Source organism: Eleutherodactylus coqui, chromosome 6 (genome assembly GCF_035609145.1).
Source record: "Eleutherodactylus coqui strain aEleCoq1 chromosome 6, aEleCoq1.hap1, whole genome shotgun sequence".
NCBI lineage: Eukaryota > Metazoa > Chordata > Amphibia > Anura > Eleutherodactylidae > Eleutherodactylus > Eleutherodactylus coqui.
Window position 1 is genome coordinate 114,344,395 of NC_089842.1, and position 116,996 is coordinate 114,461,390.

The 116,996-nt window shown below is 45.6% G+C and overlaps 2 protein-coding genes across 2 annotated transcripts; one reads left to right on the forward strand and one right to left on the reverse strand.

The window, feature by feature from the left end:
• Window positions 1-8,613: 8,613 nt before the first annotated feature.
• On the reverse strand, window positions 8,614-92,011 carry LOC136632484 (uncharacterized). Its single transcript, XM_066607412.1, has 2 exons — window positions 88,301-92,011; window positions 8,614-10,371 (listed from the first exon to the last, which is right to left on the reverse strand). The coding sequence occupies exon 2, from the start codon at window positions 10,339-10,341 to the stop codon at window positions 8,671-8,673; it is 1,671 nt and encodes a 556-aa protein (XP_066463509.1). The 5' UTR covers window positions 10,342-10,371; window positions 88,301-92,011; the 3' UTR covers window positions 8,614-8,670.
• Window positions 24,865-39,015, forward strand: LOC136632483 (nicotinamide N-methyltransferase-like). The gene is made up of 3 exons (XM_066607410.1): window positions 24,865-25,090; window positions 25,260-25,467; window positions 37,272-39,015. Exons 1-3 carry the CDS (start codon window positions 24,904-24,906, stop codon window positions 37,714-37,716), a joined length of 840 nt encoding a protein of 279 aa, XP_066463507.1. The 5' UTR covers window positions 24,865-24,903; the 3' UTR covers window positions 37,717-39,015.
• Window positions 92,012-116,996: the final 24,985 nt, after the last annotated feature.

The window sequence follows — 116,996 nt, forward strand, 5'->3', positions numbered from 1 at the left end:
GCAGGGACCTAAAGAAAGCTTACCGGAGCGCTTACCTTAATCCCCGCGCTCCGGTGACTTCTATACTTACCGGTGAAGATGGCCGCCGGCATCCTCCTCCTCCGTGGACCGCAGCTCTTCTGTGCGGTCCATTGCCGATTCCAGCCTCCTGATTGGCTGGAATCGGCACGTGACGGGGCGGAGCTACATGGAGCTACACGGAGCCCCATAGAGAACAGGAGAAGACCCGGACTGCGCAAGCGCGGCTAATTTGGCCATCGGAGGGCGAAAATTAGTCGGCACCATGGAGACGAGGACGCCAGCAACGGAGCAGGTAAGTATAAAACTTTTTATAACTTCTGTATGGCTCATAATTAATGCACAATGTATATTACAAAGTGCATTATTATGGCCATACAGAAGTGTATAGACCCACTTGCTGCCGCGGGACAACCCCTTTAAGTTCGGTCAAGTTGCAGCCAGATGTGGTGCGTGATAAATTCCTAAAGGAGATTTAAGAAGGCCGGGTTGCTGGACCATTTAGCAGTCCTCCTTTTGAGAATTTCAGGTTATCTCCCTTGGGTCTAGTGCCAAAAAAAGAAGCAAATACTTTCTGGGTCATTCACCACCGGTCTTTTCCCCCTAATGCTTCTCTGAATGATGAGGTGGATGGGAGTCAGGCAGTGGTGAAGTATGCTTCATTTGATTCAGCTTTAGTTTTATTACGGAGATTTGGTCAAGGTGCCAATGGCTAAAGCTGATATACAGGCAGCATTCAGATTGCTTCTGGTCTGTGCAGCTGTCTTTAACCTCTTTAGATTTTCAGTTTGATGGATTTTTCTTTTTTGACATGGCGTTACCCATGGGGTTTAGGCTGTCTTCTTACTATTTTGAGCTATTTTCTTCGTTCTTAGAGTGGGTGGTCAGCAGGGAGTTCCCTTTAGTTGGTATTATGCATTATTTAGATGACTTTTTGTTTATAGGTCATCCAGAAAGTGGCAAATGTGCTGAGGTTTTGAGAGGTTTTTGTGTGATGATGAAGTTTTTGGAATGCTGCTGGCTCATGAGAAGACAGTTCAGCCTGGTGTGGTGCTAAAGTTTCTAGGGATATTTATTGATAGCATTAGAATGGAATTTTATCTGCCGGCTGAGAAAGTGGAAAGATTGTGCAACTTGATCAGCAGTGTACTGCGCAAAAAGAAAGTTACTTTGAAAGAGCTACAGAGAATTGTGGGCCAGTTGGCTTTTGCGTGTCGAGTAATTCCAGTGGGTAGAATTTTTATCAGAATTTTATTTTTGGCGATGAAAGGGTTTGTTTCACCTTCGTCTCATGTTAGAATAACTGCAGGTATAAAGGAAGATCTCAGCATCTGGTTGAGCTTTCTGTCTGATTTTAATGGTCACACCACATGGCAAGCAAGTTTTTGCCGGAAACAGGATTTGAATTTAAGATTAAGAAAACCTGAAAGTGGTTATACGGCAGGGCTGCTAAGTGAGTGGTCGGTTAAGAAATAGCATGAATCTTGGTTATCAAAAGGTTTCTTGAAGAATGCAGTTTTGTTAGAAGTTTTCCCGTTAGTGGTAGCATTGTATCTATGGGGTGTAAAGTTATGTAATAGTAGATTGTTATTTTGTTCCGATAATAGAGGAGTTTTACTAGCGTTGAATTGTTTTGTATCCAAATCTGAGCCGGTTACAAGACTACTGAAACTGTTAGTGTGGGCTTGTTTAAAGTACAACATTTTTGTCAAAGCACAAAGCAGTCTTAGTCAACAGGAGGTTTCAGTCCCTACTTTATCTTGCTTTCAGATGCTGCATTTCAGGGAGCTGGCACCAGAAGGGGATTTAATTGGTGTGAAATGTCCCGAACATCTCTGGGCCCTGATGCTGAGTTGATTTTTCAGCTTTTGTCCAGATCTGTAGTGTCGAAGACTTGGTTGGAATATAATGCAGCTTGGGAAGCTTGGAGATGTTTTTGCAAGGAAAAGGCAGTACATGAGAGTTCACAAGATGTGAACGTTTGCATTTCCTTTTTATGTGCAAAGATTAAGTTGGGGTTGGCTTTTAACTCTGTTATGAAGCTCTTGGCAGGTATATCCTTTTTTCAGAAATGGTTGAATGTAACGCCAACAATTCATATAAGCAAATTAAGCTTCTGAATCGCGGTTTTAAAACGGTTGCTTTTGCCACAGATCAGAGGTCGGCCATCACGTTTAGTTTATTGAGTAAGTCAGTTGTGGTTCTCAGCTTAGTCTGCACTTCAGAGTATGAGAGTATTTTATTTCACTGTGCCTTTTTAGTGGCTTACTTTGGAGCTCTGAGATGTGGTGAATTTTTGTCCCAATCCAAGGTAACTTTCTCACCGTTATTGGTGTCTGACGTGTTTGATCAGGGCAATCACATGAAAGTATTTTTAAAACATACCAAGACTTATAGGTTAGGCAGAGGGATATGGATTCCGCTGTTTCAGAATCCCTCTGTTAACCTATGTCCGGTCAGAGCTTTACAAAGGTATTTGAGGATTCGTCCGCAAAGGATGGGATCGTTCTTTTGCCATTTGGACGGATCTTCGCTGTCACGATTACAATTTGTAAGTGTACTAAAGACATGTGTTAAGAAGGCAGGTTGCAATGATGTTAAAGGGGTTGTCCCGTGCCGAAACAGGTTTTTTTTTTCAACCCCCCCCCCCCCCCCCCCCCGTTCGGCGCGAGACAACCCCGATGCAGGGGTTAAAAAAGAACACCGGAGAGTGCTTACCTGAATCCCCGCGCTCTGGTGACTTCTTACTTACCTGCTGAAGATGGCCGCCGGGATCTTCACCCTCGGTGGACCGCAGGGCTTCTGTGCGGTCCATTGCCGATTCCAGCCTCCTGATTGGCTGGAATCGGCATGTGACGGGGCGGAGCTACACGGAGCTACACGGAGCCCCATTGAGGAAAGAAGAAGACCCGGACTGCGCAAGCGCGGCTAATTTGGCCATTAGACGGCGAAAATTAGTCGGCTCCATGGAAACGAGGAAGCTAGGAACGGAGCAGGTAAGTGAAAAACTTCTTATAACTTCTGTATGGCTCATAATTAATGCACAATGTACATTACAAAGTGCATTAATATGGCCATACAGAAGTGTATAGACCCACTTGCTGCCGCGGGACAACCCCTTTAAAGTGACATCACACTCGTTTAGAATTGGCGCTGCCACAGAGGCGTTTCAGCAAAGAGCATATTAAGAGTATTGGTAGATGGGAATCAAAACGATTTCAATTATATGTTCGGCCCAATAATGTTGCCTTGTAAAGTTCTTTGTTTTTTTGTTTTAGGTTCTCAAAGAGAGATAGTTTGGATTGTAGGACACTCTTTCATATTTTGGGCCCATCAGAGGGTGGTAAGCCACTGCTACTCGGGGAATTTGGGTTTGGATACATCTTGTTATGAGATCTATTGGTGTGGAATCAGGGGTATGTCTTGGCCCTCTTTGACATCGTTGCTGCTCAAGAAGCAGGCAGTGCTGCCGATACTGAGCATTTAGATTATTCATTTAGGAGGAAATGATGTTGGAAAGCTGAAGACATACGATCTGATTCTTGAGATCAGAAAGCAGCTGTGGAAAACAAAGTCTATGTTTCCTGGGACCAGAAGAGTGTTATCAGAAATAATACCCCGGAAAATTTGGTCATTCCCCAAGTTTTTGTTTATGGAACAGATTAGAAGATGGCTGAGTAGATCTCTAGAGAGATGGATGTCAACCATTGGGGGTTTCTCATTTAGTCACAGAGAATTAGAAGGGTTCGTTCCTAGGTTTTACAGGGTGGATCAGGTACATTTACCTGATATTGCTCTTGACATTCTTAACAGGAATTTTCAAAATATGATTAAAATGGCTGCGGCGGTTGTGGGGGGGGGGCCATGTCATAGGATGGGCATGGCCGGATGGGATGTCGCCCGCCTCCTGCTGGTGGACAGAAAGGTTATTAAAAGGACTTTGGTGGTGTAGACTGGAGTATGTAAGACTAAGTCTACAGGTTATATTTAGAGATGAGCGAACGTACTCTGTAAGGGTGATTTCGCAATCGAGCACCGCGATTTTCGAGTACTTCACTGCTCGGGTAAAGTACTCGGGTGCGCCGGGGGGCGGGCGCGGCGGAGCGGGGGGTAGCAGCGGGGAACAGGGGAGAGCCCTCTCTCTCTCCCTCTCCCCCCACTCCCCTCTGCAACCCCCCCGCTCACCCCCGGCGCACCCGAGTACTTTTCACCCGAGTAGTGAAGTACTCGATTGCGAAATCGCCCTTACCGAGTACGTTCGCTCATCTCTAGTTATATTATATTTGATTTTATTATATTTGGTAGGCTTGAGGTGGACAGAATGAGTCTACATTTTTATATATTTTATGATATTTAATATGTTTTAACCCAGTTTAAATAAATGCTGTGGCCTTTTAATCCAGATTCGGACTTCGTGTATGTTATTTTTCGCAGTAAGTTAAAAGATATTTGTAGCCTAGGATTCCATGCACTGCAGACTGAGACTGAAAGAGTTTGCAGTGGCCTAGGAGATACTAGAGAACTGTTTTGCGGTGAGTCCTCTGTCTAATGCACTGCAGACTGAGAACGGTATAACTGAAAGGCTTTGCACAGGGCTAGATGCTTTAAAAAAAAAGGGTGCACTACTGCTCCCAGCCAGCCACAATTATAATGCACACGGTGAAGAGTAGCCCTAAGAAAGACCATTAGGGTTCTTGTAGAGAGGATCCCGACTGTAACACTTTCCCTATCTCAGCAGCTCTTACCCTTAACTCTGCTTAATGCACTGCAGACTGAGAATTGTATAGCAGTAATGCTCTGCACAGGCCTAGATGCTTTAAAAAAAAAAGTGCACTACTGCTCCCAGACAGCCACAACTGTAATGCATACGATGAGGAGTAGCCCTAAGAAGGACTGTTGGGGTTCTTGAAGAGAGGATCCTACTTTAACACTTTCCCTCTATAAGCATCAGCACTTTCCCTAACCACTGCCAGAATGTGTCTGAGGCGAGCCGCGGGCGGGACCAGTTTAAGTACTCGGCGGTCACCTGATCCGCCCAGCCATTCACTACTGTGTGGGGGGAGAGGGCTGGCATGTCACAGCAGAAAGTGGTAATGCTTTCCCCCGCATGTTTATTGGCTAGAAAATGGTACTAAGCATGCAGGGAAAGGAAATGAAATTGACTCGAGTACCGCGTAGTGTTCGTCTCGAGTAACGAGCATCTCGAGTACCCTAATACTCGAACGAGTAGCAAGCTCCAAAGAGCATGCTCACTTGTTTCTAGTCTGCGGATAAAGATCCCATCCGGGGACACCACTGGAGGCCTTAGGTAGGTAATTTCACCTCCTCTCATGGATCGGATCTGTTACAGGAGGTGTAACGTTTTTAACTTTAATATGATCACGGTTATCCACTGGATAACAGTGATCACGTGACTAGGGTCTGTGTACCACAATCCCCATGAAATCTCCAAGCTCTCAGCCACATTTGGTAGCCAGGAGCAGCGAGATTTTAAATGACCCTGGCAATCCGTGGCTTTTGTGCATGCATCCACCATTTTGCCAACAGGTGCGCGTGCAGAAGCCGGGGTAAAGTCAGCAGACAATTCCGGGAGTCTTATGTACATAATTTCATCTTCCCTTGTGGATATAATTTGTGAGCAGAGATCATACTTGAGGCAGCACTCATCCATTCATGAATTCATGAATGGGTGAGTGAGTGCTGCCTCTGATTGGCTGAGTGCTGGGATTAATCAGAGGCAGCTCTCAGCTATTGAATGACAGGTGAGAGCTGCCTCTGATTGGTCCGAGCACTCAGCCAATCAGAGGCAGCACTCACCCATTCATGAATTCATGAATGGATGAGTGCTGCCTCTGATTGGCTGAGTGCAGGGACCAATCAGAGGCTGCTCTCAGCTGTCATTCAATAGCTGAGTGCAGGGACCAATCAGAAGCTGCACTCACCCACCTTCTCCGGGGTGTTCTGCGGTGAAGGGGTCCTCCGTGACCCGTCGCCGCTCTTCTGCGCATGCGAATGATATCACGCGCATGCGCAGAAGGCCGGGAGCCCTGGCAAATTCAAAATCTCCTGGCTCCTGAAGGTAGCCGGGAACCAGGAGATGTTACCGGGGACCGTGGTGAGCGGTCCCCCGGCCCGTGATTGCCGCTATTCATTGGATAGCGGCGATCATGAAAAAGTTTAAAAAAGTGAAAAAAAGTGCAAGTTTCACCTCCCCTCATGGATCGGATGCATAGGGGAGGTGAAAATACCCACCTCAGGTCCTCCGCGATGTCCCGGTGTTCCGGGACCTGAAGTCCCCTTCTGCGTATGCGTCCCGACGTCAATCATCGGGCGTGTGTACAGAGGGGTTCAGGCCCCAGGAAATTCAAAACCCCTCTGCTCCTGCCTACCATGTGTAGCCATGAGCAAAGAAATATCGCTGGGGACATGATCACTGTTATCCAATGGATAACAGTGATCATTTAAAGTAAAAAAAAGTAAAAAAAAGTTAAAAGTTTTAAAAAAGCTTACATTTCATCTCCCTTCACGGATCATATCTGTGAGGGAGGATGAAAGTATGTACATAAGGTCCCCGGATTTATCCGCGGACCTTACCCCAGCTTCTGCGCACACACCCAAAATGGCAGACGCATGTGCAAAAGCTGTTGATTGCCAGGATAATTTAAATTCTCCCTGCTCCTGGATACAAAACTGAGCCAAGAGCCTGGAGATTTCACGGGGGGCTGCGGTGAGCGGTTCCTGGTCAAGTGTTCGCCGTTATCCAATGGATAATGGCGGTCACATAAAAGTAAAAAAAAAATTTGAAGTTTCATCTCCCCTCACCAATGCGATCGGTGAGAGGAGATTAAACTTTTTACCGGAGGCCTCCATATTTGAACCCCAATGCAATCCTCCTTCGTGAACCTTCCCTGATTCTGCACATGCAATTGCCGGCAAAATGCCGGACACATGCGCAGGAGTCGGGGAGCCCAGGAAATTTTAAATCTACTTGCTCTCAGGTGACCAACGGTCACTGAGAGCCTGGAGCAGTGACAGGGGGCCTTGTTGAGCGGTCCCCGGTCAAGTGATAAAAAAGTAGCGATCTAACATAGGTCGGTCTCACATGACTGGATAGGAATTACAAATTCCGCATGCGTCTGATCTACAGTAATACACAGATCAATCGCATTGAATTACACAATTCAGCTCTCATTAGTGGGCTGGAATTGTGAAATCCACTCGCAGAAAAGAGAACGCAGCAGGTTCTATTTTATTTCGGATATCCGCAATGTAGAGCCCATTGTGCTCCATGATTGCGGATATACCCGCAGACCATACGCACTACATTGTATACGGGCTGCAGGTACCCGTGTCATCGTTAAGCGACGATGCGGGAAATAACAAAAAAAAGTGTGTGAGTAGGCAGTTATGCGCAGTACATTACAGGGCCATACACAGCACCACGGCCGGGCTCACAGCTGGGATCTGCTGCGGGCCTCCGCAATCGGATTCCTTCTACGGCTGCGTGAGCCTGGCGTTATTCAAACTGCTACCTGTAATACGTAATTTACAAGAAGCCCCGGGAACGCTTGCCTTTCTGCAGTTCCAGGAGCAGTTTGTTGAGCGCCTTCTGTGCGAGACCGCCGTACCTCGGCAAGCTTATGAAGACTCACGGAACGCTACTTTTTACACCCCATACCCGCCACTGAGGTAAAAAAATACACTCCAAAAAGCATGAGAAGAGGGGGGATATCCGTTTTTTTGTGCCCCATGTGCCCATTCCAACCAGCCTCCGTAATTACCCCTGTCTGAGGAAATACCACACAGTTTACATTATTACTTTTATCTAAGATTTGGGGAATGCCGAAAAGTGCACGGAGGGGGGGGGATATTTTTTTTTTTGGGGGGGGGGGGTCAATTTTTATTCCATACAAGTGAGCAATGGGGCCTGGAATTTATTCAGTTGTGCCCTGCAATCCAACGGGTGTTCCCTTCATTATAGGCCTTGTCATGGGTCCTGTAAGTAGATTAGGGCCACAATGGATATGTTGCTGAGCACGGGACAAACGGGGGTATCCATTTTGAGGTAAACGTCTTCATTACTATGTACACTGTACAAAAAACTGATTTTAAATTGACAAAATTGCCAAAAAATTGAAAATCGTAAATTTTTCCTTCTGCTTTGCTTAGATTCATTCAAATACTGTGGGGTCAAAATGTGCAGTACACCCCTAGATAAATTTGTTAATGGGTCTAGTTTTCAAAATGGGGTCATTTGAGGGGTTCCTTAACGTTTTGGCCGCTCAATGGCTCTATAAGTAGGCAATAGGGCCTAGAATTTATTCAGTTGTACCCTGAAATCCAACGGGTGCTCCTTCCATTACACAGGTCAACAAAAAAAACTTTTTGGAAGCATCAGGCTTAAAATCACGATTTTCTTAATCAATTTTTTTGCGCTGATTTCAAATCTGTTCTTAGTTTTTTTCCAGCACGTCTAGTTATTGAGATATTCTAAATTCCGTTTTTGGCATACTGTATATCGTTAAGCATATAAATATAATTCATTATCTAATATTTATTTAGAACTGAATAGTTAATTAAAACATTTTTCATCCATTCAAACTTTATTAACAAATATAAATTTAAAAGCAACATTCTCATCACACCTATCTATCAAAATCTCTGTGAATATGACTTTCTTTTGTAGACTTTTTCTGGTTCATCACGATAAAGCATCCAACAGTAGTCAGCCATCATGCTTTCATTCCAAAACCCTTGATAACATGTTTCCATCACCTGTATATCTTGGTGGAATCGTTCACCTTGTTCATCGCTCACAGCGCCCAAGTTTTCCGGAAAAAATGTCAGATGCGAATGTAAAAAATGCATTTTTAGTGACATGCGACAGCCCATCTTTTGAAATGATTCCAGAAGCCGCTGAACTCCAGTTTCGTAGTCAGGCGATTTATGATTTCCGAGAAAGTTCTCACACACCCACACGAACGCTTTCCATGCGTCTTTTTCGTCTGGGTTTAGTGACTGTTCAAATCGATCGTCTTTCATAACCTCTCGAATCTGAGGACCGACGAAGATGCCTTCTTTTAATTTAGCCGCACTAATCTTGGGAAATTTTTCAACCAAAAATTGAAAACCCGCCGATTCAGGTTTACCCATCGCTTTCACAAAATTTTTCATCAAACCAAGCTTGATGTGCAGTGGCGGCAAAAAAATTTTACGTGGATCAACCAACGGAGTATGATGGACGCTGCTGACACCGGGCTCGTATTCAGTTCTCAAATGCCAATCGCGTTTTTTATAGTGGTCGTTTACAGCACGGCTATCCCACAAACAAAGAAAACAGCAAAACTTGGTGAATCCTGTTTGCATACCCATCAACATACCAATTACTTTTAAATCGCCGCAAATGTTCCATTGATGAGTTTTGTAATCATTAGCTTCAAGTAGTATTTTCATATTTTCGTGAGTTTCATTCAAGTGTACCGAATGAGCAATTGGAATGCAAGGCTTCTCATTGCCATTGTGCAGCAATACGGCTTTCAAACTTGTCTTCGACGAATCAATAAAAAGACGCCAATCACCAGGGAAATGTACCTGGGATAAATTTTCAAAAAGGCTATTAATATCATTGCAGTAACACAATGGTCCATCAACGGTGAAAAATCTAGATAAATCACTGTTGCGCTTTCGATAGTGGCAGATTTTAGCACCAGCTGCAAGCAAATGTTTTTCTTTCAGTCTTGACGCCAAAAGTTCAGCTTTTTCTTTAGAGAGAGACAAATCTCTAATCAAATCATTCAGTTCACCTTGCGTAAAAACCTTCGGCTTTCCATCGTCGTCAGGTGTAAATTCGACATCAGTCGCGTCTCTAGACGCATCATCAATCACCAATTCGTCTTCGACAGAGTCCAAACCATCGATCGGTGTTACTGGAACAGGCAGGGAGCTGTCGTGAGGAACCGGTCTAATGGCTGAATCCAAATTCGGGTACACAATTAGGTGCTTATTTTTCGACGAAAATCCGGTGGTATTAACAGCACAAAAGTAACAGTCAGTAAGATGGTCTTTCGGTTCTCTCCAAATCATAGGTACAGCAAATCGAAAAGAAGGCTTCTGTTTGTTTAACCAATCTCGTAATAGGCTGGAACAACCGGTACAAACCACATGTGGCGCCCACTTTTTGTCCTGATCTCCCAATGGACAACCAAAATACAATTTATAAATTTTCGAAATTTCGGGTGTAATTTTTCTTCGCTGTGACAATAGCGTAAATTGCCCACAAATGTAACAAAAGGCGTCTGGTGAATTTTTGCAATTTCTAGCCATTATAAGGCAATTTGAGTAAATTCAATGAGTCTGAAAAAGAGAAAACTGGATTAATTTTTGCGTTAAAACCATATCTTAGCACAAAAACGACATATGTGTATCTCAAGATTCAGACGTGCGGGGAAAAATCTGAAGACAGATTTGGAATCAGCGAGAAAAACTACATCTAGTACACCTAAAATTAAAGCTGATGCAAAATCAATGTTGGCCGGTGTTATAGGCCTATAACAGCCCATAACAGGGCTATCCATTTTGGGGTGGAAGTCTTCATTTATATGTGTGTTGTACAAAAAAAAACTGTTTTTAACAAAAAATGAAAATCGTAATTTTTTTCCTGCTGCTTAGCTTACATCTATTCAAAAATTATAGGGTTAAAATACACAGTACACCCCTAGATGAACGCGTTAAGGGGTCTAGTTTTCAAAATGAGGTCATTTGTGGGGGTTCTCCATAGTTTTGGTCGCTCAAGAGCTCTACAAGTGTGGTATGGGGCATAAAAGGCCTTCAAGCTAAATTTATGTTCTAAAAGCCACCGACCAGTCTTTTCATTTTGGGCCCTGTTGTGCATCCAGACATTAGATTAGGGCCACAATGGGTATGTCTCTGAAAATGGGAGAAACATGGGTATTTGTGGGGGTTTTCTGTGGTTTTGGGTGCTCAAGAACTCTACATTTGTGCTATGGGGCCTAAAAGGACTTCAAGCTAAATTTCTGTTCTGAAAGATACTGACTACTCCTTTCATTTTGAGCCCCATTGTGCACTCAGATATAAGATTAGGGCCACAATGGGTATATTTCTGAACACAGGACAAACAGGGGGATCCATTTTGGGGTGTAAATACTCATTTTCATGTAAACCATAGAAAAAAAATGTCTTTAAAATGACATATTTGCAAAAATATGAAATTTTACTTTTTCTCCTCTAAATTGAATTAATTCCTGAAAAAAAAACCTGTGGGGTCAAAATACTCATGACACCCCTCAGTGAATACATTAAGGGGTGTAGTTTTTAAAATAGGGTCATTTGTGGAGGTATCTATCATTCTGACACCTATGAGCCTTTGCAATCTTGGCTTGGTGCAGGAAAATAAAGTGTTCCTCAAAATGCTGAAAAGTAATGTTAAATTTGTATGTCTCCTAAATGGTTAAAAAAAACATAAAAATTTCTCAAACGTGCATTCAGAATAAAGTAAATAGATGGGAATATATATCTTAGCAAAAGTTTGTACAGTATGTTTGCACATGTTTGATATATTACAATTGAAAATGTGAAGAAATGATATTTTTTTCAAAATTTTCCCAATATTGGCACTTTTAACCCCTTCATGACATGGCCTATTTTGGGCTTAAGGACGCAACAATTTTTGGCGGATTTTCTTCTCCGTTTATCAAAAGCCATAACTTTTTTATTTTTCCGTCGACGCGGCCGTATGAGGGCTTGTTTTTTTGCGTGGCGAACTGTAGTTTTTATCGATGCCAATTTTGGGTACATAGACTACATTGTAAAATTTTTTTTTTTTTTTTAATGATAGCAGAGAGAGAAAACGCATCAATTCTGCCATAGATTTTTTAAATTTTTTTTTACACCGTTAATCATGCAGCATAAATGAGACTTTCCATTTTTTCTGCAGACCGGTACGGTTACAACGATACCAAAATTCTAACATTTTTTTTAGGTTTTCCCACTTTTCTGCAATTAAAAACCCTTTTTTTTGGAAATCTTTTTTCTATTCTAAATTGCTGCATTCAAAGTCACGTAACTTTTTTATTTTTTGATGTACAGAGCTCTATGAGGGCTTATTTTTTGCGAGACGAGCTGTAGATTTTAATGGTACCATTTTGGCGTACATACGGCTTTTTTGATCACTTTTATAGCGTTTTTGCCTGTTTTTTAGCTTTTTTTTTTAGCGTTTTTTTCCGTGCACAGTCAAAAGCATGTGCAACTTATTGTACGCATCGTTACGGACGTGACAATACCAAATATGTGGGGTTTTATTTTTTTTTTACCTTTTTTTATGCTAATCTGAGAAAAAGCATAAAAAATGGTTTTTTTACTCTTTTTTTTTACATTTTTTTAATTCATTTTTTAAATCTTTCTTTTTTTTACACTGTTTGTGTCCCTCTGAGGGACTTTAACCACTGCCCTGATGATCGCTGTCATAAGGCATGGCAGAGCTACTGCTCTCCCATGCCTTATCGCTCATACAGCGATCTCAGGCATAGGCAATACAGGACGCCAGTGTCTGGCGTCCTGTTGCCATGGTGACAGGCCGGGCTCTCGCGATGACATTGCGAGTTCCGGCCGGAGACACAGAGGGAGCCGCGCTCCCGCTGTGAACTCTTTCCCTGCCGCGATCTACTTAGATCGCGGCAGGGAAGGGGTTAACAGTGGCGGGCGCATCTCTGATGCCCCCCGCTGTTGAAGCGAGACGCCGGCTGTGACTGACAGCCGGCTCCCGCTGCGGGATAGCGCTGGATCATATGTGATCCCGCGCTATCTCCAGGACGTAAGTTTACGCCCTGTTGCGGGAAGTACCCGGCTCCCAGGACGTAAACTTACGCCCTGCAGCGGGAATGGGTTAATATATATACACAAATTATATCGGACTATTTTCACCACCTATATGAAGTACAACATGTGGTAAAAAAACAATGTCAGAATCACTTGCAAAACCTTTATGGAGCTATTCTATGTTAAAGTGACACATGTCAGATTTCCAAAATTTGGTCTGGTCATTAAGGAGCAAACAGGCTTGGCCACTGAGGGGTTAATGTAACTTTCTGGTATTGTACAAGCGTGAAATTTGACACAACAATCTAACTGATCTCTGTGTTTATATACTGAGGTGAATCTACCTCACCTCTAAGTGTATTTACTGAGAACAATCTAACTGACCTCTATGTCTACTGAAAGGCTGTAAAGTACATTAGGAAGCAGCCATGGACTGCAGGGATGGAGCATTCCCTTAAGGCTAAGAAAGGGCTGTGGCCTATAGTATGGGGTTAAATTTGAATAAAAGGAGTCTTACCTTTAAGGGTAATTGCTATAGAGGAACTTGAAGGCACTGGGGGCACTATTACTATTAAGAGGGTACTTTGAGACACTACTACTATTAAGATGGCAGTTTGGGAAACTATTACTACTAAAAGGGCAATTGGGGGAACTATTAATACTAAGGGAGCACCTAGGGGCATTAATACTACTAAGGGAAGACTTGTGGACACTTGCAATTTGGAGGACACTATTACTATTAACAGATTACTTGAGGGCAGTATAACTTTTCAAGGGTCACAATGGTGGGCACTGCAATGGGCGTAAAAGGGGTGTTATTACCGTTTGAGAGCAACTGGAGGAAATATTACTGTGTGGGCACTAAGAGAAGTTCTATTACTGTAACCCAGTAATCAGCCCTGTCTATTTGGTACTATTTTTTTAGGTGCGCTACTAACTGGCACTTTTGTTTTTCTGAGGCGCTGTCTGTGTGACATTATAGTTTGGGATAGGAAATTATAGTTATGACCAAGTAGAGTTATTTCTTAGGCACAGAATTTGCAGGCACCATTCCACACTGCAAATACAGTGACAGAATCAGACAGGTCTGCAAAAGCCACATAATTAGGGGAGCAGCATAGTTTGGTTTCCAAACATTGTCTATATGAAAGCTTATTCCACTCTAGCCAGGATAGGTCCCCTACATGTTAATCTTTGGTGGGACTCTTGGACCCATTAATTCCCATGATGTGACCTTCTCCAATGACTTCAGGGACTTCTCAGATGTAAAGCTGGATTTTGACAGGACCTTAGCCGACCGTAGGGCACAGAAAACAACATACCGTGCCATGAACCTACAGCAGGGTTTCAGTAAAAAAGCTATGCGCTCGTGAAGATAGCAAACAAGTCAAGCGGAGTGTATACAATCTCCGTCCTGTAAGGGACGGAAAAAGAAAATAAAATAGAATAGAAAGGCACTTACTCAAAAGGAGGGGGGTGTATGAAACAAGAAGCCCCCTCCTCTAAGTGCTGACTCCTCTAGGTCCTCTTAGTCGCCGATGGAATTAGCAGGAAGCAAGTTGATTTCTTCGGTTTTATTTGTCTAAAAACAAATTTACAAGAAGGCAACGCGTTTCGGTGCAGCATGCACCTTTCTCAAGCCTATGCATAGGCTTGAGAAAGGTGCATGCTGCACCGAAACGCGTTGCCTTCTTGTAAATTTGTTTGTCCGCCAGGGTCCTGTGGTATAGCATCACTCTCGAACCCCTTTCCTCTTCGGGTATGAGAGTGGAAAGGTTCTCCTTATACCGTGGGTCGAACAGTGTGTACACCCAGTAATCCGTAGTGGCCAGAATGCGTGTAACGCGGGGGTCTCGAGAAAGGCATCCTAACATGAAGTCAGCCATGTGTGTCAGGGTACCTGTACGCAACACATGGCTGTCCTCACTAGGAAGATCACTTTCAGGAACCTCCTGCTCCTCCTCCTCCTCCTCCTCAGGCCATACACGCTGAAAGGATGACAGGCAAGCAGCATGGGTACCCTCAGCAGTGGGCCAAGCTGTCTCTTCACCCTCCTCCTCATGCTCCTACCCCTGCTCCTCAACGCGCTGAGATATAGACATGAGGGTGCTCTGACTATCCAGCGACATACTGTCTTCCCCCGCCTTCGTTTCCGAGCGCAAAGCGTCTGCCTTTATGCTTTGCAGGGAACTTCTCAAGAGGCATAGCAGAGGAATGGTGACGCTAATGATTGCAGCATCCCCGCTCACCATCTGGGTAGACTCCGCAAAGTTTCCAAGGACCTGGCAGATGGCTGCCAGCCAGGCCCACTCTTCTGTAAAGAATTGAGGAGGCTGACTCCCACTACGCCGCCCATGTTGGAGTTGGTATTCCACTATAGCTCTACGCTGCTCATAGAGTCTGGCCAACATGTGGAGCGTAGAGTTCCACCGTGTGGGCACGTCGCACAGCAGTCGGTGCACTGGCAGATTAAACCGATGTTGCAGGGTCCGCAGGGTGGCAGCGTCCATCTTGGACTTGCGGAAATGTGCGCTGAGCCGGCGCACCTTTCCGAGCAGGTATGACAAGTGTGGGTAGCTTTTCAGAAAGCGCTGAACCACGAAATTAAAGACATGGGCCAGGCATGGCACGTGCGTGAGGCTGCCGAGCTGCAGAGCCGCCACCAGGTTATGGCCGTTATCACACACGACCATGCCCGGTTGGAGGCTCAGCGGCGAAAGCCAGCGGTCGGTCTGCTCTGTCAGACCCTGCAGCAGTTTGTGGGCCATGTGGCTCTTCTCTCCTAAGCTGAGTAGTTTCAGCACGGCCTGCTGACGCTTGCCCACCGCTGTGCTGCCACGCCGCGCGACTACTGGCAACGTGCTGCTGCTGCTGACACATCTTGATTGCGAGACAGAGGTTGCGTTGGAGGAAGAGGAGGAGGAGGAGGAGGAGGGTGGTTTTGTGGAGGAAGCATACACCGCCGCAGATACCAGCACCGAGCTGGGGCCCGCAATTCTGGGGGTGGGTAGGACGTGAGCTTTCCCAGGCTCTGACTCAGTCCCAGCCTCCACTAAATTCACCCAATGTGCCGTCAGGGAGATATAGTGGCCCTGCCCGCCTGTGCTTGTCCACGTGTCCATTGTTAAGTGGACCTTGGCAGTAACCGCGTTGGTGAGGGCGCGTACAATGTTGCGGGAGACGTGGTTGTGCAGGGCTGGGACGGCACATCGGGAAAAGTAGTGGCGACTGGGAACCGAGTAGCGCGGGGCCGCCGCCGCCATCATGCTTTTGAGAGCCTCCGTTTCCACAAGCCTATACGGCAGCATCTCCAGGCTGATCAATTTGGCTATGTGCACGTTTAACGCTTGAGCGTGCGGGTGTGTGGCGGCGTACTTGCGCTTGCGCTCAAACAGTTGCGCTAGCGACGCCTGGACGCTGCGCTGAGAGACATTGCTAGATGGGGCCGAGGACAGCTGAGGTGAGGGTGTGGGTGCAGGCCAGGAGACGGTAGTGCCTGTGTCCTCAGAGGGGGGTTGGATCTCAGTGGCAAGTTGGGGCACAGGGGGAGAGGCAGTGGTGCAAACCGGAGGCGGTGAACGGCCTTCGTCCCACCTTGTGGGGTGCTTGGCCATCATATGCCTGCGCATGCTGGTGGTGGTGGCTCCCCAGCTGATCTTGGCGCGACAAAGGTTGCACACCACTGTTCGTCAGTCGTCAGGCGTCTCTGTGAAAAACTGCTGCACCTTAGAGCATCTTGGCCTCTGCAGGGTGGCATGGCGCGAGGGGGCGCTTTGGGAAACAGTTGGTGGATTATTCGGTCTGGCCCTGCCTCTACCCCTGGCCCCCGCACTGGCTCGGCCTGTGCCCACACCCTGACTTGGGCCTCCGCGTCCTCGACCGCATCCACGTCCTCTAGGCCTACCCCTACCCATCAGCATGCTGTATTACCAGTAGTGCAGAAACAGAACGCTGTAATTAAATGTGCCGCTTATTGGCCTGTGGTTGGAGGCACAGCAGAGCCAGGAAAGAATTTTGCGCAAGCCCGCTGTAACACTTAGCTGGCTGCGTATGAATTAGGACAACTACCCCCAGCAGAGACGCAGTACACTGAGGACGGTCACAGGCAGCCGAAATTGATTTTTTTTCCCAAATGTTTTTGGAAAAGCCCACTGCCTATATAGACTCTATATGTCTTCTGTCCCTGCCTCACCACTACTACTGTTTCACTGTGGACAGGAATACAGCGGTGATGTAACAGGCAACACAGAGCCAGGAAAGAATTTTGCGCAAGCCTGCTGTAACACTTAGCTGGCTGCGTATGAATTAGGGCAACTACCCCCAGCAGAGATGCAGTACACTGAGGACGGTCACAGGCAGCCCAAATAGATTTTTTTTCCCAAATGTTTTTGGAAAAGCCCACTGCCTATATAGACTGTATATGTCTTCTGTCCCTGCCTCACCACTACTGGCCCTGGACAATGTAAAATTACTGCAGACTGTTTCACTGTGGACAGGAATACAGCGGTGATGTAACAGGCAACACAGAGCCAGGAAAGAATTTTGCGCAAGCCTGCTGTAACACTTAGCTGGCTGCGTATGAATTAGGACAACTTCCCCCAGCAGAGACGCAGTACACTGAGGACGGTCACAGGCAGCCGAAATTGATTTTTTTCCCCAAATGTTTTTGGAAAAGCCCACTGCCTATATAGACTGTATATGTCTTCTGTCCCTGCCTCACCACTACTGGCCCTGGACAATGTAAAATTACTGCAGACTGTTTCACTGTGGACAGGAATACAGCGGTGATGTAACAGGCAACACAGAGCCAGGAAAGAATTTTGCGCAAGCCTGCTGTAACACTTAGCTGGCTGCGTATGAATTAGGACAACTTCCCCCAGCAGAGACGCAGTACACTGAGGACGGTCACAGGCAGCCCAAATAGACTTTTTTTCCCAAATGTTTTTGGAAAAGCCCACTGCCTATATAGACTGTATATGTCTTCTGTCCCTGCCTCACCACTACTGGCCCTGGACTATGTAAAATTATTGCAGGACGCAATGCTCTGGACGCAATGCTCTGCACGGCCGATATACAAAAAAAAAAAAAAAGTGCAACACTGCAAAAAGCAGCCTCAGCAGTACTGCACACAGTCAGATGTGGCCCTGAGAAGGGCCGTTGGGGTTCTTGAAGCCTACAATAACTCCTAACACTCTCCCTATTGCAGCTCCAGCATCAGCAGCACTTTCCCTGAGCTATGTCTGAATGCATTTGTGGCGAGCCGCGGGAGGGGCCGATTTATATACTCGGGTGACACCTGATCTCGCCAGCCACTCACTGCAGGGGGGTGGTATAGGGCTTGAACGTCGCAGGGGGAAGTTGTAATGCCTTCCCTGTCTTTCTATTGGCCAGAAAAGCGCGCTAACGTCTCAGAGATGAAAGTGAAAGTAACTCGAACATCGCGTGGTGCTCGTTTCGAATAACGAGCATCTCGAACACGCTAATACTTGAACGAGCATCAAGCTCGGACGAGTACGTTCGCTCATCTCTAATGGCGATGACAATGCCACATCATACCACCCAAAATACAGGATTACAACCAGAGTTTGACTCCTCTATTGATATCATAGAAGAAAACCATATACCTACCATCAGACACACAAAGGAGAAATTTTGGACAACCACCTGTCCAATATAGAGACTAATTCAATTTTGTTTATAGTTATATCCATCATCATGGATGAAGTTGAGTTTTAAGAAACAAAGAATTGTGCCCTGAGAGACTACTCAGTGACTAATTTAAATGTGCATTACAAGGTTTGTACCCTGAGAGACTACTCAGAGCTTCAGTTCCTGTTGAATTCCAGTTTATTATAATTCCTGCCACTATTTCAGGCAACATCTAAAACAGCCAGTGCAGAAATTAATTTGTGGCCTGTATGCACCACACTGCACCTGGGGACAAGATTGAATACAGGACATTCAAAACGGTCTACCTGGGTCTAAGGCATTATGTCTTAGCTTTATGCTAAAGGCCTTGTGTGGCACAGAGTGTTAGGCCTCCTTCACACGGGCGACACCGCATCGCTGTGAGAAAATCGCAGCGATATCGCATCGCTGCACTGTACGATATCGCTGCGATTTTCTCGCAGAAATACCTTGATTTTGTAGCGCTACAAAGTCGCATGTGACACTACAAAATCACGCAACTTTGTAGCATCCGCTACTGTCAAAGTTGCATGCATCGCACGAAAACCGCGTTTTCGTGCGATGCAATGCAACAGAGAGGAAGGCTCCATAGAGAAACATGGGCTACAAAACCTTGCGTGTCGCGGGCATATCGCCGGACCTGCGAGGTTTGTGTGTCATTTTGTAGCATGCTACAAAACATCTCATGTGTGAAGGAACCCATAGGAAACCCATGGGCTTCTCATACATGCGATTTGTAGCATCATAGCAATGCTACAAAATCGCGCGACTTTGTCGCCCGTGTGAAGGAGGCCTTAAAGGCAGCAGAATGCAGTCCTAAGGTCTCGCTGACGACCTGAAGGTTGTGGGTGCAATTCTTGCATGGTTCAGGTAGCCAACTCAAGGTCAACTCAGCCTTCCATCCTTCTTCTTGCTAGATAAACAAATTTCTTAAAAACGCTGCAGAATTAGTTGGCACTATGCAAATAATAAGTCACCCCCTTTGACCTCCACCAAATGAAGGATTCACAATGTCTTTATTGCCTTGTGAGACCTGCATACCCCATTGTCATGTTACTGTCTATAGAAAAGTTTTATAAAGTAACCCTTGCAATTTGTAAAATGTTGTTATAATGCACAAGTAAATAATTTGTGTGGTCTAGTCTGTGAGAAGAGGATTATGTAGGGGCTTCATAGCCAGCTGAGGTCTGAAGTTCAGCCTGAATGTAAGAAATGGTTGCAGCACACCACAATAAACCACCTAGTGGGGGAATACTCAAACACAGATGGGTGCACAGACTTCTTATAATTTGGGTCTGGACTCAATGACCCATCCACAGCAGAATCTCCAGATCATTAAGCAACAAAGTCAGCACTCCTGGACTCCAACATAAACGTACAAAATTCTCTTTAATCCTCCATGAAAACCGCTGCTACAGTTCGACCTGTGTTAGGTCTTTGTCAAGCATGCAGCATAATGATACAACACATATCTATGTACCAGCCCACCACAAATCGGATGCCAAAAACAATTATATACAAATAACATGCATGTGTGTATATGAAGATGGAAGGTGAAGGCTCTCCGCTGCACAGCTGCCATCCAGTGATGAACTCCTTTAGACGCTGGCATCTCCTCCAAACTTGGAAGCTGCCCTGTATCGCACATGACCGGCCGTGTCAGAGTCCATACAACCAATCAGCTCCATGCCCATACCCCTACTATACAGCCAGATCGCACTGCGCATGTCCAGAAACTAGATTACTATCTGTCCATGACCATAGATATCCCATATTTGTTAATGCGCAAGCGTAAGATGCACTACCGGAAGATAGATTACCTAATGCCCATGACCATAAGTATCCTATTTTTGCTAGTGTGCAAGCGCGAACTTCGCTACGTACATCGCACGATCAGCCTAAATCACTACCCAATGTTTTAACACTACATTTAGTACTCAGTTCCAGCGCATGCAAATAAATCAAGCGCCGCCTGGCACGGGTGACCAATTTCCACACCTGATTGGTTTTCGGTTAATCTTGACTGTAAATGTTTCTTCAGACAATTGAGACTGAAAAAGTTTTTTCATGGTAGACCATCTACACGTAGTGGAAACATTGGCCCAGGATTTCGTTCTGAGGAACTGGGCCTACGGAATAAGAGTACATTTATTCCCCCTTCAGTTGATCCAGTGATTGATACCTATGCTCAATTGGTTCTTAAGGATATTGAATATCTGAAGAAGGAACATTGCAAGAGGAAAGTGTGTGGTAATTTGACTAGGGCTGAATATAATTCTTTGGTCACTTTGAGTAATGATCGTAACATCACTGTTAGACCTGCTGATAAAGGGGGTGGGGTTGTGGTTATGGACACTACTCAGTACCATCAGGAGATATTATCTCAACTGTCTGATGCTGATGTGTACGAGGTCTTTGACACCAACCCCACCCAACAATATCTGTCGCAATTGATTCAGGATGTTGGTGAGGCCTTTGAATGTAACATCATTGATACAAAATTAGCCAAGTTTCTGTGCCCCAAACATCCGGTCCTTCCAGTGTTGTATACTCTACCTAAGGTCCATAAAAACTTGCAAAATCCCCCTGGTCGTCCCATAATATCGGGTCGTGGCTCTTTATTTAATAATGCGTAGAAATTTTTAGATCGTGTTCTCAAGCTATTTGTATCCACTAGTATACACGGCCGGTCACGTGCGATACAGGGCAGTTTTCCGGTTTGGAGGAGATGTCGGCGTCTAAAGGAGTTCATCACTGGATGGGAGCTGTGCAGCGGAGAGCCTTCCCCTTCCATCTTCATATACACACATGTATGTTATTTGTATATAATTGTTTTTGGCATCTGATTGGTGGTGGGCTGGTATATAGATATGTGCTGTATCATTATACTGCATGCTTGACAAAGACCTAACACAGGTCGAAACGTAGCAGCGGTTTTCATGGAGGATTAAAGAGAATTTTGTACGTTTATGTTGGAGTCCAGGAGTGCTGACTTCGTCGCTTAATGATCTGGAGATTCTGAAGTTCAGCCTGAAGCACTAGTGATAGCAGCTGTGACACCAGTTTAGCTAACTCCCATTTTCACCATTTATGTCTCATCTGGTACAGTGCATATACTTGGTCATTACTATAATTTCTTATCCAAAATTATGGTGCCAAACAGTCATTGCCTCAGAAAAACAACAGTGGCAGTTAGTAGCTCCCCAGTTAGTAATAAAAATAGTGCCTAAAAGATAAGGCTGATTACTGCTCCAATGGTAATATAGCTTCTTTTAGTGACCCCCGTCACTAAAACAGACCACAGGCCATAGTAATATTTCCCTCTGTTGCTCTCACACAGTAATAGCACCCCATTTAGTACCCACCATTGTGACCCTTACAAAGTTATAGAGACCCCTTAATAGTAATGGCGTCCTCCAAATTACAAGAGTTCACATGTCTTCCTTTAGTAGCAATAGTGTCCCTAGGTGTTGCCTTAGTTGTAATAGTGCCCCTAGGAACCCTCTTAATAGTAACAGTTCCCTCAGGTGCACCCTTAATAGTAAGAGTGTACCCAGTGATATCAAGTTACTCTATACCAATTATGCTGCTTTAATACTAATAGTGCTCCTAAATAACAAAAAAAATTGTTAAAGCTTGACAAGTGAAGGTCCTTCTATGGGCCAGTGCAGACGACATGATAGAATGACGTCATTGCACAGCCTACATTTGAATGCTAAAAGTCCTGACCTCGGCAGTCTCTGCGGTCCTGTAGAATGCAGGGCTGCCTAAGGTCCTCACTTCTGTTGCTGCCACTTTTACCTGAGCACATTGCAAGTCATTAAAGCAGTAAGAATAGCGTCTGAAATTAGATGCTGGCGCAGAAAATCTGGGCGGAACCAAACATCTGTCAATGGACCAGCCCAGGGGGCTTATGCCTTCCTGCATCCTGGCCCAGACTACCCCTGGTAGAGTTGGAATTGATTAGTGATTGAATAGGACAGTGTTGGGTATTAGAATTAGAAGAGCAAACAATAGCTTTTTTCAGAAAATTGTAGGTTCTACATCTGAAAACACCAAACTTATTGGACCCATTGAGACATTTAGATATTTACATTAGTGTGTGATGATGACTGTAAACTTGGAGAAATAATATTCCCTATTCTGGCTTTTTTAGGTATAAAACCACAGCCTAAATCCATTACATGTGACAGTGCTTTATATTTTTATAGTTTAGGTGGAGATTATCTTTGTATTGTATAGATAGATATTTTCTAATATTAAAGGGAGTTCAGAGTCATTACTTTTTTATAGTTTGCGGCTCCCTGTGTTCCAAGCTATATAAAAAAGTAATATACTCACTGTGGTGTTGGATCACCATTTGAGTGCTCTGCCAGCATAGCATCTGACAGCGGATATCACCTGGCCAGAAGGTCTGGTGTTATCTCCTAATCCTGTTTTATGGGCTTATAATGTAGAAGGCTTGAAGCAGGTTTACAGGACGCCACTGATGATGTCCCTTCCGGACTCCCATTGGCTGCAGATTTCACATGGGTAAACCACCCACATCACCACTGCAGCCAATGTTAACAGAAGACCAGAGCAGCGATGGATGGACGTAGCGTACAGCAGGAGGTGAGCATGTACGTTTTTTATTTTATAACATACTCTTATATGTTGTATATAAGAAAAGTGGCAGCACATCAGAGTTTTCATAAAAACACCATAATCTTTATTTCTCCAAGGTAATTTTCTTTTTAAAAGGCAAGCTACGTTTTGGCCCCAAGAGAGCCTTTTTCAAGCTTTTTATACTCTAATAAAATTGACTTACATTATATATCTTTATACGTAATATACGCCCTTGACTTTGTGAGCTATATTACTTTCCTGCTAATTTTTGTTTGTGACTCTACCTATTCTCCTTTCCCCTAATTCTGGCCCTTATCCGGTGTATATAGACTCAGTTTCTGGTGCTACAGCAGAAATATAGCATGACTGTATGCTAACAGTCACCTGCAGCCCTTTAGCAATAAGTTGCTCATATCATAATTTCTTCTTTGCTTTTCTTTATATATGTTAATTAGAATCATCAGTTAAATTTACATTTCTCTTAGTGGTTAGTGTTTTTCTTTGTGCCTTTAACCCTTTAATGACGGCCCATACATTTGACGGTAGCCATCTAGAGGCTTAATTTTGATGCACTGTCTTTTGACAGAGGCTGCATCAAAAGCATGCCATGGGTCTCCTGTGCTAAGGAGAGCGGGCGCTCGGCTGTCAGATGACAGCCTGGAACCTGCTTTATCAGCAAGGACTCAAAAGAAACCATGGATCCCCACTGTTTAATCCTTAACATGTCGCAGTCAGTGCGACCGTGGCATGTAAAACGCTGACAGAGGGAATTGGCTCCATTTCTCACCCATTAGACCCTGTAATGTGATTGCAGGGTCCCGATAGGTTGTTATATAGCTTGAATATGACCTCTGGATCAGCCAGCCTCTGGCTGAGCTTAATAGGCTATCTAATACACTGCTTTACTTCAGTATTGTATTATGTTTAATACATAATACAGTAATGTATTCAGTAATGTATTATAAGAATGATAAAATAGGGTGATATTTAAGTCACTTAGTGGGACAAAAATAAAGAGTTAAAAATGTATAAAAAAATAATAAAGCAAAATAAAAAAGCAATCAAAATGACACATGTTCCAAAAAATTGATTACACGAAGACAAGAGTTCATCCTGCAAAAAATAAGCCCTTATAGGGCTCCATCAATAAGAAATTGAAAATGCTATAACTCTTGGAAGGTGGCAACATAAAATCTTTTTTAAAAATTATTGTTGTGTATGAAAATTGCAAAACATAAAAAAACTATATAAACTTGGTATCAACTGAATCCTCCTGACCTAGAAAATAATATAATCACATTATTTAGTTTGCACACTGAACACCATTAAAGTGAAATAAAAAAAAAAATAAGTATCAGAGTTTCTTTTTATTTCCCAATTTCTCTAAAATAAAAATAATAAAATTTATACATTAGCTGTACCGAAAAAAGATGCCATTAAAAATACAACTTGTCCCACAAAAAAACAAGCTCTCATATGGCTATGTTGGCAGAAAAATTAAAAGTTATGGTTCTAGGCATGCTTTGATGTAAGAAAATGAAAAGTTAGTCCATCATTAAGGCACAAACAGGCTTTGTCACGAAGGGATTAAGGCAATTGTAAATATTATTTTAAATAATACATAATACAACCTCCTTACTGCTTCCCTATTGGTGATAGTTTAGCCTTGTAAATATATAGATACTGTATAAAAGGCTCATGAAGGCACATTTTAAACCACTCGCTGCTAGAAGAGGAATTCTTTCATACAAAAGAATGGATGCACCAAAGCCAAAACTCTGCCATGAAAAAATTGATATGCCAAAGCTAAAAGTCTACCATAAGCATGAAATAAACACCAGGAGCTTTCTACAAACTTATTTTTCATGTGACAGAGAAACTATATTTGGAGAAGAGACTTTAAATTTCATTATGAAGAAGATACATGATGCATTGGCTGCAGGTTTGTTTCTACAATTCCAGATTAATTCATAGGAGACATTTTGTCTATAGACATAAATTCTAATTATGAACATCAGACTATAAGACATCAGTGGAGACTTGTATGATCTCAAAACAATTCATTGACTACCGATAATAATTTGATTCTTTGTTTTTTTTTTTCTCTGTAGGTAATTTCAAAGGAAAAACTGCTTATGATTTTTGCATTGGCTCCATTATTCATCAGCTATATAAAGTCTGTGAATGCTACCCAGACATTACAATACTAAAACTGAACGACACTTGCATTATGGAGCTCAACAAGTGGCTGGCCATGCGTACTGGGGCTTTTGATTGGTCTCACGCACACGATTATGCGAAAGAACTTCACTGCTCCAGGTAAGATACTTTGCATAAATAGAGTATAAGTCATACATGTATGCAGCCACTCCATTAATTTCAGTGGGAGACTGAAGATTGCTGAATGCTTGTACTTGGCAATTTCTGGTTCTCCTATAGAAATGACCCCAATTCTTGGGATCAGTGAGGGTCTCAGCAATTGTACTCCACCAATCCTATAGTTGGAATACTAATCTATGAAGATGAGTATTCTAAAGCCCCCTCCAGCAAAAGCATATTTTTCCAGGACTGCACAAATTGCTTGCCTCACGCTTCGGATATCTGCTATATACAGTGAGTCCAGAAAGTCTTCAGACCCTTTAATTGTTTTACATTTTGTAATGTTATGACGTTGTGCAAATTAAAAAAAGAAAGTTTTCCCTATCATTCAACACTCAATACCCCTTAATGACAAAATAAAAATAGAGAGTGTTAGAAAGCTGTATAATTTTTTTTTTAAATGAAAAGCTAACATTTTGCATTGACATAAGTATTCAGACCCTGTACTCAGTACTTAGTTGAAGCACCTTTGGCAGCGCTTACAGCCTATAGTCTTCTTGGTATGATTATCTAAGATTAGCACACCTGGAATTGGGTTTTTTCTGCCATTCTTCTTTGCAAATCCTCCCAAGCTCTGTCAGGTTTGAAGGTGACTGTTTGTGAACAGCCACTTTCAGGTCTCTCCAAAGATGTTCGATTGCATGCATGCTGAGAGGATGCAGCTACCTGCCCACTTTAGGGCGCATTCAGACGAGCAGTAATCTGAGCTCCCCCCCCCCCCCCCTCTCTGCCTCTTCTCCGACCCTCTGCACTATTTGCAATGAGAGGAGGCAGAGCGGCGGCGGGGCTAAGTTTTGGGAATTAGCTCTGCCCCTGTCCCGCCTCTCCTCATTGAAAATAGTGCAGGGGGTGGAGAGCAGGCAGAGAGGGGGCGGGAGCTAAGAGCACTGCTCCCAACTCTTCCAGCCTCCACCCCCTGCAGAGAGATATACGGTCGTCTGAATGCGTCTTTTGTCAGTAAGTATATGGCCATTTTCTGTGGTTGCTTTTATGTTTTTCTTTTTTCTCTTCTGTGACATTTTTATATTAGTGTAGGGACTCACTATAAGCAAGAGACCTTGATGCAGTTAGTGAGCTGAGGTATCTTGGCCAAAATTCAACTAATACCTTGCATTTATTATCTATTATTCACATGCACTGCGACTTTAAAACGCCATGTGTGCCCAGGGTGGCAGTACCAATGTGGTTCTTTTTTGAGGTGCAGGGCAACCCACTGAACTATTATGGCGTCATGAATAGGTTGCTGGTCTGCATGGTGGACTACATGTATTAGAAGGTTTGACACTTTGTATCCACTCTGTGTGGGAGTATACAGAAGCTGTGTGAGTGGCTGTCTCATCGATGTCCCTCATAGGTGTAATTAGCTCCCACATTTGGTAGTCTGCTGCCTGCATGCTGAGGGGATGCAGCTATCTGCCCTCCCTAGTCAGTAAGTATATGGCCATTTTCTGTGATTGTTTTTATATTTCCCCTTCTGTGACATATTCGATTGGATTCCAGTCAGGGCTCTGGCTGGGTCACTCAAGGACATTCATAGAGTTGCCCCTAAGCTTCTACTTTGTTGTCCTGGTTGTGTGATTAGGACCCCTGTCTTATTGGAAGATAAACCTTCTGCCCAGTCTGAGGTCCCTTGTGCCCTGGAGCAAGTTTTCTTTTAGAATATCTCTATATACAATTCCAGTAAGCTTCCCATTAACCATGACCAGTCTTACCCCACAGCATGATCCTGCCTCTACCATACTTCACTGTGGAGATGGTATTGGGCAAATAATGAGCAGTGCTTCATTTTCTCCAGACATAACTCAAAGAATTGTGGCCAAAAATTTCAATCTTAGTTTCATAAAAAATACTGAGAATCTTGTTTCTCACAGTCTGAGAGTCCTTTAAGTGTTTTTTTTTTTTTTAGCAAACTATAGGTGGACTTTCATGTGTCTTCTACTGAGTAGAAGCTTCTTCCTGGTCATTCTGAAATAAAACCCAGATTGATGAAGTACTGCAGTGATGGTTGACCATTTGGAAGTTTCTCCCATCTGCAAACATCTTTGGATTTCAACCACAGTGACCCTTGGGTTCTTAGTCACTTTGCTTACCAAGGCCCTTCTCCCCCAATTACTTACTTTGGAGGGTTGGCTCACTCTAGGAAGAGTCCTGGTTGTTTCAAATTTTTATTATATGTAAACCCCAAATGCGCTTCATCCAGCGGTGCTCTAGGTGTACTGAACGGCTGTGGAGAAAGTTGCAAACGTCTGCAGACTTTCCCCACTTCAAATTTCATGCTCAGAACCTACAACCTAGCCCTCCACCATGCCAAACAAGTCTACTTCACCTCTCTCATCTCCTCACTATCTCACAGCCCTAAACTGCAGCCCCCAGTGATGGATCTCAGTGCGGAATAGCTGGCTGCTTATTTCAAAAAGAAAATCGGAAACATCCAGCAGGAAAAAACCTCCCAATCTCAGACTAGCCCCAAACTTAGTCTCATCAGTACTACATCTATCTCCTGCTCACTCTCTGTACTCAGACCAATGATAGAGCAAAAAGGCTCCTCTGCTCACCTCACCACCTAACCTAGCGACCCTCTCACCTCACACCTCCTCTGGACCCTCTCCCCAGTTGGTATTTCCCATCTCACCACTATATTTAACCTTTCGCTGACCTTTGCTATTTTCCCTTCCTTTTCAAACTTGCTATCATATGCCTACTGCTAAAGAAACTGACTCTTGACCCAACCAATGCTGACAACCACTGACCCATCTCCAACCTCCCCTTCATCTCCAAACTATTAGAATGCCAGGTTTACTCCTGCTTTATAAGCTATCTCTCAGAAAGCTGTCTTCTTGATGCCCTACAGTCCAGCTTCTGTGCTCTACATTCTCCAAAAATCGCTCTTACAAAACTGTCAAACGAACTCCTGATTGACAAATTGAGCAGCGACTACTCCCTATTGATCCTCCACAATCATTCCACAGCATTTGACACTGTTAACCATAAACTCCTCCTCAGTATGCTTCACTCCATTCGACTAAAGGACATTGTACTCTCCTGGTTCTCCTCCTACCTATCCGACCACTCCTTCAGTGTCTCCTTTGCTGACTCCACCTCCCTCCTCTTCCCCTTGCTGTTGGGGTCCCCTAGGGCTTGGTCCTTAGCTCCATCCTCTTCTCTATCTACACAGCCCCTATTGGACAAACCATAAGAAGTTTTGTCTTTTAGTACTATCTCTATGCTGACAACACCCAGTTATACACCTCCTCCCGTAACATCACAGCAACAGTTCTCCAGAACGCCATCGGCTATCTGTCCGTTGCCTCTAATACTATGTCCTCTCTTTTCCTAAAATGGAACTTCTCAAAAACTCACCTACTGGTGTTTCCGACCTCTACTAACGAACCTCATCCTGATATCTACATTTCACTGTGTGGCACTACCATAACTCTCAGACAGCATGCCCGCTGTCTTGGAGTTACATTCAAACCTAATCTCTCCTTTACCACCTATATCCAATCTCTCACCTGAACATGTCAGCTGCACCTCGAGAACATTGCAAGAATCTGTCCCTTTCTCAGCGTGGACACACTAAAAATGCTCACTGTTGCCCTCATCCACTCTTGGCTGCTGATTAGCCTTCCCTGCACCAGACATCCCCCCCCCCTCCAATCCATCCTGAATGTGGCAGCCAGGCTATCCAGCCACTACTCGGATGCCTCTGCCCTGTGCCAGTCACTGCACTGGCTGCCCATCAAATATAGAATTCCATTTAAACTCACTACTTTCATCCACAAAGATTTCCATAGCCCCCCACCGCCCTACATTGTACGCTCATCTCAATCCACCACCCAGCCTGCACCCTCTGCTCCACTAACAAAATCAAAATAGTGCCCCTTTAATATGAACCTCTCATTTCTGAATCCAAGACTTCTCCAGAACAGCAACAGTTCTCTGGAATGTGCCACCAAAAACTGTCTGGGCAATCCCTGACACACAAAACTTCAGGCGTGCTCTAAAATTGCACCACTTCAGGTAGGCATACCATATCCCCCTAACCAAACCCCTTTGTACTTCGCCTGATAACATGCTCCCTGTCCTACTGATTGCAATCTCAGCTAGATACAAGAAACCGCACCTTGCAGTCATACCAATTCAGCCACCACACAGCTTAAGTCTGACCATTGTCTATGTGTATAGCATCCCACACTCTCTCCACCTCGCCATGCCTTGCAAATCTCCAGCCCTTTTACCTTATGTATCAACCCATTATTTGTACTATGTAAGCTCGTTGGAGCAGGTCCTTCACCCCTACTGTTTCCATCAATTTAGATGTAACCGTGCTTTTTGCATCATTTGTTTTTTGTATCTGTTCTCCCCTGTTTTGTAAGCACTGCAGAATATGTTGGAGCTGTATAAATAAAGAATATTATTATTAATTATGAAGGCTACTGAGCTCTTGGGACTTTTCAGTACAGTAAAATTTTTTGGTAGCCTTCTCCAGATCTGTGCCTCTACATATACCTATCTCTGAGCTTAAGGCCTTGCTCACATGGGCGATTTTGAGGCATTGCAACAATACTTCAAATTGCATGTATGTAAAGCCCATGGTTTGCGATGGGTTAATTCACACGTGCGATATTTTGTAGCATGCGACATCCCAATACAAAAACCTCACAGGTCCTGCGATATGCACGTGACTTGTGAAGTTTTGTAGCCTATTTTTCCCTATTGAGCCTTCCTTTCTGTGGCATCACATCTCACAAACATGCGATTTACGTGCGGTGCGATGCAACTTTGACAGCAGGAAACCCTACTGTCAAAGCCATAACCTAAGCCCTAGCTGTAGGCAAAAATAAAAAAAAAACTGTATACATCACCGTAGAAATGCTGTCAGCCCGGGCACATCCTCTTCCCTGGTCCTCGGCACTATTCTTCATCTCTTCTGACCGGGGATTGAAAAACCCCCACCTCCTGGAAACAATGTCTCTGATTGGCTGATGCTTAGCCAATCACAGCCATCGATCAGTGAACCAATCACCGCCATCCATGGAACACTGTCTCTGATTGGCTATACATCAGCCAATCACAGACAGCACTTCCAGGAGGTGGGGATTTTTCAATTCCTGGCCAGAAGAGATGAAGAACAGTGCTGGGGACCAGGAAGAAGATGCAGCGAGGCACTGAATATTGCTTCTAAGGTGATATATTCTTTTTTTTTTTTTTTTCTTCAGCTATGGGTTATTTTGGGGGTACTGCTTATATTTCAAGCCTCCTCCTTCCCCCCTGAAAATGCTTGCATGTGGGCTACAAAACTGCAGTATCACAACAAGAAGCCACAGAGATATTACACAGACCAATGATGTGATATCACTGCAATTTTCTTGTGGTGATGCCATGTTGCCCACGTGAACGAGACCTAAGGGCTTATTCACATGAGCTACAAAATTGCAGGAATTTGTAGCACTACAAAAATCCATGTATGTGTATCCCATGGGTTCTTTCAGGCTACAAAACATCTACCATGTGAATGAACCCATTGGTAATCATGGGCTTCACATTCATGCATTCACACAATTTTGCAGCCTGTGTGAACAGGGCCTTACGAGCAGTTATTTCCTCCTCCTGGCTTGATTTTGAATTGTCAGCTGTGAGAACTTATGTAGTCAGAGGTGTGTATTTTAAAATTTTATCCAATGAACTGAATTTACCATAGGTGGACTCCAATAATAGTGTATAAACATCTCAGAGATGATCAAGAGAAATGGGAAGCCCCCAGAACTAAATTTCAAGTGTAATACCAAAGGGTCTGCGCACTTATGTCAATACAAAATGTTAGTTTTTCATTTAAAAAATACAAAAATTTCTAACACTCTCTTTTTACTTTGTCATTATGGGATATTGAGTGCAGACTGATGGGAAAAAACTTGTTTTTTTAATTATTTTGCAAAAGGCTACTACATATCAAAATGTAAAAAAATTGAAAGGGTCTGTTATACTTTCTGGAGCCACTGTGTATTTAATCACTTCCATGCAGTGTAACATTCAATCTAATACTTGTCGGGCAACAGCTTGATGCTGAGATTTCTCCCTACTTTATCTCTATTTAATGCCCGCTTTCCCATGACACATCAGGACCGAATCACGTGACTTATCACCTACATCCAATACCATCTCTGCCTGCAGTGAGGATAGTGTGATTAGCACTACTCTACATATTCATATAAATAAGCTACAGACTTAAAAGTATACAGATTGGAAAATCAACTGTAACCACCTTCATTATAATTGAATAACATAAGCTGTGTGATCATCATCAGTAACAGTAAAAGGAATTTCTATTACCTCTCCTTGTTCCACACAAGTTGTTCTCCAAAAGAATGGTTAAAGAAAAATAAACTTAGGAGTTGAAGCTGTTTTATACAGAGGAATGGGCTACAATTCTTGCAAGCTGATGAGCAAGCTTGGAAATGTTGTGTAATTAGTGGAAATGTTTACATGCAGTTATTGCTGCACAAAGGGATCACACCAGATACTAAAAACAAAGGTTATTGTACTTTTGATACTTACAGATATGATATTGAATCATTTTCCTCAATAAATGAGCAAGTCTAATACTCCTGACTAGAGATGAGCGAGTACCAAAATGCTCGGGTGCTCGTTGCTCGAGTCGAACTTTCCACGATGCTCGAGAGTTCGTTTCGAGTAACGAACCCCATTGAAGTCAATGGGCGACTCGAGCATTTTTGTATATGACCGATGCTCCATTTAGGTTTTCACTTGTGAAAATCTGGAAAACCTACAAAAGTCATGGAAACGCCACAGAAACGGATAGGGCAGGGGAGGGGCAACATGCTGGGCTGCATTTCAGGTTCCCAGGTCTCCCTATTAAGCCACAATAGCGGCAAGAGTGTGCCCCCCCCCCCTAACAATTTTTACTTCGGACAAACCCTCATTAGCAAGGTACACCTTAGCTAAGTACCACGCTACCTGCAACCAAGCACAATCACTGCGTGCAGGTCAAACCGCTGCCTCTTCTCCTGGGTTACATGCTGCCCAACCCCCCCCCCCCCCTAACCGCACGAGCCTGCATCCGCAGCGCACACAAAAGTGTCCCTGCGGAGCCTTCAGCTGCCCTCATGCCACACGCTCGCTTCATAGCGACACCACCCTCATGTCTATATATAAGTGCTTCTGCCATGAGGAGGAACCGGAGGCACACACTGCAGAGGGTTGGCAGGGCCAGGTAGCGACCTTCTTTAAAAGGTGAAATTCTTGGACTGCCGCAAGAGGGACCAAAGCTTAACCATTTACCAAGAATGTAACTGAGGAAGGAGCGGCAATTCTGGGTGTGTGTAGGACGTGAGCGGTCCCAGGCTCTGACTCGGCCCCAGCCTCCACAAAAATTCACCCAATGTGCCGTCAGGGAGATATAGTGGCCCTGCCCACCAGTGCTTGTCCACGTGTCCATGTTTAAGTGGACCTTCCCAGTAACCGTGTTGGTGAGGGCACGATTGATGTTACGGGAGACGTGCTGCTGTAGGGCTGTGATGGCACACCAGGAAAAATAGTGGCCACTGGGGACCAAGTAGCGTGGGACCGCTGTCATCATGTTTTTGGAAAGCCTCCATTTCCACAAACCTGTACGGTAGCATCTCCAGGCTGATCAATTTGGCAATGTGCACGTTTAATGCTTGAGCGTGCGAGTGCGTGGCGGTGTATTTGTGCTCCAATGCTTGCGCTAGCGACAGCTGGATGCTGCGCTGAGAGACATTGCTGGATGGGGCCGAGGACAGCAGAGGTGAGGGTGTGGGTGCAGGCCGCGAGGCGCTCGTGCCTGTGTTCAGAGAGGGGGGTTGGATCTGAGTGGCAGGTTGGGGCACAGGGCGAAAGGCAGTGGTGCGACCCAGAGGCGGTGAACGGCCTTCGAAAAACATCCACACCTTTGAACACCTAGGCCTCTGCACAGTGGCTTGGCGCGAGGGGGTGCTTTGGGAAACAGTTGGGGGATTCTTCGCTCTGGCCCTGCCTCTACCCCTGGCCACCCTACTGCCTCTTCCAACTTGTCCTGCTGCTCACTTGCCTCCCCCTCTGAACACTTGTCCTCAGTTGGCTTAGCAAACCAGGTGGGGCAGTCACCTCATCGTCCAACGGCTCTTGCTCCGAATCCTCTGTGCGCTCCTCCTCCTTACTACTAACTTACTGATAAACAAATGTGTCTCATCATAATCATCCTCCTAACCCACTGAAAGCTCTTGAGACAGTTGCCGTAAGTCCCCAGCCTCATCACCCGGACCCCGGAAACTTTTGAAAGGTTGGGCATTGGTGACGACAAACTCCTCAGGTGAGAGAGGAGCCATTTTTTCCCAATCAAGACAGGGGCCCGAGAACAGCTCCTGGGAGTCTGCCTGCTCATCAGAATGTGTCATTTTCATGGAGTGAGGAGGCTGGGAGGAAGGAGAAGCAGCAGCAAGAGAATTCAGAGTTGCAGCAGTGGACGGCATAGAAGACTGGGTGGTCAATACATTGCTGGATGCATTTTCTGCCATCCACGACAGGACCTGCTCACACTGCTCTGTTTGTAAAATAAAGGTCTACCACGTGGACCCATAAATTGTGATATGAAGCTGGGACCCCAGAAACTTTCCTCTCTCCTTATCCCGCAGCAGTCGGCTGTGATTAACCTGGACTAGGAACTCGGCCTGTGCCCACACCCTCACTTGGACCTCCACGTCCTTGAGTCCTAACTCTCAGCATGGTGGATTACGAATAGAGCAGACACAGAGCGGTGTTAATAATCATGGAATTATTTGCGTACAGTTGGAGGCTGACAGCGGTATTTTAACGCTAACTCCAGGCAGAAACAAAGAATACAGAAAGCTGCAAACAGGCCTAGCTGTGCAATACTGATGCACTGCAACTTCCACCAGACACCCAGTAAATTTCAGACGGTCAGAGATAGCCCAACGAAGGAGCTTTTATTTTAATTTTTTGGAAAAAGAATATATAGCGTGTATATGACTTCCCCTCTATCAGTGGCTGCGGCCGTACGCTGTGCGTGAAGTTGACGGCAGACACAGAGTGTTGTAAATAATTATGGAATTATTGGCGTACAGTTGGAGGCTGAGAGCGGTATTGTAACACTAACTCCAGGCAGAAACAAAGAATACGGAAGGCTGCAAACAGGCCTAGCCGTGCAATAGTGATGCACTACAACTTCCACCAGACACCCAGTAAATTTCAGACGGTCAGAGGTAGCCGTAAGGAGGAGCTTTTATTTAAAGTTTTTTTGAAAAAGAATACAGGCTATATAGCGCGTTCATGACTTTTCCTCTATCAGTGGCTGTGCCCGTACGCTGTGCGTGAAGTTCACGGCAGTCACAGACCGGTGTAAGAAATTATGGAATTATTGGCGTACAGTTGGAGGCTGACAGCAGTAATGTAACGCAAACTGCAGCCCGAAAAAAATTATACGCAAGGCTGCAAAAAGGTCTGGCTCTGCAATAGTGAGGCACTACAACTCCCAGCAGCCACACAGTAAAATGCACACGGTCAGAGGTAGCGTAAGAAGGAGCTTTTTTAAAAATATTTTTTGAAAAAGAATACAGGCTATATTGCGTGTATATGACTTTCCCTCTATCAGCAGCTGTGGGCATACGCTCTGCGTGGAGTTGACGGCAGACACAGACTGGTTTTAAAAAATTATGGAATTATTGGCGTACAGTTGGAGGCTGACAGCACTAATGTAACACAAACTGCAGCCCGAAAAAAATTATATGGAACTCTGCAAAAAGGTCTGCCTCTGCAATAGTGATGCACTACAACTCCCAGCAGCCACACAGTAAAATGCACACGGTCACAGGTAGCCCTAAGAAGGACCATTGGGGTTTTTGTAGAGAGGATTCTACACTGTCCCTGTCTCACCAGCACTGTCCCTATACTCTGTATAATTGACTGCAGACTGACAACGCTATAGCTGTAATAGCCTGCACAGCCCGAGATGAAAAAAACAAAATTGGGGTGCAAAACTGCTCCCAGCAGCCACAACAGTAATGCACATGGTCAGATGTGGCCCTAAGAAGGACCGTTGGGGTTCTTGTAGACTGGATCCTACACTAACACCTTCCCTATGTCGTCAGCAGCACTGTCCCAGATCTCTGCCAGCGTGTGTCTGAGGCGAGCCGCGGCCGGGACCACTTTAAGTACTCAGCGGTCACTTGATCTCACCAACCATTCACTGCAGGGGGGTGGAATAGGGCTGGAAAGTCATTGAAGGCAATGGTCTGCTGGCACCCCTGAATAGATTTTCAGGGAATAGCTTTCAGTATAAGCTCTTCCCTGAAAAATCATCTCTTTTAGTGTAAATAAATAAATTAAAAAAAAAAAAAATATATATATATATATATATATATATATATATATATATATATATATATATATATATATATATATATATATATATATATACATACATACATACATACATACACGTGTCCATCATTGGCATGTCCCCCATGGGGATTTTTAACCCCATCTGCCAGCATGCAAAGCTTCCATTAAAAAAAACCTTTTCTATATTTTATTCATTATAATTAAAAAGATGTTACAGTACAATAGAAATGAGTTTCCAACCTGCAGCAGACAGCTGTAAGGAAGGCATGCAACATATCTAGTTCATAGAATTAAATATATGCTCAAAAAGTGCATGTATGCAAAATTATATATCAACGAACATTTAATCATATAAAATGACACATCAAGCATGCAAAGCATTGAATCTATGCATATAAGCAGCAGTACATAACGTGTAAAGACCACCTTACCACCTGCACTCCGACATGTTTCTTCAGAGGGTACCAGAGTTTAAAAAAAAAGGGGGTACAATAGAGATTCATCTCTGTTGTAATGTAAGATCTTTTTAATTGTAATGAATAAAATATGAAAAAAGTGTTTAACTATGCAGCAGAGCGTGTTCTGCTGGTTGTGAGATGCAACCGTTATTTATTACATAACATGCAGAATATTTTTTCTTCATCCTTGTGGTGAATAAAGAATTCCCTGCTGCACCTGTCACAGTTGCGGCAAATGAATTCTTCATCCCCGCAGGTAATAAAGAATTTCCTAGCGCAGCTGTCACAGACGACAGCTGCGCTAGAGGATCTAGCTGCCAGCACCCATTAATTGTTTTTCAGGGAAGGGCTTTAAATATAACCCCTTCCATGAAAAACAAGCTAAAATAGTGTGAAAAATAAGAAAAAAAACAATACCTTTCTTCAGCTGCCGGGGCTCAGCCACATCCTGTCTGCGCTGTTCCTGGCTCTGCACTAAAGTTCTTCCAGCAGGTGGGGAATTAAAACCCCTGCTTGCTGAAATAACTGCTTCTGATTGGCTGAGGTGCTCAGCCAATCACAGGCAGCTCTCGTCTGTCATTCATTCAGCGAGAGCTGCCTATTATTGGTAGAGGGTTTATTATTACGGATTTAAGTTTAACATGTACATTTATTTGTGTCTTTGATTTGACAGAAATCTGCACACTGCCCCAAACACTGAGACATTTATATTCTGCTGTGCCTTTAAATCCTCCTTACTACCATATGTCATACGTTGCACCCATTATTCTCTATGTACATTAGGTGGTATAGCTGTTCTATTTTTTGCAACAGCTGTCTAAAGTGCATGATTATCTTACGGCTCTGTACACATGAATAAAAGTAAGGAAATTTTAATATTCAGTTTCTTAAAATATCTTATCTTTTCAGTGATCAAGAAGATCTTAATAAGGAAGAACATTTGAAAACCTGCATTAAGCGCATTCTGAAATTTGACCTCCAGAAAGCGAATATCACAGACCCGGAGGTGCTGGAACAAGCTGACTGCATAATCACAGCTTGGTTACTGGATGTGGTCAGTCAAGACCAAAATGACTACATAAAATGTTTCCAAAGAATAACAACGTTCTGTAACTATGGAGGGCTGCTAATTATGATTGGGTGTTTTAATACTTCATATTTTAAAGTTGGTGAAGACAAATATCAGGTCTTTACTTATGATGAAAGCTTTTTAAGGCAAACCCTTGCAAATGAGAGATTTAAGATTAACACCCTTGACATACTTGACAGAAAAATACAAAGTGATCTCTCTGATTACAAACAGTTTTTTGTTGTCACTGCTATCAAGGAGCGTTTGGTGTCTAAACTCCCTTAAGCTGCTCTCATTCATAGATATGAATCATACATCTGATTTATTGCAATAAAAATATATTTTAATGTAATCAAATGCTATAAAATATATAGAATAGATGGGGTGGGCAACATTATTCTTAGAGGTATTGTATGAGATTAGCTTTATAGCTTCATTTTTCAGAAAACATTGTCACTTTAGTTCGTAGGTTGCACCTGGTATTGCATCTGATATATCTTAGTGTTTAGCCCCTTAACAACTGCCACATGTTTTTATGGTGATTCAGGGCACGACTTCTATAGCACAACCTTTTTACAGCATGCCTCAGAAGAAGAAAATAGCACAGTGCAGGCTACTATCCCAATTCTACAGCTGTCACTAACAGCCTAAGGCCCACTGTCCATGGCAGTGATTTTGCCGTTGGTAAACCACCGGCGAATCATGCAGTCTGAAGTTTTTCATAGCATTGCTATGGAAAGCGCCGGCCGCCTGTCCATGACTGGAGAATCATTGTGATTCTCCGCTCGCGGCTGAAAATTCGCAGCATGCTGCAAATTGCCCCGATTCTCCACAGTCAGGCTATCTATCGGATTAGGCTGACCTGCGGAGAACCGTCTGCGGCTCCTACTCTTGGGCGGCGGCTCCCAAGGCAGAGATCCGCCGCAGGATACCACAACGCCCATGCATAGGGGACCTTAAGCATCAGTCAGCAACTGGTCTGCTATAAGCATTGGGCCATTAAGCCTTGTCAGAGACATGGCCTAATAGTTTACCTGTCAGTGTGACACTGACAGGCAAAAATGCTTTAAAATAGTAATACTGTTTCATGTCCTCTAAAAAGGCAAATAAAAGTAAAAGAATGTAAAAGTAAAGTGTTAGGAAAAAAATCCCCCAGAAATAAAAGCGAAAACCAAATATTCTTTCATTGTTTCATTCGTTCACTGATGTTTTTTTATTATCTATCCATCGCAACGCTATCACTTTTCTGGTTGAGAATAGAACTTCTACCAGGATATTCTAATATGGTGCTGACAATTTTCTTTATCTAGTATCCCAAACAATTTTCGGGGCACAAAGGAACTGGAACTTTCAAGTTCTCAGAGGAGACCGTGACCTCTCCCCAAAAGTATTGAATAATTGGGAATTTCCAGATCCTGTTCCAAAAATCAGAATAAGTACAGGAGCTTCTGATGCAATTTGTTTACGGTACCCTACCCATTTCCTGCAACCTTGCTAGAGTAAGATAACATTAATGAACAATGCGCAGTTGTATCAATGTGTTTTTTTTGCTGCTGGCGAAACAAATAAAAGAAATGCTAATAACTCTTGAAAAGTGTCATCTGTTAAAGTTGGTATTAATTTCCTTCATTTTAATAAGGCTGGAGGTATAGTCTGAGAGAATTTTGATGATATCAAATGAGACTGTAATGTGGATGTGAACACTTGAGGGCCTTGAAATCGTAAGATACCATTTAAAGGGTAATGTGATATGCAAGGCTCAGAAGATAGAAATTGTGTTTGTAATGCATGTCTTACTTGTAGGAATCTGTATAATTGCATATGGCGTAGTGTGTATTTAACCTGGAGATGTTCAAAAGAGGCTAGGGTATTGAGTGTATATAGCTCTCCCAAAGTCTATATAGCATGGCATTCCCGCATAAGCATCCTGTAACAAAAATAGTCATGGAAGTCCGAGTTACGCCACAAGTGTGTATCAGCCCCAATGTCAGTAAATTTGCTACTTGACTTAGCTTGTCTCCAGACTAGTGAAGCCAATTAATGTATATGAAGCATTTTACCAGGTAGGATAGAAGAGGATTCTAACTATGGTAACAAATGAAAGAGTTTTTAAAAATGTATCAAGTGCAACTCCAAGTTAAAAAAGTGGTTAATTCTAGAGATGAGCGAGCGCACTCATCCGAGCTTGATGCTCGTTCGAGCATTAGAGTGTTCGAGATGCTCGTTACTCGAGACGAGCACCACGCGGTGTTTCAGTCAATTCCATTTCCTTCCCTGAAAGATTTGCGCCATTTTCTGGCCAATAGAAATGCAGGGAAGGCATTACAACTTCCTCCTGTGACGTTCCAGCCCTATCCCACCCCCCTGCAGTGAGTGGCTGGAGAGATCAAGTGACCCCCGAGTATTTAAATCAGTCCCGCTCACCTCAGACACACGCTGGCAGAGATTAGGGAGAGTGCTGCTGCTGTTGCTGGTTTAGGGAGAGTGTTAGCATCTACAAAAACCCCAACGGTCCTTCTTAGGGCCATAGCTCACCTAGTGCACTACTGTTGTGGGTGCTTGGAGCAGTTTTGCACTTTTTTTTGTTGTTGTATATCGGGCGTGCAGCCCTATTACAGCTATAGCGTTCTCAGGCTGCAGTCTGTACTACGTAGTATTGGGGAAGTATTGGTGAGGCAGGGACAGTGGTAGTGTGGAATCCTGTCTACAGCAATCTCAATGGTCCTTCTTAGGGCTAGCTGTGCATTCAACTCCGTGGTTGCTGGGAGTTGTAGAACCTCAGCATTGCACAGCAAGGCCTGCATTCAGCCTTCAGTTACATTTTTTGCTGGGTGCAGTTAGTGTAACGTAAGCGCTGTCTGCCTCCAAGTGCACGCCAAGAAAGCACTAATTTTTTTCTCCGCTCTGTGTTACCTGTCAGCTGCCATCACAGTGTATGGTGGCATACACCCATAGAGGCAAAGTCCATAACACGCTCCATAGCCTGCATTGCATTGGAAAAAAATTTTTTTTAAAAAGAAATCCTTTTTACGGCTGCTTGTAATCCAGTGCATATTACTGCGTGGCCTGTGGGACTTGAGGTGCATCTGAACTGCATAGTGCACAGCAAGGCCTGCGTCCAGCCTTCAGTTACATTTTTTGCTGGCTGCAGTTAGTGTAACGTAAGTGCTGTCTGCCTCCAAGTGCACGCCAAAAAGCACAAATTTTTTTCACCGCTCTGTGTTACCAGTCAGCTGCCGACACAGTGTATGGTGGTATACACCCATAGAGGCAAAGTCCATTACACGCTCCATAGCCTGCATTGCATTGGAAAAAAAAAATTTTTAAAAAGAAATTCTTTTTACGGCTGCCTGTAACCCAGTGCATATTACTGCTGAGCTGGATTATGGTTTTCTCCAGCAGGTTTCGGGGTATTTTGTAGCTTCCAAATTGTATAGTGTGCACACATCATCGACCAGATCAGACACAAATGCTGGTCTAAACCGGGAGAGTCTCTACAATGTGTAGAGGTTCAGGCTTTTTATTCTAACACATGACACCTGCCCTTTAATGAGCGTGCAACAGATCACATCAGTAACATATAAGATTCTCATTTGTCGGATCATATAGAATCTCCCGCCTCTCTGCCCACCCTTCCTCAAGCCCGATGTAGCTTGGACTTTGTCTTCTTAGCATGCAGGCAACCTTAAGCAATGTTTGTGTACGTGGCAACTCATTGTTTAAATAGTGTCTGTGTGGGGGGGTGGAAGAGGGCTAGGAAAACACTCAGTATTGGACGAGTATACATATAACACTATGACCTTTAACTCTTAGAGGCTGTTTGTGAAACTTATGTACTCAGCTAACATTACACCACACATCTTTCACCATGCCATTGTCCAACAAATACCATGATGAGATTGTGTGGCCTTTAACCTCCACTAAGTTAAAAAGTCATTACAATAGCATAATACATTTGGTTTATACAAATCAATAGACATTTTATACTAACTAATCATCATGTCTATCACACTGCGTGGCCTGTGGGACTTCAGGTGAATCACAATTGCATATTGCACAGCTAGTCCTGCGTGCATACTTCCTTATAATTTATCTCTGGCTTCATTTTGCCACCAACTGCACGGCAATAACTCACAAACATTTTTACACCGCTAAGTGTCTGCTCGATTCTTGATTCACCATGCTGAGGGGTAGGGGTAGAGGACGTGGACGCGGTCGAGGACGCGCAGTTCCACGTGAGGGTGTCCAGTTCCTGGTCCAGGTGAATCGCAGCCGGCAGCTGCGGGATTAGGAGAGAGGCACGTTTCTGGCGTCCTCAGCTTTATATCACAATTTTTGGGTCCACACAGTAGACCTTTATTAAAAACTGAGCAGTGGGAGCAGGTCCTGTCGTGAATGGCAGAAAGTGCATCCAGCAATCTATCGACCACCCAGTCCTCTAGGCCGTCCACTGCTACAAATCTGATTCCTCTGGCTGCTGCTCTTCCTTCCTCCCAGCCCCCTCACTCCATGAAAATGACACATTCTGAGGAGCAGGCAGACTCCCAGGAACTGTTCTCGGGCCCCTGCCCAGATTGGGCAACAATGGTTCCTCTCCCACCGGAGGAGTTTGTCGTGACCGATGCCCAACCTTTGGAAAGTTCCCGGAGTCCGGGGGATGAGGCTGGGGACTTCCGGCAAATGTCTCAAGAGCTTTCAGTGGGTGAGGAGGACGATGGCGATGAGACACAGTTGTCTATCAGTGAGGCAGTAGTAAGGGCAGTTTGTCCGAGGGAGGAGCGCACAGAGGATTCGGAGGAAGAGCCGCTGGACGATGAAGTGACTGACCCCACCTGGTGTGATAAGTCAACTGAGGACAGGTCTTCAGAGGGGGAGGCAATTGCAGCCATTGGACAGGTTGGAAGAGGCAGTGGAGTGGCCAGGGGTAGAGGCAGGGCCAGAGCGAATAATCCACCAGCTGTTTCTCAAAGCACCTCCTCGCGCCAAGCCACCGTGCAGAGGCCAAGGTGCTCAAAGGTCTGGCAGTTTTTCACGACCGGCGAACAGTGGTGTGCAACCTTTGTCGCGCCAAGATCAGCCGGGGAGCCACCACCACCAGCCTCACCACCACCAGCATGCGCAGATATATAATGGCCAAGCACCCCACAAGGTGGGACGAAGGCCGTTCACCGCCTCCGAGTTCCGCCACTGTCTCTCCCCCTGGGCCCCAACCTGACACTGAGATCCAACCCACCTTTCATGAAACAGGCATGAGCCTCTCCTAGCCTGGACCCACACCCTCACCTCCGCTGTCTTTGCCCCCATCCAGCAAGGTCTCGCAGCGCAGCATCCAACTGTCACGAGAATCGTTGGAGTGAAAGCGCAAATACGCCGCCACGCACCCAAATAGCCCCGCACAGTCCTGTGGAAACTGAGGCTTTCCAAAATATGATGGCGGCGGCCCTACACGACTCTGTCCCCAGTCGCCACTATTTTTCACGGTGTGCCGTCCCAGCCTTGCACGACCACGTCTCACGCAACATTGTACGCACACTCATCAACGCGGTTACTGCCAAGGTCCACTTAATAACGGACACGTGGACAAGCAGAGGTGGGCAGGGCCACTATATCTCCCCGACGGCATATTGGGTGAATTTAGTGGAGGCTGGGACCGAGTCAGAGCCTGGGACCGCTCACGTCCTACCCACCGCCAGAATTGCGGGCCCCAGGTCGGTGCTAGTATCTGCGGCGGTGTATGCCACCTCCACTAAACCTCCCTCCTCCTCCTCCTCCTCCTCCTACGCAACCTCTGCCTCGCAATCCAGATGTGTCAGCAGCAGCACTTCGCCAGCAGTCGGTGTGGCGCGGCGCGGCAGCACAGCGGTGGGCAAGTGTCAGCAGGCCGTGCTGAAATGCTGAAACTACTCAGCTTAGGAGAGAAGAGAACTGTTGCATGGTCTGACAGAGCAGACCGACCGCTGGCTTTCGCCGCTCAGCCTCCAACCGGGCATAGTCGTGTGTGACAACGGCCGTAACCTGGTGGCGGCTCTGCAGCTCGGCAGCCTCACGCACATGCCATGCCTGGCCCACGTCTTTAATTTGGTGGTTCAGCACTTTCTGAAAGGCTAACCACATTTGTCAGACCTCCTCGGCACGGTGCGCCGGGTCAGCGCACATTTCCGCAAGTCCAACACGGACGCTGACACCCTGCGGACCCTGCAACATCGGTTTAACCTGCCAGTGCACCGACTGCTTTGCGATGTGCCCACACTGTGAAACTCTACACTCCACATGTTGTCCCGGCTGTATGAGGAGCAGCGTAGAGCTATAGTGGAATACCGACTCCAACATGGGCGGCGTAGTGGGAGTCAGCCTCCTCAATTCTTTAAAGAGGAGTGGGCCTGGATGGCAGATATCTGCCAGGTCCTTGGAAACTTTCAGGAGTCTACCCAGATGGTGAGCGGCGATGCTGCAATCATTAGCGTCACCATTCCCCTGCTATGCCTGTTGAGAAGTTCCCTGCAAAGCATAAAGGCTGATGCTTTGCGGGCGGAAACGGAGGCAAGGGAAGACAGTATGTCGCTGGATAGTCAGAGCACCCTCATGTCTATATCTCAGCGCGTGGAGGAGGAGGAGGAGCCTGAAGAGGTGGAGGGGGAAGAGACAGCTGGGCTCACTGCAGAGGGTTCCCATGCTGCTTGCCTCTCATCCATTCAGCGTGTATGGCCTGTGGAGGAGGAGGAGGATCCTGAAAGTGATCGTCCTAGTGAGGACAGCCATGTGTTGCATACAGGTACCCTGGCACTCATGGCTGACTTCATGTTAGGCTGCTTTTCTCGTGACCCTTGCGTTAGACGCATTCTGGCCACTACGGATTACTGGGTGTACACACTGCTCAACCCACGATATAAGGAGAACCTTTCCACTCTCATTCCCGAAGAGGAAAGAGGTTCGAGAGTGATGCAATACCACAGGGCCCTGGGGGACAAACTGATGGTAAACTTTCCATCCGTCAGCGCTAGTGGCAGACGGGGCAGTTCCGAGGGCCAAGTAGCAGGGGAGGCGTGGAGATCAGGCAGCATGTTCAGCGCAGGCAGGGGAACACTCTCCAAGGCCTTTGCCAGCTTTATGGCTCCCCAGCAAGACTGTGTCACCACTCCCCAGTCAAGGCTGAGTCGGAGGGAGCACTGTAAAAGGATGGTGAGGGAGTATGTAGCCGACCGTACCACCATCCTCCATGACGCCTCTGCTCCGTACAACTACTGGGTGTCAAAGCTGGACACGTGGCACGAACTCGCGCTGCATGCCCTGGAGGTGCTTGCTTGCCCTGCGGCTAGTGTCTTGTCAGAGAGGGTGTTTAGTGCAGCTGGGGGAATCATCTGGGGGGCATAACTGTCGACGACGCTCGCACGCACGCCACCTATCGTAGGATAGCTGTATTATGCCAGTAATCTTCCCAGGAGTGTACTCAACAACTTTCCAAAGTTTCATGGTGATTGGATGAATGGTGTAGTAATGCATAAAGGACAGACAGACATACATTCATTTTTATATATGTAGATGACATCAGGAAGTGAGAGAATTAGATTCCATACGTTAAATTCGGACGCTAATTCTTTTGCGCTTAGAATTGAATAATCGAGTTGGAACCCATTAACTTTTCCTATTTATGACATAATCAATGCTCATGCCAAATTACAAAATTTGGATGCTAATTCTTTTGCGCTTAGAATTGGATAATCGAGTTGGGACCTATTAACTTTTCCTATTTATGACATAATCAATGCTTGTGCCAAATTTCAAGTTTCTATTACATTGGGAAGTGAGAGAATTAGATTCTGTACGCAAAATTCGGACGCTAATTCTTTTGCACTTAGAATTGAATAATCGAGTTGGGACCTATTACCTTTTCCTATTTATGACATAATCAATGCTCGTGCCAAATGTCAAGTTTCTATGATATTGGGTAGCGAGAAAATTAAATTCCGTACGTAAAATTTGGATGCTAATTCTTTGGCGCTTAGAATTGAATAATCGAGTTGGGACCCATTCCTTTTTCCTATTTATGACATAATCAATGCTCATGCCAAATTTCATGTTTCTACGACATCGGGAAGTGAGAGAATTAGTGGCAATGATGGAAATCGACTGATCTACGTGAGGGGGGTGTAACCTTCAATGACGCTCGCACGTGCGCCATTTATCATAGGAAGAAAAAAGAAACACAGCAGCACTCCAAAGATTCAGCCACACCGCTGGTGCAAGGCACTATGCAATAGCCCAGTTAGGGTCCCGACTCCCTGGGTCCACCGTTGGTCAGCAATGTAGAAAGGAAGAACCAGGCAGCATTCATTAAAATCCTCTTCTTTATTGAATAACCATGAGGAAGCAAGCAGCCACGTATCGACCCTGTGCTCGGGTCTTTATCAAGCTTGATAAAGACCCGAGCACAGGGTCGATACGTGGCTGCTTGCTTCCTCATGGTTATTCAATAAAGAAGAGGATTTTAATGAATGCTGCCTGGTTCTTCCTTTCTACATCGCCATTTATCATAGGATAGATGTACTATGCCTAAAATCTTCCCAGGAGTGTATTCAACAACTTCCCAAAGTTTCACGGCGATCATATGAATGGTGTAGTAGCGCATAAAGGACAAACAGACACACAGACAGACACACAGACACGCATACATTCAATTTTATATATATAGATTAAAGCATTGAAACTTCCACGTGACCTGAACCAATTTTTATTTAAACTGGGCTACCTCCAGGCCTAGTTACAAATTAAGCCACAGTAAGCTAAGCGGTTAATGGGTTTGACCTGCCCTCTGGGTTGGGCATGGGCAATTTTTCAGGGGTACATTTGTACTGTCGGTACACCAAATTTTTTGGGCCCTCACCTACAATGTAATCCAAGTAATTTTTATGGGCTTCGCCTGCACTCATAGTACACCAATGTGTCTGGGGTTGGCCTACACTTTTGCAACAGAAATGCAACTCTGTTCTGCCTACCTAAAATTCTGCCACAATAATGCTAGAGTGGTCTGCCTATACTTCTGCCACAGAAATATAACATCGGTCTGCCGATACTTCTGCTCCTGAAATGTTACCTTGGTTTCTGTATACTGTTACTACTGTAATGTTACCAATGCTCTCCTCTGCCTATACTGCTGCTTCGGAAATGTTACTGGGGCCTGTCCCTACTGCTGCCAATGAAATGTTACTGGGGTCTGTCTGCACTGCTGGAACTGAAAAGTTACTGGGGTCTGTCAATACTGCTGCAAATGAAATATTACTGGAGCCTGCCCCTACTGCTGCCAATGAAATGTGACTGGGGTCTGTCTGCACTGCTGGAACTGAAATGTTACTGGGGCCTGTCTGCACTGCTGGAACTAAAATGTTACAGGGGTCTGTCTATACTGTTGCTACTGAAATGTTACTGGGGTCCGACTATACTCTTGCTACTGAAATGTTACTGGGGCCTGTCCCTACTGCTGCCAATATAATGTTACTGGGGTCTGTCTGCACTTCTGGAACTGAAATTTTATTGGGGTCTGTCTATTCTGTTGCTACTGAAATGTTACTGGGGTCTGTCTGCAGTGCTGGAACTGAAATGTTACTGGGGCCTGTCGCAACTGATACTACTGTAATGTTACTGGGGTCTGTCCCTACTCATACAACTGAAATGTTACAGGGGTCTGTCTATACTGTTGCTACTGAAATGTGACGGGGGGCTGTCCTACACTTTTGCTACAGAAATGCAACTCTGTTCTGCCTACCTATAATTCTGCCACAATAATGCTAGAGTGGTCTGCCTATACTTCTGCCACAGAAATGTAACATCGGTCTGCCGATACTTCTGCTCCTGAAATGTTACCTTGGTTTCTGTATACTGTTACTACTGTAATGTTACCAATGCTGTCCTCTGCCTATACTGCTGCTTCGGAAATGTTACTGGGGCCTGTCCCTACTGCTGCCAATGAAATGTTACTGGGGTTTGTCTGCACTGCTGGAACTGAAAAGTTACTGGGGTCTGTCAATACTGCAGCCAATGAAATGTTACTGGGGTCTGTCTCCACTGCAGCAACTGAAATGTTACTGGGGTCTCTCTGCACTGCTGGAACTGAAATGTTACTGGGGTCTGACTATACTGTGGCTACTGAAATGTTACTGAGGCCAGTCCCTACTGCTGCCAATGAAATGTTACTGGGGCCTGTCTCTACTGCTGCCAATGAAATGTTACTGGGGCCTGTCCATACTGCTGCCACTGAAATGTTACTGGGGTCTGACTATACTGATGCTACTGAAATGTTACTGGGGCCTGTCCCTACTGCTGTCAATGAAATGCTACTGGGGCCTGTCCCTACTGCTGCCAATGAAATGTTACTGGGGTCTGTCTGCACTTCTGGAACTGAAATTTTACTGGTGTCTGTCTATACTGTTGCTTCTGAAATGTTACTGGGGTATGTCTGCACTGCTGGAACTGAAATGTTACAGGGGTCTGTCTATACTATTGCTACTGAAATGTTACAGGGGTCTGTCTGCACTGCTGCCAATGAAATGTTACTGGGGTCTCTCTGCACTGCTGGAACTGAAATGTTACTGGAGTCTGACTATACTGTGGCTACTGAAATGTTACTGGGGCCAGTCCCTACTGCTGCCAATGAAATGTTACTGGGGCCTGTCTCTACTGCTGCCAATGAAATGTTACTAGGGCCTGTCCATACTGCTGCCACTGAAATGTTACTGGGGTCTGACTATACTGATGCTACTGAAATGTTACTGGGGCCTGTCCCTACTGCTGTCAATGAAATGCTACTGGGGCCTGTTCCTACTGCTGCCAATGAAATGTTACTGGGGTCTGTCTCTACTGATGCAACTGAAATGATGCTAGCGCCTGTCTATACTGCTACCACTGAAATGTTACTAATTCTGGGCTCTGCCTATACTGCTGCTACTGCTATGTTACAGGGGTGTGGAAACGGAGGCTTCCCAAAGACATGATGGCGGCGAGGCTGCGCTACTAGGTCCCCAGGCGTGCCCATTTCCCACCAACGCGGTTACTGTTAAGGTGCATATAACCACGGACACGTGGACAGGACACGTACTGCCTCAAAAACATCCCCCTCCTCCAACAATGAAAACATTCCTGGCAAATGCTTTTGCAGTGGTCCGTCTGAAGGCAGTCCAAAAATTTCACCTTAAAGGACACAATAAGAAAAGCCCACCCCCCCCCCCCCCCGCCACGGCCCACTTAATCCTGGTCCCATTCCAAAAAGCAACTAAATAAAACCGCGCTACTAGGTCCACAGTCGCGACCACTTTCCCACCAACGTGGTTACTGTAAAGGTACATATAACCAATCTGTCTGGGGCATGCAGTGTGGGCCGAAGCCCACCTGTATTTTATCTGATGTTAGCTCTGCTGTCCTGGGCACTGCAATGGGATTTATTTATGTACCGCCGGTGGCTTCCTGGGACCCACCCATGCTCTGGGTCCACACTGACTTCCCATAGGGAAGTTGTACCTGCCTGTGTGTATTTATAACAAAACCCCAGTCTGACTGGGGCCTGCAGTGTGGGCCGAAGCCCACCTGTATTTCATCTGACGTTATCTCTGCTATCCGGGCATTGCACTGGGACAAACTACAGGAGCAATACAGTGCTAATGAGACGTGCACAGCCACGCTAGCATTGGAGCCTGCTCTTGGCCCACGATTGCCGAGGGTTTGTGCAGAGGCCAATGTCCTGGGTGCAGTGAAAGTCCGCTTCCTGCCTAGGATTGCTGAAGCTGTGGCCGAGGCCTATGTCACGGACGCGGTGCAAGTCTGCCATGTTTGGCCACTCAGATTTATTTTTTATTCATGTCTTGGGTTGCCTAGGACCCACCTGTGCTGTTGGTGCCCACTTAGTTCCCATCGCTGTGTTTGACCTGTCTGGCACAAAGACACTGACTGACTTGGGTAGGGGGGCAGAGTGCAGATGGCTTTCCCCTTGCGGTGTCGATTGAGCTATGCGACACCGTGACAGAATGAATATTGTGTGGGCACATGGATTCCCCATTGCTATGCCCACGTTTGCAGCTCCTAACGGAGGTGGCACAGGATTGGATTTCTCATAGCCCACGATGCTGTACAGAAGCGATCGCTGCCTGACCCTGCCAACCCTCTGTAGTGTGTGCCTCCGGTTCCTCCTCATTGCAGATGTACTGAGAAATAGACATGAGGGTGGTGTGGCTATGCAGCCAGCGTGTGGCATGAGGGCAGCTGAAGGCTGAGCAGGGACACTTTTGTGAGCGGTGTGGACGCTGGGTCGTGCGGGAGGGTTGGACAGCATGTAACCCAGGAGAAGAGGCAGTGGTGTGTCCCGCAGGCAGTGATTGTGCTTAGTTGGAGGTAGTGTGGTGCTTAGCTAAAGTGTGGCTTGCTAATGAGGGTTTGTCTGAAGTAAAAATTGTTAGGGGGGGGGCACTCTTGCCGCTATTGTGGCTTAATATTGGGACCTGGGAACCTGAAATGCAGCCCAGCATGTTGCCCCTCGCCTACCCTATCCAATGAAAACCTTAGCGGAGCATTGGTGATATACAAAAATGCTCGAGTGGCCCATTGACTTCAATGGGGTTCATTACTCGAAACGAACCCTCGAGCATCGCGGAAAGTTCGACTCGAGCAACGAGTACCCGAGCATTTTGCTGCTCGCTCATCTCTAGTGTTAATCATTACTTCTAAATGCTGGCATCATGTACTTTTTATCTGAATGATGATTTTAAGATGACCTTAAAATACATTGTTCAGACATTGAGAGACAAAGTGTCTCTCAATAGGCCACACAGTGTTATCTCCACAGGAGTGGCCAGATAACTTTGTAATTTGTTGGCTGCCATGAGAAAAAACAATACAGCTGGGTGTGGGATTAATTACAAGATGAACTTTGCAAGCAGCTCGTGGAGGCCCTTTTATATGTAAATGAAGATAATAAAGTGTTAATGGAAATTAATGCCCATTAAGACTTTATGCAAATAAATCACAAAATCTTTCAACCTTTTACTCATTTAAAAGATTATCTTTGCCTGTAAATGAGCCTTTATATACACACACAGAGAGATGTATGTGACTTATCCACCCATGATGCAAACAGGTATAATTGAGATGCCAGTTGCTGCGAAAAATAGGAGTGCCCTGATGGCATTGAGATTACCATCACCCTTAAGTGAGCAAGCCTGCTACTGCAGCAACCTACCTGAATATGAGCTTCCTGCAGGGCTCTTTCATACGGCTGTAGGCCTTTTACATCCACCTGTCGGCGACGTAAAAAAGTGTGACCGGGTGCACGAGCTAATGTTTGTGCACCTGTTCAGACAGCATAGGCCTAATGCATACACGTAGATGCCGCCATGCTGTTGCCTATTCCCTCCCTCTCGCTTGATCATCTCCTCTCTCCTCCCCTCAGTCTGTTTGCAATGGGAGGGGGTGGGACGGGGTTGGAGCTAAGCTGCCACCCCCACTTCACCCCTTGTCTACAGCCAGCAATGGGAGGAGGCGGGGTGGGACCATACCTGTCCTGCCCTCTCCCATTGCAAACAGTTGGAGGGGAGGAGAGAAAGTGAGGGAGTTTAGCAGTCACACTGCTAAACTCCCTCCCATCTTCCTTCTCTGGCCGCTGTCATTAGCTTCCATAGGAGTCAATGCAGTGGGCGTCGTATTCTGGCTGGGAAGATAGTTCCAGAACTATCTTTTCAGCCGAATGTAAATGTGTCCAGCTTCATATTGGCCTGACCGGGTGCTTTTACGCCGCGGGACTACGGCAATGGGATCCGATACATTGGAAACCAATGAATCAGATTGTAGCGAATAACGGCCAGCCATGAAAAATGCAGGCGATATCCGCCCGTGTGAAAGAGCCCTTAGTTTGTTGACACTATTCAGCGTAACTTATTCCTTTAGTCAATGGTGCCTACTCTTGGTTAGCTGTTGAAATAGACATTAGGATCCCAGCTAATAAGGCTAGAAAACAGTTTAATCACTGACTAGGTATTCAACTAGTAATTATTAGGCAATTAAAGTACCAGTGTTTCTGGTTGAGCAATGCGCCATTTACTAATATAATATAGTGAAAGGGATTAAAGTTGTAAACACACGGCTGCTGTTTTTTGGAGCTGCTGGTTCGTTCGAGCATTATGCACAAACTGTACACTCAATTAACATGAAATTTTTCACATAGTAGGATCTCGAACCGGAGTAGGTTATAGGCTAATAAAAATTCTGAAATGTTGTTGTCTTTATTATTTGCATTTTTTTTTTGCCTTTGCTCAAATTTTAATACAGTAACTCCCAAATTTGCTTTCACTAACAGATTCTACGTACTCAATTTAGTATTCCTGCTTATTTCCAACAAATAATTTCTACTAGAAGAGTAAGACTGAAAAATTGTGTTTCAGGAAATGATGTGTCAACAGACAGGAATACAGGGAGCAAATTCAAACAGATACCTGTCTAGGATGATTTAGTGATGATTGAGCAGGGGGCTGGACTCGATGACCCTGGAGGTCCCTTCCAACTCTACTATTCTATGATTCTATGAACACCAGGCTTCATTTATCAAAACTGTCCAACAGTGAATCAACAAACAGTAAAAACCAGTTTGTGTTGCCCATAGCAACCAATCACAGAGCAGCTTTCATTTCTGCTGGGTGGGTATTGCATTAGGTTACAATGTCATATTGATAATGAAACAGTTAGTGTTGTAGGAATGAAAATTGTTCTATAAAAAAAGTATGGAAAAGGAAAAAAAATTAAATACAGAATCTGAAAAAATATATAAGAATAGTTAAACATAGAAACATACATACCAGCTGTGAAAGTTTTTGTAAGATTTTCAATGGGAAATATCAAGGAATCCTCTCCAAAGACCATCTCCGGTTTATATAACATGTAAGTCTCCTGTAATTGTCTGGAATCAATGCCATCCACATGATAGAGCTTATAGGTAGAAGAATCCATTGTCTAACTTTCACAGTCTGATAAGTGAGCACTGACTGAGTTACCGGTTCTACACTTCAAAGTTTTTATATGATTACTAGGCAATAAATTAGAATTTCTGTTAGAATTACTTATCACGATGAGTATTATTATCATCCTATGATAGCCAAGGTGACATGTATTATAATAGCTTAGCATGAAACATTAATCAAATTCAAACAACTCGGTTTAATTGTGAAAATAAAAATGTAGAAAATTGCCCACAAAATTGTTTCAGTCTACAAAGGCTTTTCAAAATGAGCATATGATCAACCATCCAGGAGGGATTGCAGAATTGATTTTAGAGTTGTACTGAAATGGCCCCTGCCCAATCAAATAAAATATTTATTTAGCATAACTATATAAGTCTGAACATGACCAATCGCAATCAATCAGTAATACTATAAATTCCTCATATACAGTGTATGTGTGTTGTTCATGTTCATGTTATACTGTGCATGTAGTACTTTTTTTTTTTTTTTTTTTTTTTTATGTATTAAATTTTTATTGAGGAGTATGAATCTTACATGAAATGAAAGCGAAGAGAAATCATATTGGTTACATTACATCCAAACAAACAACATTTGTCTCTTCTGACATAGTCATCTAATAACATCCTCAGAAATTTTTTAAAGGTAAATAAATGCATCTACAGTAAATGATTCAATTCTACTTCTAAATCACTATGTGCGTACACCTTGGTGAGCTGTATGATTTCAGATAACATTTTGAATAGAAGTGGTTAAAGAAAATCGAGAAGTTACCTATCGTAACTTGCAACAACATACATCGAAAAATAAAAAGAAACAACAAAATAAGTAAAGGCATCTGCAACGAAACGCTCTACCATACTATATAGGCTCCCTCCACGCGCTCCACATCTCCTCATGCTTCATTATACTATTTTCCCTGAACGCCAGCCAACTCTCATATACTCTCTGCTCAGACATTCTGGTAGCAAATTCTTGTATACTGGGAGGGTCAGCTCTCTTCCAGTGTTTTGCTATAATAGCTTTAGCCGTCATTAGGGCGTGGCCTATTAACTTTCTAGAAGGATGTGGAAAATCCTCCAAACCGACCAGCAGCAGAGTCTGTTCCGCCCTCCAGCAGTTTCTTGACTGCAGGCTCTTATCCAGAAGATCCAGCACCCCTTTCCAATAGACCTGCAGCCTTGGGCAAGACCAGAAGATGTGAGAAAGACTACCCCTGCTTCCACATTCTCTCCAACAAGTCCCATCTCCTCTGTGGAATCTACTGCCAATTAAAGCTGGGGAGTAGTACCAACGCATATTAGTCTTCATTTGTACTTCTAGAATTCTCATCCCCTTTGCAGCCTTCCCAGCTAGCCTAAAAGCGGAGCTCCATTTATCTATTGGGATGGTTGTCCTCAGTTCCCTCTCCCAATTAAGCATATGAATTCTCTTTGTTAGGGTGTTGTTGCCTGTAAATATGTCGTAAAAGGGTCTTGTCTCTGATTTACCCAGATTGGAACCTGACGCTATTTTCTTTAGAATTCCCAGTGGGATCTTAGCTGTATGTAATTGTGATTTATGTAGAAAGTGAGCTATTCTCGTGTATTTATATATGTCCTGTGGGGGTAGGTTGTATTGGGCGGCCAATAGCCCGAAAGGCTTTACCTCTACTTTTACCACCATGTCCGAAATTAGTGTTATGCCTTTATCTCTCCAATCTCTTACTTCTAAATCAGGAAGAAATAGGCATATTGTTTCAAGAGGTATCTGCGGGATTACTAGTTTGTCGTGGGAGGCTAGTTTTACCGTTAGTTCCCTCCAGACCTTGAGCGTAGCTCGTGTAGTAGGAGAGAGGCTATTTGCATTCTCTTTTAGGCATGTTGGATTGTCTGAGAGGCCCGTCATACCCTCCAGAGAAGCTGCCCAAAGCATTGGCCCACAGGAGGTAAGTTTTGCAAAATGGCACTCCATACCGGCCCAGCCCGTTGAATCTCTCTGGGAGAGCCACCCTCTGGTCTGATTCAGGAGAGAAGCCTTATAATAGCTCACCACATCTGGTATGCTCGCCCCCCCCTTTTCACGATGCATAGCCAATATAGGTAGCGCCAGTCGAGGTCTCTTGTCCTCCCATATGAAATTGGATATCTGCCTCTGTAGTTTAGATAGTGTGTACGACGAGATGATAATCGGTAGAACCCGAAATATATACAAAATTTTAGGAAGTATCTTCATTTTAAAAGTCATAACTCTGCCGTACCATGACAGGCCTAGCCTGGACAAGCGGTCCAGGTCCCCTTGTATGGACGACATTAATGGGGGGAAATTAATTTTTTCTAAGTCTTTAGTGTCGGGGGACAGACATATTCCCAAGTATGGAAGCTCTTTTTCCCTCCACTCAAAGGAGAATTCCTTCTTTATGGCAATTTTTAAGTCCCTTGAGACATTTACTCCCATAATTATGGATTTGTCAATATTTAGTTTATATTGTGAAACTACTCCAAAATCGTGCAGGGTGTGTTGAACCGCTCTCAAGGAGCTGAGCGGGTTCGTCAGGGTGAGGATCACATCATCCGCGAACAACCCAATTTTATGCTGGCGGAGATTCAACGGTATCCCCCTAATGTCCAGAGATGATCTGATGGCCTCTGCCAGCGGTTCAATCGAGAGAACGTAAAGTATGGGAGACAGCGGGCAGCCCTGCCTCGTGCCGTTGGTTATCTTGAACGATCCGGATAAAGTCCCGTCAACCAGCACCCTGGCCGAGGGTGTGGAATACAGGGCACGAATAGCCCGCTGAACTCCTTCGCCCAAGCCAAATCTTCCCAATGTGCGGAAAGAGTACTCCCAATGAACACGATCAAAAGCCTTTTCGGCGTCAAGTGCGAGCATGATCATTGGGAGACGGGATGTCCTCACGGAGTGCAGGAGATTGATAATTCTGCGAGTGCCATCAGATGCCTGTCTACCCCTCACAAACCCAACTTGGTCGGGGTGAATGATCCCCGGGAGTACCTCCAAAAGTCTCCCCGCCAGGATCTTGGAATATATTTTTGCATCCACGTTTAATAAGGATATAGGCCTGAAATTGGATGGGTCATCTGGAGGCTTCCCGGGTTTAGGTAATACTACTATAATTGCTTGAAGGTTCTCCTCTGGAAACTCCCCTCTGCACATAGCTAAATTGAAATGTTGTGTTAAATGTGGGGCCAACAGGCCTCGGAATATTTTGAAGTACTCGGCTGAGAAGCCGTCTGGGCCGGGTGCTTTTTGGTTTTTCATTAATGTAATGGTTTCTAGGACTTCTTTCTGGGATATCTCTTTATCTAATTCAGACATTTGTGATGTGGAGATTTTGGGTAGATTGATTTTATTTAGAAAGTTTTCTATCACCTCACTATGTGGTTGTTTTATGGAGTTGTCATCTTTTAGATTATACAGGTCGTTATAGAATGAGCTAAATCTGTCGGCTATCTTTTTTGGGTGTGTAATCTTAAAATCCTTCCTCTTTGAGTTCCATACAAACGGGATCTTGGATTTAATGGTCTTTTTTTTGGTCATAGTAGCCATTAGTCTTGTTGGTTTATTTAAGTGGGAGTAAATGTTAGCTTTGTTTATGGTAATTTCTTTTTCGAAGTCCCCCTGTAGAGTACCTCGAAGTTCTAACCTGGCCTTAAGGAGTTTGTTATGAGAAAGTGTCGAGGGAGAAGTTTGAAGTTCCCTCTCTAGAGCGTGAATATTTGTTACCAGCGACTCAATTTTGTCGCGTTTCATTCTCTTATATCTTGCACCCAATTTTATAAAAACTCCTCTTATATACGCCTTGTGGGAGTTCCAGAGAGTGTGCGGATTTATGTCTATGGTGGCATTTATAGCAAAAAATTCCTCTAAGCTTTTTTTAATTTCTTTTTTGTATTCGGGAATTTTCATGAGGTAGACGTTGTTTTTCCATATTTTGTTCCCTTGATTAGGGGTACCTATATGAATTGACACCGTTATTGGAGCGTGGTCAGACCACGTTGCCGTGCCTATGGAAGCATCTGCTACTGAAGCGATTAATTGCTTATCTACGAGACATAGGTCTATGCGCGAGAATGTCCTGTGACGGGACGAGTAAAAAGTAAATTCTTTTGCCGCTGCATTTAAGCAGCGAAATGTGTCGTACAATGCCATCTCATGCATCCAACAACCCAAGGGAGAATCTATCTTTGCGTGTCTTTGAGTGGAGTCCAATCTGCTTTCAGGTACCAGATTAAAGTCCCCGCAAAGAACCAGCGGGCCCTTGGCAACTCTGCGAACTTTTCTCATGAGCTTGTTCAAGAAGTGGACTTGTTTAGTATTAGGTACATATGTGTTTACGAGTGTGACCTGTGAACCCCTCAAATCGCCCACCAAAATTATAAATCGACCCTTAGGGTCGCACACTTGGGTATCTATTTTAAATGTAATGGAGTCTCTGACCGCAACCATAACCCCTGCATGTTTCTTAGGAGCGAATGCATGAACCACAAGGGGGAATCTTTTGTGTGACATAAGCCTACCGTCTGTCTCAAGTAGGTGTGATTCTTGTATACAGACCAGATCGGCGTTGTGGTGCAGAGCCTCCTTCCAAACAGCCCTTCTTTTGTTCGGCGAGTTTAGGCCGTTGGCGTTCAGGGACAGCAGCTTCAACGCCATTTGTCCTTGTAAAGCAATAAGAAGCTAGGAGCAGGAGAGCCAGCATAATAGGTGATGCCTGACAAAATATTACAAACAAAACTGGGAAAATACGGTCTGGTTAAGTAGAGAAAAAAGCAGACAAAGCATACAATTAGGGGGAAATTGGTTAAGAAGCAAACAAACAAAAGAGTACAATAAAGTATGTCTGGGCAAGCCGTAACTTGCGGTTTTGTTGTGGGGGACGACAGTTCGCGTAAGAGTGAGAACTAAAGGCAATAACATCACTCAAATCGTAGAACATAATACCATTGGACTCAATGGACCTTGTGACCCTCCTTGGTAGGAATTCTTGGGATCAACAGTTCCCTAGTGTGGCGTGAGGGCGACGTTCAGGTGTTGCGGGCCCCCTTTCTTTGATTTCTTCCGACTTCTCGATCCGGGCGGGGGGGTGAAGGCTCCTTTACCTTTATGCCCCACACCTTCAGGGTGGCTTTGGCGGCGGTAGGATCGAAAAACACATGCGAAAAATTCTCCCTTGTTACGATTATCTTGGTGGGGAACCCCCACCTGTATTGAATCTTGGCTTCTCTTAGGGCAAAGGTCACTTCCGAGAAACTACGTCTCGCCTCCAACGTAGCTTGGGATAAATCAATAAATAAACGGATGCCTGTATATGGACTCGGAAGATCCCCCATCTTTCTTACAGTTTGCATGAGAGCTTCCTTCGTGCTGAAATAATGAAAGCGCACAATAATGTCCCTCGGGTTGTTGTCGCTCAGGAATTTGGGCAAAGGAAGTCTATGTGCCCTGTCAATTTTGAGCTCCTGCTCGGGGATATTTGGTAGAATCTTTTGGGTCAAACGCATCACATACTCCGACAGCTCGGGGTTCGCAATTTTTTCAGGCACACCTCTTATTTTTACATTGTTGCGCCTGTTTCTGTCCTCAATGTCGCTTATTTTGTTTTGCAATTTAGTGACCAGGCCTTCTAGATCGTAATGGGCATCAATAAGAGCATTATGGGATTTTACCATTTCCTCCACTTTATGCTCTGTGTTATTAATTCTATTGTTTACTTCTGCTACCGAGGAGTCCACATGCTGAGTAAGATTTTTTAGGTCCGTTTGGATTGTGTGCCTTAAGGCTAAGATGGCCTCTTTTATGTACAGTTCAGATGCGGGTTTTTCTGTGGCCGCTAAGTTGTTAATTTCCCCATCTGGTGCCTCCATAGGGGAAGTCTCCTCTACATTCTCCTCTTCTCTGTCTCCTGACATTTTTTGGCGTTGTTTGGCCGGACTGCTGGAAGCAGAGGGAGGCTGCGCTCCCTGCAGGGGAGCCGGCGCCATTTTGTTTTTTGTGCTGCGCCCGCTGGAAGGGTTCATTTTAGCTTTATGGTCTCCCTTATTATGGCTCTCACCCTGCTTCAGTTCCCCTGGCTGTTCCCTGACGTTAGCGGTGTCAGTCTCATATGTGGGGTAAGAAACGTTGTGGTCGGGGAGTCCTCTTACCGGGGTGTCTGCCGTCAGCGTGGCTTCTTCCTCCGCCGCCATTACAGGGAGCGGAGCGCGCGGTCCGAAAAACTCCTCCAGCCGCGTCGGCTGGGCTTTGGAGACTCTTCTCCTAGCTGCTGCCATGAACCCTGGCACTTCTGCTTCCCGATCAGCGGTAAGATGAGCCCTCCGGTGTGCTTGTAATGTCGCTGAGCGATGCTGTTGGACGGAGGTTAGTGAAACACGGCCGTCTCGGTCTCTCTCTAAGCCACGCCCCCCTGTGCATGTAGTACTTTTATCAAAGTAATAATTGACAGCGGAGCTCTGTCATGTTGCTGTAGTTGGCCGTGGGTATGATAATTTTCTTGGCTGTCAGCTATAGGGAAAAGTCTGGATGTCAGCATAGATGCAGGAAAAGCCTGATGTTGACTTGAAAGTGTGAGAAGTGATGTTGATGTGCTAAACTACCACACTCTTAGGGCTCTTTCCCACGAGTGTATATCGGCCGCCACTTTCATAGTCGGACGATATACGCTACCATCTGGGGTGTTAAAGCTCCTGAACGGTGGCACAAATCTACTGTTTGTGTGCCCGTTCACACGGCATGGGCCCTGGCACATATACGCCGTGGTCACTATGCTGTCGCCCCTTTCCCCTCCCTCTTCCTCGCAGACTCACCTCTGCTCTCCTCTCCACTCGTTCTTTGCAATGGGAGGGGGTGGGATGGGGGTGGAGCTAAGTGCTGCCCCATCCCGCCTCTTCCCATTGCTGGCAGTGGACAAGGGGCAGAGAGGGGCCTACCCTACCATGCCCCCTCCCATTGCAAAGAGCCAGCGGGGAGGAGAGCAGAGGTGAGCCTGCAAGGGGGGAGGAGAGCAGAGGGTGGGAGCTCAGCAGGTACGCTGCTAAACTCCCTCTCATCTCTGGCTACCATCATAGGCTCCTATAGGAGCCCATACAGCGGCCAACGTATTCTGGCCCAAAAGATTGTTCCAGGACTATCTTTTGGGCACAACGTAAAAACGTCTGGCGCTATATTCGCCTGGCCAGGCGCTTTTACATCTCAGGAATACGGCCGTGTGATCTGATGCATTGGAATCCAATGCATCAGATCACAGCGTAAATTAGCCGAATGTGAAAATGGACAGCTTATATACACTCCTGGGAATAAAGCCTAAGGATGACTATCCACTACAGTTTTTTTCACAGCGAAATTCGCAGCGTATTTTTTCCTGCAGGGGTCTATGGGACTTGTAATGTTAAAATTGTGATCGCGCAAAATTGCAATTTACTGCGAAATCGCGTTTTTGCGCGATTTTAACATTACAAGTCCCATAGACCCCTGCAGAAAAAAAACGCTGTGAATTTCGCAGTGAAAAAAAACTGTAGTGGGTAGTCACCCTTAGAAGGAGATAAAAAGGGAAAAAAATTGTCACCAATAGGCAGAGTGCAGATTGTTTTCAGCAAAAACGGCGAAGTTAAATTTAACCTCTCACCTGATTTCAATTTTTTAAAGTTCTGAGGAAATTAATCAGATTTTGAAACATTGCAGCTGACTGAATGCCACTACTTAAGTGTCACAGCTAGGTGTGTGATCACTGAGTGCTGAAGGAATATTCATTTTTGGAAGTCCAGTATTTAAAAAATGTTGCGTGTGACCATGAAAAGTGTGGATGTCCACTCAATACTGAACACAACTTGTAATTAGTTCCAGTGTTTCTTAACTATTTTTTTATCTTGGTGTTTTTTTTTTTATCTTATGTATGTTTGCAGTTGCTTCTCTGATCATGGCCTGGATACTGGGCTATTCCTTTATCTTCTGGGTGTACGGAAGAGTGACACTGCTGAAGGATGGTCAATGGCTGAGCTTTTGTAGAGTTGTGTTGTATGTACACTGCTTTAAATACTTTTGGATAATATGGGACACCATGGTGTCTGAGGTAGAAAGACTATTTAGTCTTTTGGGTGCTTCAAAGATCCTCATACTCTGTACTGGCTGAAATTACTTGGGGCAAGTTATGCAGAAGGATCTAAAGCATATAATGAAGTGTATCTTGTTTAGTTTTTTCCTGGGGTCTGACTGGTCTGGTTCAGAATGGTTTCTCCACATTGTCTGGTGGTATACCCAAGACAGTACGTCAATCCAAAATGATAGAGAATAAGGAGTTTTCTACTTTGCTTGCCTCCTTGGAAATATGGCTGTTCAGTATCAGATGATGGAGGGTGATCCCTCTGGGATATTTTGGGAAAATGCAATTCCCCTGCCATAATTTGTTTGGACACCTTTAATGTTAACCTTCACTGGCCTTTCATCTTCAACAAGTTCTGATCTAATTTTCTTTGTGCTTTCTTGTGGGTGGTATGTGGTTAAGATCTAATTGTAAGGCATAGGGAGTAGGCATGGATCCATCTGCCTCATCAATCACATCACATCTGAAAATTTATGACTGTGTACAAATGAAATAACTTGTTATTGCAAAGCTGTTAATGGGCATTTAGTGGGCACAGGAGTTAGCAAAGAAATCAGAGAAGTGACTGTGAATAAATGTGTACCTAGGTATACCTTTACACATACAGATATCTGACCAATTTCTATGTTTCTCCACCCAATGTTACTAACTTAACACAATCAGTACAGAAGGTCTTGACCAGGTGCCATTCATTCACGAGTATTAAGGGAATTGAGCTCAGTTTTTGATAAACCATTTTGTGTCCCATCTCCTTAGACTCTCTTGAAACAGGGTCATGCTACAGGATTGGAGGATGCCTGGTATTTTACCAATATTTCAGAGATGACCTGCAGTATGTAGCAATGAATAATCTAATAATTTATAACCGGCATGGATTCATGAAAACCACACCCTGCATAACCAAAGTGATTGGGCTTTAGGAAAAGGTAAATGCAAAGTTCTCAGAAATCTTTCAGGAAATTATGTAGACCCAATAGGTATCTACAGATATGGTGTTGGGCTAAACCATGAGAGCAAAGTTTAAGAGAGCTTTTACACTGGACTATCTGTCACGGTGTAGATGCCTGACAGGCCATCCTAATAATGATCTTTTACACAGGAACAATTATCCCTAGTGAATGAAGGTGGAGCAGACCAGAAATTGTCCTGGGCTGTCCCCTCCATTCACAGCAAACAGACAGTAATTCAGAGATGACCGACAGCCTGTTTACATGGGCTGAATCATCATACAGTTTTCATACATGCAGAAACTAAACGACAAACAAATTTAGTGCATGTCGTTTACTCATACATGCATTTAGACTGAACGACAAACTTTCAGATTATTGCTGTTTGTGGAGATCTGAATGAGTTGTTGGCCCATGTAAAAGGGCCCTAAGGGATTGTGACTTCTATACTGTAGAAGGAGGTATGGAGTATCCCACAGGGAATCTTCAAGTTGCTACCCCTGGAGTAGTCTTGATTAGAAACGTCTGATGTCTGGATGGACAACATGTCACGAAAAAAGCTCAGAATTGTGTTGATAAGTAAAAACATTCAAACGTTACTACCACATGAAGTGACAGATTTTAGATTTGAAAAAAAAGGATTGGTCCTTAATAAAGTTGAGCAAACATACTCTGCCGAGCTTGATGCTCGTTCGAGTTTTAGCATACTCGATGGTGCTCGTTTAGAGATGAGCGAGCACCAAAATGCTCGGGTGCTTGTTACTCGGGACAAAAATTTCGCGATGCTCGAGGGTTCGTTTCAAATAACGAACCCCATTGAAGTCAATGGGCGACCCGAGCATTTTTGTATATTGCCGATGCTCGCTAAGGTTTCCATTTGTGAAAATCTGGGCAATTCAAGAAAGTGATGGGAACGACACAGCAAGGGATAGGTCAGGCGAGGGGCTACATGTTGGACTGCATCTCAAGTTTCCAGGTCCCACTATTAAGCCACAATAGCGGCAAGAGTGGGCCCCCCCCAACAATTTTTACTTCTGAAAAGCCCTCATTAGCAATGCATACCTTAGCTAAGCACCACACTACCTCCAACAAAGCACAATCACTGCCTGCATGACACTCCGCTGCCACTTCTCCTGGGTTACATGCTGACCAAACCCCCGCCCCCCCCCCCCCCCGCACAACCCAGTGTACACAGCACACACCAAAGTGTCCCTGCGCAGCCTTCAGCTGCCCTCATGCCACACCACCCTCATGTCTATTTATAAGTGCGTCTGCCATGAGGAGGAACTGCAGGCACACACTGCAGAGGGTTGGCACAGCTAGGCAGCGACCCTCTTTAAAAGGGGCGGGGCGATAGCCCACAATGCTGTACAGAAGCAATGAGAAATCCAATCCTGTGCCACCTCCATCAGGAGCTGCACACATGGGCATAGCAATGGGGAACCTATGTGCCACACACTATTCATTCTGTCAAGGTGTCTGCATGCCCCAGTCAGACCGCGGTTTTTTATAAATAGTCACAGGCAGGTACAACTCCGCAATGGGAATTCCGTGTGCACCCACAGCATGGGTAGCTCCCTGGAACCCACCGGCGGTAAATAAATATATCCCATTGCATTGCCCATCACAGCTGAGGTAATGTCATGTTTAATGCAGGTGGACTTCGGCCCACACTGCATGCCCCAGTCAGACTGGGATTCCTTAGAAGTGGACACATGCAGTTACAACTCCGTGTGGACCGACAACATGGGTGGGTGCCAGGAAGCCACCGGCGGTACATAAATATATCCCATTGCATTGCCCTGCACAGCTGAGGTAACGTCAGATAAAATACAGGTGGGCTTCGGCCCACACTGCATGCCCCAGTCAGACTGGGGTTCTTTAGAAGTGGACACATGCAGTTACAACTCCGTGTGGACCGACAGCATGGGTGGGTGCCAGGAAGCCACCGGCGGTACATAAATATATCCCATTGCATTGCCCATCACAGCTGAGGTATTGTCATGTTTAATGCAGGTGGGCTTCGGCCACACTGCATGCCCCAGTCAGACTGGGGTTCTTTAGAAGTGGACACATGCAGTTACAACTCCGTGTGGACCGACAGCATGGGTGGGTGCCAGCAAGCCACCGGCGGTACATAAATATATCCCATTGCAGTGCCCAGCACAGCTGATGTAACGTCAGCTTTAATGCAGGTGGGCAAAAAATTAATTGGATTACACTGTAGGCGAGGGCCCAAAAAAATTGGTGTACCAACAGTACTAATGTACCTCAGAAAAATTGCCCATGCCCAACCAAGAGGGCAGGTGAAACCCATTAATCTCTTTAGTTAATGTGGCTTAATTGGTAACTAGGCCTGGAGGCAGCCCAGTTAAAATAAAAATTGGTTCAGGTGCAAGTTTCAACGCTTTAATGAGCATTGAAACGTATAAAAATTGTTTACAAAAATTATATGACTGCGCCTTGTGGGCCTAAGAAAAATTGCCCGTTCGGTGTGATTACATGAGGTTTCAGGAGGAGGAGCAGGAGGAGGAGGATGAATAGAATACACAGATTGATGAAGCTAAAAGGTCCCAGTTTTTGATGGTGATAGAGAACGATGCTTCCATCCGCGGGTGCAGCCTACGTATTGTTTAGGCATCGCTGCTGTCCGCTGCTGGAGAAGAAAAGTCCGGGGAAATCCAGGCTTTGTTCATCTTGATGAGTGTAAGCCTGTCGGCACTGTCGGTTTACAGGCGGGTACGCTTATCCGTGATGATTCCCCCAGCCACACTAAACACCCTCTCTGACAAGACGCTAGCCGCAGGACAAGCAAGCACCTCCAGGGCATACAGTGCGAGTTCAAACCACGTGTCCAGCTTCGACACCCAGTAGTTGTAGGGAGCAGAGGCGTCACCGAGGACGGTCGTGCGATCGGCTAAGTACTCCCTCACCATCCTTTTACAGTGCTCCCGCCAACTCAGCCTTGACTGGGGAGCGGTGACACAGTCTTGCTGGGGAGCCATAAAGCTGGCAAAGGCCTTGGAGAGTGTTCCCCTGCCTGCGCTGTACATGCTGCCTGATCTCCGCGCCTCCCCTGCTACCTGACCCTCGGAACTGCGCCTTCGGCCACTAGCGCTGTCGGATGGGAATGTTACCATCAGTTTGTCCACCAGGGTCCTGTGGTATAGCATCACTCTCGAACCCCTTTCCTCTTCGGCTATGAGAGTGGAAAGGTTCTCCTTATACTGTGGGTCGAGCAGTGTGTACACCCAGTAATCCGTAGTGGCCAGAATGCGTGTAACGCGAGGGTCACGAGAAAGGCATCCTAACATGAAGTCAGCCATGTGTGCCAGGGTACCTGTACGCAACACATGGCTGTCCTCACTAGGAAGATCACTTTCAGGATCCTCCTCCTCCTCCTCCTCCTCAGGCCATACACGCTGAAAGGATGACAGGCAAGCAGCATGGGTACCCTCAGCAGTGGGCCAAGCTGTCTCTTCCCCCTCCCCCTCATGCTCCTCCCCCTCCTCCTCCTCCTCAACGCGCTGAGATATACAGTAGACAGGAGGGTGCTCTGACTATCCAGCGACATACTGTCTTCCCCCGGCTCTGTTCCGAGTGCAAAGCGTCTGCCTTTATGCTTTGCAGGGAACTTCTCAAGAGGCATAGCAGAGGAATGGTGATGCTAATGATTGCAGCATCGTCGCTCACCATCTGGGTAGACTCCTCAAAGTTTCCAAGGACCTGGCAGATGTCTGCCAACCAGGCCCACTCTTCTGTAAAGAATTGAGGAGGCTGACTCCCACTGCGCCGCCCATGTTGGAGTTGGTATTCCACTATAGCTCTACGCTACTCATAGAGCCTGGCCAACATGTGGAGCGTAGAGTTCCACCGTTTGGGCACGTCGCACAGCAGTCGGTGCACTGGCAGATTAAACCGATGTTGCAAGGTGCGCAGGGTGGCAGCGTCCGTGTGGGACTTGCGGAAATGTGCGCAGAGCCGGCGCACCTTTACGAGCAGGTCTGACAAGCGTGGGTAGCTTTTCAGAAACCGCTGAACCACCAAATTAAAGAAGTGGGCCAGGCATGACAAGTGCGTGAGGCTGCCGAGCTGCAGAGCCGCCACCAGGTTACGGCCGTTGTCACACACGACCATGCCCGGTTGGAGGCTCAGCGGCGCAACCCAGCGGTCGGTCTGCTCTGTCAGACCCTGCAGCAGTTCGTGGGCCGTGTGCCTCTTATCTCCTAAGCTGAGTAGTTTCAGCACTGCCTGCTGACGCTTGCCCACCGCTGTGCTGCCACGCCGCGCGACACCGACTGCTGGCGACGTGCTGCTGCTGCTGACACATCTTGATTGCGAGACAGAGGTTGCGTTGGAGGAGGAGGAGGGTGGTTTAGTGGAGGAAGCATACACCGCCGCAGATACCACCACCGAGCTGTGGCCCGCAATTCTGGGGGTGGGTAGGACGTGAGCGGTCCCAGGCTCTGACTCTGTCCCAGCCTCCACTAAATTCACCCAATGTGCCGTCAGGGAGATATAGTGGCCCTGCCCGCCTGTGCTTGTCCACGTGTCCGTTGTTAAGTGGACCTTGGCAGTAACCGCGTTGGTGAGGGCACGTACAATGTTGCGGGAGACGTGGTCGTGCAGGGCTGGGACGGCACATTGGGAAAAATAGTGGCGACTGGGAACTGAGTAGCGCGGGGCCGCCGCCGCCATCATACTTTTGAAGGACTCCGTTTCCACAACCCTGTACAGCAGCATCTCCAGGCTGATAAATTTGGCTACGTGCACGTTTAACGCTTGAGCGTGCGGGTGCGTGGCGGCGTACTTGCGCTTGCGCTCAAACACTTGCGCTAGCGACGGCTGGACGGTGCACTGAAAGACATTGGTGGATGGGGCCGAGGACAGCGGAGGTGAGGGTGTGGGTTCAGGCCAGGAGACGGTAGTGCCTGTGTCCTCAGAGCGGGGTTGGATCTCAGTGGCAGGTTGGGGCACAGGGGGAGAGGCAGAGGTGCAAACCGGAGGCGGTGAACGGCCTTCGTCCCACCTTGTGGGGTGCTTGGCCATCATATGTCTGCGCATGCTGGTGAGGCTGGTGGTGGTGGCTCCCCGGCTGATCTTGGCGCGACAAAGGTTGCACACCACTGTTCGTCGGTCGTCTGCAGTCTCAGTGAAAAACTGCCAGACCTTTGAGCACCTCGGCCTCTGCAGGGTGGCATGGCGCGAGGGGGCGCTTTGGGAAACAGTTGGTGGATTACTCAGTCTGGCCCTGCCTCTACCCCTGGCCACCGCACTGCCTCTTGCAACCTGCCCTGCTGCTGCCCTTGCCTCCCCCTCTGAAGACCTGTCCTCAGTAGGCGTAGCAAACCAGGTGGGGTCAGTCACCTCATTGTCCTGCTGCTCTTCCTCAGAATCCTCGGTGCGCTCCTCCCTCGGACTCAATGCCCTTACTACTACCTCACTGATAGACAACTGTGTCTCATCGTCATCGGCCTCCTCACCCACTGAAAGGTCTTGAGACAGTTGCCGGAAGTCCCCAGCCTCATCCCCCGGACCCCGGGAACTTTGCAATGGTTGGGCATCAGTCACGATAAACTCCTCTGGTGGGAGAGGAAGCACTGCTGCCCAATCTGAGCAGGGGCCCGAGAACAGTTCCTGGGAGTCTGCCCACTCCTCAGAATGTCTCATTTTCATGGAGTGAGGAGGCTGGGAGGAAGGAGGAGCAGCAGCCAGAGGATTCTGAGTTGCAACAGTGGACGGCGCAGAACTGTGGGTGGACGATAGGTTGCTGGAAGCACTTTCAGCCATCCACGACAGGACCTGCTCACACTGCTCATTTTCCAATAAAGGTCTACCGCGTGGACCCATTAAATGTGCGATGAATGTGGGGATGCCAGAAACGTGCCTCTCTCCTAATCCCGCAGCAGTCGGCTGCGATACACCTGGATCAGGAGCTCGGCCTGTGCCCACACCCGGACTAGGGCCTCCACGTCCTCGCCCCCGTCCATGTCCTCTAGGCCTACCCCTCAGCGTGGTGTATTACGAGTAGAGCAGAAACAGAACGCTGTAATTAAATGTGCCGCTTATTGGCCTGTGGTTGGAGGCTGACTTCGCTTACGGAACGCACAGCAGAGCCAGGAAACAATTATGCGCAAGCCTGTAGTCAGGCCTAGGTGCGTATAACTGAGCTACTGGAATTCACAGGGCAGAACCGGTCAAGTGGCCAAAGGCCAGTGGTAGGCCTTAAGTATTTTGCTTCAATTTTTTAAAATGGTGAGGTGAAAAACCAGACAGACACCGTATGCAGCGTATATATGTATACTCTTTCACTCTGGCGGGATGACGGCAATCATGTAACGGACACAGCAGAGCCAGGAAACAATTATGCGCAAGCCTGTAGTCAGACCTAAGTGCGTATGACTGAGGTACTGGAATTCACAGCGAAGAACCAGTCAAGTGGCCAAAGGCCAGTGGTAGGCCTTAAGTATTTTGCTTCAATTTTTTAAAATGGTGAGGTGAAAAACCAGACAGACATCGTATGCAGAGTATATATGTATACTCTTTCCCTCTGGTGGGATGACGGCGATCATGTAACGAACACAGCAGAGCCAGGAAACAATCATGCGCAAGCCTGCTGTAACGCTTAGCTGGGTAATAATGAGCGACTACTACCCCCAGCAGACACGCAGTAAACTGTAGACGGTCACAGGCTTAGCTGGGTAATAATGAGCGACTACTACCCCCAACACACACGCAGTAAACTGAAGACGGTCACAGGCAGCCCAAATATAGTATTTTTTTCCAATTTTTGGAAAAAAAGCCCACTGCCTATATAGCCTGTATATGGATTTCCCTGTTGGAGGATGACTGTGGTTATTGAAAGCACAGTGCAGCCAGAAAAAATGATGCGCAAGGCTGCAGTAACACCTAGCTGGGTAATAGTGAGCGACTACTACCCCCAGCAGACACGCAGTAAACTGAACACGGTCACAGGCAGCCCAAAGATTTTTTTTCCAATTTTTTTGAAAAAGCCCACTGCCTATATAGCCAGTATATCTATTTTCCTGTACCACTGTCCCTGCCTCACCAGTACTGCCCCTATACTCAGTAAAATGACTGCAGACTGAGGACGCTATGGTCCGCACGCCCGATATACAAAAAAAAAAAAATGTGCAAAACTGCTAAAAGCAGCCTCAACAGTACTGCACACGGTCAGATGTGGCCCTAAGAAGGACCGTTGGGGTTCTTGAAGACGAAGATAACAGCCTATCACTCTCCCTATAGCAGCTACAGCAGGACGGCACTTTCCCTAATGTCTCTCAGCGTGCATCTGTGGCGAGCCGCGGCCGACCCCAGTTTATATACTCGGGTGTCACCTGATCTCCCCAGCCACTCACTGCAGGGGGGTGGGATAGGGCTGGAACTTCACAGGAGGAAGTTGTAATGCCTTCCCAGTGTTTCTATTGGCCAGAAAACGGCGCAAACTTTTCTGGGAAGAAAATAGAAGTGACTCGAACACCGCGTGGTGCTCGTCTCGAGTAACGAGGATCTCTAGTACCCTAATGCTCGAACGAGTACGCTCGCTCATCTCTAATTAATACTTTTGAAACTTTGAAAAATTGTAAGCAGAGCCTTTTGGGCCGCAGAAAAATTGTCAGCTCAGCGTGATGACATGTTGTTTCAGGAGGAGGAGTAGTAGGAGGAGGACTAATATCCGAGAGTGATTGACAACGCTAATTCCCCCTTTTTTTTCCGGTGATAGAGAATGCTTATTTATCCGGTTGCAGCAAAAAGAGTCTTTAGGTACCGCTGCTTTCCGCCGGTGAAAAAGAGAAGTCTGGGGAAATCCAGGCTTTGTTCATCTTTATGAGTGTAAGCATGTCGGCACTGGCAGTTGCGATTCCCACAACTGCACTAAACACGCTCTCTGACAAGACGCTAGCGTCAGGGCAAGCCAGCACCTCCAGGGCGTACGGCGCACGTTCGTGCCACGTATCCAGCTTTGACACTCAATAGTTGTATGGAGCAGGGGCATCACGGAGGACGTTGGTACGATCGGCTATGTTTTCCCTCACCATCTTTTTACAGTGCTCCCTCCGACTTAGCCTTGACTGGGGAGTGGTGACACAGTCTTGCTGGGAAGCCATAAAGCTGGCAAAGGCCTTGGAGAGTGTTCCCCTGCCTGCGCTGTACAAGCTGCCTGATCTCCGCGTCTCCCCTGCTACTTGGCTCTCAGAACTGCGCCTTCTGCCACTAGCGCTGTCTGATGGAAAGTTTAGCATCACTTTTTCCACCAGGGCCCTGTGGTATTGCATCACTCCACAGTCCATACAGGCTGAACAGATGAGGGGCAAGCAGCATGGGTACCCTCTACAGTGTGCCCAGCTGTCTCTTTCCCCTTCTCCGGCTCCTCCTCCTGCTTCTCCCCCTCCTCCTCCTTCTCCCCGTCCTCCTTCTCCTCCAAAACGCGCTGAGATATAGACATGAGGGTGGTCTGTCTATCAAGCGAAATACTGTCATCCCCCGTCTCCTGTTCCTACCTCAAGGCGTCGGCCTTTATGCCTTATCAGCAGGCATAGCAGCGGGATGGTAACGTTAATGATTGCAGCGTCGCCGCTCACCATTTGGGTAGACTCCTCAAAGTTTCCGAGGACCTGGCAGATTTCTGCCATCCAGGCCCACTCCTCAGTAAAGAATTGGGGAGGCTAACTACCACTACGCCGCCCATGTTGGAATTGTTATTCCACTATTGCTTTTCACTGCTCATAGAGCCTGGCCAACATGTGCAGCGCAGAATTCCACTGTGTGGGCACGTCGCACAGCAGTCGGTGCTCTGACAGATTAAACCGATGTTGCAGGGTCCTCAGGGTGGTAGCGTCCGTGGCGGACCTGCGGAAATGTGTGCAGACGCAGCGCACCTTGCCGAGCAGGTCTGACAAGTGCGTGTAGTTTTTCAGAAACCACTGAGTAGTTTCAGCACAGCCTGCTAACGCTTGCCCACCGTTATGCTGCCGCACTGCGCCACACCGACTGCTGGCGACGTACTGCTCACACTTTTTAATTGAGAGGTAGAGGTTGTGTAGAAGGAGGAGGAGGGGGAGGGTTTAGAGGAGGTGGCATAGACCGCCGCAGTTACCAGCATCGAGGTAGGACCCGCTATTCTGGGTGTGGGTAGGACGTGAGCGGTCCAGGCTCTGACTCGGTCCCAGCCTCCACCAAGTTCACCCAATGTGCCGTCAGGGAGATATAGTGGGCCTGCCCACCAGTATTTGTCCACGTGTCTGTGGTTAAGTGGACCTTTCCAGTAACCGCGTTGATGAGGGCACGATTTATGTTGCGGAAGACGTGCTGGTGTAGGGCTGGGATGGCACATCGGGAAAAATAGTGGTGACTGGGGACCGAGTAGCGCGGGACCGCCACCGCCATCATGTTTTTGAAATCCTCCGTTTCCAGAAGCCTGTATGGCAGCATCTCTAGGCTGATTAATTTGGCAATGTGCACGTTTAAAACTTGTGCGTGCGGGTGCTTTCGCTCTAACACTTGTGCTAGCGACAGCTGAACGCTGCACTGAGAGACATTGCTGGATGGGGTCAATGACAGTGGAGGTGAGGGTGTGGGTGCAGGCTGGGAGGCGCTCGTGCCTGTGTCCTGAGAGGGGGGTTGGATGTGAGAGGCAGGTTGTCGCACAGGGGAAGAGGCAGTGGTGTGATCCGGAGGCGGAGGCGGTGAACGGCCTTCGTCCCACTTTGTGGTGTGCTTGGCCATCATATGCCTGCGCATGCTGGGGGTGGTAAAGCTGGTAGTGGTGGCTCCCCAGATGATTTTGGTGCGACACAGGTTGCACACCACTGCTCATTGGTTGTCCGCGCTCTCACTGAAAAACACCTTTGAACACCTAGCCCTCTGCACGGTGGCTTGACGCGAGGGTGTGCTTTGGGCAACAGTTGGGGGATTCTTCGCTCTGGCCCTACCTCTACCCCTGGCCACCCCACTGCCTCTTCCAACCTGTCCTGCTGCTGCACTTGCCCCCCCCCCCCTCTAAAGCCCTGTTTTCAGTAGGCTTAGCAAACCAGGTGGGGTCAGTCACCTCATCGTCCAGCTGCTCTTCCTCTGAATCCTCTGTGCGCTCCTCCCTCGGACTTACTGCCCTTACTACTACCTCACTGATAGACAACTGTGTCTCATCATCATCATCCTCCTCACCCACTGAAAGCTCTTGAGACAGTTGCCGGAAGTCCCAAGCCTCATCACCCGACCCTGGGAACTTTCCAAAGGTTGGGCATCGGTCACGACAAACTCCTCAGATGAGAGAGGGACCATTTTTCCCCACTCATGGCAGGGACCCGAGAACAATTTCTGGGAGTCTGCCTGCTTATTGGAATATGTCATTTTCATGGAGTGAGGAGGCTGGGAGGAAGGAGGAGCAGCAGCTAGAGGATTCGGAGTTGCAGTCCATAAGCCAGGAGTAGTGGACTGCATAGAAGACTGGGTGGCCGATACATTGCTGGATGCATTTTCTGCCATCCACGACAGGACCTGCTCACACTGTTCTGTTTGTAATAAAGGTCTACCACGTGGACCCATAAATTTTGATATGAAGCTGGGGACCCCAGAAACTTGCCTCTCTCCTAATCCCGCAGCAGCTGGCTGTGATTCACCTGGACCAGGAACTCGGCCTGTGCCCACACCCTCACTTGGACATCCGCGTCCACGTGCCCATGCCTTACCGCTACTCCTTATCATGGCGGATTACGAATAGAGCAGGGGCCAAATAAATTACCCCACTGTACAGCACTGATAACTGGGCCTTAATTCACCGCACACAGAGACTTGTAGATAGCGGAGGCTGTACGCTGTGACTAGGAAAAAAGTAACCCGCTGTCTTGCCCTGATACCTATGTGTAATTTACTGCTCGCAGAGACTTGTAGATTATAGAGGCTGTGTGGAGTGGGAGAAGACTGTAAAGCCAGTGGATAGTGCTGGTAACTGCGGCGATCTCAACCCCACCAAACAGGAATGGTATTGTGAGACGCTCTGCACAGCGGCTGAGCTGAAATTCTTTGCAGTGACCCCAGTAATATTACAGTACTGTTTAGCGGTGAGACCGGTGTTTAATTCACTGCAGACAGAGAACAGTATAAATAAGTATGGAATTATTTGCATCCACTTTCACGCTGAGAGCGGTATTTTATCGCAAACTCCAGCCAGAAAAAAAAAATTACAGAAGGCTGCAAACAAGCCTAGCTGCGCAGTAGTATAATGGAAGCACTACAACTCCCAGCAGCCACCCAGTAAAATGCACACAGTGAGATGTAGCCCTAAGAAGGAGCTTTTGTTTTTTTGGACAGAGGACAGAGGCTATATAGTGTATATCACTTTCACCTGTAGAAGTGGCTCTGGCCCTACACTGTGCGTCAAATTCACTGCAGACACAGACCGGTATAAATAAGTATGGAATTATTTGCGTACACTTCCACGCTGAAAGCGGTATTTTAAGGCAAAACTCCAGCCAGAAAAAAAAATTACAGAAGGCCGCAAACAGGCCTAGCTGCGCAGTAGTATAATGGAAGCACTACAACTCCCAGCAGCCATCCATCAAAATGCACACTGTCAGATGTAGCCCTAAAAAGGACCGTTGGGGTTCTTGAAGACAGGATCCTACACTAAGACTTTCCCTATCTCAGCAGCACTTTCCCTATACTCTGTATAATAGACTGCAGACTGAGAACGCTATAGCTGTAATAGCCTGCACAGCCTGAGATGAAAAAAAAAAAATTGTGCAAAACTCCCCACCAAGCCACAACAGTAATGCACACGGTCAGATGTGGCCCTAAGAAGGACCGTTGGGGTTCTTCAGGACAGGATCCTACACTAACACTTTCCCTATAGCAGCAGCAGCACTTTCCCTATACTCTCCCAGTGTGTGTCTGAGGTGAGCCGCGGGCGGGACTGCTTTAAGTACTCGGCGGTCACTTGATCTCGCCAGCCACTCACTGCAGGGGCGTGGGATAGGGCTGGCACGTCACAGCAGGAGGTGGTAATGCCTTCCCTGCATGTCTATTGGCTAGAAAATGGCGCTAAACATGCGGGGAAGGAAATGGAATTGACTCGAGTACAGCGTGGTGCTTGTCTCAAGTAACAAGCTTCTCGAGCACCCTAATGCTCGAACGAGCATCAAGCTTGGACGAGCGTGCTCGCTCATCTCTAACAGCAACGTTTTAACCCTATACAGGGTCTTTGTCAAGTTAGTTTCGTTATGCTGCTCATTACTCTCCACACAAGGCAGATATGTCATAATAGTCTGCTCTATAAACAACACAACCTATACACTAGCCTCAATCTATGGTACAAATAAGAAGCCAAGGAGCTTAATTATTCATAACATTCTATGCATTCTATCCAAAATTAAACAAGGTAAACTTCTTATTTGAATTGATTTTAATGCATTGTTTCAGATATTAATATGGACACAATATTTTACTCATATAGACTTGCTTAGTCTTTAGGTGATCTAAGGTGTAAAGAGGATCTATTTGATATAATCTATATATATAAAATTGAATGTATGTCTGTATGCGTGCGTGCGTGCGTGTCTGTTTGTCCTTTATGCGCTACTACACCATTCATCCGATCGCCATAAAACTTTGGGAAGTTGTTGAGTACACTCCTGGGAAGATTATAGGCATAGTACAAATATCCTACGATAAATGGCGCGCGAGCGTCGTCGAAAGTTACGCCCCCCCCCACGTAGATCGAATAAGTAAGCCACCTGCTATTGTGATGTCATCACTGATGTCATCAACATCGGACGCCCTTGAACATGCCCCAACATGTTCTATAAAGCTGCATTGTGATGTCATTAAGGCTGTATTATGACACGTACAGCTTGGAACCACTAGAGCACGCCAGCCAATTACCATTGGAGTTGGAAGTGGGTAAACAAGTACTAGGATATCTTCCTAAGAAGCCACAGCAGCCGGATAAATTGTATGTTCCACCCAACGGCTATTTTATTCAGCCCGCAAGGGGGAAGCAGCGGCCTACAAAATCTCATTCAGGTAGGTAGGTTCAGTTCTTGGAGGTTGGGGAATGCTTATGGGCAAGGCCTTATGTCTCATCCCAACTCGATTATTCAATTCTAAGCGCAAAAGAATTAGCGTCCAAATTTTATGTACGGAATTTAATTCTCTCACTTCCCAATGTCATAGAAACTTGAAATTTGGCTCGAGCATTGATTATGTCATAAATAGGAAAAGTTAATGGGTCCCAACTCGATTATTCAATTCAAAGCGCCAAAGAATTAGCGTTCAAATTTTACGTATGGAATCTAATTCTCTCATTTCCTGATGTCATAGATAGATAGATAGATAGATAGATAGATAGATAGATAGATAGATAGATAGATAGACTGTATGCAATGACACGTACAGCTTGGAACCATAAATACTAGAGCACGCCAGCCATTTACAGTCAGTCTCCATTGGAGTTGGAAGTGGGCAAACATGTACTAGGCTATCTTCCCAAGAAGCCACAGCAGCCGGATAAATTGGATGTTCCACACAACGGCTATTTTATTCAGCCTGCAAGGGGGAAGCAGCGGCCTACAAAACCTCAGTGGTCGCTGCTGCCGTCATCTAGATATATAAAAACGAATGTATGTATGTGTGTCTGTCTTCGCAGCAACGCGCGACGGGTACGCTAGTATATATATAAAATTGAATGTATGCGTGTGTCTGTCTGTGTGTGTGTCTGTTTGTCCTTTATGCGCTACTACACCATTCATCCGATCGCCATGAAACTTTAGGAAGTTGTTGAGTACACTCCTGGGAAGATTATAGGCATAGTACAACTATCCTACGATAAATGGCGCGCGTGCGAGCATCGTCGACAGTTACGCCCCCCCCCCACGTAGATCGTTCGATTTCCATCCTGCCACTAATTCTCTCACTTCACGATGTCATAGAAACATGAAATTTGGCACGAGCATTGATTATGTTATAAATAGGAAAAGCTAATGGGTCCCAACTCGATTATTCAATTCTATGCGCCAAAGAATTAGCATCCAAATTTTACGTATGGAATCTAATTTTCTCGCTTCCCAATGTCATAGGAACTTGAAATTTGGCACGGGCATTGAATATGTCATAAATAGGAAACGCTAATCGGTCCCAACTCGATTATTCAATTCTATGTGCCAAAGAATTAGCGTCCAAATTTTACGTACGGAATCGAATTCTCTCGCTTCCCGATGTAATAGAAACGTGAAATTTGGCAGGAGCATTGATTATGTCATAAATAGGAAAAGCTAATGGGTCCCAACTCCATTATTCAATTCTATGCGCCAAAGAATTAGCGTCCAAATTTTACGTACGGAATGTAATTTTCTCACTTTCCGGTGTCATAGAAACGTGAAATTTGGCACGAGCATTGATTATGTCATAAATAGGAAAAGTTAATGGGTCCCAACTCGATTATTCAATTCTATGCGCAAAAGAATTAGCGTCCAAATTTTGCGTAAGGAATGTAATTTTCTCACATAGAAACTTGAAATTTGGCACGGGCATTGAATATGTCACAAATAGGAAAAGCTAATGGGTCCCAACTCGATTATTCAATTCTATGCGCAAAAGAATTAGCGTCCAAATTTTACGTATGGAATCTAATTTTCTCGCTTCCCAATGTCATAGGAACTTGAAATTTGGCACGGGCATTGAATATGTCATAAATAGGAAACGCTAATCGGTCCCAACTCGATTATTCAATTCTATGCGCCAAAGAATTAGCATCCAAATTTTACGTATGGAATCTAATTTTCTCGCTTCCCAATGTCATAGAAACTCGAAATTTGGCACGAGCATTGAATATGTCATAAATAGGAAAAGCTAATCGGTCCCAACTCGATTATTCAATTCTATGTGCAAAAGAATTAGCGTCCAAATTTTGCGTACGGAATCGAATTCTCTCGCTTCCCAATGTAATAGAAACTTGAAATTTGGCAGGAGCATTGATTATGTCAAAAATAGGAAATGTTAATGGGTCCCAACTCGATTATTCAATTTTAAGCGCAAAAGAATTAGAGTCCAAATTTTACGTACGGAATTGAATTTTCTCGCTTCCTGATGTAATAGAAACTTGAAATTTGGCATGAGCATTGATTATGTCATAAATAGGAAAAGTTAATGGGAAGTTGTTGAGAACACTCCTGGGAAGATTACTGGCATAGTACATCTATCCTACGATAGGTGGGGTGCGTGTGAGTGTCGTCAACAGTTATGCCCCCCAGACAAAGATCGTTTGATTTCCATCTCAAGCACAAAAGCAAAAGGCATTACGAGCAACGGAATGAGTGTTCAACTACAAAATGATGCATCCACCGAACGTATCACAAGACAATTCCTGGATATTGAGAATGCTGAGGTAAAATAAAAGCTGTGCTGTGATTGGTTGTTATATATTATACTGCTGAGGTAACATGAAAGCTGTGCTGTGATTGGTTGTTATATATTATACTGAGGTAAAATAAAAGCTGTGCTGTGATTGGTTGCTATATATTATACCTCTGAGGTAAAATGAATGCTGCACTGTGATTCGTTGCTATTTTTTATATTGCTGAGGCAGAATAAAAGTTGCGCTGTGATTGGTTGTTATTTCTCTTACTGCTGACGTAACATGAAAGCTGCACTATGATTGGTTGTTATATTTTATACTGCTAAGGTAACATATAAGCTGAGCTGTGATTGGGTGTTATATATTATAAAGCTGAGGTAACATGAAAGCTGCGCTGTGATTGGTTGTTATATATTATACCACTGAGGTAACCTAAAAAAGCTGCGCTGTGATTGGTTGTTATCTAGATATATAAAAACGAATGTATGTCTGTCTGTCTGTCTTCGCAGCAACGCGCGACGGGTAAGCTAGTACATAATAAGAGTAATATATAGCTCTGAGAAGGACTAGTCCTCCTATTCACATGTTCATAATAACCTTTCATGAATCAACATGTCTATAATTAATGATTTGAGACAAATGATTTAGTGATTGAGACAATCACTTGGTCTGACCCTGCTGTGTTCTCTCTGATCATAGTGTGACAATATAATGTAATGCCAACATATCTTAGGCACAGTAATGACTTTTTGCTATCTCAGCAGTACACAAAAATACCCTATAGAGATGAGCGAGCACCAAAATGCTCGGGTGCTCGTTGCTCGAGTCGAACTTTCTGTGATGCTCGAGAGTTCGTTTCGAGTAACGAACCCCATTGAAGTCAATGGGTGACTCGAGCATTTTTGTATATGACCGATGCTCCGCTTAGGTTTTCACTTGTGAAAATATGGAAAACCTACGAAAGTGATGGAAACGCCACAAAAACGGATAGAGCAGGGGAGGGGAAGCCTGCTGGGCTGCATCTCAGGCTCCCAGGTCTCACTATTAAGCCACAACAGCGGCAAAAGTGTGCCCCCCTCCCCTAACAATTTTTACTTTGGACAAACCCTCATTAGCAAGGCACACCTTAGCTAAGCACCACACTACCTCCACCCAAGCACAATCACTGCCTGCGGGTCACACCGCTGCCTATTCTCTACTGGGTTGCAATGCTGCCCAACCCCCCTGCACGACCCAGCGTCCACACAAAAATGTCCCTGCGCAGCCTTCAGCTGCCCTCATGCCACACGCTCGCTTCATAGCCACACCACCCTCATATCTATTTCCAAGTGCGTCTGCCATGAGGAGGAACCGGAGGCACACACTGCAGAGGGTTGGCAGGGCCAGGTAGTGACCGTCTGTAAAAGGGGGGGGGGGGGCGACAGCCCACAATGCAGTTGAGAATCAATGAGAAATTGACGTTCTATCTTCATTCCATTAAAGTGCCAACCTCCGTCAGGAGCTGCAAACGTGGGCATGAGTTACATAGCTATGGGGAATCCCTATGCCCACATAGTATTCATTCTGTCTAGGTGTCGGATAGTTCAATCGGCACCGCAAGGGGAAAGCCATCTGCACTCTGCCCCCTACCCAAGTCAGTCAGTGTCTTTGTGCCAGACAGGTCAAACACCGCGATGGGAAGTCTGTGTGCACCCACAGCATAGGCGAGCAGAAAGAACCAAAAGAAAGTAATGAACATGAAGAAATTCCAGTGCCGAAAATGGCAGACTTACACAGCGCCGAGGTCATAGGCCTTGACCAACAGCTTCAGCAATCGTAGGCATGAAGCAGACTTCAAAGCTAGTTCATCTGCGATGGGCTCATTAAATCAGTTACGTTTGCTTTCACCGCTCCAATGACTGGATTAGCCAGGAAAAAGTTCCACATGCCCAACCTGGCGTACTTGCAGTTCACCCGGGACCTAGGCCTCAGCCAACAGCTTCAGCAATCGTAGGCATGAAGCGGACTTTGATGCTAGTTAATCTGCGACGGGCTCATGAAATCAGTTACGTTTTCTTTCACCGCTCCAATGACTGGATTAGCCAGGAAAAAGTTCCACATGCCCAACCTGGCATACTTGCAGTTCACCCGGGACCTAGGCCTCAGCCAACAGCTTCAGCAATCGTATGCATGAAGCGGACTTCGATGCTAGGTCATCTGCGACGGGCTCATGAAATCAGTTACGTTTTCTTTCACCGCTCCAATGACTGGATTAGCCAGGAAAAAGTTCCACAGGCCCAACCTAGTGTACTTGCAGTTCCCCTGGGACCTAGGCCTCGGCCAACAACTTCAGCAATCGTAGGCATGAAGCGGACTTTGATGCTAGTTCATCTGCGACGGGCTCATGAAATCAGTTACGTTTTCTTTCACCGCTCCAATGACTGGATTAGCCAGGAAAAAGTTCCACATGCCCAACCTGGCGTACTTGCAGTTCACCCGGGACCTAGGCCTCGGCCAACAGCTTCAGCAATCGTAGGCATGAAGCGGACTTCGATGCTAGGTCATCTGCGACGGGCTCATTAAATAAGTTACGTTTTCTTTCACCGCTCCAATGACTGGATTAGCCAGGAAAAAGTTCCACAGGCCCAACCAGGCATACTTGCAGTTCACCCGGGACCTAGGCCTCGGCCAACAGCTTCAGCAATCGTAGGCATGAAGCGGACTTCGATGCTAGTTCATCTGCGACAGGCTCATTAAATCAGTTACGTTTTCTTTCACCGCTCAAATGACTGAAATAGCCAGGAAAAAGTTCCACAGGCCCAACCTGGCGCAGTTGCAGTTCCCCCGGGACCTAGGCCTCGGCCAACAGCTTCAGTAATCGTAGGCATGAAGCGGAATTCGATGCTAGTTCATCTGCGACGGGCTCATTAAATCAGTTACGTTTGCTTTCACCGCTCCAATGACTGGATTAGCCAGGAAAAAGTTCCACAAGCACAACCTGGCGTACTTGCAGTTCCCCCGGGACCTAGGCTTTGGCCAATAGCTTCAGCAATCGTAGGCATGAAGTGGACTTCGATGCTAGTTCATCTGTGACAGGCTCATTAAATCAGTTACGTTTTCTTGCACCGCTCAAATGACTGGAATAGCCAGGAAAAAGTTCCACAGGCCCAACCTGGCGCAGTTGCAGTTCCCCCAGGACCTAGGCCTTGGCCAACAGCTTCAGCAATCATAGGCAGGAAGGGGACCTCGATGCTAGCACAGCATTGAACATCTCATTAATGCAGTAACGCTCCTCTTCTTTTGCCCAAACCAGTGTATCAGACAACCGTGGTAACATGACAGCAAATACATGATGCCCAGTGCTGATCCCCTGACCCCAAGCAGAAGGAGGAGGTGGGCTTACAAGGCCAAGAAACCATGACCAGGACCCGCTGTAGCCTGTGTGGAAAGTATGTGAGCCGTCCCTTGGTCAGGCTCGGTCCCAGCAAACACACTGTGTGACCCAAGGTGCCGCAAGTTACAAAGCAATGGGCAATCCGGGTTCCCTCAGACTATTCATTCTGTGTTGGTGTCAGATAGCTCAATCGACACCGCAAGGGGAAAGCCATCTGCACTCTGCACCCTACCTAAGTCAGTCAGTGACTTTGTGCCCGACAGGAAAAACATCGTAATGGGAAGTCTTTGTGCACCCACAGCATAGGAGAGCAGAAGGAACCCCAAAAAAGTAATAAACATGAAGAAATTACAGTGCCCAAACATGGCCGACTTTCATTCCGCCGAGGACATAGGCCACTGCACACACCCTCAGCAAACGCGGGCATAGAGCAGACTCCGATGCTAGTACAGCTGTGAACGTCTCATTAAGCCAGTAACGCTCCTCTTCAGTGGCGCAAACGAGTTTCACAGATAACTCTGGTAACATGGGAGAAAATACATATTGGCCTCGGCCCACAATTCATGCCCTAGTCAGTGAGTGTTTTTGGGCCTAATAGGTAAAACACCGCGATGGGAAGTCTGTGTGCACCCATAGTAAAAGCAGACCCCTGTAACACTCCAGTAGAAAAGGTAAAAGCACACCCCAGTAACATTTCGGTTGCAGTAGTATAGGCAGACTCCAGTAACATTTCGGTTGCAGTAGTATAGGCAGAGCCCAGTACCATTTCTTTAGTAGAAGTATAGGCAGACCCCTGTAACATTTAAGTGGCAGCAGTATTGGCAGACCCCTGTAACATTTAACTGGCAGCAGTATTGGCAGACCCCTGTAACATTCTTGTAGCAGAAGTATAGGCAGACCCCAGTAAACATTCTTGTAGCAGCATTATAGGCAGACCCCTGTAACATTTCCGTGGCAGAAGTATAGGCAACCCCCTGTAACATTTAAGTGGCAGCAGTATAGGCAGACCCCAGTAACATTCTTGTAGCAGCAGTATAGGCAGACCCCTGTAACATTCTTGTAGCAGAAGTATAGGCAGACCCCTGTAACATTTAAGTGGCAGCATTATATGCAAACCCCAGTAACATTCTTGTAGCAGCAGTATAGGCAGACCCCTATAACATTTACATGGCAGCAGTATAGGCAGACCCCTGTAACAATCTTGTAGCAGAAGTATAGGCAGACCCCTGTAACATTTAAGTGGCAGCAGTATAGGCAGACCCCTGTAATTTTCTTGTAGCAGAAGTATAGGCAGGCAGACCCCAGCAAAATTTCTGTAGTAATAGTATAGGCCAACCTCTGAAACATTAGAATACCATGAGCGTAGGAGAAGGCCGGAAAAACTAGTTGGATAACAGTGTAGGCGTGGGCCCAAAAAATAAGTGTACTAAGAGTACACGTGTACCTCTGAAAAATTTATCAACCGAGAGGGCAGGTGAAAATGTTAAATATTTTTTAAAAGATACAGCTCACTGTTGCTTAATTTGTAACAGAGCCTGTAGGCAGGCCTGTTGAAAAAAATTGGTTCATGTTACAGTCTCAATACTTTTATAACTTTGAAAAATTGCAAAAACATTGGTAGATGAGCCTTTTGGGCAGCAGAAAAATTGTCCGTTCAGCGCAATGTCATGTTGTTTCGGGAGGAGGAGTAGCAGGAGGAGGACTAATGTCAGAGACAGATTGACAAACTAAATGCCCCGTTTTTCCGGTGAGAGAGAAGAGTGCTTTTACCTGCGGTTGCAGCGAAAGAAATCTTTAGGTTCCGCTGCTCTCCGCCGGTACACTAAACACCCTCTCTGACAAGACGCTAGCGGCAGGGCAAGCCAGCACCTCCAGGGCATACAGCGCAAGTTCGTGCCACGTGTCCAGCTTTGACACCCAATAGTTGTATGGAGCAGAGGCATCACAGAGGACGTTGGTACAATCGGCTACGTACTCCCTCACCATCTTTTTACAGTGCTCCCTCCGACTCAGCCTTGACAGGGGAGTGGTGACGCAGTCTTGCTGGGGAGCCATAAAGCTGGCAAAGGCCTTGGAGAGTGTTCCCCCTGCTGCGATGAACATGCTGCCTCATCTCCGCTTCTCCCCTGCTACTTGGCCCTCGGAACTGCACCTTCTGCCGCTAGCGCTGTCAGATGGGAATTTTAGCATCACTTTGTCCACCAGGGCCCTGTGGTATTGCATCACTCTCGTACCCCTTTCCTGTTCTGGAATGAGAGTGGAAAGGTTCTCTTTGTACCGTGGGTCAAGAAAGGTGTACACCCAGTAATCCGTGTTGGCCAGAATTTGTCTAACGCGAGCGTCACGAGAAAGGCAGCCTAACATGAAGTCAACCACGTGTGCCAGGGTGCCAGTACGCAAGACATGGCTGTCCTCACTAAGAAGATGACTTTCAGGCTCCTCCTCCTCCTCCACAGGCCATACATGCTGAACAGATGAGAGGCAAGCAGCATGGGAACCCTCTGCAGGGTGCCCAGCTGTCTCTTCCCCCTCCTCCTCCTCCTGCTCCTCCCCCTCCTCCTCCTCCAAAACACGCTGAGATATAGACATTAGGGTGGTCTGGTTATCAAGCGACATACTGTCATCCCCCGTCTCCTGTTCCAACCGCAAAGCGTCGGCCTTTATGCCTTGCAGCGAACTGCTCAGCACGTATAGCAGCGGGATGGTTACGCTAATGATTGCAGCATCGCCGCTCACTATCTGGGTAGACTCCTCAAAGTTTCCGAGGACCTGGCAGATATCTGCCATCCAGACCCACTCATCGGTAAAGAATTGGGGAGGCTGACTACCACTACGCCGCCCATGTTGGAATTGGTATTCCACTATTGCTCTACGCTGCTCATAGAGCCTGGCCAACATGTGCAGCGTAGTATTCCACTGTGTGGGCACGCCGCACAGAAGTCGGTGCTCTGGCAGATTAAACCAATGTTGCAGGGTCCTCAGGGTGGCAGCGGCCGTGTTGGACTTGCGGAAATGTGCGCAGATGCGGCGCACTTTGCCGAGCAGGTCAGACAAGTGCGGGTAGTTTTTCAGAAACTGCTGAACCACCAGATTGAAGACGTGGGTTAGGCATGGCACGTGTGTGAGGCTGCCGTGCTGCAGAGCCGCCACCAGGTTACGGCCATTGCCACACACGACCATGCCAAGTTGGAGGCTCAACGGCGAAAGCCAGAGGTCGGTCTGCTCTGTCAGACCATGCAACAGCTTGGGGGCCATGTGCCTCTTGTCACATAGGCTGAGTAGTTTCAGCACAGCCTGCTAACGCTTGCCCACCACTGTGCTGCCGCACCGCGCCACACCGACTGCTGGCGGCGTGCTGCTCACATTTCTTAATTGAGAGGTAGAGATTGCGTAGGATGAGGAGGAGGGGGAGGGTTTAGAGGAGGGGGCATAGACCGCCGCAGATACCAGAACTGAGGAAGGACATGCTATTCTGGGTGTGGGTAGGACATGTGCGGTCCCAGGCTCTGACTCGGTCCCAGCCTCCACCAAATTCACCCAATGTGCCGTCAGGGAGATATAGTTGCTCTGCCCGCCAGTACTTGTCCACGTGTCTGTGGTTAAGTGGACCTTTCCAGTAACCGTGTTGCTGAGGGCATGATTGATGTTGCGGGAGACGTGCTGGTGTAGGGCTGGGGCGGCACATCGGGAAAAATAGTGGTGACTGGGGACCAAGTAGCGTGGGACCGCAGCCATCATGTTTTTGAAAGCCTCCGTTTCCACAAGCCTGTATGGCAGCATCTTCAGGCTGATCGATTTGGCAATGTGCACGATTAAAGCTTGAGCGTGCGGGTGCGTGGCAGCGTATTTGCGCTTTCGCTCCAATGCTTGTGCTAGCGCCAGCTGGACTCTGCGCTGCGAGACATTGCTGGATGGGGTCGAGGACAGCGAAGGTGAGGGTGTGGGTGCAGGCCGGGAGGCGCTCGTGCCTGTGTCCTGAGATGGGGGTTGGATGTGAGTGGCAGGTTGGGGCACAGGGGGAGAGGCAGTGGTGCGACCCGGAGGCGGTGAACGGCCTTCGTACCACCTTGTGGGGTGCTTGGCCATCATATGCCTGCGCATGCTGGTGGTAGTAAGGCTGGTAGTGGTGGCTCTCCGGCTGATCTTGGCGTGTCACAGGTTGCACACCACTGTTCGCCGGTCGTCCGCGCTCTCACTGAAAACATCCACACCTTTGAACACCTAGCCCTCTGCACGGTGGCTTGGCGCAAGAGGGTGCTTTGGGAAACAGTTAGGGGAATTCTTCACTCTTGCACTGCCTCTACCCCTAGCCACCCCACTGCCTCTTCCAAACTGTCCTGCTCCTGCACTTGCCTTCCCCTCTGAAGACCTGTCCTCAGTTGACTTAGGTCAACCAGGTGGGGTCAGTCACTTCATCGTCCAGCGTCTCCTCCTCCGAATCCTCTGTGCGTTCCTCCCTCGGACTTACTGCCCTTACTATTACCTCACTGATAGACAACTGTTTCTCATCATCATCGTCTTCCTTACCCACTGAAAGCTATTGAGACAGTTGCCGGAAGTCCCCAGCCTCATCACCCGGACCCCGGGAACTTTCCAAAAATTGGACATCAGTCACGACAAACTCCTCAGGTGAGAGAGGAACAATTTTTTACCAATCAAGGCAGGGGCCCGAGAACAGTTTCTGGGAGTCTGCCTGCTCATCAGAATGTGTCATTTTCATGGAGTGAGGAGGCTGGGAGGAAGGAGGAGCAGCAGCGAGAGGATTCAGAGTTGCAGTAGTGGACGGCATAGAAGACTGGGTGGTCGATACGTTGCTGGATGTATTTTCTGCCATCCACGAAAGGACCTGCTCACACTGCTCTGTTTGTAATAAAGGTCTACCACGTGGACTCATAAATTGTAATATGAAGCTGGGGACCCCAGAAACTTTCCTCTCTCCTAATCCCGCAGCAGCCAGCTGCGATTCACCTGGACCAGGAACTCGGCCTGTGCCCACACCCCTACTTGGACCTCCGTGTCCTCGACCGCGTCCACGTGCATGTCTTCTAGCCCTACCCCTCAGCATGGTGGATTACGAATAGAGCAGACACAGAGCGGTCTGAATAATTATGGAATTATTTGCATACAGTTGGAGGCTGACAGCGGTATTGTAATGCTAACTCCAGGCACAAACAAAGAATACAGAAGGCTGCAAACAGGCCTAGCTGTGCAATACTGATGCACTGCAACCCCCACCAGACACCCAGTAAATTTCAGACGGTCAGAGGTAGCCATAAGAAGGAGCTTTGTTTTACATTTTTTTGAAAAAGAATAGAGGCTATATAGTGTGTATATAACTTTCCCTCTATCAGTGGCTGTGGCCATACGCTGCGCGTGAAGCTCACGGCAGACACAGACTGGTGTAAACAATTATGGAATTATTGGCGTACAGTTGGAGGCTGACAGCGGTAATGTAACGCAAACTGCAGCCAGAAAAAAATTATACGGAAGGCTGCAAAAAAGTTTGGCTCTGCAATAGTGATACACTACAACTCCCACCAGACAACCTGTAAAATGCAGATGGTCAGAGGTAGCCCTAAGAAGGAGCATTGATGTTCTTGTAGACATGATCAAACACTACCACTGCCCTGTCTCAGCACCACTTTCCCTATACTCTGTATTACAAACTGCAGACTTAGAACACTATAGCTGTAATAGCCTGCACAGCCCAAGATGAAAAAAAAAAGTTTTGGTGCAAAACTGCTCCCAGCAGCCACAACAGTAATGCACATGTGCAGATGTGGCCCTAAGAAGAACCGTTGGGGTTCTTGAAGACAGGAACCTACACTACCACTTTCCCTATAGCAGCAGCACTCTCCCTGATCTCTCCCAGTGTGTGTCTGAGGCGAGCCGCGTGCGGGACAGCTTTAAGTACTCGGCGGTCACTTGATCTCACCAGCCACTCACTGCAGGGAGGTGGAATAGGTCTGGAACATCACAGGAGAAAGTTGTAATGCCTACCCTGCATGTTTATTGGCCAGAAAATGGCGCTAAACATGCAGGGAAGGAAATGGAATTGACTCGAGTACAGCATGGTGCTCGTCTCAAGTAACGAGCATCTCGAGTACCCTGATACTCGAACGAGCATCAAGCTCGGACGAGTGTACTCACTTATCTCTACTTATAAAGCGTATGTTAAGGGTTCGCTCATACAGCTAGGTCCTTATGTAAAAAAAGAAAGTGCTAGACCCTTCAGAGTTAACCAATAAAATTAAAGATCTCGAAATGCAAAAGAAGTAAACACAAATGACTTAATAGGCTTTTACAATGCAGGTAGAAACTCCAAAGCATTTTAATCCAGAACCATGAGAGGAAATGGTCCAATATTATTCATAAAATAATAAAGCTGGGTATTTGTTAGCGTTTCGCCTTAAAGCTCAATATTTTAAATATTAGGTGTAGTATCAGCTAGGTCAGAATAAAGGGAAACTAATGAATCCAATAGATATAACGAATAGCTCTAGGGACTGTTATTCGGTCTTTGGAAGATGATCCTTTTCTGTTCCCGAGCGCAACATAGCATGTCCAAAAGCTTCTACAAAATATTAATCTACCCGCTCTCTCTAAGACCCAGAGAGAAAGTTCTGACTATCCGATAAACATTTTAGAAGTGCTTGATCATATCAATGCCCTGTAAAGTCTGTATAGTTCTTTCTTCAGCTTTTTTCTCCCTTTGTGGCAGTCAGGTTGTGTAGATTATTTCTTATTACAGCACATGCCTCTTATTCCATCCTTTTTATGCCCTTTTTTTTTGTGCCCGTATTACTCACTAAAAAAAAAAAATTGTGGTGTGTCCTATCTTGGAGGGTCTTATGTGCGCATAAACATGAAAATACTGCACAGGGATAGGCGTTGCACAGCAAGTACGCTTGTCATTGCTGCGTGCTTTTGCGTGACAAATGCCTGCACAGCCCGCAGGTAAACACGGTCATGTGAGCACGACCTCATTATAGCTTTCAGTAAAAACATTTAAACCATAAATTATATATAAAGAGTGTACACCCTGCTTATCTAAAAAAGAGGTGCTAAAAGAATTAAAATGAATGTTGTGCTTGATATTTCGTAAGAGAGGATGTTTAATTCCATGAACTACGGTCTGATCCCATCACCTGACTTTTGGCCAACACTGACAGCGGGATATTCACTGGAGCCGCATCTCTGCTTCTCACTCTTTTGTGAGAAAAAAATATTATATTCAGACAACCTGTTCAAGAAAATTGTATGACTCATGCATACAGATTCATAATCATGTGCTTAGCAGCAGAAAAGTCATACCGATCCCCTCAAGGAAAGCACACACTTCAATGCTGCAGGTTACCTTTATCACAATATTGATAACACAAATAGCCAGAAGTCGTACAATACCTCATGATGTACTAGATGATCACATTAGGTCCCAACGCTATTATCAGTCCAAAGATAAGTTACGAAAAACAAAGTGTTAATAATAATTTATTAGCCAATCATTTAACAAGAAATTCACAATAAAAATAATATTCTGCAATCACACCATAGTCTACTATATGCTTCTTGGTTAACTACAAGTTGTACATATTATGAAGTGTAAGGAGCAGTAAAGGTGCACTTGAGTAATTTTTTTCTGTTTAGTTTAAATAGGTCCATAATTCTGCACTGATTCACTTCACATAATATGTATCATAATACCACCTGCTCCCCTTGAGCACTGGCCACTCTTGTTCAGCAAAGCCTGCTGCCCTTCAGTACTGGCTGCTCCCTTTCAGTACGACTCGCTCACACTGTTTAGAAGTGGTTCACTCTCCCTAGCAGCGTGCGCCCATACACTTAAGATATAAAACTTCGGGCTGTCCTCACAGGTCACTCGCTGTAACAAACTCCAATTTTAGGATTTTACGTCGGTGGTGAGGGTGTCACTAATCTAATGATACCAAATCTGTATATGAAAGATCAGACAAAGGGGTCAAAGTGTGATGCAGGAAAAAGTGTGTGTGTGTGTGTGTCTGTGTGTGTGTCTGTGTGTGTGTGTGTGTCTGTTTGGCTCTGGCAGCTTTACTCATGCAGATCTCCTGCTCTTACCTGATGGGTTGCCGGGCTGTCAACATGTGTGCCACCGAGGAGTAAGGAATCCAGAGGAGGAACGGGGGAGGAGTGTTGTCATCCTGTGCAGTGAAGGACTACTATGGAGAGAGGAGGACTGCAGCATCGCTGAGAGAGCATCCAACAGAGGAGGAGGGAGGAGCGCTGACGTTCAGTGCAGGGAAGGACTCTGCCACCTGTGCAGGGAGGAGGACTGCAGCGTCGCTGAGAGAGCCTCCGACAGAAGGGGGAGGAGCGACGGCATCCAGTGGATCAGCTGTGCTCTGGACGTTGAGTGATCGGCGGTCAGCATGGAGTAGTGCAGCCGTGCAGAACTAACAGCTAATCTCCTCATATCAACGTTGGTCCGTAACCACTTTCCCATAAACTTAAGTTTAAACTGCTCTAACAGGGGACTCACTGTACCAAAGTTCGATTTTAGGATTTTACGGCGGTGGTGAGAATGTTGCAAATCCAATGGCACCAAAATCAGCCACCAGAGGTCTCACAAAGAGTGCTGCAGGAAAAAGCCTGTAGGCTTATTTATATTTTGTATACTAGTTTATATGCCAGGCGTTGTACAGGTAAACATATAAATATATAAATATTGTCTTTGCCCCGATTAGAGAGGTGCAGAGAAACATCTACCATCTTTAACGATCATTCATTACCACCAGTCTTTTCGCGCTTCTTGAAAACCTTGGAACATGCATCGTATTAAAATCCATGAGTAAAAATAATCCACTTGCTAGTTCTACCTGTCGCAGTATTGTCAGAGGTGGCTACTTTTCCATGGACCACCCTGTTTGATGCTTCGGTTTGATAAAATTAATCTAAAATGCCGGCACGGACTGGGCTGGTTTCGTGGACAACGACTGGGCCCCCGAGTGGAGTAAGCTTTTTAGGAGCAAGTTTGCTTCGGGCCACCGGGGTATTCCTTCTAATGGTGCAACTTGCCACGCTATCATAGATTCCACACATTGGCGCTGTATGCAAAGTACAGCTCCTTCCTGTTTCTTTTTTTTATTGTGCTTTAACAGGCTAGGCCAGAAACAGAATGAAGAGAGCTGGGCTTTGTGATGTCAGTTAGAGTGCTACAAGTTGTACCATCAGAAGAAACACCCCAGCGACTCTAAATGCTTAAAAAGTGGTATGGCAGGCATCACAGAAAGGTATTGCAGTGAGTTTTACGTACCAGCAGCGGTAGGGAGGGGGAGTACCTAGGAACTCCAATTAACTTGTTGCCAAATAGGAGGGCAAATTTATAGGGGAGTACAGATGTGGAATAATTATTTTTGGGGGGTACAAAAAGGTTATAATTACTCTGTGGTGCCACTATTTGTGGGAGGCGGCAAAGAGGATATTATTCTGTTGCAGAGGGGGGGGGGGCAAAAAGGAACTTATTACTATTTGGATGCATAAAGGTGTTACTGTGGATCAGAGACGTAACTTGAAGCTTCTGGGGCCCAATGCAAAATCTGTAATGGGGCCCCCAACTTTAATGATTTAGTCATACTACTCAGCTCCTTATATGGAAGAATGAAGCCTGATGGGCTCCCTAGGGCTCTTGGGCCTGGCTGCAACCGCATCCTCTGCATTCACTATAGCAGTGGTCCCCAATCTTTTTTGCATGTAGGGGGGGCAGGGGCGGAGCTTTGGTCATATGGGGGCAGGGTTTCAGTGGCTTCAGTAGTAATGCTATTACTACTTGGACCGATATAGGGGAAACTATTACTAATAATATCCCCTATATTATAAATGAGGTCCGGGGTCTTTAATTTGGAAACAGAAATAAGGACATGGAACCAATATGTTTGCACTTTCTGCATTGAGTTAGAGCTAAGATATTTATAACTTAGAAGATGCATTGTCTTAGATTAGAAAAAAAAGTCTGCTTTTCCCACAGAATGGTGCTGGTCTTCTCCATAGGCTGTATGTGGTATTGCAGTTCAGCCCAAATAAATACTTGAATGGGCCTGAGTGCAATACCAGGTGTAGCCTGTAGACAAATGATCACTGTTTTAGGTGGAAAATTAAAAAAAAAACTGAAATCTTTTCCTTCCTAATCTTAGACAGCCATGAACCAGGCTTGATTTTAATTCAACTTTTTCACCCCTAATAAATCAGTCACTTAGACATTTAGTGTGTAGGTAATCACTATAAACATAGTCTCCCAACAAATTCAGAGGTATTTGACCCACATATACCTGTCACCAGTGGAAGTATGGAGTTAACTCTGCTGTTCATTAACTCTGGCAATGCCTCTACTAATCAAGCAAAAAGGAATGTAAAAAAATAATGTAAATCAAATACATAAATTATTTAAAATAATGCATAATAAAATGACTAAATCATAGCCTAATAATATTATATAGGGACTATATCAGCCCAAGTAGTAATAAGCCCAACCCCCACCCTCCACTGAGACCCATATGCTTACGCCCTCCTCCTTGTGGAAGCGCTGCTACTCCTCTGCTCGATACTGCTAGTGGCGCTGATCCCTGTGCTCACTGTGACATCAGTGTGCTGCGGGTTGCCTCCCCCTGCTCTCACGGAACCAAATAGAAGACATCAGGGGAGGGGGAGGAGGATCCCGGCTGCACACTGACATCACAGTATGTGCCGGGACCAGCACCGCTAGTAGCGCTGCTTAGTGAATATCGGCAGGAGAGCCGCGGCCCTTGCCAGTATTCATTACCGACGTGGGAAACAGCCAACGTTAGCGCCGCAGAGCGGCAAGAAAGCCCCAACGGCCTGGCCCTGGTCCACGGACCGGTGGTTGGGGACCCCTACCCCATAGTTACACCCCTGCTGTGGATGATTCTTATTGAGGAGCACAAAGGAGGAATTTTTTTCTTTTTGTGGGCAATGTGGGGAAACTATTACTTTGTGGGTCACTAGTACTTTGGGGGCCCTGAGAGAAACATTGAGGGTAGTATCAGGACAGGGAGAGTTCACAGAGACTATCTGTAGCTAGAATCAGTTGTCATGATGAGCTGGGCCTAGATAGAGAAGAAAACAGAAGACTGTTATAACTGGAGGTAATGGCCCTGTAATAACTATCACTGTATAGAACTGGTATATTAGAAGCATATATTGCCCGCATCCCATTGCTTTTAATGGGGCCGGCGGAAGCAGCACCGGCCCCATTGAAAGCAGTGGGCACGGATAATCCAACATCAATATTTTTTATATTATTCTTGCAAGATTTTCTTTTTTTTTCCTTTTCTATTGCTGGTACATTGACAGCAAATTTGATAATTTAATATATTTTCATATGTTTTTCATGAATTAACAAAAATGCATGCTTACAGCATTCATGCACATTATTTTTTGATTTTACAGTAGTGCTTATTAGAGATGAGCGAGCACCAAAATGCTCGGGTGCTCGTTGCTCGAGTCGAGCTTTCCGCGATGCTCGAGAGTTCGTTTCGAGTAACGAACCCCATTGAAGTCAATGGGCGACTCGATCATTTTTGTATATGACCGATGCTCCGCTAAGGTTTTCATTTGTGAAAATCTGGAAAACCTACAAAAGTGATGGAAACGACACAGAAACGGATAGGGCAGGTGAGGGGCAACATGCAGGGCTGCATCTCAGGTTCCCAGGTATCACTATTAAGCCACAAGAGCGGCAAGAGTGCCTCCCCATAACAATTTTTACTTCGGACAAACCCTCACTAGCAAGGCATACCTTAGCTAAACACCACACTACCTCCAACCAAGCACAATCACTGCCTGGGGGACACACCGCTGCCTCTTTTCCTGGGTTACATGCTGCCCAACACCCCCCCCCCCCCGCACAACCCTGCGTCCGTAGCACCCACAAAAGTGTCCCTGCGCAGCCTTCAGCTGCCCTCGTGCCACATGCTGGCTTCATAGCCACACCACCCTCATGTCTCATAAGTTTGTCTGCCATGAGGAGGAACCGGAGGCACACACTGCAGAGGGTTGGCAGGGCCAGGCAGCGACCCTCCTTGAAAGTGTGGGCGATAGCCCACAATGCTGTTGAGAATTGATAATAGATTGACATTCGATCTTCATTCCAATCCCGTGCCACCTCCGTCAGGAGCTGCAAACGTGGGCATAAAGGGGACTCAGCTGCCAGCCCAGCACTTCCACACATCTCCACAATGCAGCAATACTCGGTGTGGGAAGTATGTGAGCGGGCCCTGGGTCAGCCTCTGTCCCAGCAAACACCTTGTGTGGCCCAAGGTGCTGCGAGTGACATAGCAATGGGGAATCCATGTGTCCACACACTAGTCATTCTGTTTGGGTGTCGGAAACCTCATCGGCAACGCAAGGGGTAAACCATCTGCACCCTACCCAAGTCTGTCAATGTTTTGGGGACAGACAGGTAAAACACCTCAATGGGAAGTCTGTGTGTACCCACAGCATGGGTGGCTAGCAGGAACCCACAGACGGTACATAAAGAAATCCCATTGCAGTGCCCCGGAGAGCTGAGGTTATGTGAGAGAAAATACATGTTGGCTTCGGCCAATACTCCATGCCCTAGTCAGTCTGGGTTTTCTTTAAAAGTGCCAGGCAGGTACAACTCCGCTATGGCAAGTCTGTGTGCACCCACAGCATGGGTGGCTAGCAGGAACCCACAGACGGTACAGAAAGAAATCCCATTGCAGTGCCCCGGATAGCTTTGGTACCGTGACAGAAAATACATGTTGGCCTCGGCCCACACTCCATGCCATAATCAGTCTCGTTTTTTTTGGGGCCAGATAGGTAGAACACCACGATGGGAAGAGATAGTGCACCCATAATATACACAGACCCCTGTAATATTCCTGTAGGTATAAGCTGACCCCAGTAACAGTTATGTTGCAGAAGTCTAGGGAGACCCCAGTAACATTTCTGTAGTAACAGTACAGACAGACACCAGTAACATTTCATTAGCAAAAGTATAGGCAGACCCCTGTAACATTTCTGTAGCAGAAGTATAGGCAGACCCCCCAGTAACATTTATGTAGCAGCAGTATTGCCAGACCCCTGTAACATTTCTGTAGCAGCAGTATAGACAGACCCCTGTAACATTTACGTGCCAGAAGTATAGGCAGACCCCAGTAACATTTTAGTAGCAGAAGTATACACAGACCCCCTAGTAACATTTATGTAGCAGCAGTATTGCCAGACCCCTGTAACATTTCTGTAGCAGCAGTATAGGCAGACCCCTGTAACATTTCCGTGTCAGAAGTATAGGCAGACCCCAGTAACATTTTAGTAGCAGATGTATAGGCAGACCCCCTAGTAACATTTATGTAGCAGCAGTATTGCCAGACCCCTGTAACACTTCTGTAGCAGCAGTACAGGCAGACCCCTGTAACATTTGTGTAGCAGCAGTATATGCAGACTCCTGTAACATTTCAGTAGCAGCAGTATAGGCAGAGCCCAGTATTTGTAACATGTCAGTAGTAACAGTATAGACAGACCCCAGTAACATTTCTGTAGTAACAGTATAGGCAGACCTCTGTAACATTTGTGTTGCAGCAGTAAGGCAGACCCCTGTAACATTTCAGTAGCAGGAGTATAGGCAGACCCCTGTAAAATTTAGGTGGGAGCAGTATAGTCAGACCCCAGCACCAGTTCTGTAGTGGAAATATAGGCAGACCCCAGTAACATTTCTGTAGCAGCAGTATAGGCAGACCCCTGTAACATTTCTGTAGCAGCAGTATAAGCAGACCCCTGAAACATTTTTGTAGCAGAAGCATAAGCAGACCCCAGTAACATTTTTGTTGCAGCAGTAGAGGCAGACCACAGTACCATTTCTGTAGAAGTAATGGCAGACCCCAGTAACATGTCTGTCGCCGCAGTATAAGCAGACCCCTGCAACATTTATGTAGCAGAAGTATAGGCAGACCCCAATACCATTTTTGTAGCAGAAGTATACGCAGACCCCTGTAAACCCCCCCCCCGCGCGCGCACGACCCTGCGTCCGCAGCGCCACAAAAGTGTCCCTGCGCAGCCTTCAGCTGCCCTCGTGCCACATGCTGGCTTCATAGCCACACCACCCTCATGTCTATTTATAAGTTTGTCTGCCATGAGGAGGAACCGGAGGCACACACTGCAGAGGGTTGGCAGGGCCAGGCAGCGACCCTCCTTGAAAGTGTGGGCGATAGCCCACAATGCTGTTGAGAATTGATAATAGATTGACATTCGATCTTCATTCCAATCTTGTGCCACCTCCGTCAGGAGCTGCAAACGTGGGCATAAAGGGGACTCAGCTGCCAGCCCATTGCAGTGCCCCGGATAGCTGAGGTTTTGTGAGAGAAAATACATGTTGGCTTCGGCCAACACTCCATGCCCTAGTCAGTCTGTTTTTTTTTTAAAGTGCCAGGCAGGTACAACTCCACTATGGCAAGTCTGTGTGCACCCACAGCATGGGTGGCTAGCAGGAACCCACAGACGGTACAGAAAGAAATCCCATTGCAGTGCCCCGGATAGCTTTGGTAACGTGAGAGAAAATACATGTTGGCCTCGGCCCACACTCCATGCCATAATCAGTCTCGTTTTTTTTGGGCCAGATAGGTAGAACACCGCGATGGGAAGAGATAGTGCACCCATAGTATACACAGACCCCTGTAATAGTCCTGTAGGTATAAGCTGACCCCAGTAACAGTTATGTTGCAGAAGTCTAGGGAGACCCCAGTAACAGTTATGTTGCAGAAGTCTAGGGAGACCCCAGTAACAGTTATGTTGCAGAAGTCTAGGGAGAACATTTATGTAGCAGAAGTATAGGCAGACCCCAATACCATTGTTGTAGCAGAAGTATACGCAGACCCCAGTAACATTTCTGTAGTAACAGTATAGACAGTTCCCAGTAACATTTCTGTAGCAGAAGTATAGGCAGACCCCAGTAACATCCTTGTGGCAGCAGTATAAGCAGAGCCCTGTAACATTTCTGTAGCAGAAGCATAGGCAGACCACGGTACCATTGTTGTAGCAGAAGTATACGCAGACCCCTGTAACATTTATGTAGCAGAAGCATAGGCAGACCCCAGTACCATTGTTGTAGCAGAAGTATACGCAGACTCCTGTAACATTTCTGTAGTTAAAGTATAGACAGATCCCAGTAAAATTTATGTGGCAGACGTATAGGCAGACCCCAGTAACATCAGTGTGGCAGCAGTATAAGCAGACCCCTGTAACATTTATGTAGCAGAAGCATAGGCAGACCCCAGTACTATTTTTGTAGCAGCAGTATACGCAGACGCCTGTAACATTTCTGTAGTAACAGTATAGACTGAACCCAGTAACATTTCTATAGCAGAAGTATAGGCAGACCCCAGTAACATGCTTGTGGCAGCAGTATAAGCAAACCCCTGTAACATTTATGTAGCAGAAGAATAGGCAGACCCCAGTACCATTTTTGAAGCATCAGTATACGCAGACCCCTGTAACATTTCTGTAGTAACAGTATAGACTGATCCCAGTAACATTTCTGTAGCAGAAGTATAGGCAGACCCCAGTAACATCATTGTGGCAGCAGTATAAGCTGACCCCTGTAACATTTACATGCCAGAAGTATAGGCAGACCCCTGTAACTTCCTTGTTGCAGAAGTATAGGCATGCAGACCCCAGCAAAATTTCTGTAGTAATAGTATAGGCCAACCTCTGAAACATTGGGATACCATGAGCGTAGGCGAAGGCCGGAAAAAATAGTTGGATAAGAGTGTAGGCGTGGGCCCGAAAAATAAGTGTACCAAGAGTACAAGTGTATCTCTGAAAAATTCATCAACCGAGAGGGCAGATGAAACCCATAAACATTTTTTTAAAGATACAGCTCACTGTTGCTTAATTTGTAACAGAGCCTGTAGGCTGCCCTGTTTAAAAAATTGGTTCATGTTACAGTCTCAATACTTTTGAAACTTTGAAAAATTGTAAAAACATTGGTAGATGTAGATGAGCCTTTTGGGCCACTGAAAAATTGGCCGTTCAGTGCGATGACATGTTGTTTCTGGAGGAGGAGTAGCAGGAGGAGGACTAATGTCAGAGATAGATTGACAAAGATAAATGCCCCGTTTTCCCAGTAATAGAGAAGAGTGCTTTTATCTGCGGTTGCAGCGAAAAGAATCTTTAGGTTTTACTGCTCTCCGCCGGTGGAGAAGAGAAGTCAGGGGAAGGCTTGTTCATCTTTATGAGTGTAAGCATATCAGCACTGGCAGTTCACAGGCTGGTACGCTTGTCTGTGATGATTCCACCATCTGCACTAAAGCTGATCAATTTTGTAATGTGCACGTTTAAAGCTTGAGCGTGCGGGTGCGTGGCGGCGTATTTGCACTTGCGCTCCAACGCTTGCGCTAGCGACAACTGAATGCTGCGCTGTGGACATTGCTGGATGGGGCCGATGACAGCGGAGGTGAGGGTGTGGGTGCAGGCCGGGAGGCGCTCGTGCCTGCGCCCTGAGAGGGGGATTCGATCTGAGTGGCAGGTTGGGGCACAGGGGGAGAGGCAGTGGTGCGACCCGGAGGCGGTGAACGGCCTTTGTTCCACCTTGTGGGGTGCTTGGCCATCATATGCCTGCGCATGCTGGTTGTGGTGAGGCTGCTACTGGTGGCTCCTCGGCTTATCTTGGCTTGACACAGGTTGCATACCACTGTTTGTCGGTCGACCGCGCTCTCTCCTAGACCTCTGCAGGGTAACTTGGCGTGAGAGAGTGCTTTTGGGAAACAGTTGGGGGAGTCTTCGCTCTGGCCCTGCCTCTACCCCTGGCCACCCCACTGCCTCTTCCAGCCTGTCCTGCTGCTACACTTGCCTCCCCTTCTGAAGACCTGTCCTCAGTTGGCTTAGCAAACGACGTGGGGTCAGTCACCTCATCGTCCAGCTGCTCGGCCTCCGAATTCTCTGTGCGGTCCTCCCTCAGACTTACTGCCCTTACTACTACCTCATTGATAGACAACTGTGTCTCATCATCATCGTCCTCCTCACCCACTGAAAGCTCTTGAGACAGTTGCCGGAAGTCCCCAGCCTCATCACCCGGACCCCAGGAACTTTCCAAAGGTTGGGCATCGGTCACGACAAACTCCTCAGGTGAGAGAGGAACCATTTTTTCCCAATCAAGGCAGGGGCCCGAGAGCAGTTCCGGGGAATCTGTCTGCTCATCAGAATGTGTCATTTTCATGGAGTGAGGAGGCTGGGAGGAAGGAGGAGCAGCAGTGAGAGTGATTCAGAGTTGCAGTAGTGGACGGCGTAGAAGACTGGGTGGTCGATACGTTGCTGGATGCATTTTCTGCCATCCTCGACAGGACCTGCTCACACTGTTTGTAATAAAGGTCTACCGCGTGGACCCATTAATTGTGATATGAAGCTGGGGACCCCAGAAACTTGCCTCTCTCCTAATCCCACAGCAGCCGGCTGCGATTCACCTGAACCAAGAACTCGGCCTGTGCCCACACCCTCACTTGGACCTCCGCGTCCTCGCCACGTCCTCTAGCCCTACCCCTCAGCATTGTGTATTACGAATAGAGCAGACACAGAGCGGTGTGAATAATTATGGAATTATTGGCATACACTTTCACGCTGACAGCGGTATTGTAAAGCAAACTCCAGGCAGAAACAAAGAATAAGGAAGGCTGCAAACAGGCCTAGCTGTGCAGTAGTGATTCACTACAACTCCCAGCAGCCAGGTAGTAAAATGCACACGGTCACAGGTAGCCCAACGAAGGAGCTTTTATTTACATTTTTTTGAAAAAGAATACAGCCTATATAGCGTGTATATGAGGCGCTGTCGCCACACGCTGTGCGTAAAGTTGGCGACACACACAGAGGGGTGTAAAAAAATATGGAATTATTGGCGTCCAGTTGGAGGCTGACAGCGGTTATGTAACGCAAACTGCAGTCAGAAAAAAATTATACGCAAGACTGCAGAAAGGCCTAGCTGGGTAATAGTGAGGCACTACCACTCCCAGCAGCCAGGCAGTAAAATGCACACGGTCACAGGTAGCCCTAAGAAGGATCTTCTTTTTTTTTTTAAATGAATACAGGCTATATACCGTGTATATGACTTTCCCTCTATCAGTGGCTGTCGCCGTACACTGTGCGTGAAGTTGATGGCAGACACAGAGCAGTGTAAATAATAATGGAATTATTGGCGTACACTTTCACGCTGACAGCAGTTATGTAACGCTAACTCCAGGCAGAAACAAAGAATGAGGAAGGCTGCAAACAGGCCTAGCCATGCAATAGTGATTCACTACAACTCCCAGCAGCCAGGTAGTAAAATGCACACGTTCACAGGTAGCCCAACGAAGGAGCTTTTATTTAAATTTTTTTGAAAAAGAATACAGCCTATATAGCATGTATATAACTTTCCCTCTATCAGGCGCTGTCGCCGCACACTGTGCGTGAAGTTGACGGCACACACAGAGCGGTGTAAAAAATTATGGAATTATGGGCGTCCAGTTGGAGGCTGACAGCGGTTATGTCACGCAAACTGCAGTCAGAAAAGAATTGTACGCAAGGCTGCAAAAAGGCCTAGCTGGGTATTAGTGAGGCACTACAACTCCCAGCAGCCACGCAGTAAAATGCACACGGTCACAGATAGCCCTAAGAAGGACCGTTGGGGTTGTTGTAGACAGGATTGTACACTACCACTGTCCCTGCCTAAGCAGTACTGCCCCTATACTCTGTATACTTGACTGCAGACTGAGAACGCTATAGCCTGAACAGCCCGAGATGAAAAAAAACAATTGTGCAAAACTGCTCCCAGCAGCCACAACAGTAATGCACACGGTCAGATGTGGCCCTAATAAGGACCGTTGGAGTTCTTGAAGACGCCAACCCTCTCACTATAGCACCAGCAGCACCCTCCCTAATCTCTGCCAGCGTGTGTCTGAGGCGAGCCGCGGGTGGGACCGCTTTAAATACTCGGCGGTCACTTGATCTCGCCAGCCACTCACTGCAGGGGGGTGGGATAGGGCTGGCACGTCACAGGAGGAAGTGGTAATGCCTTCCTTACATGTCTATTGGCCAGAAAATGGCGCTAAACATGCAGGGAAGGAAATGGAATTGACTCGAGTAACGGGTGGTGCTCGTCTCAAGTAACGAGCATCTCGAACATCTTAATACTCGAGCGAGCATCAAGCACGGACGAGTATGCTCGCTCATCTCTATTTATTACGCTAAATTCAAGCACTATGCTTTAGCAGACAAATGCGGGAAAAAGTTAGTCTCCTTGATTAAAAAACAAAACTCCAGTTCCTTCATCACCAAAATCAAAGATAAAAATGACCAACTCCATCATACAACAGATGCTATAGCCAAAATCTTCCGCTCCTACTATTGTGATCTGTATAATATAGATAATCAAGAGAGTTCAGACACACAGAGAACTGAGCAGATTCAAAGAATCTTAAACTCTATCAGTCCCCCACAGATTTCAGACTCCCAGAAACTAACGCTAAACAGCCCAATCTCCCTAGAAGAAATAGAGGAGACAATCAAGGCCCTCCCCAAAGGTAAAAGCCCAGGCCCAGATGGGTTTAGTTCCACATATTAAAAAGCATTTAAAGATATCCTAACTCAAGCCCTGCACAAGTATTTTAACCATAATAACGCCACAAACAATTTCCCAAAAGAAGCACTTACCGCTCACATCTCCCTAATTCCTAAGGAAGTGAAAGATAGTTCCCTCTGCAGTAGCTATAGACCAATTTCACTAATTAACAACGACATCAAACTCTATGCTAAATTCCTTGCCAACAGAATCAAGTTTCTTCTCCCAAACCTTATTAATTCTGAACAAGTGGGCTTCACGCCCTTTAGAGAAGCAAACACTACCAGACTTATTAATACGTTACATCACGCTAAATATACTGATACCCCGCTAGCGATCCTTACAACCGATGCAGAAAAGGCCTTTGACAGGGTTAACTGGTTATTTTTTAAATCAACCCTACAAAAATTCAGCCTCCCTGACAAATTTATTGATAAAATCATGGCACTATATAAAAAAGCCTCGGCCAAAATCAAAATCAATGGAAGCTTCCCTTCCGCCTTCAATATTGGGAATGGTACAAGACAAGGCTGCCCACTCTCCCCTCTTCTATTTGTCTTGTCAATGGAGGTGTTTTTAGAAAGAATAAGGCAAAACCTGCAAATTACAGGCCTTAAATGCGGACAAGTAGAACATAAGACAGCTTCTTTTGCTGATGATATCTTGTTATTTATATCTAACCCACAACAGTCCCTCAAACCACTTTTGAGAGAATTTGACCTTTTTGGACAAATTTCAAACTTCATGCTCAACTTTTCAAAGTCTGAACTCCTTAACATAAACGTAGAGAAAAGAATCTGGTCCCGAATTTCCAAAACATCCCCGTTTAGAAGCACATGCTCCCATTTATCGTATCTGGGAACCAAAATTTTGCCCATACTATCCGAACTATACAAACTACATTTTTTACCGCAGTTAGACAAAATTGAAAAAGATCTAGCTAGCTGGATATCTCTCCAGACGTCATGGTTAGGAAGGAAAAACTTAGTTAAAATGATAGTTCTGCCTAAAGTTCTCTATCTGATGCAAGTACTCCCTATAGAAATTCTGCAGTCTTTCTTTATTAAATTGAAACGCCTAATCTCCAGATTTATCTGGCAAAATAAAAGTCACAGAGTAAAACACTCAACCCTAATAAAGCATAAAAAATCCAGCTGTATTGGTCTACCAGATTTTGAACACTATTGCAATGCAGTACACCTAGCCCATATTTTCTAACTTATACACCCTTCTAATAATAAAATGTGGGCTCAAATAGAATGCCATTCGCTAGAGACGGAACTCCACTCCCTACCCTGGATAACCCCATACAATAAACCTTCACTTAAAGGAATTACCAATCCTCTCACCGCAATCTCTTTCAAAATCTGGCGCAAAATTAACAAGAAACGGTGCTTTTTACCCAATATTAGCGAATATACTCCCTTCCTAAATCTATTGCCAAACAAGCTGAAGCATCTTAAAAATTACCTCTTACAATACTCAAATCTCTATAATGTGCCTGCCCTGAAATTATTTCATAATGATTTGTTTATTTCGCATCAAGATCTCCTAAATTCACTCTGCCTACCGGAACTTCATCATTAGGACTACAATACAATCAGAGATGCATTATCACTTTTCCAATTAAATATTCTCAACATTAACCATAACTTACTCCCCCATAAACTCCTCACGACTAGAGATGAGCGAGCATACTCGTCCGAGCTTGATGCTCGTTCGAGTATTAGGGTGCTCGAGATGCTCGTTACTCGAGATGAGCACCACGCGGTGCTCGTCTCGATTAAACGAGCACAGACCATTGAATTCAATGGAGCCGGCAATACAGCCGGGTCCATTGAAAGCAATGGGCTGCCGGCAAGCGCAGGATGAATTTTCGGGAAGGGCTTAAAAATATAAGCCCTTACCTGAAAATCATCCTAAAATGTGTAAAAAGTAAAAAAAAAAATATACTCACCTTGTCCCGGCAGAACGATGTTAGCCTATTAAATTCAATGGAGCCGGCAATACAGCCGGCTCCATTGAAAGCAATGGGCTGCCGGCGATCGCACAATGAATTTTCGGGAAGGGCTTAAATATATAAGCCCTTCCCTGCAATTCATCCAGAAATGTGTAAAAATAAAAAAAAATATATATACTCACCTGCTCCCGGCAGACGGAGTTCAGCTGCGGCCAGCTGGCAGTTCTCCTGAACTGCTCTCTGTAGTATTCAGCAGCCGGGGATTTAAAATCCCCGCCTGCTGAATGAGCTGCCTCTGATTGGTCACAGCCTGACCAATCAGAGGCAGATCTCACTCACACCCATTCATGAATTCAGCGCAGCTCTCAGCTGAATGACAGCAGTTCAGCACCACAGTGCAGGGGACAGCAGGAGAAGACGCGGCTGTGCCCTGGCAGCTGAAGGGACATGAGTATCTATTTTTTTTAGTTTTTTAAATCACTTTTAATTCATTTCCAGGGAATGGCTTATATGTAAAGCCCTTCCCTGAAAAAGAATTCAGGTATGCCAGCGGACCATTGTCTTCAATGAAGTCGCTGGCAGCAGCAGCAGCTCCATTGAAGAGAATGCCTGCATTTTTACTCTTTTTTACAATAAAATCTTTCTTTTTCAGGTAAGGGCTTATATTTTTAAGCCCTTCCCGAAAATTCATCCTGCGCTCGCCGGCAGCCCATTGCTTTCAATGGAGCCGGCTGCATTGCTGGCTCCATTGAATTCAATGGGCTAACATCGTTCTTCTCTGCCACAGCTGTTACAGCTGTGGCAGAGGAGAACAATCTTAATGCTGCCGTAATTTTTATTTTTATTTTTACACATTTTAGGATGATTTTCAGGTAAGGGCTTATATTTTTAAGCCCTTCCCGAAAATTCATCCCGCGCTCGCCGGCAGCCCATTGCTTTCAATGGAGCCGGCTGTATTGCCGGCTCCATTGAATTCAATGGGCTAACATTTTTCTTCACTGCCACAGCTGTTACAGCTGTGGCAGAGGAGGACGATCGTTATGCTGACAGTGGGGGGGGTCTCACTCTTGCTACTATTGTGGCTTAATAGTGAGACCTCGGAGCCCGAAATGCAGCCCTGCATGTTGCTCCTCGCCTGCCCTATCCATTTCTGTGTTTTTTACATGACTTTGGTGATTTGCTAAGATTTTCATAAATGAAAACCTTAGCGGAGCACCAGTCATATACAAAAATGCTCGAGTCGCCCATTGACTTCAATGGGGTTCGTTACTCGAAACGAACTCTCGAGCATCATTGAAAGTTCGACTCGAGTAACGAGCACTCGAGCATTTTGGTGCTCGCTCATCTCTATCCAGGACATATCGCCCCTTCAAGGGGATCACCTCTAAAATATATAATACACTCATCTATATATATAAAATTTAATGTATGTCTGCATGTCTGTCTGTCTGTTTGTCTGTCTGTCTGTTTGTCCTTTATGCGCTACTACACCATTCATCCGATCGCCATGAAACTTTGGGAAGTTGTTGAGTACACTCCTGGGAAGACTATAGGCATAGTACAATTATGCTATGATAAATGGCGCGCGTGCGAGCGTCGTCGACAGTTACGCCCCCCCCCCCTACGTAGATCGTTTGATTTCAATCACTGCCACTAATTCTCTCACTTCGCGATGTTCTAGAAACATGAAATTTGCCACAAGCATTGATTATGTCATAAATAGGAAAAGTTAATGGGTCCCAGCTCGATTATTCAATTCTATGCGCCAAAGAATTAGCGTCCAAATTTTACGTACGGAATCTAATTTTCTCGCTTCCCAATGTCATAGAAACTTGAAATTTCGCACGAGCATTGATTATGTCATAAATAGGAAAAGTTAATGGGTCCCAACTCGATTATTCAATTTTAAGCGCGAAAGAATTAGCGTCCAAATTTTACGTACGGAATCTAATTTTCTCGCTTCCCAATGTCATAGAAACTTGAAATTTGGCAAGAGCATTGATTATGTCATAAATAGAAAAAGCTAATGGGTCCCAACTCGATTATTCAATTCTAGGCGCAAAAGAATTACCGTCCAAATTTTACGTACGGAATCAAATTTTTTCGCTTCCCAATGTCATAGAAACTTGAAATTTGGCACGAGCATTGATTATGTCAAAAATAGAAAAAGTTAATGGGTCCCAACTCGATTATTCAATTCTAAGCGCAAAATAATTAGTGTCCAAATTTTACGTACGGAATCTAATTCTCTCACTTCCTGATGTCATCTATATATATAAAAAGGAATGTATGTCTGTCTGTTCTTTTTGCGCTACTACACCATTCATCTAATCGCCATGAAACTTTGGGAACTTGTTGAGTACACTCCTGGGAAGATTACTGGCATAGTACACCTATCCTGCGAGCATCGTCGACAGTTATGCCCCCCAGACAAAGATCGTTTGATTTCCATCTCAGGCACAAAAGCAAAAGGCATTACGAGCAACTGGATGCGTGTTCAACTACAAAATGATGCATCCGCCGGACGTTTCACAAGACAATTGCTGGATATTGAAAATGCTGAGGTAAAATGAAAGCTGTGCTGTGATTGGTTGCAATTTCTTATACTGCTGAGGTAAAATGAAAGCTGTGCTCTGATTGGTTGCTATTTCTTATACTGCTGAGGTAACATGAAAGCTGTGCTGTGATTGGTTGTTATATATTATACTGCTGAGGTAACATGAAAGCTGCTGTGCTGTGATTGTTTGTTATATATTATACCGCTGAGGTAACTTGAAAGCAGCGCTGTGATTGGTTGTTATCTAGATATATAAAAACGAATGTATGTATGTATGTCTGTCTTCGCAGCAACGCGCGACGGGTAAGCTAGTCTATATATATAAAATTGAATGTATGCATGCGTGTCTGTCTGCGTGTCTGTCTGTGTGTCTGTTTGTCCTTTATGCGCTACTACACCATTCATTCGATCGCCATGAAACTTTGGGAAGTTGTTGAGCACACGCCTGGGAAGATTATAGGCATAGTACATATATGCTACGATAAATGGCGCGCGTGCGTGCGCCGTCGACAGTTACGACCCCCCCACGTAGATCGTTCAATTTCCATCATTACCACTAATTCTCTCACTTCCCGATGTTGTAGAAACATGAAATTTGGCACGAGCATTGATTATGTCATAAATAGGTAAAAGCTTATGGATCCCAACTTGATTATTCAATTCTATGCGCCAAAGAATTAGCGTCCAAATTTTACGTACGGAATGTAATTTTCTCACATAGAAACTTGAAATTTGGCACGGGCATTGAATATGTCATAAATAGGAAACGCTAATGGGTCCCAACTCGATTATTCAATTCTATGTGCAAAAGAATTAGTGTCCAAATTTTACGTACGGAATCGAATTCTCTCGCTTCCCAATGTAATAGAAACTTGAAATTTGACATGAGCATTGATTATGTTATAAATAGGAAAAGTTAATGGGTCCCGACTCGATTATTCAATTCTATGCGCAAAAGAATTGGCGTCCAAATTTTACGTACGGAATCTAATTTTCTCGCTTCCCAATGTCATAGAAACTTGAAATTCAGCAGGAGCATTGATTATGTCATAAATAGGAAAAGTTAATGGGTCATATTTCGATTATTCAATTCTATGCGCAAAAGAATGAGCGTCCAAATTTTACGTACGGAATGTAATTTTCTCACTTTCCGGTGTCATAGAAACGTGAAATTTGGCACAAGCATTGATTATGTCATAAATAGGAAAAGCTAATGGGTCCCAACTCGATTATTCCATTCTATGCGCAAAAAAATGAGAGTCCAAATTTTACGTACGGAATGTAATTTTCTCACTTTCCGGTGTCATAGAAACGTGAAATTTTGCACGAGCATTGATTATGTTATAAATAGGAAAAGTTAATGGGAAGTTGTTGAGTACACTCCTGGGAAGATTACTGGCATAGTACAACTATCCTACGATAGGTGGGGTGCGTGCGAGCGTCGTCGACAGTTATGCCCCCAGACAAAGATCGTTTGATTTCCATCTCAAGCTCAAAAGCAGAAGGCATTACGAGCAACAGGATGCGTGTTCAACTACAAAATGATGCATCCGCCGAACATTTCGCAAGACAATTGCTGGATATTGAGAATGCTGAGGTAAAATGAAAGCTGCGCTGTGATTGGCTGCTATATATTATACCGCTGAGGTAAAAAGAATGCTGCGCTGGGATTCGTTGCTATTTTTTATATTGCTGAGGCAGAATAAAAGTTGCGCTGTGATTGGTTGTTATTTCTCTTACTGCTGACGTAACATGAAAGCTGCGCCGTGATTGGTTGTTATATATTATACAGCTGAGGTAACATGAAAGCTGCACTGTGATTGGTTGTTATATTTTATACTGCTGCTGAGGTAACATATAAGCTGTGCTGTGATTGGGTGTTATATATTATAAAGCTGAGGTAATATGAAAGCTGCGCTGTGATTGGTTGTTATATATTATACCACTGAGGTAACCTAAAAAAACTGCACTGTGATTGGTTGTTATCTAGATATATAAAAATGAATGTATGTCTGTCTGTCTTCGCAGCAACGCGCGACGGGTAAGCTAGTCTATATATATAAATTTGAATGTATGTCTGTCTGTGTGTCTGTGTGTGTTTGTCCTTTATGCGCTACTATACCATTCATCCGATCGCCATGAAACTTTGGGAAGTTGTTGAGAACACTCCTGGGAAGATTATAGGCATTGTACATTTATGCTATGATAAACGGCGCAAATGTGAGCGCCATCGACAGTTACGCCCCCCCCCCCCCCACGTAGATCGTTCGATTTCCATCATTGCCACTAATTCTCTCACTTCCCAATGTCGTAGAAACATGAAATTTGGCACGAGCATTGATTATGTAATAAATAGGAAAAGTTAATGGGTCCCAACTCGATTATTCAATTCTAAGTGCCAAAGAATTAGCGTCCAAATTTTACGTACGGAATCTAATTTTCTCGCATCCCAATGTCATAGAAACTTGAAATTTGGCACGAGCATTGATTAAGTAATAAATAGGAAAAGTTAATGGGTCCTAACTCGATTATTCAATTCTAAGCGCCAAAGAATTAGCGTCCAAATTTTACGTACGGAATCTAATTTTCTCGCATCCCAATGTCATAGAAACTTGAAATTTGGCACGAGCATTGATTATGTCATAAATAGGAGAAGTTAATGGGTCCTAACTCGATTATTCAATTCTAAGCGCCAAAGAATTAGCGTCCGAATTTTACGTACGGAATGTAATTTTCTCACTTTCCGGTGTCATAGAAACGTGAAATTTTGCACGAGCATTGATTATGTTATAAATAGGAAAAGTTAATGGGAAGTTGTTGAGTACACTCCTGGGAAGATTACTGGCATAGTACAACTATCCTACGATAGGTGGGGTGCGTGCGAGCGTCGGCGACAGTTATGCCCCCAGACAAAGATCGTTTGATTTCCATCTCAAGCTCAAAAGCAGAAGGCATTACGAGCAACAGGATGCGTGTTCAACTACAAAATGATGCATCCGCCGAACATTTCGCAAGACAATTGCTGGATATTGAGAATGCTGAGGTGAAATGAAAGCTGCGCTGTGATTGGTTGCTATATATTATACCGCTGAGGTAAAAAGAATGCTGCGCTGGGATTCGTTGCTATTTTTTATATTGCTGAGGCAGAATAAAAGTTGCGCTGTGATTGGTTGTTATTTCTCTTACTGCTGACGTAACATGAAAGCTGCGCTGTGATTGGTTGTTATATATTATACAGCTGAGGTAACATGAAAGCTGCACTGTGATTGGTTGTTATATTTTATACTGCTGCTGAGGTAACATATAAGCTGTGCTGTGATTGGGTGTTATATATTATAAAGCTGAGGTAATATGAAAGCTGCGCTGTGATTGGTTGTTATATATTATACCACTGAGGTAACCTAAAAAAACTGCACTGTGATTGGTTGTTATCTAGATATATAAAAATGAATGTATGTCTGTCTGTCTTCGCAGCAACGCGCGACGGGTAAGTTAGTCTATATATATAAATTTGAATGTATGTCTGTCTGTGTGTCTGTGTGTGTTTGTCCTTTATGCGCTACTATACCATTCATCCGATCGCCATGAAACTTTGGGAAGTTGTTGAGAACACTCCTGGGAAGATTATAGGCATTGTACATTTATGCTATGATAAACGGCGCAAATGCGAGCGCCATCGACAGTTACGCCCCCCCCACGTAGATCGTTCGATTTCCATCATTGCCACTAATTCTCTCACTTCCCAATGTCGTAGAAACATGAAATTTGGCACGAGCATTGATTATGTAATAAATAGGAAAAGTTAATGGGTCCCAACTCGATTATTCAATTCTAAGTGCCAAAGAATTAGCGTCCAAATTTTACGTACGGAATCTAATTTTCTCGCATCCCAATGTCATAGAAACTTGAAATTTGGCATGAGCATTGATTATGTCATAAATAGGAAAGGTTAATGGGTCCTAACTCGATTATTCAATTCTATGCGCAAAAGAATTAGCATCCAAATTTTACGTATGGAATCTAATTTTCTCGCTTCCCAATGTCATAGAAACTTGAAATTTGGCACGAGCATTGATTAAGTAATAAATAGGAAAAGTTAATGGGTCCTAACTCGATTATTCAATTCTAAGCGCCAAAGAATTAGCGTCCAAATTTTACGTACGGAATCTAATTTTCTCGCATCCCAATGTCATAGAGACTTGAAATTTGGCACGAGCATTGATTATGTCATAAATAGGAGAAGTTAATGGGTCCTAACTCGATTATTCAATTCTAAGCGCCAAAGAATTAGCATCCAAATTTTACGTACGGAATGTAATTTTCTCACTTTCCGGTGTCATAGAAACATGAAATTTTGCACGAGCATTGATTATGTTATAAATAGGAAAAGTTAATGGGAAGTTGTTGAGTACACTCCTGGGAAGATTACTGGCATAGTACAACTATCCTACGATAGGTGGGGTGCGTGCGAGCGTCGTCGACAGTTATGCCCCCAGACAAAGATCGTTTAATTTCCATCTCAAGCTCAAAAGCAGAAGGCATTACGAGCAACAGGATGCGTGTTCAACTACAAAATGATGCATCCGCCGAACATTTCGCAAGACAATTGCTGGATATTGAGAATGCTGAGGTAAAATGAAAGCTGCGCTGTGATTGGTTGCTATATATTATACCGCTGAGGTAAAAAGAATGCTGCGCTGGGATTCGTTGCTATTTTTTATATTGCTGAGGCAGAATAAAAGTTGCGCTGTGATTGGTTGTTATTTCTCTTACTGCTGACGTAACATGAAAGCTGCGCTGTGATTGGTTGTTATATATTATACAGCTGAGGTAACATGAAAGCTGCACTGTGATTGGTTGTTATATTTTATACTGCTGCTGAGGTAACATATAAGCTGTGCTGTGATTGGGTGTTATATATTATAAAGCTGAGGTAATATGAAAGCTGCGCTGTGATTGGTTGTTATTAGAGATGAGCGAACACGTTCAGCTCCGCCCCTTTTTCGCCCGAACACCGAACTTTGCGAACACTTCAGTGTTCGGGCGAAAAAGTTCGGGGGCCGCCGTGGCAGCGCGGGGGGGTGCGGCGGGGAGTGGGGGGGAGAGGGAGAGAGAGAGGGCTCCCCCCTGTTCCCCGCTACTGCCGCCCGCGCCGCCGCGCATCTCCCCGCCCCCCGGCGACACCCGGACACTTACGCGCGAACACTGCAGTGTTCGGCAAAGCCGGTGTCCGGGTGCGGATGTGTCCGTAACGGACACGTTCGCTCATCCCTAGTTGTTATATATTATACCACTGAGGTAACCTAAAAAAACTGCACTGTGATTGGTTGTTATCTAGATATATAAAAATGAATGTATGTCTGTCTGTCTTCGCAGCAACGCGCGACGGGTAAGCTAGTCTATATATATAAATTTGAATGTATGTCTGTCTGTGTGTCTGTGTGTGTTTGTCCTTTATGCGCTACTATACCATTCATCCGATCGCCATGAAACTTTGGGAAGTTGTTGAGAACACTCCTGGGAAGATTATAGGCATTGTACATTTATGCTATGATAAATGGCGCAAATGCGAGCGCCATCGACAGTTACGCCCCCCCCCCCCACGTAGATCGTTCGATTTCCATCATTGCCACTAATTCTCTCACTTCCCAATGTCGTAGAAACATGAAATTTGGCACGAGCATTGATTATGTAATAAATAGGAAAAGTTAATGGGTCCCAACTCGATTATTCAATTCTAAGTGCCAAAGAATTAGCGTCCAAATTTTACGTACGGAATCTAATTTTCTCGCATCCCAATGTCATAGAAACTTGAAATTTGGCATGAGCATTGATTATGTCATAAATAGGAAAAGTTAATGGGTCCTAACTCGATTATTCAATTTTAAGCGCCAAAGAATTAGCGTCCAAATTTTACGTATGGAATCTAATTTTCTCGCTTCCCAATGTCATAGAAACTTGAAATTTGGCACGAGCATTGATTAAGTAATAAATAGGAAAAGTTAATGGGTCCTAACTCGATTATTCAATTCTAAGCGCCAAAGAATTAGCGTCCAAATTTTACGTACGGAATCTAATTTTCTCGCATCCCAATGTCATAGAAACTTGAAATTTGGCACGAGCATTGATTATGTCATAAATAGGAGAAGTTAATGGGTCCTAACTCGATTATTCAATTCTAAGCGCCAAAGAATTAGCGTCCAAATTTTACATACGGAATCTAATTTTCGCACTTTCCAATGTTATAGAAACTTGAAATTTGGCATGAGCATTGATTATGTCATAAATAGGAAAAGTTAATGGGTCCCAACTAGAGATGAGCGAACGTACTCGGTAAGGGCGATTTCGCAATCGAGCACCGCGATTTTCGAGTACTTCCCTACTCGGGTGAAAAGTACTCGGGTGCGCTGTGGGTGAGCGGGGGGTTGCAGCGGGGAGTGGGGGGGGAGAGGGAGAGAGAGAGGGCTCCCCCCTGTTCCCCGCTGCTACCCCCCACTCCCCTCTGCAACCCCCCGCCCCACAGCGCACTCGAGTACTTTTCACCCGAGTAGTGAAGTACTCGAAAATCGCGGTGCTCGATTGCGAAATCGCCCTTACCGAGTACGTTCGCTCATCTCTAGTCCCAACTCGATTATTCAATTCTAAGCGCCAAAGAATTAGCGTCCAAATTTTACGTACGGAGTCTAATTCTCTCACTTCCTGATGTCATCTATATATATATAAATGAAAGTATGTCTGTCTGTCTGTCCTTTGTGCATTACTATGCCATTCATCCAATCGCTATGAAACTTTGCGAAGTTGTGGAGTGCACTCCTGGGAAGATTATAGGCACAGTACAACTATTCTACGATAGGTGGCGCGCGTGCGAGCGTCGTCGACAGTTATGCCCCCAGACAAAGATCGTTTGATTTCCTTCTCAAGCTCAAAAGCAGAAGGCATTACGAGCAACAGGATGCGTGTTCAACTACAAAATGATGCATCCGCCGAACATTTCGCAAGACAATTGCTGGATATTGAGAATGCTGAGGTAAAATGAAAGCTGCGCTGTGATTGGTTGCTATATATTATACCGCTGAGGTAAAAAGAATGCTGCGCTGGGATTCGTTGCTATTTTTTATATTGCTGAGGCAGAATAAAAGTGGCGCTGTGATTGGTTGTTATTTCTCTTACTGCTGACGTAACATGAAAGCTGCGCTGTGATTGGTTGTTATATATTATACAGCTGAGGTAACATGAAAGCTGCACTGTGATTGGTTGTTATATTTTATACTGCTGCTGAGGTAACATATAAGCTGTGCTGTGATTGGGTGTTATATATTATAAAGCTGAGGTAATATGAAAGCTGCGCTGTGATTGGTTGTTATATATTATACCACTGAGGTAACCTAAGAAAACTGCACTGTGATTGGTTGTTATCTAGATATATAAAAATGAATGTATGTCTGTCTGTCTTCGCAGCAACGCGCGACGGGTAAGTTAGTCTATATATATAAATTTGAATGTATGTCTGTCTGTGTGTCTGTGTGTGTTTGTCCTTTATGCACTACTATACCATTCATCCGATCGCCATGAAACTTTGGGAAGTTGTTGAGAACACTCCTGGGAAGATTATAGGCATTGTACATTTATGCTATGATAAACGGCGCAAATGCGAGCGCCATCGACAGTTACGCCCCCCCTCCCACGTAGATCGTTCGATTTCCATCATTGCCACTAATTCTCTCACTTCCCAATGTCGTAGAAACATGAAATTTGGCACGAGCATTGATTATGTAATAAATAGGAAAAGTTAATGGGTCCCAACTAGAGATGAGCGAACGTACTCGGTAAGGGCGATTTCGCAATCGAGCACCGCGATTTTCGAGTGCTTCCCTACTCGGGTGAAAAGTACTCGGGTGCGCTGTGGGTGAGCGGGGGTTTGCAGCGGGGAGTGGGGGGAGGGAGAGGGAGAGAGAGAGGGCTCCCCCCTGTTCCCCGCTGCTACCCCCCACTCCCCTCTGCAACCCCCCGCCCCACAGCGCACTCGAGTACTTTTCACCCGAGTAGTGAAGTACTCGAAAATCACGGTGCTCGATTGCAAAATCGCCCTTACCGAGTACGTTCGCTCATCTCTAGTCCCAACTCGATTATTCAATTCTAAGCGCAAAAGAATTAGCGTCCAAATTTTACGTACGGAGTCTAATTCTCTCACTTCCTGATGTCATCTATATATATATATAAATGAAAGTATGTCTGTCTGTCTGTCCTTTATGCATTACTATGCCATTCATCCAATCGCTATGAAACTTTGCGAAGTTGTGGAGTGCACTCCTGGGAAGATTATAGGCATAGTACAACTATTCTACGATAGGTGGCGCGCGTGCGAGCATTGTCGACAGTTATGCCCCCAGACAAAGATCGTTTGATTTCCATCTCAAGGACGAAAGCAAAAGGCATTACGAGCAAGCGTGTTCAACTACAAAATGATGCATCCGCCGAATGTTTCGCAAGACAATTGCTGGATATTGAGAATGCTGAGGTAACATGATAGCTGTGCTGTGATTGGTTGCAATTTCTTATACTGCTGAGGTAAAAAGAAAGCTGTGCTGTGATTGGTTGCTACTTCTTATACTACTGAGGTTACATGACAGCTGCGCTGCAATTCGTTGTTATATATTATACCACTGAGGTAACATGAAAGCTGTGATGTGATTGGTTGTTATATATTATACCGCTGAGGTAACTTGAAAGCTGCGCTGTGATTGGTTGTTATCTAGATATATAAAAACAAATGTATGTATGTATGTCTGTCTTCGCAGCAACGCGCGATGGGTAAGCTAGTCCATAATAAAGAAAACCCCTCTTATATCTCCAGTTGGGAGAAAGATTTCGGTATTATACTCTCTCAAGAGGAAATTCAGAAAATTTTAAACAACTCACACTCAAGCTGAATTTCAATAAAATACCAAAAATTGAACTGCAAAATAATCTCCAGGTGGTATAAAACCCCAGAGCTGCTACACAGAATAGACCCAAAATATCCTTCGACCTATTGGAGATGCTCTAAAGCAGAGGGCTCTCTCTCACATATTTTGTTCTCATGCCCATCTTTGGTCCCCTTCTGGTACGAAATACAGAAGATTCTAAAATTAATTCTTGGTCTTGAAGTAAAGCTCACACCCAAGCTGCTTCTACTAAACATATTCCCCATGAGGACACCCGAAATGAAAACCCCACTACTCCCATTTCTCTTAGATGCTGTAAAAATACTAATTCCGAGACATTGGAAAGACGTAGACCCACCCCCCCTCCCCCAACATCCATGAATGATTGAATGAGGTTAGTTTAATAAAAAGCTTTGAAAAAACTAGATACCTGCAAGAAGGAGAACCAGAAAAATATTTCAAAACTTGGAACAAGTGGATCTCCTACAGGAACAATCTTCCATTTAGGAATGTATTAGCTAACCAATACACTCTTTCAGTACAATGACTCTCATGCTATCCCCTTTGGATCATAAAGCAAAGTTACTAGAAAACTGATCCTGTTACCCTTCTCCTCCCCTACTTTCACCCATGATACTGCTTTCATATTCCTTTTTTCTTTTCTTTTCCTTTTTATTTTCATTATCTATATATATAAAGCCGAAAGCCCTCACTGACTCACTGACTGACTGACTCACTGACTGACTAACTGACTGACTCGCCAAAAGTTCTCCAACTTCCCAATGTCGTAGAAGCATGAAATTTGGCAGAAGCATAGATTATGTCATAAATAGGAAAAGCTAATGGGTCCCAACTCGATTGTTCAATTCTATGCGCAAAAGAATTAGCGTCCAAATTTTACGTACGGAATGTCATTTTCTCACTTTCTGGTGTCATAGAAACGTGAAATTTGGGGGGCATGGCTTAGCCAGCAGAGGAAGTGGTCGCACAGAAGCTCTGCTCCTGTGACCCGGGCGGATAAAACCCCTTTTTCAGGCATAATCGTCCGAGGGAGACACCGCTGAACAACTGCATTAGCAGCTCTGCAAGCTAAGGAGCAAAAAGAGACGCTCCGGACAGCTGAAGGATGCCGCTAAAGATCGGGGCCTACTATCACCAGTGAAGCCGGGACCTAAATTTCCGGAGGGCCGGGAGGCACGCGGTGCGCCGGAAGCGCGGATAAACGCCAGTCAGTGCCAGCGGCGGGCTACCACCCGGAGCCCGGAGAGGGACCTCCAGGAACAGGTTTGGAGCGGGTTGTGGGGGGCGCGCTCGTCTCCAAGAGCGCGGCACAGCGGAGGCCTGCGTGGAGGCGGGAAAAGAGTGAAGAGGCGGCGGCGCCATTAAGACGGGAGGCAGGGGAAACATCCCCGATACGGACTGGGAGCACTATTATTAGCGCCTGGGAGCGGTGAATAACTTCCATCCAAAGGCAACAGATAACTACTCATCAGGAGTCTGCCACCGGGGCTGGGTGTTACCCCCTCCCCCCCTCCATCTTCGGTCTGCATAGATTACACCTATACAAAGGAAGATTAGAACAAGAAAGGTCTTACTCAATCTGACTCCCTGGAGCAGATCTGAGACCCATATCAAGAGACATTTTGCCCTGCTGAAGTTCTAAAGTTCAAAAGCTGACAAGCAATAAAAACACTAAATAATACAGAGAGCTTGCAGCTTTTCAATCCAAACCTGCTCAATTAAAACTGATCTCTCTATCTACCTGGCTGACCCTTGAAGAGGGGCTAATATCTCAGCAACCTAAACCTTACACAGGCCTAGCCTGAATTTTTACATCACTGCAGAACCCTGTAGCTGGCTTTGCAGACCAAAGCACCCCTTTTCAATCTCACTCAGAGAAATCCTACTGACCCGTGGACTCTGGAATTGGCGATAAAGCTAAACTCCCCACAGGCATAGCCTGAATTTTTTACAGAACCGCAAACTGCAGTTCTCCGAAGCAACTACTTCAAGAGCCTCGTTCAGGCGCGCACCGCTCCACTTGACACTTTTGGGGAGTTGTTGTAGATTGAAAGACATTCCGAACCAATCGCATCGCCTAAACCTGCTTGGCTCTTCAAAGCTATTAATATTCTGCAACTAACCAAACATTTCTTCCAAGAACCACACCTCCCAAATGGCCCCGTAAAAGGGCAGGCTGGGTGAAGGGCCCCATCGCATGATCAAGATTAAATCGTAACCCTCACAATGGGTAAAAACAGTAGAGACAAAAGCAACGACTCCTTATCTACACCACGTCCTTCTAAGAGTCAATCAGATATGCAAAGATTCTTAAAAGAAAGAGTTTCAAGATCCCCGTACCCTCCCAGCAAAACGTCACTGAATCTAACAGCCCTGGCTCCGCAAAGCAGAGAAAGAGAAGGAGAAGAGTCCTCAGAGGAAGAAGATAATGGTCAAATATCAAAAAGCTTTATGAGGGAATTACTATCTAATTCTCTACGGCCAATCAGAAATGACCTCTCAGAGATCAAAGATGAAATCAAGGCCATGACAATAAGGGTTGAGACCCTCGAATCTTCCTCTTCCAAGATTATCCAACACTCCACCGAAATAGCCCAACTGGTAAGAGAACATCACCAACATCTAAACCAAGTTCTTATATTACAAGAGGACATTGAAAACCGTAATAGACGGAATAATATAAGATTGAAAGGTCTCCCAGAATCGTGGGCGTCCGAAGTATTGCCAAAGATTGCGACAGAACTGTTCACCTTTCTTGTAGGTCAAGACAGAGCATCATCTATCTCTATAGAGCGGATCCACAGATCCTTGAGACCTATACCCACAGGCTCAGAACCGCCAAGAGATATAATATGCAAACTCTTAAACTATCCAGATACACAAGCGATTTTAAATGCCTCCAGAACCACCAAAGATTTACAGTATGAAGGGGCACCTATACAAGTGTATCAGGATCTTGCGCCAACAACCTTGGCTAAACGCCGGCTGATGAGACCAGTATTAGAGGCACTCCGGGCCAAAGACATCCGTTACTCTTGGCTTTTCCCGTTCGGACTGGGAATAAATCTAAATGGCCCAAGGATAAATATCCGTTCCCGTGAAGATCTACAAAAATGCTGGCACCTACTAGAAATTGAGCCAATGGAGATCCCGTGTTGGCTACCGCTACCTGAGCAGCCGACTCTTCCAGAACTATCTAGCGCGGATACAGAGCCACCCCAAGGAAGTTCAAGATCACCTAGGGAAAAAAAGAAAAGACCCAAAGATGGCCCACCAAGGGAAGACACCTGAGAAGGATGGGAGCCGTTAACCTTACCAATCGGAGAGTAGGGGTTCCATGCTAATGTTTAAAGGAACCTCTATAGTTGTCAGTTGACATAAAAAGAAGAACTTTGTCTCTGCACATTCGGCATAAGTGATGGGGCTTGACCACATGGCACAGGCCCATTTAAAGAAAGTTACTTACTGTTTTTCTTTTCATCTGTTTGAAAACTGTCTCAGTTGAGAGCTCACAGGTAGAAACATCACACCCCCTGAATATATACTGAGTGTGGGAGCAGTTAGATTAGATTATCCGCGGTATTCTGACGGAGACCTCTCAACTGACACACCCTTGATTTGTCTGTAAACTACCTCATTCCCCATACCCGCACCCCCACCCCCTTCCTTAACACACCCACTTACCCACCCCACTCTGCCCTTGATAGGAAAGCAACCTATCTGTACCGATT

Excerpts from the sequence above, each read along its gene's own strand:
- LOC136632483 (XM_066607410.1), top strand. The coding sequence starts at position 24,904 with ATGGATGCACCAAAGCCAAAACTCTGCCATGAAAAAATTGATATGCCA. Across the intron at positions 25,091-25,259 it reads ACATGATGCATTGGCTGCAG|GTAATTTCAAAGGAAAAACT; the intron begins GTTTGTTTCTAC and ends TTTTCTCTGTAG. Across the intron at positions 25,468-37,271 it reads AAAGAACTTCACTGCTCCAG|TGATCAAGAAGATCTTAATA; the intron begins GTAAGATACTTT and ends TTATCTTTTCAG.
- LOC136632484 (XM_066607412.1), bottom strand. The coding sequence starts at position 10,341 with ATGGCTAGAAATTGCAAAAATTCACCAGACGCCTTTTGTTACATTTGT.